The following is a 144,179-nucleotide window of genomic DNA, read 5'->3' on the forward strand; positions in this document are numbered from 1 at the left end:
AGGAGTGCACAGCGACACAGGACAGTAACACTAAGCAGGGCACAGCAGAAAAGGACAGTAAGACATGGGACAAAGCGGCACAGGACAGTAACACACAGGGCGCACGGGACACAGACGCACAGGACAGTGATCCACAGGGGGCATAGCTGTGCAGTAGAGTAACACATAGGGGGCCACACAACAGTAACACAAATAGAGGCACAACAGCAGAGGACAGTAACACACAGGGGCAGCAGCACGAGACAGTAACAAAGAGGGGGCACAGCGGCACAGAATAGTAACAAACGGGGGGTCCTGCAGCACAGGACAGTAACACACAAAATGCACAGTGGCACAGAATAGTAACACACAAGGGGCACAGGACAGTATCACACTGGGGGGGGGGGGGGGGGAATGATAGTAACATACAGGGGGAACAGGGGCAATGAGCACATGACACAGACAGAACAGGGGTATCACTACCTGTCAGGGGACATCACCAGCTGTACACAATGTTGCTGGCTGCACAGTGCCACCATAGGCCTCCCAGCATGCACACACTATGGGGACACTCACTACCATGGTAACAGGAAGTCTGGTCACTAAGGGGTTACCATGCAGAGCAGTCACCGCGGGGGAGGGGGGTCCTGCACTCATATACCGCCCCCTATATCTCTAATCATCCCCCACACACAGCTGGGAACCCCAGGCCGGAGCCCTCTGCAGCGGTACACCTCCGGAGCCCGGGACATGCCACTTCCGCTCTGTGCGTTCCACCCTACTTCGCATTACCGCTCACTTCCGGTCCGTGCGGTCCAACACTCATTCATAGTCCCCGCCCCCTGTGCGCCATAACAGTATCCGGGTCTTTTAGTCGGGAGGAAGCAGAGAGAAGACATCAGGTAATGGTGCTATATATTAGTATTATACAGGAGGAGCAGCCTGTAGTGTCCTGTTATTATTGTACAGAAGGAGCAGCCTGTAGTGTCCTATTATTATTATTATTAAACAGGAGGAGCAGCCAGTGGTGTCCTGTTATGATACAGGAGGAGCAGCCTGTAGTATCCTGTTGTTGTTATTATTATTATACAGGTGGAGCAGCCTGTGGTGAACTGTTGTTGTTGTTATTATTATTATAAAGGAGGAGCAGCCTGTGGTGTCCTGTGATTATTATACAGGAGGAGCAACCTGTAGTGTCCAGTCATTATTACACAAGAGGAGCAGCCTGTAGTGTCCTGTTATTATTTTTATTATATAGGAGGAGCAGCCTGTGGTGTCCCGTTGTTGTTGTTATTATTATTTTCTCTAACGTCCTAAGTGGATGCTGGGACTCCGTAAGGACCATGGGGAATAGCGGCTCCGCAGGAGACAGGGCACAAAATAAAAGCTTGAGTATCAGGTGGTGTGCACTGGCTCCTCCCCCTATGACCCTCCTCCAAGCCAGTTAGATTTTTGTGCCCGGCCGAGAAGGGTGCAATCTAGGTGGCTCTCCTGAGCTGCTTAGAATAAAAGTTTAGTTAGGTTTTTTTATTTTCAGTGAGTCCTGCTGGCAACTGGCTCACTGCACCGTGGGACTAAGGGGAGAAGAAGCGAACTCACCTGAGTGCAGAGTGGATTGGGCTTCTTAGGCTACTGGACGTTAGCTCCAGAGGGACGATCACAGGTTCAGCCTGGATGGGTCACCGGAGCCGCGCCGCCATCCCCCTTACAGAGCCAGAAGAGACGAAGAGGTCCGGTGAAAGCGGCGGCAGAAGACATCCTGTCTTCAAGACTAAGGTAGCGCACAGCACCGCAGCTGTGCGCCATTGCTCTCAGCACACTTCACACTCCGGTCACTGAGGGTGCAGGGCGCTGGGGGGGGAGCGCCCTGAGACGCAATATAACTCAAATACCTTAGCTGGCTAAAGGAATACATCACATATAGCTCCAGGGCTATATGGATGTATTTTTTCCCCTGCCATTTTACACAGAAAAAGCGGGAGATAAGGACGTCGTGAAGGGGCGGGGCCTATCTCCTCAGCACACTGGCGCCAGTTTTCCCTCACAGCTCCGCTGGAAGGACGGCTCCCTGACTCTCCCCTGCAGTCCTGCTTCTGATTCAGGGTAAAAAAGAGAAGGGGGGGCATTTTGGCAGCAGATAATAACAAAACAGCAGCTAGAAGGGATTAACACTTATATAAGGTTATCCCTGTATATATATAGCGCTGGGTGTGTGCTGGCAGACTCTCCCTCTGTCTCTCCAAAGGGCTAAGTGGGGTCCTGTCCTCTATCAGAGCATTCCCGGTGTGTGTGCTGTGTGTCGGTACGCGTGTGTCGACATGTATGAGGAGGAAAATGAGGTGGAGGCGGAGCAGTTGCCTGTGTTAGTGATGTCACCCCCTAGGGAGTCGACACCTGACTGGATGATTGTGTTTAAGCAATTAAGTGATAATGTCAGCAATTTGCAAAAAACTGTTGACGACATGAGAAAGCCGGCAAATCAATTAGTGCCTGTTCAGGCGTCTCAGACACCGTCAGGGGCCCTAAAACGGCCGCTACCTCAGTGGGTCGACACGGATCCAGATACAGATACTGAGTCTAGTGTCGACGGTGACGAGACAAACGTAATGTCCAGTAGGGCCACACGTTACATGATCACGGCAATGAAAGAGGCATTGAACCTTTCTGACACTACAAGTACCACAAAGGCGGGTATTATGTGGGGTGTGAAAAAACTGCCAATAGTTTTTCCTGAGTCTGATGAAATAAATGAGGTGTGTGATAAAGCGTGGGTTTCCCCCGATAAAAAACAGCTAATTTCTAATAAATTATTAGCACTATACCCTTTCCCGCCAGAGGTTAGGGCACGGTGGGAAACACCCCCTAGGGTAGATAAGGCGCTCACACGTTTATCTAAACAAGTAGCGTTACCGTCCCCTGATACGGCCACCCTCAAAGAACCAGCTGATAGGAGGCTGGAAAATATCCTGAAAAGTATATACACACATACTGGTGTTATACTGCGACCAGCAATCGCATCAGCCTGGATGTGCAGTGCTGGAGTCGCATGGGCGCGGATTCCCTGACTGAGAATATTGATACCCTGGATAGGGACAATATTTTGCTAACTATAGAACATTTAAAGGATGCATTGCTATACATGCGTGATGCGCAGAGGGATATTTGTACCTTGGCATCAAGAGTAAGCGCAATGTCCATCTCTGCCAGAAGAGCATTATGGACCCGACAGTGGTCAGGGGACGCAGATTCCAAACGGCACATGGAAGTATTGCCGTATAAGGGGGAGGAGTTATTTGGGGCTGGTCTAACAGACCTGGTGGCCACGGCAACGGCTGGAAAATCCACCTTTTTACCCCAGGTTACTTCACATCAGCAGAAAAAGACACAGTCTTTTCAAACTCAGTCCTTTCGTTCCCATAAGTACAAGCGAGCAAAAGGCCACTCCTTTCTGCCCAAGGGCAGAGGAAGAGGAAAAAGACTGCACCATGCAGCCGCTTCCCAGGAGCAGAAGCCCTCCCCTGCTTCTGCCAAGTCTTCAGCATGACGCTGGGGCTTTACAAGCAGAGTCAGACACGGTGGGGGCCCGTCTCAAGAATTTCAACGCGCAGTGGGCTCACTCGCAAGTGGATCCCTGGATTCTACAGGTAGTATCACAGGGGTACAAACTGGAATTCGAGGCGTTTCCTCCTCATCGGTTCCTGAAGTCTGCTTTACCAAAGTCTCCCTCCGACAGGGAGGCAGTTCTGGAAGCCATTCACAAGCTGTACTCCCAGCAGGTGATAATCAAGGTACCCCTCTTACAACAGGGGAAGGGGTATTATTCCACACTATTTGTGGTACCGAAGCCGGACGGCTCGGTGAGACCAATCTTAAATCTAAAATCTTTGAACACTTACATAAAAAGGTTCAAATTCAAGATGGAGTCACTCAGAGCGGTGATAGCGAACCTGGAAGAGGGGGACTATATGGTGTCGCTGGACATCAAAGATGCTTATCTCCACGTCCCAATATACCCTTCTCACCAAGGGTACCTCAGGTTTGTAGTACAAAACTGTCATTATCAGTTTCAGACGCTGCCGTTTGGATTGTCCACGGCGCCTCGGGTCTTTACCAAGGTAATGGCCGAAATGATGATTCTTCTACGAAGAAAAGGCATCTTAATTATCCCTTACTTGGACGATCTCCTGATAAGGGCAAGAACCAAGGAACAGTTAGAAGTCGGAGTGGCACTATCTCAGGTAGTGCTAAGTCAGCACGGATGGATTCTAAATATCCCAAAATCGCAGCTGATTCCAACGACACGTCTACTGTTCTTAGGAATGATTCTGGACACAGTCCAGAAGAAGGTGTTTCTCCCGGAGGAGAAGGCCAGGGAGTTATCCGAGCTAGTCAGGAACCTCCTAAAACCAGGACAGGTCTCAGTGCATCAGTGCACGAGGGTCCTGGGAAAAATGGTGGCTTCTTACGAAGCGATTCCATTCGGAAGATTCCATGCAAGAACGTTTCAGTGGGATCTACTGGGAAAATGGTCTGGATCGCATCTTCAGATGCATCAACGGATAACCCTGTCGCCAAGGACAAGGGTGTCTCTCCTGTGGTGGCTTCAGAGTGCTCATCTACTAGAGGGCCGCAGATTTGGCATTCAGGATTGGATCCTGGTAACCACGGATGCCAGCCTGAGAGGCTGGGGAGCAGTCACACAGGGAAGGAATTTCCAGGGCTTGTGGTCAAGCATGGAAACATCTCTTCATATAAACATTCTGGAACTAAGGGCCATTTACAATGCCTTAATTCAAGCAAAACCTCTGCTTCAGGGTCAGGCGGTGTTGATCCAATCGGACAACATCACGTCAGTCGCCCACGTAAACAGACAGGGCGGCACGAGAAGCAGGAGGGCAATGGCAGAAACTGCAAGGATTCTTCGCTGGGCGGAAAATCATGTGATAGCACTGTCAGCAGTGTTCATTCCGGGAGTGGACAACTGGGAAGCAGACTTCCTCAGCAGACACGACCTTCACCCGGGAGAGTGGGGACTTCACCCAGAAGTCTTCCACCAAATTGTAAACCGTTGGGAAAAACCAAAGGTGGACATGATGGCGTCACGTCTAAACAAAAAACTGGACAGATATTGCGCCAGGTCAAGGGACCCTCAGGCAATAGCAGTGGACGCTCTGGTAACGCCGTGGGTGTACCAGTCAGTGTATGTGTTCTCTCCTCTGCCCCTCATACCAAAAGTATTGAGAATCATAAGAAGGAGAGGAGTAAGAACTATACTCGTGGTTCCGGATTGGCCAAGAAGGTCTTGGTACCCGGAACTTCAAGAGATGCTCACGGACGAACCGTGGCCTCTACCTCTAAGAAAGGACCTGCTACTGCAGGGGCCTTGTCTGTTCCAAGACTTACCGCGGCTGCGTTTGACGGCATGGCGGTTGAACGCCGGATCCTAAAGGACAAGGGCATTCCAGAAGAAGTCATCCCTACTCTGGTAAAAGCCAGAAAGGAAGTAACCGCAAAACATTATCACCGCATTTGGCGTAAATATGTTGCGTGGTGTGAGGCCAAGAAGGCCCCTACAGAGGAATTTCAACTGGGTCGTTTCTTGCATTTCCTGCAAACAGGACTGTCTATGGGCCTAAAATTAGGGTCCATTAAGGTTCAAATTTCGGCCTTGTCGATATTCTTCCAGAAAGAACTGGCTTCAGTACCTGAAGTTCATACATTTGTGAAAGGGGTGCTGCACATACAGCCTCCTTTTGTGCCTCCAGTGGCACCTTGGGATCTCAATGTTGTGTTGAGATTTCTAAAATCACATTGGTTTGAACCATTGTCTACGGTAGATTTAAAATATCTCACGTGGAAGGTGTCGATGCTGTTGGCCTTGGCTTCAGCCAGGCGTGTGTCAGAATTGGCGGCTTTATCATGTAAAAGCCCTTACCTAATTTTTCATTCTGACAGGGCGGAATTGAGGACTCGTCCTCAATTTCTACCTAAGGTGGTTTCTGCATTTCACATGAACCAACCTATTGTGGTACCTGCGGCTACTAGGGACTTAGAGGACTCTAAGTTGCTGGACGTTGTCAGGGCCTTGAAAATATATGTTTCCAGGACGGCTGGAGTCAGGAAATCTGACTCGCTGTTTATCCTGTATGCACCCAACAAGCTGGGTGCTCCTGCTTCAAAGCAGACGATTGCTCGTTGGATTTGTAGTACAATTCAGCTTGCACATTCCGTGGCAGGATTGCCACAGCCAAAATCAGTAAAAGCCCATTCCACAAGGAAAGTGGGCTCATCTTGGGCGGCTGCCCGAGGGGTCTCGGCGTTACAACTTTGCCGAGCAGCTACTTGGTCAGGGGCAAACACGTTTGCAAAATTCTACAAATTTGATACCCTGGCTGAGGAGGACCTGGAGTTCTCTCACTCGGTGCTGCAGAGTCATCCGCACTCTCCCGCCCGTTTGGGAGCTTTGGTATAATCCCCATGGTCCTTACGGAGTCCCAGCATCCACTTAGGACGTTAGAGAAAATAAGATTTTACTTACCGATAAATCTATTTCTCATAGTCCGTAGTGGATGCTGGGCGCCCATCCCTAGTGCGGATTGTCTGCAATACTTGTATATAGTTATTGTTACAAAAAAATTTGGGTTATTATTGTTGAGCCATCTTTTCAGAGGCTCCTTTGCATTTATCATACTGTTAACTGGGTTCAGATCACGAGTTGTACGGTGTGATTGGTGTGGCTGGTATGAGTCTTACCCGGGATTCAATATCCTTCCTTATTGTGTACACTCGTCCGGGCACAGTATCCTAACTGGCTTGGAGGAGGGTCATAGGGGGAGGAGCCAGTGCACACCACCTGATACTCAAGCTTTTATTTTGTGCCCTGTCTCCTGCGGAGCCGCTATTCCCCATGGTCCTTACGGAGGCCCAGCATCCACTACGGACTATGAGAAATAGATTTATCGGTAAGTAAAATCTTATTATCATCATTATACAAGTGGAGCAGCCTGTGGTGTCCTGTTATTATTATTAAACAGGAGGAGCAGCCAGTGGTGTCCTGTTATGATACAGGAGGAGCAGCCTGTAGTATCCTGTTGTTGTTATTATTATTATACAGGTGGAGCAGCCTGTGGTGAACTGTTGTTGTTGTTGTTATTATTATTATAAAGGAGGAGCAGCCTGTGGTGTCCTGTGATTATTATACAGGAGGAGCAACCTGTAGTGTCCAGTCATTATTACACAAGAGGAGCAGCCTGTAGTGTCCTGTTATTATTTTTATTATATAGGAGGAGCAGCCTGTGGTGTCCCGTTGTTGTTGTTGTTGTTGTTGTTGTTGTTGTTGTTGTTGTTGTTGTTATTATTATTATCATCATTATACAAGTGGAGCAGCCTGTGGTGTCCGATTATTATTATTATACAGAAGGAGCAGCCTGTGGTGTCCTCTTAATATTATTATTATTATTATTATTATTATTCAGGAAAAGCAGCCTGTGGTGTGCTGTTGTTGTTTTTTTTAATTATTATTATACAGGGGGAGCAGCCTGTGGTGTCCTGTTGTTGTTATTATTATTATACAGGGGGAGCAGCCTGTGATGTGGTGGTGGTGTTGTTGTTGTTGTTGTTATTGTTATTATTATTATACAGGGGGAGCAGCCTGTGATGTCCTGTTGTTGTTGTTGTTGTTGTTGTTATTATTATTATACAGGGGGAGCAGCCTGTGGTGTCCTGTTGTTATTATTATACAGGGGGAGCAGCCTGTGGTGCCCAGTTTTTGTTGTTGTTAATATTATTATTATTATTATTATTATTATTATACAGGAGGTAGTAGTAGTAGTAAAGCCTGTGGTGTCCTGTTATTATTATTATACAGGAGAAGCAGCTTTTGTTGTCCTGTTGTGATTATTATTATTATTATACAGTCTGAACAGCCTGTGGTGTCCTGTTGTGGTTATTATTATACAGGAGGAACAGCCTGTGGTGTCCTGTTGTGGTTGTTATTATTATACAGGAGGAACAGCCTGTGGTGTCCTGTTGTGGTTGTTATTATTATACAGGAGGAACAGCCTGTGGTGTCCTGTTGTGGTTATTTTATCATACGTCCTAGAGGATGCTGGGGACTCCAAAAGGACCATGGGGTATAGACGGATCCGCAGGAGCTTGGGCACACTATAAAGACTTAAACTGGGTGTGAACTGTCTCCTTCCTCTGTGCCCCTCCTCCAGACCTCAGTTAGATTCTGTGCCCAGGAGAGACTGGACACACGCTAGGGGAGCTCTACTGAGTTTCTCGGAAAGACTTTGTTAGGTTTTTTATTTTCAGGCAGACTTGCTGGCTACAGGGTCCCTGCAGCGTGGGACTGAGGGGAGAGAAGCAGGACCTACTTCTTCTGAGTTAAGGGCTCTGCTTCTTAGGCTACTGGACACCATTAGCTCCAGAGGGTTCGATCACTTGGTGCGCCTAGCTGCTTGTTCCAGGAGCCGAGCCGTCAATCCCCTCACGAAAGCCAGAAGAAAAAAGCCAGGTGAGTATGGGAAGAACAGAAGACTTCAGTGACGGTAGAAGACTTCAGTAACGGAGGTAACAGCAGCGGTAGCGCTGCGCTCCATGCTCCCACACACCGTCTCTGGCAGGGTGCAGGGCGCTGGGGGGGAGCGCCCTGGGGTATGTTGCTGAGGGTCTACATTGCTGGCGGGGGACATATTTCGGTGCCTGGGCACAGCGTATGTTCACCTCGCCAGCGTGCCGCAGGGGGGAGAGACAGCGGTAGCGCTGCGCTCCCTGCTCCCGCGCTTACCATCACCTGCAGGGCACTGGGGGGGGGGGGGGGGGAGCGCCCTGGGCAGCGTATAACTTGAAATCTGTAATATCACTGGCGGGGGGACATACTTCGGTGCCCGCCCCGCCAGTGCGCTGTGCTCGGGAGAGAGCAGCAGCGGTAGCACTGCGCTCCCGGCTCCCGTACTCCACCGGGCCTGCAGGGTGCAGGGCGCTGGGGGGGGGAGCGCCCTGGGCAGCATATAACAGGTGAAATCACTGGCGGGGGGACATGCTTCGGTGCCCGCCCCGCCAGTGCGCTGCGTACGGGAGGGAGCAGCAGCGGTAGCGCTGCGCTCTCTGCTCCCGCTCTCCATCGGCCTGCAGGGCGCTGGGGGGGAGCGCCCTGGGCGGCACTTATAAAAGGATCCTGGGCGGGGGAACATACCCGGACACCGGTTGTCTTCGCCCCGCCGGGAGACCGCAGCGGTCCATAGCTCCCACACACCAACGGCTTCCGTGGGTGCAGGGCACAAGGGGGGGCGCCCTGGGCTGCGTCGGGACATAAAACAAGTTATACAGGGGGTTACCCCCTGTATATAGGGTCCCCAGCTAGTTTGTAGTCTATTATATATTTATATAATTGAGCGGGCTTAAGCGCGCCAGGAGAGGGTGGAGCGTAGCCCTCACAGAGGAGTCAGCTCCATTTTCCTCAGTTCCCCACCGGGAGTTACTGTATAGTAAGAAGGAGAGGGGGGCACAGTCTTTTTAATGCTATATGGGTGTCATATAGCATTATGTTTAATAATGGACGCATAATCCTTGTTGTGATACATAAATTCACTGTTTCCCTGTTATTTATCCACTATCGGTTAGTCGGCATATGTCGACAGGTGTGAGGGCTTTGTCACAAGCTGCTCTGGGGATAACTGTCGGCTTCGCCGACGCTTAGCTGTACTTGATTCGGAAAATTAAGTATTAGCAGGCTGGTTTTATGTGCATAAATACAAGTAAACACGCTAGGGGAGACTCAGTTGTTTGTGGATGCCCTGTCGGCATCAACGGTATTTCCTGGGTAAATAAATTAACAGGCTGTTATTGCCTTGTACCTGTATGTGTGTGTGTGTGTATGTATGTATATATATATATATATATCTATATATATATATATATATATATATAAAGAACAAAAAATGTCCGGCACTCACGCTTATCTGTGATGTAAAGGTCTGGTGCACAACCTCACCGTGGAGCATATGGATAAACGTTGTTGGTGGCACTCAGCAGAAAATAATCAGACGACAACCAACCTGTAACCAGGTTGGTTGTCGTCTGATTATTTGCTGCTGAGTGCCACCAACAACGTTTATCTATATATATATATATATATATATATATATATATATATATAAAATATGTGTGTGTGTATATGTATGTATATATATATATATATATATATTGTAACACTGTAGGGGTGCAAGGCGCCTCTTCCTGGGGAACATGGCAGCACGCAGCAGCTGAGGAACAACACAAGTCCAGTTTCTGGTACAACTGGCCCCGGCCAGTTTTATTGCAACAGAAAATAAAACAAACACCAAAAGAAAATACCTTGCCTGTCCGGCACTAACTAAACACAAGATGTTCCTAACTATCACTAAACAAAAAAACACAGAGTTCTCAAGTAAACACTGTATAGTTCACTTGTATCAGGAAACGTGTTTCTCTCACACAGATCCTGCAGTCTTCCCAGGCAGTCTGCCCATACTAATCAGGCTAGCAGCCCTATAACACTCTTACACAGCTGAAACCCTGATTAGCCCTCTGTGAGGCCAAAGACCCGAACTGGGCCCAATGTCTAGAACTCGCCTTATCTCTCTCTCAGAGCCTTTACCCAGCTTTTACAGCAAACTGAAAAGGTTCTGACAAATCAAAAGCATTTTTCCTAGAAGTTTTCATTTTCTAAAACATGTAAGACAAGAACCTAGGACAAACATACCTGCCCTCAAACACTATCCCAGTGTTCTTGTCACAATATATATATAAATATGTGGGGGGAGTGTTATTGAAATTGTATTTGCATGCTTCCCTCAGCCCCCTGGGGGTTCTGGGATTATTTTTTGCCCGCTTACTATTCCTTGCTGTCGACATTTACTAAGTTTCTGTGGACCATAACGTTCCTGGTAGGTCCACATCGGGGGCATGTCAGTACATGGTCATACACATTCACAACACATTACTGTCACTAGGGACCTGACAGGTCTGGACAATCCACTTACGTATAGGTTATATCTATATGTGTATATATGTTTATATATGCATGGTTAGGATATGTGTGTTATATTGTGTATTACATGATGTATATACATGAACGCTGAAAGAATGGTATTCTTCTCATGGGCTGGTCGCTCTGTTGATTAAGCTCTAGATTGGCCGGGACGAGTTGGTTTTCTATCCTCTCAAGGAGTCCCAATATTATTCTCTTCCCGACGCGGAGAGAACATTACGGCAGTCAACTCCTGGTCGACGCAGAGCCCAGTCGCAAAGGATCATGCACAGGAAGCTAAGTGATATTTTATCTCTATACTTTGACCTTATTTGCATTGCATGCACATAAGGGAGTGTTGTATTCGGGTAGGCATCCGATAGAATTACCCTACCCAGAGTGAGTAGGCTTGCTTATGTTGAATCTACTTTATAACGTTGCAGCAGGCTGCCGCGTGACAGCAGGAGGTGTAGCCGGGAAAATGCTGAGGTTGTCTCCGAGAGATACTCGAGGGAGGTATACAGCTGTTTGGTGTGGCCTCTGTTCAGTCACTCTCGGCGGATACAACTGGTAAGTCTCACTTTGTGAGTTAGCCTCCTTCACAACGGTTGGTGACACATTCTTTTGTGGGATGTAGTCGTTTTAACTGTGTCGATACCGTTCTTTTTTCCTTTTCTGTGCAGACAGTGGAAGGTTGAAAGGTAAGAGTTCTGCAGCCTTGTTAGGTTTGCAGAAGTGGATGTAGTTTTCTGTTTCCAACACATCCACCACTTGTCGCTGAGTCTATCTGGCTAGTTCCCACTCCGGTGAGCACTCGTCTACTAATTTCAGTTAGTCCCGGAATAGACTAAGACTTGTGAGTTATTTATAGAATCCAACAGGGGAGCATTCTGAGTTAAGGTTGTTCCCCTTACTGTTTTTTCTAAAAGATCTTGCCGTTCCCCTCTGGAAGGGGAGGCAGTATGCTACGTCATACAGAGGTGCGTCAGGTTCAGGACATTTTCCGGTTGTCCCTGTATAAAGGTGCAAATCGTTGTTTCTCTCTGACTGTTCTTCGACACAGGGATTGGCTGTTGTTCCCATCGACACAGTTGTCGGAGGTGGGTTTCAGAGTAGATACTGACCGGTTAATGTTCGGTGTTCTTCCTGTGGAAAGAGGTCTCAGGATCCAGAGTTGGATCAGCTTTGCTGTGACACTTCATCAATATGTTCTGTTACTAAAACAGATGGGTGCGGCCTACGAGGCCTTCTTTTTTGGTGAGCAGGTCTTCTGCCAGAGTGCCTTTCAGGGAGCCAGTTGGAATTGTGGTCCGGGTCTCACCTGCACATACACCGGAATATAATCCTAAAGGCCAGGACATCACTCCTGTGGTGTCTGCTCGGTTCTCTCCTTCTAGAGGGTTGAAGGTCCGGGATCCAGGTTTAGATCCTGGTGTCCGTGCATACAGATCTCCGAGGCTGGGGAGCAGGCCTTGCAAGGGACGTATTTCCAGAGGATAAGGTTAAGTTGGGACGTTTGTCTGCAATAAGCTTTCTTAATTTAAGAGCTATTTTCGACGAACGTATTCTTCGTATTCTGCCCATGTTAGTTCTGCCAGACCACTTGTCAGCAGTGGCGTAAGTAAGCCGCTATGACGGAACAAGGAGCAAAGCGGCAATGACAGAAAATGCACAGTTTTGCCGTGGGTCGGAAAGTCTTGTAAACACTATATTAGCAGTATTCGTTCCGGTGGTAAACTAAGGAGAAATAGATTTCCTCTGCTGACGCGATTTCCGTCCGGCTGAAACTCAGTCATCATCGAGAAGTTTTCACAGACGTGACAACTTTTTGTGGAGGGACACAATTGGCCATGTTGGCGTCTCGCTTCAACGAGAGGCCTCAGGGATGTTGTTTCAGGTCAAGGGACACTCAAGGTATAGCAGTGGACACCCTTGTGACACTGTGGGTGTTTTTAGTCGGTCTATGTGGCCTCTTCTTTTTTCATTTTTTCTGAAGGTGATAAACGTAAGAAGAACAATGGTTCAGGCGATCCTCTCGGATCCGATCTAGCCAAGGAGGGTTTGCTATCCAGTTTTTCATGATTTGCTCATGGAAGATTCCTGGCCTCTTCCTTTACGTGAGGAACTGTTGCAACTAGTTCAGGGCGTGTATAAAGACTTACCGCGACGGCGTCTGACGGCGTGGCGGTTGAATGCCATATCCTAAGCTGGAAGGATGTTCCCAGTGAAGTAATTTTCTCAATGTTTCAGGCTAGGAAAGAAGTAACGGCAAAGCCTTACCGCCGTAGTTGGCGTAACTCTGGTTCTTGGTGTAAATCCAGGATGGTTCCTACGGAAGACTTTCAGCTAGGTCGTTCTTATCCATACTTTACAAGCCGTTGTGGATGCAGGCCTACAGTTAGGCTCCATTTTGGTGCAGTATGGCCTTATTATTTTCTTTAAAAAAAATTCTCTCCTGGAAAGTGGTCATGCTATTGTCTTTGGCGTCCGCATAGGCAGGTGTCGGAAGTGGTGGTTTTGTCTCACAAAAGCCTTGTTTGATCTTCCATGTGGATAGAGAGGAATTGTAAACTCGGATTGTAGTTCTGCCAAAGAGTGGTTGAATGCCATATCCTAAGCCGGAAGGATGTTCCCAGTGAAGTCATTTCCTCAATGTTTCAGGCTAGGAAAGAAGTAACAGAGTAACTCTGTGTCTTGGTGTGAATCCAGGATGGTTCCTACGGAAGACTTTCAGCTAGGTCGTTCTTATCCATACTTTACAAGCCGGTGTGGATGCAGGCCTACAGTTAGGCTCCTTTTCGGTGCAGTATGGCCTTATTATTTTCTTTAAAAAAAAAATTAAAAAAAATTCTCTCTCAGAAAGTGGTCATGCTATTGGCTTTGGCGTCCGCAAGGCAAGTGTCGGAAGTGGTGGTTTTGTCTCACAAAAGCCTTGTTTGATCTTCCATGTGGATAGAGAGGAATTGTAAACTCGGCTTGTAGTTCTGCCAAAGAGTGGTTTCTGGGTTTCGCAGAAATCAGTCTATTTTGATGCCGGTGGTTACTTAGGCATTAGCTGATTCAAAGTCTCTCGGTGTTACTGGGGATTTGAATATTTAGGTCGCCAATTTGGCTCTGTTTGTCCGGTATGCTCCCAGCATGCTTGGGGCGACTGCAGTATGCAGTCTGTTACACGCTGAATCTGTGATACGATTTGGCATGTTGTTCGATGGTTGGATTGCCGTTATCGACGTCGGTGGAAGCCCATTCTAATGGAAAGATGGGCTCTTCTTGGGCGGATGCCCGAGGAGTCTTGGTGGTTCAACTTTGCCGAGCGGATTATTGGTCGGGATCAAACGCTTTTGCTATGCTCTACAAGTTTGATACCCTGATTTTTGGGGACCTTTTGTTTGCTCGTTTGGTGCTGCAGAATCGTCCGCACTCTCCCGCCCATTTTGGAGCTTTGGTATAAACCCCATGGTCCTTTTTGGAGTCCCCAGCATCCTCTAGGATGTATGAGAAAATAGGATTTTAGTACCTATCGGTAAATCCTTTTCTCTTAGTCTATTATTATTATTATTATTATTATTATACAGGAGGAGCTGCCTGTGGTGTCCTTGTTTGTTTGTCAGAGGAATGTCTGAGAGACATTGACCAGGGTTCTATAGTAGGAGGGAAAGAGGAGCCCTACTAATCTCAGTTACATATATACATGTTATACTATATGTGTTCTTTGTGGTATTTATAATATCTATAATTTTTTTTTATCTTAGACACTCCAGCTGTGAGATACCAGAGTCTATATTACATATTACACGTTCAGTATTCTCACTGATTTAACTGAGGATGGAGACGGACTGGAGTAACAGGACTGACAGGATAATAAATATTACACTGGAAATCATCTACCTGCTGACTGGGGAGGTGAGGGGATCTGGGAGCGTCACAGTGACATCACTTATATCTATAGTAATAATACAGGGACATTACTGGGGAGGTGACGATCTGGGAGTGTCACGGTGACATCACTTATATCTCTAGTAATAATACAGGGACAAGACTGAGCAGGTGAAGGGGTCTGCGAGCGTCACAGTGACATCACTTATATTTATAGTAATAATACAGGGACATGACTGGGGAGGTGAGGGGATCTGGAAGTGTCACAGTGACATCACTTATATCTATAGTAATAATACAGGGACATTACTGGGGAGGTGACGATCTGGGAGTGTCACAGTGACATCACTTATATCTCTAGTAATAATACAGGGAAATTACTGGGGAGGTGACGATCTGGGAGTGTCACAGTGACATCACATATATCGCTAGTAATAATACAGGGACAAGACTGGAAAGGAGAGGGGATCTGGGAATGTCATAGTGGCATCACTTATATCTATAGTAATAATACAGGGACATGACTGGGGAGGTGACGGGATCTGGGATCATCACAGTGACATAACTTATATCTATAGTAATAACAGGGACATGACTGGGGAGTTAAGGGGATCTAGGAATGTCACAGTGACATCACTTATATCTATAGTTAATAACACAGGGACATGACTGGAGAGGTGAGGGGATCTGGGAATGTCACAGTGACTTATATCTAGAGTAATAATGTGGGTACATGACTGGGGAGCTCAATTTTGACTTTTTAATGAACTTTTCCCCCAATACACAGGATTACACTGTAGTGAGGAAGACACCCATTGAGAGTGAGGCACGCAGCAGCCGTGCCCGTGTGTCAGGAGAACTGAGCAGGACCCAGAGCCCCATCACGGTGTCTCCACCTCACTCACTGATACATGGGAGACACAATGACCATAAGATCCTGGAACTCACCAACAAGATCATTCAGCTGCTGACTGTAGAGGTGACTGCTGGGAATGGGACATTGTACGGTAACACCAGGGAATGTGTCTCGGCGATGACCGGAGAGGTGACTGCTGGGAATGGGACATTGTACGGTAACACCAGGGGACGTGTCTGGGTGATGACCGGAGAGGTGACTGCACGGAATGGGACATTATACAGTAACACCAGGGGATGTGTCTCGGTGATGACCGGAGAGGTGACTGCTGGGAATGGGACATTATACAGTAACACCAGGGGATGTGTCTGGGCGATGACCGGAGAGGTGACTGCTGGGAATGGGACATTATATAGTAACACTAGGGGATGTGTCTGGGCGATGACCGGAGAGGTGACTGCTGGGAATGGGACATTGTACGGTAACACCAGGGGACGTGTCTGAGCGATGACTGGAGAGGTGACTGCTTGGAATAGGGCATTGTACAGTAACACCAGGGGACGTGTCTGGGCAATGACCGGAGCGGTGATTGCTGGGAATGGGACATTGTACAGTAACACCAAGTGACGTGTCTGGGCGGTGACCGGAGAGGTGACTGCTCGGAATGGGACATTATACAGTAACACCAGGGGACGTGTCTGGGCGGTGACCGGAGAGGTGACTGTTGGGAATGGGGCATTATACAGTAACACCAGGGGATGTGTCTGGGTGATGACTGGAGAGGTGACTGCTGGGAATGGGACATTATACAGTAACACCAGGGGATGTGTCTGGGTGATGACTGGAGAGGTGACTGCTAGGAATGGGACATTATACAGTAACACCAGGGGACGTGTCTGGGTGATGACTGGAGAGGTGACTGCTGGGAATGGGGCATTATACAGTAACACCAGGGGATGTGTCTGGGTGATGACTGGAGAGGTGACTGCTGGGAATGGGGCATTATACAGTAACACCAGGGGATGTGTCTGGGTGATAACTGTATCACTGTGTGTGCCAGGTTCCTATAAGGTGTCAGGATGTCACTGTCTAGGTCTCTTTGCAGGAGGGGGAGTATATAGAAGAACACAGGGGTCTGTACAAGGACGTGATGATGGAGAATCACCGGCCCCTCACATCACTGGGTAAGAGGAGACTGTCATGTATTGTACAGGGGAGAGCAGGTATGGGGCCCCTATATACCCACATCATCTGATAATCACATATATACACTGTACTTAGTCTCTGTGTATCTCCTACAGATGGACCCAGTAACAGAGATACCCCAGAGAGATGTCCCCGTCCTCTGTATTCCCAGGATTGTACAGAGGAAAATCACAGGATCCCACAGGAGGATCAGGTAGGTGGGATTTATGGTCTCACCAATAAACCGAGTGACTGTCACTATATGATCTGTAGAGCAGCTGTGTGTGTCTTATACATTGATGATATACTGTTTATTCCCAATGAAATCACACATTATTTTACGGTTTATTTAGAGTGAAGATCTGGCTGAAGATACAGAGGGAAAAGAAGAGACGTATGTGACCGATATAAAGGCAGAAGATACAGAGAGAGAAGAAGAGACGTATGTGACTGATATAAAGGCAGAAGATATAGAGGAAGAAGAAGAGACGAATGTGACTGATATAAAGGCAGAAGATATAGAGGAAGAAGAAGAGACATATGTGACTGATATAAAGGCAGAAGATACAGAGAGAGAAGAAGAGACGTATGTGACTGATATAAAGGCAGAAGATATTGAGGGAGAAGAAGAGACGTATGTGACTGATATAAAGGCAGAAGATATAGAGGGAGAAGAAGAGACGTATGTGACTGATATAAAGGCAGAAGATATAGAGGGAGAAGAAGAGACGTATGTGACTGATATAAAGGCAGAAGATATAGAGGGAGAAGAAGAGACATATGTGACTGATATAAAGGCAGAAGATACAGAGGGAGAAGAAGAGACGTATGTGACTGATATAAAGGCTGAAGATACAGAGGGAGAAGAAGAGACGTATGTGAGGGGTGATCAGCAGTGTAAGGAGGAGGAGATCCCTACAGATATCAGCACAGGTGAGTAATAAACACTGCAGAACAGAGTCCCATATCCTCCTTGCTCAGTGGCTATAACAGTCTCTTATCCTACACCCTCCTCTGTCGGTACAAACCAATGAGGGAAATGTTTCTGCCCAGTGGGGCAGTCAGAAGACATTTGAGTCAGACATTGGCTCTGGAGCATCAGCCCCTATTAGTCCTCTTGGCCTGCTCCTCACATGATATTAGTGCATGGTACAAGCCAAGAGATCTCACCAGTCTAATTCTGATCCTCTGATTCCCTTACATTAGTACAATGGAGATTATCTTCCTCAGAGATTCTTCAGTCCTGTGTTCCTCTGATGTATCTAGTGTTAATATTTCATGGTTGGATTATCAACTTCAAAAAGTCCAGCCTTGTCCTGTAGCAGAGGATGACCCCCTTGAACCCACATCTCCCTAAATAGAGTCTTTCTGTCTCAGGAAAAGATGGAGGTCATTCTGGCTTTCATTTACTTGGTCCTGTGGAAGAGGCAGCTTTGATCCATCAGTGCATGTGTCTGATGGAAAAACTTGTGTCCTCTGAGAGCAATTGAATTCGGAAGGTTCTACTTTAAGGATCTTCAGTTATATCTGATATCCAAATGGGAAGGGTCACATCTCCAGCTGTTCTAGGTCATTGTCTCTCACCTCAGGCTCATTTCTCATACGTCCTAGAGGATGCTGGGGACTCCAAAAGGACCATGGTGTATAGACGGGATCTGCAGGAGACATGGGCACTTTAAGACTTTAAATGGGTGTGAACTGGCTCCTCCCTCTATGCCCCTCCTCCAGACCTCAGATTCTGTGCCCAGAGAGACTGGACACACACCATGGGAGCTCTCCTGAGTTTCTCTGAAAAAAGACTTTCTCTAAAGTCCTAGTGGATGCTGGGGACTCCGTAAGGACCATGGGGAATAGACGGGCTCCGCAGGAGACTGGGCACTCTATTAGAAAGATTAGGTACTACCCGGTGTGCACTGGCTCCTCCCTCTATGCCCCTCCTCCAGACCTCAGTTAGAATCTGTGCCCGGCCAGAGCTGGATACACCTAGTGGGCTCTCCTGAGCCTGCTAGAATAGAAAGTATTTGTTAGGTTTTTTATTTTCAGTGAGCTCTGCTGGCAACAGACTCACTGCTACGAGGGACTGAGGGGAGAGAAGCCAACGTACCTGCTTGCAGCTAGGTTGTGCTTCTTAGGCTACTGGACACCATTAGCTCCAGAGGGATCAAACACAGGCACCGGTCCTCGATCGTCCGTTCCCGGAGCCGCACCACCGCCCCCCTCGCAGAGCCCAAAGCACTGAAGTCCAGAGAAGACAGAAGACGTCGAAAGCGGCGGCATGAAGACTCCTGTCTTCATTCAGGTAGCGCACAGCACCGCAGCTGTGCGTCATTGCTCCCACAGCACACTTACAAACTCCGGTCACTGTAGGGTGCAGGGCGCTGGGGGTGCCCTGGGCAGCAATTTATTACCTTTTGGCTAAATACACATATATATATATATATATATATATATATATATATATATATATACAGTCCTAGACTGTATATAGGAAAACCCCCGCCATTTTTTACACAGGATAAGCGGGACAGAAGCCCGCCGCTGAGGGGGCGGGGCCTTCTTCCTCAGCACACCAGCGCCATTATTCCTTCACAGTTCCGCTGGAAGCAGCTCCCTGGGCTCTCCCCTGCGGTATCCAGGTACTCCAAGGGCAAAAGAGAGGGGGGCACATAAATTTAGGCGCAAAAGAATATATATATCAGCAGGTACTGGGTACACACTTATTTTAGTGGTAATCCCTGGGTTATATAGCGCTGTGGTGTGGGCTGGCATACTCCTTCTCTGTCTCCCCAAAAGCCTTTGTGGGGTCCTGTCCTCAGTCAGAGCATTCCCTGTGTGTCTGCGGTGTGTCGGTACGTCAGTGTCAACATGTTTGATGAGGAAGGGTATGTGGAGGCGGAGCAAGTGCATATGGATGGGGTGACAGTGCCGACACCTGACTGGATGGATATGTGGAAGATGTTAAATGAGAATGTAAACTCCTTGCATAAAAGGTTGGACAAAGCTGAAGCTTTGGGACAGTCAGGGTCTCAACCAGTGCCTGATCCCACAACTCAGGGACCGTCGGGGTCCATCAAGCGTCCACTATCCCAGTTAGTCGACACGGAGTCTGACTCCAGTGTCGATGAGGAAAAATTACAGCCTAAAATGACTAAGGCCATCCGTTATATGATTATAGCAATGAAGGATGTATTGCACATTTCTGAGGAAACCCCTGTTCCTGACAAGAGGGTTTGTATGTACGGGGAGAAAAAGCAAGAAGTGACTTTTCTCCCGTCTCATGAATTGAATGAATTGTGTGAGAAAGCCTGGGAATTTCCTGAAAGGAAAGTAATCATTCCCAAGAGATTGCTGATGGCATATCCCTTCCCGCCAAAAGACAGGTTACGCTGGGAGTCGTCTCCCAAGGTAGACAAGGCGTTAACGCGCTTATCAACGAAGGTGGCCCTCCCATCTCAGGATACGGCCGCCCTTAAAGATCCTGCGGATAGGAAGCAGGAAGGTATCTTAAAGTCTGTCTATACCCACTCGGGTACCCTCCTGAGGCCAGCTATTGTGTCAGCTTGGATGTGTAGCACAGTGGCGGCATGGACAGATACACTGTCTGAAGAATTAGATACCCTGGATAGGGAATCTGTATTATTAACCCTGGGACATATTAAGGACACCGTACTATATATGCGAGACGCTTAGAGGGATATTTGCCTACTGAGTTCTAGGGTAAACGCATTGTCCATTGCGGCGAGGAGAGTCGTATGGACTCGGCAATGGACAGGAAATGCTGATTCTAAAAAACATATGGAGATTTTGCCATATAAGGGTGAGGAATTATTTGGGGAGGGTCTCTCGGACCTAGTCGCCACGGCAACTGATGGAAAATCAAAGTTCTTGCCGTTTGTTTCCTCACAGCCTAAGAAAGCACCGTATTATCAGATGCAGTCCTTTCGTCCACCAAAAGGCAAGAGGCTCAGAGGTGCCTCCTTTCTTGCCAGAGGCAGGGGTAGAGGAAAAAAGCTGCAACACGCAGCCAGTTCCCAGGAACAAAAGTCCTCCCCTGCTTCCACTAAGTCCAACAAGCTATACCTCCAGCAGGTGATTGTAAAGGTACCCGTCCTTCAACAGGGAAAGGGTTACTATTCCACGATGTTTGTGGTTCCGAAACCGGACGGTTCGGTCAGACCCATTCTGAATTTGAAGTCCTTGAACGTTTACCTGAGGAAATTTAAATTCAAAATGGAATCGCTCAGAGCTGTCATTGCAAGCCTGGAAGAGGGGGATTTTATGGTGTCTCTGGACATCAAGGACACGTACTTTCATGTCCCCATTTACCCGCCTCATCAGGAGTACCTCAGGTTTGTGGTACAGGACTGTCATTATCAGTTCCAGACGCTGCCGTTTGGTCTATCTACGGCACAGAGAATTTTTACCAAGGTGACTCCTTCGGCAGCAAGGAGTTACAATTATCCCATACTTGGACGATCTCCTGATAAAAGCGAGATCCAAGGAGCGGTTGCTGCTCAACGTAGCACACTCTCAAGAAGTGTTGCGTCAGCACGGCTGGATTCTGAATATCCCAAAGTCACAGCTGAGTCATACGACGCGTTTGCCCTTCCTGGGCATGCTTCTGGACACAGACCAGAAAAAGGTGCTTCTCCCGGAGGAGAAGGTGTAGGAGATCATGGCTCTGGTCAAGGGACTCCTGAAACCAACGCAGGTATCGGTGCATCATTGCACGCGAGTCCTAGGGAAGATGGTGGCCTCATACGAAGCCATACCCTTCGGAAGATTCCAGGCGAGGATCTTTCAATGGGATCTGCTGGACAAGTGGTCCGGATCGCATCTTCTGATGCATCGGATGATCACCCTGTCCCCCAGGACCAGGGTGTCTCTTCTGTGGTGGCTGCAAAGCGCTCACCTACTCGAGGGCCGAAGGTTCGGCATACAGGACTGGATCCTGGTGACCACGGATGCAAGCCTCCGAGGATGGGGGGCAGTCACGCAAGGAAAAAATTTCCAGGGGCTGTGGTCAAGTCAGGAAGCTTGTCTGCACATCAATATCCTGGAGCTAAGGGCCATATACAACGCCCTGAGTCAAGCGAGAACTCTGCTTCAAGACCGGATGGTGCTGATCCAGTCAGACAACATCACGGCAGTCGACCCATGTAAACCGCCAGGGCGGCACAAGAAGCAGGGTAGCAATGGCAGAGGCCGCCAGGACTCTTCGGGGGGCGGAGAATCACGTACAAGCACTAGCTGCAGTATTCATTCCGGGAGTGGACAACTGGGAAGCGGACTTCCTCAGCAGACGCGACTTACACCCGGGAGAGTGGGGACCTCATCCAGAAGTCTTCTCGCAAATTGTGGTTCGTTGGGAACTGCCACAGGTGGAGATGATGGCGTCCCGACTCAACAAGAAATCAGGCGATAGCTGTGGACGCTGTAGTAACACCATGGGTGTTCCAGTCGGTCTATGTGTTCCCTCCTCTGCCTCTCATACCAAAGGTATTGAGAATCATAAGAAGAAGAGGAGTGAGAACAATTTTCATAGCTCCGGATTAGCCAAGAAGGTCTTGGTAATCGGAACTGCAAGAAATGCTAACGGAGGTACCGTGGCCTCTGCCCCTAAGACAAGACCTGTTGCAGCAAGGGCCTTGCTGTTCCAAGACTTACAGCGGCTGCGTTTGATGGCATGGCGGTTGATCCTAGCAGAAAAAGGCATTCCGGATGAAGTAATTCCTACGCTGATAAAAGCTAGGAAAGATGTGACGGCAAAACATTATCACAGGATATGGCGAAAATATGTAGCCTGGTGTGAGGACAGAAAGGCCCCTACAGAGGAATTCCAGCTGGGAAGGTTCCTACACTTTTTACAGTCAGGTGTGTCTATGGGCCTGAAATTGGGGTCCATAAAAGTCCAAATTTCGTCCCTTTCCATTTTCTTTCAAAAGGAATTGGCGTCTTTACCGGAGGTTCAGACGTTTGTTAAGGGAGTGCTGCATATTCATCCCCCTTTTGTGCCACCAGTGGCACCTTGGGATCTCAACGTGGTGTTGAATTTCCTAAAATCTCACTGGTTCGAACCACTTAAGACAGTGGAGTTGAAATATCTCACTTGGAAAGTGGTCATGCTGTTGGCCTTGGCTTCGGCTAGGCGTGTGTCAGAATTGGCGGCTTTGTCATGTTAAAGCCCCTATCTGATTTTTTCCATACGGACAGGGCAGAATTGCGGACTTGTCCTCAGTTTCTGCCTAAGGTGGTGTCAACTTTTCACCTAAACCAACCTATTGTGGTGCCTGCGGCTACTCGTGACTTGGAGGACTCCAAGTTGCTGGACGTAGTCCGGGCTTTGAAGATCTATGTGAGTAGGACAGCTGGAGTCAGGAAAACTGACTCGCTGTTTATACTTTATGCACCCAACAAGCTGGGTGCTCCTGCTTCAAAACAAACTATTGCTCGCTGGATCTGTAACACGATTCAGCAGGCTCATTCCGCGGCAGGATTGCCGCATCCAAAATCAGTAAAGGCCCATTCCACACGGAAAGTGGGCTCTTCTTGGGCGGCTGCCCGTGGGGTCTCGGCATTACAGCTTTGCCGAGCAGCTACTTGGTCATGGGTCAAACACTTTTGCAAAGTTCTACAGGTTTGATACCCTAACAATACACTGGTGGACGATCTCCAAGCGCTGCTAAGTAAATCTGGAATCCTTGTGTTTTTAAGAGCCCTCAAAAAAAGCAGAGTACAACAGTATTTGTAAGGGGGTCTCTGTATTCGGCCGTTCACTTGTAGTTTCACCAACGACTGACCTTTGTTAAGTACCCTATGTTCCCATAAAGGTTTCTTTTACACTCTCTTCAATTCAAGGCACTGTGACATCATCATCTATAGCATACAGGTCATTAGAACCAAGCTTACCTGAATGATAAGCCCTATGTGCATCCAAAGGTATCTTTAATGGATCCTCCTTCTCTGGAATCCTCTATCAATCTTGTGTGCGTGTATACAGCTTCGCAACAACTCTTTTTAAAAAAAACTCCATCAGTCCATTTATAAAAAAACAATGGTTTCTCTTTAATTACCACAATCCACATAAAAGAGATTTAAAATTCCATACGAAAAATAGAAGTACCCAATTTATGGACAGGCAGGACCGCTTCCACTTACACCCCTAAGATGGAATGGGGGGTAGGGTACAACCTACTACTGGTAAAGATGTTAAAGCCAATCGAGTAGGTGTCCAAATAAGTGGTTGGCTCAAGCCTGGGGTCTTCTCATCTAATCACCAACGCGTTTCGGATATCAATCCTTCCTCAGGTTGTAGTGTTGGAAGTGATCCTCTCGGTCCTTTATACCCACTACCCATATCACATGACAGTGTCAACCAATAGGATTACTCCATACCAACAATCATATATTCCTATACAGATATTAACTTTAAAACCTTTTGTATATATCCTTTATCAGACATTAAGTACATACATCCAATGTAATATTTAAGATCCCAAAAGACAATAATAAAAATCTCCAATTCATATTTAATTAGTTAACCCTAAAATACGGCTGTAATTCCATATTCATTACTCCCTATTGCAGCAATGTCCCCAATCCTGGATCAATATGTCCATATATTTCAATAGCTGGATCCACCTTTCTTATTCCCCATGATCCCCTTCGGTTTGCTTTCTCCTGTTGTCATGGATACCTCACGTGCGTTGGCCGTTACTTCCTTTCAGCGTGAGCACCTACAGTCAATGTCCCCGCATTGTCATGGACACGGACCGCCCCCTCCGGCATTCGAGGCGCACACGTCACATCCCCCTTCTCCATCGTGAGCCGCAGACACGAGGGGATTTTTTTTTTAAAGTTGCGATACGTCATATCCGGCTTTTGGAACACATACCGGAAGTTCAATACGTCGGTGTGGAACGCAAACAGCTATTCCACTCTCCCCAGTTGCATATACAGGAAAAAATATGCCCACGTTAGTTGTATCCTTCTCATATGCCCACAATCATAACCACAGGCAGTTTATCTTATATTATGTCCCTTAAATACACAAGTATTTGGTAACTATTTCATTATATCTACATTCTACTATCAAACTGCTACATATATAGTGCCATTCCACTGAGATCGAAAAGTCCTCCTATCCATCCACTATATCAAAACTCTAGATCCCCAAGGTTTCATATCTCCCTTAGAACGTGGGATATAGGGGGTACACTTATCAGATTATTTATAGGAACCATTTCATCTCAAAGTCCATGTTAAGGCCCTTCGGATGCAGTGTTTTGAGTTCAAAGATCTTCCTCATCTCCGCCTTCGCCAATCTTTCCTCCTCATCTTTCCTACGCAATTAGGGGTTATGCCCATAATCGCACAGAAACTGTTAATGTCACATTTATACGTATTTTTAAAATGTACTGAGACATTATGTGTCTCCATTCCATTTCTAATGTTTCGAACGTGCTCTGCCATGCGTATTTTAAGGGCCCTGGTGGTGCGTCCAACGTACTGAGACCCACAAGCACATTCGAGTAAATACACAACATTTTTAGTTGAACAAGTCAAAAAATCCTTGATAGGAAAGATCTGTAGTCTGTGTTGTATTCTAAACAGATCTTTCCTATCAAGGATTTTTTGACTTGTTGGGTAAATATGTTGAGTGCCTTGAATGCAAATATGGCTTTAAATAAGATATTGGATAAATCTGAGGCTCAGAACCAAACATGGAGACGCAGACTCCCTCAGGGTCACAGAAACGGGCGTTTACCCAAATAGCAGACACAGATACCGACATGGATTCGGATTCCAGTGTCGACTATGGTGATGCCAGGTTGAATCCTAAACTGGCTAAGAGCAATCAGTACATGATTGTGGCAATTAAAGAAGTGTTACATATCACGGAAGACCCTACTGTTCCTGAGACAAGGGTCTGTATGGTTTTTTTTTTTTTTTACATTTTATTTACACCTGGAAAGACTGAGAAATATACAATACACAATACAGAGTCAATTGCATAATAAAATATGAAAGACAGTCTTCATGGTGTTGGTTTTTCAGATAGTTTTTGCATATTTAAACAGATATACAAAAATGTCTTCCCAAGCGGGGAGCATATACATGGAGAAAACAGGAACAACGGGGAATAATGAGAGGGGGGGGGGGGGAGAGACAAAGAGAGAGGGAGAGGAAGAGAGAGAAAGAAAAAGAAAAGGACAACAGAGCCGTTCTATGCCATATTAGAAGAAAAACATCTGATGTATCCATGAGGAGTGTATATGCTAAACACAGTATAAGTATACCTTCGGGTTACATGCCATTACATATCCAATAGAGACCTGGAAGGGCAAGATGGCACCTGGAGGGAGGACCCAGGCGCAACCCGGTCAGAGGCCTGGGAGGTGGGGTCAAAAGAATGGTTTGGACCTCATAATGGGGGAGACATCGCAATTAACCAGGGACCCCAAACGAGCTCAAATTTGTGGGGACAGTCATGCAGGTAATAAGTGATTTTTTCCATATTAGCTACGAACCAGATATAGTTATTCAGAGCTGGTATAGTGGGAGGGGCAGTGGTTTTCCAGTTTTTAGCTATTAAAGATTTAGCCGCTACTAATATATGGGAAAACTATTTATTCAATAGGGGGTCAAGGTCTGGGTGTGGGCTGGCCAGTAGAAACATCCAAGGGTCCAATGTGAGCATAAGTCCAGATAAGGAGTTCAGTATATCAAGTACTTTTTTCCAGTAGTTAACAATACGTGGACAGGTCCACCAAATGTGGAGAAGAGTACCACGTTGGCCTCATCCCCGCCAGCAGACCGGGGTGGCAGAGGGGAACATCCGAGATAGTTTGTCTGGGGTATAATACCACCGATAATACAATTTATAGGATGTCTCCTTGAGTCGGGTAGAGATAGAGCTTTTAGCGATACCCTCCCGTACTTCTTCCCAACAGGTTTCGTCTGGAGGGGGACCCAGGTCCCTCTCCCACTTCCGTTCATGGCGGGTCTGCGGTCCAGAGGAAGTCCCAACCAATATGGAATATATCTGCGAGATCAGTCCTCTGCTTATGGGTTTTGCAATACAAATAGACTCAAAGGGAGTAAGGTCCCGTTGAGCGTCGACCTGAGGCAGGGAGAGGAGGAAATGGCGAAGTTGAAAATATTCAAAGAAGGGAGGGGATAGTGAGGGAAATTTGGATTTGATATCTTGTATTGACATCCAGTGACCTTGTAGGGATAAATTATGTGCGGGGAAATCAGGGTTGTCCCAAAGGGGTGTAAGAGGGGAGTGTGAAGAGGACAGATTATATTTCGCAAGAGATTTATGCCAGATAGATAGGTGAAATTTAAGGGAGGGAGATGTGTTTCTGAGTGCCAGCAGATGTGATTTGCCCAGGCCCCACAGCGAAGCCAGTGAACGAATTCCCAAAGAAAGCGCAGCAAGATCGACCCAGGCGATAGAGCCGCGGGGTACAAATGAGGCCACCATTTGACTTAGGTGGCTAGCCAGATAATAAAATTTGACATCGGGAAATCCTCGACCCCCCTCGGAACGGGGGAGCCAGAGCACAGTAAAGGCTATCCGTGGGGGTTTGTCGTTCCAGACAAACTTCACAAATGAGGCCTGGGCATCTCTGAGAACCTTCTCCGGTACCCTCACAGGTAGAGTTTGGAAAAGGTAGAGAAGTTGTGGCATAACTGTCATCTTGAGGGCAATAATCCTACCCAGCCAGGATATGATATATGTTCTCCATTTTGTCAATTCAGATTTGATCTTGGTCAGTAACCGCGTGTAATTTTCAGAGTACACGGTATTATAATGAGAGGTAATATAAACACCTAGGTACTTAATCTTATTGGTCTGCCATCGAAGGTCGTAGGAGGACTGCAGGGATCGTTTGAGATCTCCAGGCACATGTAGTAACATGGCTTCAGATTTAATAAAATTTATTTTATAGCCCGACAGGGAACCATATTCCTCTATAATCCGATACAGGGCGTGGAGGGAAGACTGCAGCTGAGTGAGAGATAGTAGTACATCGTCGGCGAAGAGCGAGATCTTAGACTCCTGTGAGCCCACCTTCACTCCCCGAATACTACCGGATTTTCTTATCATAGCAGCCAGTGGCTCAATGACCATGGCAAACACCAGGGGGGACAGAGGACACCCCTGCCTGGTCCCATTGGCTAACGGGAAGGAGGGGGACAGTATTCCGTTGGTAAGAACTTTTGCTATTGGAGAGGAGTAGAGGGCAGAGACCCAGTCAGAAATTCCGCCGATATCCCAAATACCTGTAGAGTCTGAAATAAGAATGGCCAAGAGATACGGTCAAACACCTTCTCGGCGTCGAGAGAAATGATAATAGAGGTTTGCCTGCCATTCAACAATTGGATAATATCAATCGCTTTTCTAGTGTTGTCCCTGGCCTGGCGTCCTGGAATAAATCCCACCTGGTCATAATGTATCAGACCAGGAAGCACACCATTGAGACGGGTAGCCAAGATCTTTGCGTAGATTTTGATATCTAGATTCAATAAGGATATCGGGCGATAGTTAGCGCAATCTCGTGGATCTCTGCCCTCTTTGTGGATGACTATGACTCTAGCCTCCAGCATATTACTTGGGAATGGGGTGCCATGTAGTACAGCGTTGAATAATGAAGAATGGGTCCAAGGGGGCCCCCTGATCTTATTTTCTGCAGTCCCGTGTGAACTGGTCCCCCACAGTGATAGGGTGATGAGGAGCAGTTAGATAGTGACTGGGCGAGATGTGGTGAGGCTCAGATATATACTCTCCCCACACTGCCATAAAAAAGCATAGTGGGGGTAATAGGCAGGGTCTAGCAGGTGGAGCCCCCCCAGCCACGGTCCAGCCGACGACCAGGGCTCCCCACCCCCACCTCCAGCCGCTGAGGGCTACAAATGCGTCCCGAGCCCTGGATCCAAAATGGCCGCCAGCGGCCAAGTGCACTACCACAGGCCGCCGTGAAGGACTCCGTGGGACTTGGAGGTATGGGAGGCAGGCGGCTTCAGTGCGGCAGAGGAGAGCCGCTTCCGATGTCAGTCACCCGGCTGAAGGGCCGGCCGCCGGCTTCCAGCAAACCGCGGCGGTCGCCCCGGCAACCACAGGGTTCCGTCCCGACAGACGGAGGCAGACAGCTGCTCGCACCAGGTCTCCCGCCTCGCCGGGCGGGCACGGAGCACCTCCTGGCGCACACGGAGGCTGCAGACGGAGCTTCAATAGGGAGAGCTGATCTCGGTGAGGTAGGGGTCGTTCCGCCGGGTCATACAGCTCACATCCACCGCGGTCGGGATCCCAACACAAATCTAGCCCCCGGCTTCTGCCCGGCGCGTAGGCCCCAACCCGCAAGGAGGCAGGAGGCCTCCCCCGGCTCCGGGACCCGTCACACTGGGTGCAGGGGGGACTAGCATAATAGTCAGAGGCCAGATAGGCCGGGATAAGGGCCAAATAGAGGGCTAAAAGACAGATTCTCCACACAGGCACCTGGAGCTAGATACAGACACGTCCGTCCAGCTTGCCTGCCAGGCCACGCCCCCAAGGGTCTGTATGTTTAAAGGAAAGAAACCTCCGGTAACATTTCCTCCCTCTCATGAACTGAACACACTTTTTGAAAATGCTTGGTAAAATCCTGACAAAAAAGTTGCTGATTCCCAAGAGAAATATTATGGCATACCCGTTCCCCTCTGAGGATAGGAATAAGTGAGAGTCAACCCCCAATGTGGGCAAGGCTCTAGCTCGGCTGTCCAAGAAGGTGGCGCTTCCGTCCCCTGACACGGCTGCCCTGAAGGATCCTGCGGATCGTAAACAGGAATTACTTTGAAATCTATTTCCGCTGCTCAGACCTGCCGTAGCATCGGCATGGGTGAGTAGTGCAATTGAAAAGTGGGCAGATAACTTATCATCTGACTTGGACACCCTGGATAGGGATAGCATTTTTTTGACACTGGGTCATATCAGGGATGCTGCAGTCTATCTAAGGGAGGCTGCGAGAGATATTGGTCTCTTTGGGATCAAGGGCCAATGCCATGGCAATCTTGGATAGGAGAGCGTTGTGGACTCATCAATGAAATGGTGATGTGGACTCTAAGAGGGCTATGGAGGCATATTTTCTAACGTATGTCCCTGCACAACAAAAGAAAACGCCTCTTTATCAGATGCAGTCCTCTCGGTCTAATAAATTCAAAAAAGGACGAGGGTCCTCCTTCCTTGCTGCTAGAGGTAGGGGAAGGGGAAAAAAGTCACCGGCTGTGGCAAGCTCCCAAGAGCAGAAGTCCTTCTCGGCCGCTACCAAATCCACCGCATGACGCTGGGGCTCCACTGCTGGAGTCTGCACCGGTGGGGGCACGTCTTCAACTGTTCAGTCTGGTCTGGGCTCGTTCGGCCCTGGATCCATGGGTGCTAGAAATAGTGGTCCAAGGATACAAACTGGAGTTTCAAGACGTGCCCCCCCTTACCGATTTTCCAAATCGGACTTACCAGCTTCTCTTCCGGAAAGGGAGGAGGTATGCGCTGCGATACAAAAGCTGTGTCTACAGCAAGTTATTGTCACTGTACCCCCATCACAATGGGGGGAAGGCTTTTATTCAAGCCTGTTCGTGGTCCCGAAGCCGGATGGCTCGGTCAGACCGATTCTGAACCTAAAATCCCTCAATTTCTTTCTAAAAAAATTCCAATTCAAGATGGAATCTCTCCGAGCAGTAATCTCCAGTCTGGAAGGGGGGGATTTTATGGTGTCGGTCGACATAAAAGATGCCTACTTGCATGTCCCAATATATCCTCCACATCAGGCTTTCCTGAGGTTTGCTGTTCAGGACTATCATTACCAGTTTCAGATGTTGCCATTTGGTCTTTCCACGGCTCCGAGGTATTTCACCAAAGTAATGGCACAAGCAGGGTGTCACAATTATCCCGTACTTGGACGATCTCCTGATAAAGGAGAGATCAAAGGAGCAGTTACTAAGAAACTTTGCGCTCTCCCTGACAGTCCTGCAACAACATGGTTGGCTCCTAAATTTGCCAAAGTCAAAGTTGGTTCCGACAACACGGCTGTCATTCTAGGGCATGATCCTAGACACGGAACTGCAGAGAGTGTTTCTCCCAGTAGAAAAAGCTCTGGAAATCCAGAACATGGTCAAGGAGATTCTGAAACCGGCAAGAGTGTCGATTCATCAATGCACACGGGTGCTGGGGAAGATGGTGGCAGCATACGAAGCCATTCCATTTGGCAGGTTCCATGCCAGGGTGTTTCAGTGGGACCTGTTGGACAAGTGGTCCGGGTCTCACCTGCACATGCACTGGAAAATATCTCTCCTGTGGTGGCTCCAAAGTTCTCACCTCCTAGAGGGGGACAGGTTCAGGATCCAGACTGGGTCCTGGTGACCACGGATGCAAGTCTCCGAGGCTGGGGAGCGGTCACACAGAGGGGAAATTTCCAGGGAAAATGGTAAAGGCAGGAAGCTTGTCTGCACATAAACATTCTGGAATTAAGAGCCATCTACAACAGCCTTTTACAAGTGGAACATCTACGCGGTCTGCCCATCCTGATTCAGTCGGACAACAATGGCAGAGGCCACAAGGGTGCTCCATTGGACGGAAAGACATACAAGTGCTCTGTCAGTGATCTTCATTCCAGGAGTGGACAACTGGGAAGCAGACTTCCTCAGCAGACACGATCTTCATCCAGGAGAGTGGGGTCTTCATCAAGAGGTCTTTGCAGAAGTGACAAGTCATTGGGGAATTCCTCAAATAGACATGATGGCGTCTCGCTTCAACAAGAAGCTTCAGAGATATTGTTCCAGGTCGAGGGACCCTCAAGCCAGTGCAGTGGACGCCCTGGTGACACCGTGGGTGTTTCAGTCGGCTTTATGTGTTCCCTCCACTTCCACTCATTCCAAAGGTGATAAGGATCATATGAAGAACAAGGGTTGTTACAGCAAGGGCCGTGCGTGTTCCAAGACTTACCGCGGTTGTGTTTGACGGAGTGGCGGTTGAACGCCAAATCCTGGCTCGGAAGGGTATTCCCGGTGAAGTTATCCCCACTCAACTTAAAGCTAGAAAGGAAGTAACGGCGAAGCATTATCACCGTATTTGGAGAAAATATGTGTCTTGGTGTGAATCCAAGAAGGCTCCTACGGAAGAATTTCAGCTGGGTCGTTTTCTCCATTTTTTGCAAGCAGGGGTGGATGCGGCCTAAAGTTGGGCTCCATTAAAGTGCAGATTTCGTCCTTATCAATTTTCTTTAAAAAAAAATTGTCCGCCCTTCCAGAAGCTCAGACTTTCGTGAAAGGAGTGCTGCACATCCAACCTCCATTTGTGTCCCCGGTGGCACCATGGCACCTTAACATGATGTTGCAGTTTCTTAAGTCACACTGGTTTGAACCTTTACGAAAAATTGAGTTATAATTTCTCACTTGGAAAGTGGTCATGCTTTTGGCATTGGCGTCCGCAAGGCGGGTGTTGGAACTAGCGGCTTTGTCTCATAAGAGCCCCTATTTGATCTTCAATGTGGATTGAGCGGAATTGAGAACTCATCAACAATTTCTGCCAAAGGTGGTTTCTGCGTTTTCACATGAACCAACCTATTGTGGTGCCTGTGGCTATTGAAGCCTTGGCTGATTCAAAGTCTCTCGATGTAGTCGGAGCTTTGAAAATGTATGTAGCCAGAATGGCTCATATAAGGAAAACAGAGGCTCTGTTTATCCTGTATGCTCCCAACAAAATTGGGGCTCCTGCTTCTAAGCAGACTATTGCACGCTGGATCTGTGATACGATTCGGCATGCGCATTCTATGGCTGAATTGCCGTTACCGGATTCAGTGAAGGACCATTCTTCTAGGAAGGTGGGCTCATCTTGGGCGGCTGCCCGAGGAGTCTCGGCGGTTCAACTTTGCCGAGCAGCTACGTGGTCCGGTTCAAACACTTTTTCTAAGTTCTACAAGTTTGATACCCTGGCTGATGAGGACCTCATGTTTGCTCAATCGGTGCTGCAGAGGCATCCGCACTCTCCGCCCGGTCTGGAGCTTTGGTATAAACCCCATGGTCATTTTGGAGTCCACAGCATCCTCTAGGACGTATGAGAAAATAGGATTTTAATACCTACCGGTAAATCCTTTTCTCTTAGTCCGTAGAGGATGCTGGGCGCCCGTCCCGATGCGGACTCTGGCTGCAGTACTTGTTAGTAGTTATTGCTTAGGTTACACGATGGTTGTGTTTCGGTTAAGATCAGCCTGTTGCTGATTTTGGTTCATGCCATAGACTGGTGTTAGTTGAAAGCCATGTTGTACGGTGTGTGGTGGTGTGAGCTGGTGTGTATCTCACCATTGGTTTAACTAAAATCCTTTTTCCTCGAAATGTCCGTCTCCCTGGGCACAGTTCCTATAACTGAGGTCTGGAGGAGGGGCATAGGGGGAGGAGCCAGTTCACACCCATTTAAAGTCTTAAAGTGCCTATGTCTCCTGCGGATCCTGTCTATACCCCATGGTCCTTTTGGAGTCCCCCGCATCCTCTACAGACTAAGAGAAAAGGATTTACCGGTAGGTATTAAAATCCTATTTTCTCCATCATTTGGTGGCTGGATTACAGACATCTCAGCCAAGGTCTCTTCTTTACAGTTTGTGACTGTATTTTGGTGACTACGGATGTCAGTCTCCGGGGCTGGGGAACTGGGGTTCTTCCATTCCAAGTGGTTTAGGGCCTAATTTAGACCTTATCACTGTTGTGCGAATTCGCTAGGCAGCTGATGTACTAAGCGATTCATCATATACTGTTACGCACACCAGTGCTGACAGGAGTATACCGGTGTATGAACAGAGAGGGATGCAAAGCAAACGAACTCACAGACAGACTTGGGAGTATAACATAACATACACAGAAGGTGATGGAATAACTAATAAACACAAAGTGAACGAAGAAGCCCAAAGGCTCAGGAATTAGGTGTCTCCCTAGTGTCAGGAATACTCAGATGGAATAGAGTGGACAATGAGGCGAGATGTAGTGATTTAACATGTGGAGCACCCAAAATGATGTTGCTAAGAGCAACAGAAAGAACCCTAAAGGGTTACCAATGGGTGTGGAAATAAACTCCTTGGTCAGATATAGAAATATAGACACAAGGAGAGTATGCACAATCCTAACACCCACTTGCAGGGCACAGGTTCAGATTACTGCCAGTAAACTGACACCTGGACGCCCTGCACAGTGAAAGAGGATTAAGCAGGCAGGTCTGAGAGTACAGCCGCAAACCTGCTGGGTTCACAGAATAGCAAATGAACCCCAGCAGGTTAAACAACTGACTCCAGTCTTACTGCTAGGTCCGGATTGGCAGGATGAAGTACCGAATCCTAAGGCCTATTTGCAGTAAGCAACAAGTAAATACAAAGTGACACAGTATTAGCTAACTCTCTGGAACTGACTAACAAACAAAGATTCAGCAGCATTTTCCTAGCCTGAGAGGATGGTTTATATAGCAGGTGCTGTCCACTCCCCACTCAGACCTCACAGACTGTGAGCACAAAACCAGCGCCGGATTCCCTGCCGTGCACAGAGCCTGTAACCACTGCACAGTAAAAACCCGGACCGGAGTATCAGCTGCGCTCAGCTTACATCGCTAACACTTGCCTCCCGGTTGCCGTGGCGATGTGGCAGCACAGAGTAGGAGATCCTAACACATACCTGTTCTGCAGGTCAGGTTTTCTTGTTGCACGTGTTGATCTGATACAGGGTTGTCGCTATGATGGATCTTGTCAGCTGACTGCATCTCCTCCAGAGTGCTGCATGCCTCAGCTGTCTCTGGCAGCCAATCTGTGACCTGCAGCTCCTATGTAAACCTTTCCTGTCCATTTACTCACTGCCAGAGCAATAAGTCACATTGCTGAAAACTTGGCTCCTGTCTAGGAGCAAGTCTGCAATTCCTAGTGATATATCAGTGTCTCAGTATTGCTGGACTTTATTGTGTGCAAGTATCAGGGCTGCTACGCTTTCCAAGCTACAGATTATCCCTGAGAATATTGTACATCTACTCAGCTAAGTCTCCGTGTTCCTAGCTCCTGCTATTACCTGTGTCTCAGCCTAGAGCTGCCCCACCTGCACGTCACTGATTACAGATACATTAGTGTGTTCTCACATCCTGCAGGTTATCCACCTGCTACATGTGCAAGTTCCTGCTAATTATCCAAAGCTCATTCACTGGGACATTCTCATTCCTGCTCTGTGTTGTCCAGGCACAGTCATCTCCAGTCCCGGCCCAGTCATCTCCAATCCCATTAGAGTCACAGTCATCTCCAGTCCCATCCCAGTCACAGTCATCTTCAGTCCCATCCCATTCATCTCCAGTCCCATCCCAGTCACAGTCATCTCCAGTCCCAGGCCGGTCAGAGGCATCACAGCTCCCAGCCCGATTTGGGGCAATATGTTTAGGTCATGAGAGAATGAGATTCCAATACAAAACCAAGGACCTAGTTCAGAGAGGTACACAATACCGATGTTTATGGAGTTCATTGATAATCGGCCAACTCTGCATGCTTTGCAGTCTCACTGCACCAAGGTACCTTTGCGATGTCACTCGCAGTGAAGATTTATTCGCAAACTGATTGACAGTCAGAGACCACATAAGGCAGTTACAGGTAGTGGCAGCACACACACTTCTCGGGGCGTGTCTCTGGTGATATCTGTGATCTCATATGCAGAAAACATGGCGCCAGCATCTCAGTTCCTGCGGCCATTCTGTATGACCCCAGGGCTACTCACATGGTCCTAGCATTGGCACACATAGCTGTTAGAGTTTTGCTTGTGCTTTTCCTGTTCCTAGCTATGTTCATCTCTCTGCCTATGTTTATTTGGTTTTGATCTGAATGTATTCCCACAGGTGGATGTGGCAGCCGGAATGTCTCAGAGGATCATCTGATTTTATTGCCAGATGGAGAAATAGAAGAAAAAAATGTCACCCAAGATTCTCCAGAAGAAATCCCTCTTACCCCAGTTACACAGGCAGCACATCACCGTGCAGATATATCACCTGTTCCCTCTGATCCTGGGGAATGTCCCCCTGATAACTCTGCTATTGGTGCATCTGTTACATCTCTTACAGTAGATACAGAGTTACCCTCTACTGTAGATGCCAAATGTTTTACACAGGACACACAGCTTATTATCCATCAGCCAGGTGAGAGGCCATTTCCATGTCCTGAGTGTGGGAAATGTTTTATAAAGAAATCAGCTCTTGTTACACATCAGAGAAGTCACACAGGTGAGAGGCCATTTCCATGTTCTGAGTGTGGGAAATGTTTTATAAAGAAATCAGCTCTTGTTATACATCAGAGAAGTCACACAGGTGAGAGGCCATTTCCATGTTCTGAGTGTGGCAAATGTTTTACACAGAAATCACATCTTGTTACACATCAGAGAAGTCACAAAGGTGAGAGGCCATTTCCATGTTCTGAGTGTGGGAAATGTTTTATAAAGAAATCATCTCTTGTTATACATCAGAGAAGTCACACAGGTGAGAGGCCATTTCCATGTTCTGAGTGTGGGAAATGTTTTACAGACAAATCAGCTCTTGTTACACATCAGAGAAGTCACAAAGGTGAGAGGCCATTTCCATGTTCTGAGTGTGGGAAATGTTTTATAAAGAAATCATCTCTTGTTATACATCAGAGAAATCACACAGGTGAGAGGCCATTTCCATGTTCTGAGTGTGGGAAATGTTTTATAAAGAAATCAGCTCTTGTTACACATCAGAGAAGTCACACAGGTGAGAAGCCATTTCTATGTTCTGAGTGTGGGAAATGTTTTACACAGAAATCATCTCTTGTTACACATCACAGAAGTCACACAGGTGAGAAGCCATATCCATGTTCTGAGTGTGGGAAATGTTTTATAAAGAAATTATCTCTTGTTGTACATCAGAAAAGTCACACAGGTGAGAAGCCATTTCCATGTTCTGAGTGTGGGAAATGGTTTATAAAGAAATCATCTCTTGTTACACATCACAGAAGTCACACAGGTGAGAAGCCATTTCCATGTTCTGAGTGTGGAAAATGTTTTACTGTTCAATCAAATCTTGTTATACATCAGAGAAGTCACACAGGTGAGAAGCCATTTCCATGCTCTGAGTGTGGGAAATATTTTACACAGAAATCACATCTTGTTTTACATGAGAAGTCACACAGGTGAGAAGCTTTATACATGTTCTGAGTGTGAGAAATGTTTTACATACAAACCACATCTTCTTAGACATCAGAAAAGTCACACAGGTGAGAAGCCATTACCATGTTCTGAGTGTGAGAAATGTTTTACACAGAAAGCATATCTTGTTACACATCAGAGAAGTCACACAGGTGAGAAGCCATTTCCATGCCCTGAGTAAGTGGAGTTAATCAGGTGGTACTTTGTGTATTTGCAAGTGAGAATATTTTATCCAAAAAATAAACATCAGTTAGTATGTCTCATGTCACAGGCTATGTATTGTTCTAATGTATTTTAATATTTCAATAAAATATCACAATGAAATCATAAAATCTATAAAATAAACAGAGTTGGTGGATTACAGTAAAAATGTATTATTTTCTCTTACGTCCTAGAGGATACTGGGGTCCATTTTAGTACCATGGGGTATAGATGGGTCCTCTAGGAGCCATGGGCACTTTAAGAGTTTAATAGTGTGGGCTGGCTCCTCCCTCTATGCCCCTCCCACCAGACTCAGTTTAGAAAATGTGCCCAGAAGAGTCGGTCACAGCTAGGGGAACTCCTAGGAGTTTTTCTAGTTTTATTATTTTTCTGAGTTAGTTAGGTACATGGAGGCTGCTGGCAACAGTCTCCCTGCTTCTTGGGACTTAGGGGGTGAGTAGGAACCAACTCTAGAAGTTAATGGTTCTCTACTCCGCTGACAGGACACTGAGCTCCTGAGGGTGCTGATCGAAAGCCCACGAGGCGACCACTCACTCCCGCAGCACGGCTGCCACCCCCTAACAGAGCCAGAAGAAAGAACAGTGGTGAGTATAACACCAGTGGCCCGGGAAGCCGGTCGCCGGCGGAAATGGCAGCACAAGTGTGGGAGCGGAGCTCTGACAGGCTGCGCTCTAGAAGGCTCAGCGGCACACTGTACGGCGCTGTGAGGGGCGTCCTGGGCCAGCACAAATACCCTACAATGGTCACATATGCTAACAGGGGCTAATCCCACTGTTAGCAGCACAAAACCTCAGGCCAGTATAAAGAACTAAGTTCGTGAAGAAGCGTCATTACAGGGGGCGGGACTTCTCACAGCGGATCCAGCACTCACCAGCACCATTTTCTCCCTGCAGATCTTCAGAAGGGGACGTTGATAGGGAATGCTGCCCTCCACATAACTCCAGCATACCTCTGCGGTAACGGTGTTATAGACAGAGGGGGAGAGTGATTATATGAACTGTTTAACCTATTAAGGTTACTCAGTTAGCGCCGGGCTTTTATTATATTAACTGCCTACTGGGGCGCTGTGTGGCGGGCTCCTTATACTCTGTGACTCTCTGAAGGTACTCTGGGGGAAACGGTGTCTGACACGTTCCTGTGTGTGTGTCTGTATATTTCACATTACCATGTCTAGGGACTATGTCTTGTGCTACAGAGTGTGTATCTTCTCCTGAAGAGTCTATTCCATGTACCTTCTCAGTCCGAACTCCCATGGGTGAATTCTCTAAGGGTAATGATATCCCAGATTTCATCTAGGATGTCACATAATGAGAATGAAACGCAGGTTTTAAGACAATCTGTAGAGGTTCAGAAGTGTTCAGCTCCCACTACCTCATCTAAGGCCACTATTACATACCTTAAAAAGCGTGCTCTTACCCAGATAATGCAAGTTGACACGGATACCGACTCTGATATGAGGGACGGTGATGGGGATATGCAGGGGGGAGATGTATCACTTGCTAAGGGGGTGCAACTGATGATTGTGCTATTAGGGACATTTTATACATTACTGGGAAAGTACATGAGCAGGTAGAGGAGGATTACTTTACAGAAAATCAGAAATCCTCCTTGACCTTCCCTGCTTCTAAGGAGTTAAACTCCTTGTTTTAAAAATCCTAGGAAAGCCCGGAGAAAAAATTAAGATCCCATAAAGGTTTCTCATTGCTTTTCCCTTCCCTGAGGAGGACAGGAAAAAGTAGGAAAACCCGCCTATAGTAGACGCTTCTGTATCTAGGTTGTCTACAAAGGTGGTTTTACCTGTCCCTGGTACAACCGCTTTAAAAGAGCCGGCTGACCGCAAGATTGAGACTACGCTCAAATCACTATACACAGCTACAGGCTTGGCGTTAAGGCCCACTATTGCTTGTACTTGGATTTAGTGGTCAGGCACATTACTAGAGGAATTAGATACTTTGGATAGGAGTGACATTGAATTGTTTTTACTTCACATACAGGATTCTGCAGGTTTCATGGTGGAAGCCATGAAGGACCTTGGTCTGCTTAATGCAAGGGCTTCTTCCATGGCTGTCTTGGCACGCAGGGGACTCTGGCTGCGCCAATGGTCTGCGGATGTGGAATCCAAGAAAAGTGTGGAGAACCTACCCTTCACAGGTCAGGCTCTGTTTGGGGACGCATTGAATGCGTGGATCTCCACAGCAACTGCGGGTAAATTGACCTTCCTTCCCTCAGCAACACCACCGAGTAGGAAATCTTATTCTACGTCTACAATGCAGTCCTTTCGGACTGTGAAAGTTAAAAGGTCCAAACCCCCTTCCACTTTCTTTAGAGGAGGTCGAGGGAAATCCAGAAAACCTGCACCAGCAGGTTCCCAGAAACAGAAGCCAGGTTCTGCTTCCTCCAAGTCTTCAGCATGACGGTGGACCTCCCAGCCTGGTAATCGGGCAGGTGGGAGCAAGACTAAAAGATTTCAGTCTCACCTGGGCGTCCTCTTGCCTAGACCCCTGGGTGAAAGATATTATTGCCCATTGGTTCAGACTGGAGTTTCAGGCACTCCCACCTCACAGATTCTTCAAATCAGGCTTACCAGCTTTGCTGACAGAAAGTGCTATCCTACAGGAAGCCATACAAATTGTTACACACAAGTGTCATTGTTCCAGTTCCACCTCACCTAAAGGGCAAGGGTTATTACTCCCAACCTATTTGTGGTACCGAAACCCGGACTGTTTAGTAAGGCCAATTTTAAACCTAAAGTCATTAAACCCCTATCTGAGGGAATTCAAATTCAAGATGGAGTCTCAGAGAGCGGTGATCTCCGGTCTGGAGGAGGGGGAATTCCTGGTATCCCTGGATATCAAGGATGCGTACCTTCACATTCCGATCTGGCCGCCTCACCAGGCTTATCTAAGAGTTGCGCTACTGGACTGTCACTATCCATTCCAGGCACTGCCATTTGGCCTCTCCACAGCACCGAGAGTGTTCACCAAGGTCATGGCAGAGATGATGCTCCTCCTCCGCAAGCGGGGAGTGAACATTATTCTGTATCTGGACAATCTGATAAAAGCATCTTCCAGGGACAAGCTGTTACAGAGCATTGCTCTCTCAACTCGACTACTCCAGGATCATGGGTGGATCCTGAACCTTCCAAACTCACATTTGGAGCCGACATGGAGACTGTCCTTCCTGGGGATGATCCTCGACACGGAGGTGCAGAGGGTGTTTCTACCGGTGTTGAAAGTGTTGGTGATCAAATCGATGGTCCAAGATGTCCTGAAACCTGCCCGGGTATCGGTTCATCAGTGCATTCGCCTTCTGGGGAAGATGGTTGCCTCCTACGAGGCTCTACAATACGGAAGATTTCATGCACGGTCCTTCCAACTGGATCTCCTGGATAAATGGTCAGGATCTCATCTTCACATGCACTAGCGGATTCGCCTGTCGCCGAGAATTTCGCTCCACTGGTGGCTGCAAGCTTCTTACCTTCTCGAGGGTCGAAGGTTCGGGATTCAGAATTGGATCCTTCTAACCACGGATGCAAGTCTCAGAGGTTGGGGAGCAGTCACCCAAGGGGAAAACTTCCAAGGAAAGTGGTCAAGTCTGGAATCCATCCTTCCGATAAACATTCTGGAACTAAGGGCCGTGTACAAAGGCCTTCTACAAGCGGCACATCTACAAGATCAGGCCATTCAGGTTCAGTCGGACAATGTAACGACTGTGTCCTACATAAACCGACAGCGCGGAACGAAGAGCAGAGCCGCAATGTCTGAGTTAACAAGAATCCTCCTCTGGGCAGAAAAGCATGTGGTAGCGCTGTCAGTGATCTTCACTACGGGAGTGGACAACCGGGAAGCGGACTTCCTCAGCAGACACGATCTCCATCCAGGAGAATGGGGCCTCCATCCAGAGGTGTACGAGGAGGTAACAGGTCGTTGGGGTGTACCTCAAATAAACATGAAGGCCTCCCGCCTCAACCAGAGACCCACAAGCAGTGGCAGTGGATGCCCTGGTAAAACCGTGGGTGTTCAAGTCAGTGTATGTGTTCCCTCCACTTCCACTCATTCCAAGAATTCTAAAGCGTTTAAAAAGAACAAGAGTTCAGGCGATCCTCATTGCTCCAGACTGGCCATGGAGGGCTTGGTACACAGATCTTCTGGAATTACTGCTGGATGATCCGAGGCCTCTTCCTCCTCACGAGGACCTTCTGTAACAGGGGGCGTTCGCTTATCAAGACTTACCGCGACTACTTTTGACGGCATGGAGGTTGAACGCCTGATATTAGCTCGGAAGGGCATTCCGAAACAAGTAATTCCTACCCTGATACAGGTTAGGGAGGGAGTAACGTCTAAACATTACCATCGGATTTGGAAAAAGTATGTATCTTGGTGTGAATCCAAGAAGTTTCCTACGGTGGAGTTTCAACTAGGACAGTTTCTCCTCTTCCTACAAGCAGGTGTGGATGTGGGCCTACGCTTGGGCTCCATTAAAGTACAGATTTCGCCCTTGTCCATTTTCTTCCAGAAACAATTGGCTGCTCTCCCTGAGGTTCAGACTTTCTTGAAAGGGGTTCTGCACATCCAACCACCTTTTGTGCCTCCTACTGCACCGTGGGATCTTAAAGTGGTGCTGCAGTTCCTGCAATCAGATTGGTTCGAGCCTTTACAGGAGGTTGATGTCAAGTTTCTTACTTGGAAGGCAGTCACACTATTGGCATTGGCATCTGCTAGGCGTGTGTCAGAATTGGAGGCATTGTCCTGCAAGAGCCCCTACTTGATTTTCCATGAAGATAGGGCTGAGCTCAGAACGCATCAGCAATTTCTTCCAAAGGTCTTTGGCCTTTCATATCAACAAACCTATTGTGGTGCCAGTGACTACTGACACCTCAATTACCTCAAAGTCCTTGGATGTTGTGAGGGCTTTGAAGATTTATGTGAAGAGAACTTCTCGTCACAGAAAGTCGAATGCTCTGTTTGTCCTTAATGATTCCAACAAGGGCCCTCATTCCGAGTTGTTCGCTCGGTAAATTTCTTCGCATCGCAGCGTTTTTCTGCTTAGTACGCATGCGCAATGTTCGCAATGCGACTGCGCCAAGTAATTTGAAGATAGGATTTTTACTCACGGCTTTTTCTTCGCTCCGGCGATCGTAGTGTGATTGACAGGAAATGGGTGTTACTAGGCGGAAACACAGCGTTTTATGGGCGTGTGGATGAAAACGCTACCGTTTCCGGAAAAAACGCAGGAGTGGCCGGAGAAACGGGGGAGTGTCTGGGCGAACGCTGGGTGTGTTTGTGACGTCAAACCAGGAACGACAAGCACTGAACTGATCGCAGATGCCGAGTAAGTGTGGAGCTACTCTGAAACTGCTAAGTAGTTTGTAATCGCAATATTGCGAATACATCGTTCGCAATTTAAAGAAGCTAAGATTCACTCCCAGTAGGCGGCGGCTTAGCGTGTGCAACTCTGCTAAAATCGCCTTGCGAGCGATCAACTCGGAATGAGGGCCAAGGTTGGGTGTTCTGCTTCAAAGCAGACGATTTCTCGCTGGATCAGGTTTACTATCCAGCATGCTTATTCTATGGCAGGCTTGCTGTGTCCAAGATCTGTTAAGGCCCACTCTACTCGTAAAGTGGGTTCTTCCTGGGCGGCTGCCTGGGGTATCTCGGCTATTCAGCTTTGCCGAGCAGCTACTTGGTCAGGGTCGAACATTTTTGCTATGTTCTGCAAGTTAGATACTTTGGCCTCTGAGGACCTAAAGTTTGGTCAATCTGATCTGCAGGAGCCTCAGCGCTCTCCCTCCCGTACTGGGAGCTTTGGTACATCCCCATGGTACTAAATGGAACCCCAGCATCCTCTTGGACGTAAGAGAAAATAAGATTTTACTTACCGATAAATCTATTTCTCGTAGTCCGTAGTGGATGCTGGGACTCCGTAAGGACCATGGGGAATAGCGGCTCCGCAGGAGACAGGGCACAAAATAAAAGCTTAAGGATCAGGTGGTGTGCACTGGCTCCTCCCCCTATGACCCTCCTCCAAGCCTCAGTTAGGATACTGTGCCCGGACGAGCGTACATAATAAGGAAGGATATTGAATCCCGGGTAAGACTCATACCAGCCACACCAATCACACCGTACAACTTGTGATCTGAACCCAGTTAACAGTATGATAAACGCAAAGGAGCCTCTGAAAAGATGGCTCACAACAATAATAACCCGAATCTTTGTAACAATAACTATATACAAGTATTGCAGACAATCCGCACTAGGGATGGGCGCCCAGCATCCACTACGGACTACGAGAAATAGATTTATCGGTAAGTAAAATCTTATTTTCTCTGACGTCCTAGTGGATGCTGGGACTCCGTAAGGACCATGGGGATTATACCAAAGCTCCCAAACGGGCGGGAGAGTGCGGATGACTCTGCAGCACCGAATGAGAGAACTCCAGGTCCTCCTCAGCCAGGGCATCAAATTTGTAGAATTTAGCAAACGTGTTTGCCCCTGACCAAGTAGCTGCTCGGCAAAGTTGTAAAGCCGAGACCCCTCGGGCAGCCGCCCAAGATGAGCCCACTTTCCTTGTGGAATGGGCTTTTACTGATTTTGGCTGTGGCAATCCTGCCACAGAATGTGCAAGCTGAATTGTACTACAAATCCAACGAGCAATCGTCTGCTTAGAAGCAGGAGCACCCAGCTTGTTGGGTGCATACAGGATAAACAGCGAGTCAGATTTTCTGACTCCAGCCGTCCTGGAAACATATATTTTCAAGGCCCTGACAACGTCAAGCAACTTAGAGTCCTCTAAGTCCCTGGTAGCCGCAGGTACCACAATAGGTTGGTTCATGTGAAATGCAGAAACCACCTTAGGTAGAAATTGAGGACGAGTCCTCAATTCCGCCCTGTCAGAATGAAAAATTAAGTAAGGGCTTTTATATGATAAAGCCGCCAATTCTGACACACGCCTGGCTGAAGCCAAGGCTAACAGCATCGACACCTTCCATGTGAGATATTTTAAGTCCACAGTGGAAAGTGGTTCAAACCAATGTGACTTTAGAAAACTCAACACCACATTGAGATCCCAAGGTGCCACTGGAGGCACAAAAGGAGGCTGTATGTGCAGCACCCCTTTTACAAATGTCTGAACTTCAGGTACTGAAGCCAGTTCTTTCTGGAAGAAAATCGACAGGGCCGAAATTTGAACCTTAATGGACCCTAATTTTAGGCCCATAGACAGTCCTGTTTGCAGGAAATGAAGGAAACGACCCAGTTGAAATTCCTCTGTAGGGGCCTTCTTGGCCTCACACCACGCAACATATTTACACCAAATGCGGTGATAATGTTTTGCGGTTACGTCCTTCCTGGCTTTGACCAGAGTAGGGATGACTTCTTCTGGAATGCCTTTTTCCCTCAGGATCCGGCGTTCAACCGCCATGCCGTCAAACGCAGCCGCGGTAAGTCCTGGAACAGACAAGGCCCCTGCAGTAGCAGGTCCTTTCTTAGAGGTAGAGGCCACGGTTCGTCCGTGAGCATCTCTTGAAGTTCCGGGTACCAAGTCCGTCTTGGCCAATCCGGAACCACGAGTATAGTTCTTACTCCTCTCCTTCTTATGATTCTCAGTACTTTTGGTATGAGGGGCAGAGGAGGGAACACATACACTGACTGGTACACCCACGGCGCTACCAGAGCGTCCACTGCTATTGCCTGAGGGTCCCTTGACCTGGCGCAATATCTGTCCAGTTTTTTGTTTAGACGTGACGCCATCATGTCCACCTTTGGTTTTTCCCAACGGTTTACAATCAGGTGGAAGACTTCTGGATGAAGTCCCCACTCTCCCGGGTGAAGGTCGTGTCTGCTGAGGAAGTCTGCTTCCCAGTTGTCCACTCCCGGAATGAATACTGCTGACAGTGCTATCACATGATTTTCCGCCCAGCGAAGAATCCTTGCAGCTTCTGCCATTGCCCTCCTGCTTCTCGTGCCGCCCTGTCTGTTTACGTGGGCGACTGACGTGATGTTGTCCGATTGGATCAACACCGCCTGACCCTGAAGCAGAGGTTTTGCTTGACTTAGGGCATTGTAAATGGCCCTTAGTTCCAGAATGTTTATATGAAGAGACGTTTCCAAGCTTGACCACAGGCCCTGGAAATTCCTTCCCTGTGTGACTGCTCCCCAGCCTCTCAGGCTGGCATCCGTGGTTACCAGGATCCAATCCTGAATGCCAAATCTGCGGCCCTCTAGTAGATGAGCACTCTGCAGCCACCACAGGAGAGACACCCTTGTCCTTGGCGACAGGGTTATCCGCTGATGCATCTGCAGATGCGATCCGGACCATTTGTCCAGTAGATCCCACTGAAATGTTCTTGCATGGAATCTTCCGAATGGAATCGCTTCGTAAGAAGCCACCATTTTCCCCAGGACCCTCGTGCACTGATGCACTGAGACCTGTCCTGGTTTTAGGAGGTTCCTGACTAGCTCGGATAACTCCCTGGCCTTCTCCTCCGGGAGAAACACCTTCTTCTGGACTGTGTCCAGAATCATTCCTAGGAACAGTAGACGTGTCGTTGGAATCAGCAGCGATTTTGGAATATTTAGAATCCACCCGTGCTGACGTAACACTACCTGAGATAGTGCTACTCCGACTTCTAACTGTTCCCTGGATCTTGCCCTTATCAGGAGATCGTCCAAGTAAGGGATAATTAAAATGCCTTTTCTTCGTAGAAGAATCATCATTTCGGCCATTACCTTGGTAAAGACCCGAGGTGCCGTGGACAATCCAAACGGCAGCGTCTGAAACTGATAATGACCGTTTTGTACTACAAACCTGAGGTACCCTTGGTGAGAAGGGTATATCGGGACGTGGAGATAAGCATCTTTGATGTCCAGAGACACCATATAGTCCCATTCTTCCAGGTTTGCTATCACTGCTCTGAGTGACTCCATCTTGAATTTGAACCTTTTTATGTAAGTGTTCAAGGATTTCAGATTTAAAATTGGTCTCACCGAGCCGTCCGGCTTCGGTACCACAAACAGCGTGGAATAATACCCCTTTCCTTGTTGCAGGAGGGGTACCTTGATTATCACCTGCTGGGAATACAGCTTGTGAATGGCTTCCAAAACTGCCTCCCTGTCGGAGGGAGACTTTGGTAAAGCAGACTTCAGGAAACGACGAGGGGGAAACGCCTCGAATTCCAGTTTGTACCCCTGCGATACTACCTGTAGAATCCAGGGATCCACTTGCGAGTGAGCCCACTGCGCGTTGAAATTCTTGAGACGGGCCCCCACCATATCTGAGTCTGCTTGTAAAGCCCCAGCGTCATGCTGAAGACTTGGCAGAAGCAGGGGAGGGCTTCTGCTCCTGTGAAGCGGCTGCATGGTGCAGTCTTTTTCCTCTTCCTCTGCCCCGGGGCAGAAAAGAATGGCCTTTTGCTCGCTTGTACTTATGGGAACGAAAGGACTGAGTTTGAAAAGACGGTGTCTTTTTCTGCTGATGTGGAGTGACCTGGGGTAAAAAGGTGGATTTTCCAGCCGTTGCCGTGGCCACCAGGTCCGATAGACCAGCCCCAAATAACTCCTCCCCTTTATACGGCAATACTTCCATGTGCCGTTTGGAATCCGCATCCCCTGACCACTGTCGCGTCCATAACGCTCTTCTGGCAGAGATGGACATAGCACTTACTCTTGATGCCAGGGTGCAAATATCCCTCTGTGCATCACGCATATATAGTAATGCATCCTTTAAATGTTCTATAGTTAACAAAATATTGTCCCTATCCAGGGTATCAATATTCTCGGTCAGGGAATCCGACCATGCGACTCCAGCACTGCACATCCAGGCTGAGGCGATTGCTGGTCGCAGTATAGTGTGTATATACTTTTTAGGATATTTTCCAGCCTTCTATCAGCTGGTTCTTTGAGGGTAGCCGTATCAGGAGACGGTAACGCTACTTGTTTTGATAAACGTGTGAGCGCCTTATCTACCCTAGGGGGTGTTTCCCAACGCGCCCTAACCTCTGGCGGGAAAGGATATAATGCTAATAATTTTTTAGAAATTAGCTGTTTTTTATCGGGGGAAACCCACGCTTTTTCACACACCTCATTTATTTCCTCTGACTCAGGAAAAAATATTGGTAGTTTTTTCTCACCCCACATAATACCCTTCTTTGTGGTACTTGTAGTGTCAGAAAGGTTCAATGCCTCTTTCATTGCCGTGATCATGTAACGTGTGGCCCTACTGGACATTACGTTTGTCTCGTCACCGTCGACACTAGACTCAGTATCTGTGTCAGGGTCTGTGTCGACCCACTGAGTTAACGGGCGTTTTAGCGCCCCTGACGGTGTTTGAGACACCTGGACAGGCACTAATTGATTTGCCGGCTGTCTCATGTCGTCAACAGTTTTTTGCAAATTGCTGACATTATCACTTAATTGTTTAAATACGATCATCCAGTCAGGTGTCGACTCCCTAGGGGGTGACATCACCAACACAGGCAACTGCTCCGCCTCCACATCATTTTCCTCCTCATACATGTCGACACACGCGTACCGACACACAGCACACACACCGGGAATGCTCTGATAGAGGACAGGACCCCACTTAGCCCTTTGGAGAGACAGAGGGAGAGTCTGCCAGCACACACCCAGCGCTATATATATATACAGGGATAACCTTATATAAGTGTTACTCCCTTATAGCTGCTGTTAATATATTTATTTGCTGCCAAACGTGCCCCCCCCCTTCTCTTTTTTACCCTGATTCTGAAGCAGGACTGCAGGGGAGAGTCAGGGAGCCGTCCTTCCAGCGGAGCTGTGAGGGAAAATGGCGCTTGTGTGCTGAGGAGATAGGCTCCGCCCCTTCACGACGTCCTTATCTCCCGCTTTTTTGTGTAAAATGGCAGGGGATTAAAATACATCCATATAGCCCAGGAGCTATATGTGATGTATTCTGTTTTGCCACCTAAGGTATTCTGTTATATTGCGTCTCAGGGCGCTCCCCCCCCAGCGCCCTGCACCCTCAGTGACCGGAGTGTGAAGTGTGCTGAGAGCAATGGCGCACAGCTGCGGTGCTGTGCGCTACCTTAGTCTGAAGACAGGATGTCTTCTGCCGCCGATTTCACCGGACCTCTTCGTCTCTTCTGGCTCTGTAATGGGGACGGCGGCGCGGCTCCGGTGACCCATCCAGGCTGAACCTGTGATCGTCCCTCTGGAGCTAGTGTCCAGTAGCCTAAGAAACCCGATCCACTCTGCACTCAGGTGAGTCCGTTTCTTCTCCCCTTAGTCCCACGATGCAGTGAGCCTGTTGCCAGCAGGACTCACTGAAAATAAAAAAACCTAACTAAACTTTTATTCTAAGCAGCTCAGGAGAGCCACCTAGATTGCACCCTTCTCGGCCGGGCACAAAAATCTAACTGAGGCTTGGAGGAGGGTCAGAGGGGGAGGAGCCAGTGCACACCACCTGATCCTTAAGCTTTTATTTTGTGCCCTGTCTCCTGCGGAGCCGCTATTCCCCATGGTCCTTACGGAGTCCCAGCATCCACTAGGACGTCAGAGAAAATAGGATTTTAATTACCTACCGGTAAATCCTTTTCTCGTAGTCCATAGAGGATGCTGGGCGCCCACCCAGCGCTTCGTTTTCCTGCATTGTTACTTGGTTAAGTATTGTGGTTCAGCTGTTGCTGAATCATTTCCAGTTGGTTAGCTTGGCTTTCCTTTTGTTATGTGTGTGCTGGTGTGACTCTCACCACTATGTCTGTATTTCCTTCTCTCAAAGTATGTCCGTCTCCTCGGGCACAGTTTCTAGACCGGGTCTGGTAGGAGGGGCCAGCCCACACTATTAAACTCTTAAAGTGCCCTTGGCTCCTGGTGGGCCAGTCTATACCCCATGGTACTAAATGGAACCCCAGCATCCTCTACGGAATACGAGAAAAGGATTTACTGATAGGTAATTACAATCCTATTTTATACTATTCCTCATGAATCAATCTGCCTCTGCTGTTGTGGAGATTACTGTATGGCAGTGTAGTGATTACTGTATGGAGGTGTAGTGATTACTGTATGGCCGTGTGGGGATTACTGTATGGCGGTGTAGTGATTACTGTATGGCGGTGTGGTGATTACTGTATGACAGTGTGCTGATTACTGTATGGCCGTGTGAGGATTACTGTATGGCCATGTGAGGATTACTGTATGGCAGTGTGGTGATTACACTGTGGCCGTGTGGTGATTACTGTATTGTGGTGTGGTGATTACTGTATGGCCGTGTAGTGATTACTGTATGGCGGTGTGGTGATTACTGTATGGCGGTGTTGTGATTACTGTATGGCCGTGTGGTGATTACTGTGTGGCGGTGTGGTGATTACTGTATGGCGGTGTTGTGATTACTGTGTGGCGGTGTGGTGATTACTGTATGGCGGTGTTGTGATTACTGTATGGCAGTGTAGTGATTACTGTATGACGGTGTGGTGATTACTGTATGGCTGTGTGGTGATTACACTGTGGCCGTGTGGTGATTACTGTATTGTGGTGTGGTGATTACTGTATGGCGGTGTAGTGATTCCTGTATGGCCGTGTGGTGATTACTGTATGGCGGTGTTGTGATTACTGTATGGCCGTGTAGTGATTCCTGTATGGCCGTGTGGTGATTACTGTGTGGCGGTGTTGTGATTACTGTATGGCCGTGTGGTGATTACTGTATGGCTGTGTGGTGATTACACTGTGGCCATGTGGTGATTACTGTATTGTGGTGTGGTGATTACTGTATGGCGGTGTAGTGATTCCTGTATGACGGTGTGGTGATTACTGTATGGCGGTGTTGTGATTACTGTATGGCCGTGTGGTGATTACTGTGTGGCGGTGTTGTGATTACTGTATGGCCGTGTGGTGATTACTGTATTGTGGTGTGGTGATTACTGTATGGCGGTGTAGTGATTCCTGTATGGCCGTGTGGTGATTACTGTATGGCGGTGTTGTGATTACTGTATGGCCGTGTGGTGATCACTGTATGGCTGTGTAGTGATTACTGTATGGCCGTGTGGTGATTACTATATGGCAGTGTAGTGATTACAGTATGGCGGTGTAGGGATCACCGTATGGCGGTGTGGTGATTACTGTATGGCCATGTAGTGATTACTGTATGACGGTGTGGTGATTACACTGTGGCAGTGTGGGGATTACTGTATGGCGGTGTAGTGATTACTGTACGGAGGTGTGGTGTTTACTGTATAGCGGTGTGGTGATTACTATATGGCGGTGTAGTGATTACTGTGTGGCGGTGTAGTGATTACTGTATGGCGGTGTGATTACTATATGGCGGTGTAGTGATTACTGTGTGGCGGTGTAGTGATTACTGTATGGCGGTGTAGTGATTACTGTATGGCGGTGTAGTGATTACTGTATGGCGGTGTGATTACTGTGTGGCGGTGTAGTGATTACTGTGTGGCCATGTTATTACCGTATGGCGGTGTAGTGATTACTGTGTGGTCATGTGGTGATTACTATATGGCGATTACTGCATGGCGGTGTGATTACTGTATGGCGGTGTAGTGATTACTGTGTGGTCATGTGGTGATTACTATATGGCGATTACTGTATGGCAGTGATTATAGCTGTTATCAGCAAGGTACATGCGGGTAATTCTGAGTTGATCGCAGCAGCAAATTTGTTAGCAGTTGGGCAAAACCATGGGGAAAATTTACTAAGATGGGATGTTGCCCAAAGCAACCAATCAGAATCTACTTCTCATTTATCTAGCACCTCCTAGAAGATAATACCTGGAATCTTATTGGTTGCTATGGGCAACATCCCAACTTAAATAGAACTCCCATCTTAGTAAATTTACCTCCATGTACACTGCCGGTGGGACAGATGTAACATGTGCAGAGAGTTAGATTTGGGTGGGTTATATTATTTCTGTGCAGGGTAAATACTGGCTGTTTTATTTTTACACTGCAATTTAGATCTCAATTTGAATACACCCCACCCAAATCTAATACTCTCTGCACATGTTATATCTGCCCCTGTGCATTGCACGTTGGGGGTCATTCCGAGTTGATCGCTCGTTAGCAGTTTTAGCAGTCGTGCAAACGCTATGCCGCCTCCCTCTGGGAGTGTATTTTAGCTTAGCAGAAGTGTGAACAAAAGGATCGCAGAGCGGCTACAAAAAAAATTGTGCAGTTTCAGAGTAGCTCCAGACCTACTCAGCGCTTGTGATCACTTCAGACTGTTTAGTTCCAGATTTGACGTCACAAACACGCCCTGCATTCGCCCAGCCACACCTGCATTTTTCCTGGCACGCCTCCGTTTTTTCGAACACTCCCTGAAAACGGTCAGTTGACACCCAGAAACGCCCACTTCCTGTCAATCACTCTGCGGCTGCCATTGCGACTGAACAGCTTCGCTAGACCTTGTGTAAAAATACTTTGCCCGTTGTGAAAGTACGTTGCGCACTGCCCCGCATACGCATGCGCAGAAGTGCCGGATTTTTTAGCGAACATTTTTAGCTAGCGATCAACTATCGATCGGAATGACCCCCATGGTCTTGCCCAACTGCAAACAAATTTGTTGCTGCGATCAACTCAGAATTAGGCCCATGGTGCAAATGTACAAAAGAATAAACCCCAATGGCGCAAAGGCAACTTAAAAGTCTGACAACACGAATGTATAATACTAAACAGTTTATTAAAATAACACAATAGAAACTGTATTATCTCCGGAGATACTTAAACATATTATAGACTGGGAACCGAATGGTGGAAAACAAATCAAGGAATCCTGGCCGTCATTCCGAGTTGATCGCTCGCTGTTTTTAGCAGCCATGCAAATGCATAGTCTCCGCCCACGGGGGAGTGTATTTTCGCTTTGCAAGTGTGCGAGCACCTGTGTAGCCGAGCTCTGCAAAAACAGTTTGTGCAGTTTCAGAGTAGTTCTAGACTTACTCAGCCCTTGCAATGACTTCAGTCTTTTTGGTGCCGGAATTGATGTCACACACCCGCCCTCCAAACGCCCGGACACGCCTTCGTTTTCCCTACCGCTCCCAGAAAACGGTCAGTTGACACCCATAAACGCCCTCTTCCTGTCAATCTTCTTGCAATTGGCTGTGCGTATGGATTCTTCGTTAAATACATAGCTCAGCAACGATCCAAATTGTACCTGTACAATGCGCGTGCGTATTGCGATGTATATGCATGCGCAGTAGAGACCTGATCACAGCGAAAATCGGCAGCGTGCGATCAACTCGGAATGACCCCCCTGTTTCTTCAACCGCTTACTCCACACTGAATGGTGGTTTCTGAAGAAGCAAGGATGGTGCAGATGCGCAATACTCTACTGTACAGGGATAAAAAGTTGTTTAGACACCATAACAATTGTTACTATTGCGGTGTTTGGGCGCACGTGCATATCACGTGTTGTGCCCAAACAGACAGGGTCTAGCCGTGTGCACTGGCTAAACCCATCTAAACTGCTCTGGGAGTTTGGTTGCCCAAAGTGCAGAGTTTGCACATATTCTTTCTCGCTCCTTGGGAGGCTGTGAGGAAAAATGTGTCCTCCGTGGCTGCTGGGTGCTCTAATGGAAGAACAATTGAATTGCTGCTACCAGGTAGCCGTGATAAAAACAATTGAATTCCCCCCTAAGGAGTTAGTTTGACCCATATCCTTTATTCATATGTATTGTCAAAATCACATTTTATTTGTACTTTTAAAATAAGTCAGATCCAATGTTTCTCTGACGTCCTAGTGGATGCTGGGAACTCCGTAAGGACCATGGGGAATAGCGGGCTCCGAAGGAGGCTGGGCACTCTAGAAAGATCTTAGACTACCTGGTGTGCACTGGCTCCTCCCACTATGACCCTCCTCCAAGCCTCAGATTTCGTGCCCGGCCGAGGTTGGATGCACACTAGGGGCTCTCCTGAGCTCTTAGAAAGTTATAGTCTTAGATTTTTTTTATTTTCAGTGAGACCTGCTGGCAACAGGCTCACTGCAGCGAGGGACTAAGGGGAGAAGAAGCGAACTCGCCTGCTTGCAGCCGGATTGGGCTTCTTAGGCTACTGGACACCATTAGCTCCAGAGGGACCGACCGCAGGCCCAGTCCTTGGTGTTCGGTCCCGGAGCCGCGCCGCCGTCCCCCTTACAGAGCCAGAAGCGAGAAGATGGTCCGGAAAATCGGCAGCATGAAGACTCAGTCTTCACCAAGGTAGCGCACAGCACTGCAGCTGTGCGCCATTGCTCCTCATACACACTTCACACTGCGGTCACTGAGGGTGCAGGGCGCTGGGGGGGGGGGGGGGGGCGCCCTGAGGCAGCAATAAAAACACCTTGGCTGGCTAAAATACCTCAATATATAGCCCCAGGGGCTATATATGAGGTAAATACCCCTGCCAGATTCCATAAAAAAGCGGGAGAATAGGCCGCGAAAAAGGGGCGGCGCCCATCTCCTCAGCACACTGTCGCCATTTTTCCCTCACAGCTCCGCTGGAAGGAAGCTCCCTGGCTCTTCCCTGCAGTTTACAGTCACAGTAAGAGGGAAAAAAGAGGGGGGGGCATTAAATTTGGCTAGATATATCTATATTTTATTGAAAAGCAGCTATTAGGGACATAACTCAGTTAGTCCCTGTACATATATAGCGCTCTGGTGTGTGCTGGCATACTCTTACTCTGTCCCCCCAAAGGGCTTTTTGTGGGCCCTGTCCTCTGTTTGAGCATTCCCTGTGTGTGTGGGGTGTGTCGGTACGGCTGTGTCGACATGTTTGAGGAGGATAATGAGGTGGAGGCGGAGCAGATGCATTTAGAAGGGATGTCACCCCCTGCGGGGCAGACACCCGAGTGGATGAGCTTATGGAAAGAGATGAGTGCACGTATAGACTCCTTACATAAGAAATTTGACGACATGCCAAATGTGGGACAGCCGGGATCTCAGCTTGTGCCTGTCCAGGTGTCTCAGGGGTCGTCAGGGGCTCTAAAATGCCCGCTACCTCAGGTTGCAGACCCAGATGTCGACACGGACAAAAAAGGTGGCACTACTGTCTCAGGATACGGCCGCCCTTAAGGAGCCTGCTGATAGAAAGCAGGAGGCAGTCCTGAAGTCTGTATACACACACTCAGGCATTATACTTAGACCAGCTATTGCGTCAGCATGGATGTGCAGTGCTGCCGCTGCGTGGTCAGATAAGCTGTCAGAAAATATTGACACACTAGATAGAGACACTATTCTCCTAACAATTGACCATATAAAAGATTTCAGTCTTATATATGAGAGATGCACAGAGGGAAATTTGCCGGCTGGCATCTAAAGTAAGTGCATTGTCCATCTCTGCTAGGAGAGGCTTATGGACTCGTCAGTGGACGGGAGATGCAGATTCCAAGAGGCACATGGAAGTTTTGCCGTATAAAGGGGAGGAATTATTTGGGGATGCTCTCTCCGACCTAGTTTCCACAGCAACGTCTGGGAAGTCAGCATTTTTACCCCATGTCCCCTCGCAGCCTAAGAAGGCGCCATTTTATCAGGTTCAGTCCTTTCGGACCCAGAAAAACAAGCGTGGAAAAGGAGGGTCTTTTCTGTCTAGGGGCAGAGGTAGGGGAAAAAGGCTGCAACAGACAGCAGGTTCCCAGGAACAAAAGTCCTCCCCCGCTTCCTCTTCCAAGTCCGCCGCATGACGGTGGGGCTCCCCAGGTGGAGCCAGGGACGGTGGGGGCCCGCCTCAGAAATTTCAGCGATCAGTGGGCTCGCTCACAGGTGGATCCCTGGATCCTTCAAGTAGTATCACAGGGATACATGCTGGAATTCGTGACGGCTCCACCACACCGGTTCCTAAAATCTGCCTTGCCGATTGCTCCCTCAGACAGGGAGGCGGTGCTAGCGGCAATTCACAAGCTGTATTCTCAGCAGGTGATAATCAAGGTACCCCTACTTCAACAAGGCCGGGGTTACTATTCCACACTATTTGTGGTGCCGAAACCGGACGGTTCGGTGAGACCCATTTTAAATTTGAAATCCTTGAACATGTACATAAAAAAATTCAAGTTCAAGATGGAATCGCTCAGGGCGGTTATTGCAAGCCTGGACGAGGGGGATTACATGGTTTCTCTGGACATCAAGGATGCTTACCTGCATGTCCCTATTTACCATCCTCACCAGGAGTACCTCAGATTTGTGGTACAAGATTGTCATTACCAATTCCAGACGCTACCGTTTGGACTCTCCACGGCACCAAGGATATTTACCAAGGTTATGGCGGAAATGATGATACTCCTTCGAAAAAAGGGAGTTTTAATTATCCCGTACTTGGACGATCTCCTAATAAAGGCACGGTCCAAGGAACAGTTGTTGGTGGGAGTGGCACTATCTCAGGAAGTGCTGCACCAGCACGGCTGGATTCTGAATATCCCAAAGTCACAGCTGATGCCGACGACACGTCTAATGTTCCTGGGGATGATTCTGGACACGGTCCAGAAAAAAGTGATTCTCCCGGAGGAGAAAGCCAGGGAGTTGTCTTCTCTAGTCAGGGACCTCCTGAAACCGAAACAGGTATCGGTGCATCACTGTACGCGAGTCCTGGGAAAAATGGTAGCTTCTTACGAAGCAATTCCATTCGGCAGGTTCCATGCCAGAATTTTTCAATGGGACCTGTTAGACAAGTGGTCCGGATCGCATCTTCAGATGCATCGCTTGATAACCCTGTCTCCCAGAACCAGGGTGTCTCTTCTGTGGTGGCTGCAGAGTGCTCATCTCCTGGAGGGCCGCAGGTTTGGCATACAGGACTGGGTCCTGGTGACCACGGATGCCAGCCTTCGAGGCTGGGGAGCAGTCACCCGGGGAAGAAATTTCCAAGGACTATGGTCAAGTCAGGAGACTTTCCTTCACATAAATATTCTGGAACTAAGGGCCATCTACAATGCCCTCAGTCAAGCAAAATCCCTGCTTCTACACCAGCCGGTGCTGATCCAGTCAGACAACATCACGGCAGTCGCCCATGTGAATCGTCAGGGCGGCACAAGAAGCAGGATGGCAATGGCGGAAGCCACAAGGATTCTCCGATGGGCGGAAAATCATGTACCAGCACTGTCAGCAGTGTTCATTCCGGGAGTGGACAACTGGGAAGCAGACTTTCTCAGCAGACACGACCTCCACCCGGGAGAGTGGGGACTTCATCCAGAAGTCTTCCAAATGATTGTTCATCAGTGGGGTCGTCCACAGGTGGACATGATGGCGTCCCGTCTAAACAAAAAGCTAGACAGGTATTGCGCCAGGTCAAGGGACCCTCAAGCAATAGCTGTAGACGCTCTGGTAACGCCGTGGGTGTACCAGTCAGTGTATGTGTTTCCTCCGCTGCCTCTCATACCAAAGGTATTGAGAATAATAAGAAGGCGAAGGGTAAACACAATTCTCGTGGTTCCGGATTGGCCAAGAAGAACATGGTACCCGGAACTTCAAGAGATGATCTCAGAGGACCCGTGGCCTCTACCACTAAGACAAGACCTGCTCCAGCAGGGGCCCTGTCTGTTCCAAGACTTACCGCGGCTGCGTTTGACGGCATGGCGGTTGAACGCCGGATCCTGAAGGAAAAGGACATTCCGGAGGCAGTCATTCCTACGCTTATTAAAGCCAGGAAAGAGGTTACAGCAAATCATTATCACCGCATATGGCGGAAGTATGTTGCATGGTGTGAGGCCGAAAAGGCCCCAACAGAGGAATTTCAACTAGGTCGATTTCTGCATTTCCTGCAAGCAGGAGTGAATATGGGCCTAAAACTAGGCTCCATTAAGGTACAGATCTCGGCTCTGTCGATTTTCTTTCAAAAAGAACTAGCTTCAGTACCTGAAGTTCAGACATTTGTAAAAGGAGTGCTGCATATTCAGCCCCCGTTTGTGCCCCCGGTGGCACCTTGGGATCTCAACGTGGTGTTGAGTTTCTTAAAATCACATTGGTTTGAACCACTAAAAAACGTGGATCTGAAATATCTCACGTGGAAGGTGGTCATGTTATTGGCCTTGGCTTCTGCCAGGCGTGTATCAGAATTGGCGGCTTTGTCTTGTAAAAGCCCTTATCTGATTTTCCATATGGATAGGGCAGAATTGAGGACTCGTCCCCAGTTTCTTCCTAAGGTGGTGTCAGCGTTTCACCTGAACCAACCTATTGTGGTGCCTGCGGCTACTAGAGACTTGGAGGACTCCAAGTTGTTAGACGTGGTCAGGGCCCTGAAAATATATGTTTCCAGGACGGCTAGAGTCAGAAAATCTGACTCGCTGTTTATCCTATATGCACCCAACAAGTTGGGTGCTCCTGCTTCTAAGCAGACTATTGCTCGTTGGATTTCCAGTACAATTCAACTTGCGCATTCTGTGGCAGGCCTGCCACAGCCAAAATCTGTCAATGCCCATTCCACAAGGAAGGTGGGCTCATCTTGGGTGGCTGCCCGAGGGGTCTCGGCTTTACAACTTTGCCGAGCTGCTACTTGGTCAGGGGCAAACACGTTTGCAAAATTCTATAAATTTGATACCCTGGCTGAGGAGGACCTGGAGTTCTCTCATTCTGTGCTGCAGAGTCATCCGCACTCTCCCGCCCGTTTGGGAGCTTTGGTATAATCCCCATGGTCCTTACGGAGTTCCCAGCATCCACTAGGACGTCAGAGAAAATAAGAATTTACTCACCGGTAATTCTATTTCTCGTAGTCCGTAGTGGATGCTGGGCGCCCATCCCAAGTGCGGTTTATCTGCAATACTTGTACATAGTTATTGTTAACTAAATCGGGTTATTGTTGAGCCATCTGTTGAGAGGCTCAGTTGTTTCATACTGTTAACTGGGTATACTATCACGAGTTGTACGGTGTGATTGGTGTGACTGGTATGAGTCTTACCCGGGATTCAAAATCCTTCCTTATTGTGTACGCTCGTCCGGGCACAGTACCTAACTGAGGCTTGGAGGAGGGTCATAGTGGGAGGAGCCAGTGCACACCAGGTAGTCTAAGATCTTTCTAGAGTGCCCAGCCTCCTTCGGAGCCCGCTATTCCCCATGGTCCTTACGGAGTTCCCAGCATCCACTACGGACTACGAGAAATAGAATTACCGGTGAGTAAATTCTTATTTTTTTATATAGGTAGTAGACTATTGCCTATGTCTTCACTAAAAAATATTATCATTTATTTCCAGAAGACATCAGTGTTATTAGTGCCTGAGGGAGCCGGGTGCAGAGAGACGTCTCCAGACCTTTTTATTTTCAGTTTTGGTTTCTTTAGGTTTTTTCTACATAATCTTGTCGAAGTCGGAAAAAGAAGGCAATACAAACTACACACAGATTGGCCCTTCTCGGTGGTAGCGTAAGGAAAAGGCGCAATCACTGAGAAACGCCATGAAGACGCACACAGACACATACTTCATACCACACATAAATTAAACATGTCAAGCACCAGACATTATAATGTATTTACAGTTGTGCTCATAAGTTTACATACCCTAGCAGAATTTGTGATTTTCTGGCCATTTGTCAGAGAATATGAATGATAACTCACAAACTTTTCTTTCATTCATTGTTAGTGGTTGGGTGAAGCCATTTATTGTCAAACAACTGTGTTTACTGTTTTTTTTTTAAATCATAATGACAACAGAAACTACCCAAATGACCCTGATCAAAAGTTTACATACCCTGGAGATTTTGGCCTGATAACATGCACACAAGTTGACACAAACAGGTTTGAATTGCTACTAAAGGTAACCATCCTCTCACCTGTGATCTGTTTGCTTGTAATCAGTGTGTGTGTGTGTGTGTGTGTGTGTGTGTGTGTGTGTGTGTGTGTGTGTGTGTGTGTGTGTGTGTGTGTGTGTGTGTGTGTGTATAAAAGGTCAGTGAGTTTCTGGACTCCTGAAAGACCCTTGCATCTTTCATCCAGTGCTGCACTGACGTGTCTGGATTCTGAGTCATGGGGAAAGCAAAAGAATTGTCAAAGGATCTGCGGAAAAAGTTAATTGAACTGTATAAAACAGGAAAGGGATATAAAAAGATATCAAAGCAATTGAGAATGCCAATCAGCAGTGTTCAAACTCTAATTAAGAAGTGGAAAATGAGGGATTCTGTGGAAACCAAATCACGGTCAGGTAGACCAACAAGAATTTCAGCCACAACTGCCAGGAAAATTGTTCGGGATGCAAAGAAAAATTCACAAATAACTTCAGCTGAAATACAGGACTCTCTGAAAAAAAGTGGTGTGGTTGTTTCAAGATGCACAATAAGGAGGCATTTGAAGAAAAATTGGCTGCATGGTCGAGTCGCCAGAAGAAAGCCATTACTACACAAATGCCACAAAGCATCCCACTTACTCCAAACAGCACAGAGACAAGCCTCAAAACTTCTGGAACAAAGTCATTTGGAGTGATGAGTCCAAAAATTAAACTTTTTGGTCACAACCACAAACGTTACATTTGGGGAGGAGTCAACAAGGCCTCTGATGAAAGGTACACCATTCCTGCTGTGAAACATGGAGGTGGATCGCTGATGTTTTGGGGATGTGTGAGCTACAAAGGCATTGGAAACTTGGCCAAAAATGATGGCAAGATGCATGCAGCATGTTATCAGAAAATACTGAGGAAAATTTGTACTCATCAGCCCAGAAGCTGCACATGGTTATATCACATAAAGTATCCGGAATACTGAGGTCATAATTGGCAAAACAACCAAGAGTAACGGAGACACCTGGAACAGCCTAATTATGTCACCACTAGCCTCACCTCCTGTTTAGCCAAATGACTGATATGAGGAAAAGCAGAACTCTGGGAGGAAGAGATTTTTTAAAAATAAGATTTTACTCACCGGTAAATCTATTTCTCGTTGTCCGTAGTGGATGCTGGGGACTCCGTAAGGACCAATGGGAATAGACTGGCTTCGCAGGAGATTGTGCACTCTAGAAAAGAATTAGGTCTACTGGTGTGCACTGGCTCCTCCCTCTATGCCCCTCCTCCAGACCTCAGTTAAGGAAACTGTGCCCGGACGAGCTAACATTACAAGGAAAGGATTTTGAAATCCAGGGTAAGACTCATACCAGCCACACCAATCACACCATATAACTTGTGATAACCAAACCCAGTTAACAGTATGAACAATTACAAAACATCAGACAACCTGATGTAACATAACATAACCCTTTGTTAAGCAATAACTATATACAAGTATTGCATAAGAAGTCCGCACTTGGGACGGGCGCCCAGCATCCACTACGGACTACGAGAAATAGACTTACCAGTGAGTAAAATCTTATTTTCTCTAACGTCCTAAGTGGATGCTGGGGACTCCGTAAGGACCATGGGGATTATACCAAAGCACCCCAACGGGCGGGAGAGTGCGGATGACTCTGCAGCACCGAATGAGCTAACTCAAGGTCCTCCTCAGCTAGGGTATCAAACCTGTAGAATTTTGCAAATTTGTTTGAACCCGACCAAGTAGCTGCTCGGCAAAGTTGCAATGCCGAGACCCCTCGGGCAGTCGCCCAAGAAGAGCCCACCTTCCTTGTGGAATGGGTCTTTACTGATTTTGGATGCGGCAACCCAGCCGCAGAATGAATCGTGTCACAGATCCAGCGAGCAATAGTTTGCTTTGAAGCAGGAGCACCCAGCTTGTTGGATGCATACAGGATAAACAGCGACTCCGTTTTCCTGACCTTAGCCGTTCTGGCCACATAACTCTTCAAAGCCCGCACTACATCTAGTAACTCGGAATTCTCCCAGCCACTGGTAGCTACAGGCACCACAATAGGTTGTTTCATATGAAAAGATGACACTACCTTCGGCAGAAATTGCTGACGAATCCGCAATTCTGCCCTGTCCATATGAAAAACCAGATAGGGGCTTTATATGTGACAAAGCCGCCCATTCCGACACACGCCTAGCTAAGGCTAAAAACATGACCACCTTCTACGTGAGATATTTTAACTCTACTGATTTTAGTGGTTCAAACCAATGTGATTTCAAGAAAATCAACACCACGTTCAGATTTTTGCCTTATCAACCTTAAATCTACTACCATACCACACCGCACATGCCCAATCTCGTCTGATCTTGGAAGCAATACGGTGTTGGGCCTGGTCAGTACTTAGGTGGTTGACCACTAAGGTATACCAGGTGTTGTAGGTTTTCTGACGGCAATACATCAGCTATTGCACTAACCTTAGAAATCAATGCCTGGAGGGCTTGGTATTTTTTGCCGTATTTTTTGCCTTATTTATTCATCTATATATTCACAGTCGTAGTTTCAAACCGATGGTTTACATTGTTTAACCATATTTTTAAACACAGTATTAACAATTTCTGGTGTACTCTTATCTTACTTTAAAATAATTAAAGGTTACGTTTTAATTATCTCATATCTACACTATTACGCATAATCTAAATCATAACTATTTCCAAGAGTGAGTGCTCCCAACAAAGGTCACTTTTTCTTTACCTCTTTACCACGTTCAGATCCCAAGGTGCCACTGGAGGCACAAACGGGGGCTGTATATGCAGCACTCCCTTACAAAGGTCTGAACTGCAGGAAAAGAAGTCAGTTCTTTTTTAAAGAAATGGCTAAGCCTGATATCTGGACCTTAATGGATCCTATTCTTAGGCCCAAAGACACTCCTGATTGTAGGAAGTGAAGGAAAACGGCCCAGCTGGAATTCCTCAGTAGGAGCATTCCTGGCCTCACACCGAGCAACATATTTATTTTTTTTGCCATATACGGTGATAATGTTCAACCGTCACATTGAACACTGTACATTATAGTAGTCTACACTGGAGTCAAACGCCGTGTCTATCTCAGCATCCCTTATTTTGGATAGTGAACCTTGAGAGACTCTAACGATCTCTGCGACATAAGGACAGACATGGGTAGATTTCCTGTCCGTTCTCCAAACTCAGGTGCAATAAATTCACCTTAGCACATATCCAAACAGGTGTCGGCGTCGTCGACGGAGACACCCACTCACACACATATTTGCCCCATCTTCTTGGAACATACAGGGCCCCTGTTGCAACCAAGCCTGTCTTAGAGGCCGAGGCCATGGGTCCTCTGTGAGCATCTCTTGCAGATCTGGATACCAAGTTCTTCTTGGCCAATCCGGAACAATGAGTATTGTTCTCACCCCTCTCTTCCTTATGATTCTCAGTACCTTGGGTATGAGATGACGAGGGGAAAATACATACACCGACTGTAACACCCACGACTTGACCACAGACCTTGGAAATTTCTTCTCTGTGTTACTGTCCCGCCCCCACCCTCGGAGGCGTGCATCCGTGGCCACCAGGACCCAGTCCCGAATGCCGAATCAGCGGCCCTCGCGAAGGTGAGAACTCTGCAGCCACCACATGAGAGACACCCTGGCCCTGGGGGATAGGGTGATTAACCGATGCTTCTGAAGCTGTGATCCGGACCGCTTGTCCAGAAAGTCCCACTGAAAGGTCCTCGCATGGAACCTGCCGACGGGAATGGCCTCTTATGATGCCACCATCTTTCCCAGGACTCGAGTGCAGTGATGCACTAACACCTTCTTTGTGTATATATATTTCTGACCAGTGTCACGAGCTCCTGAGCTCTCTCTATTGGGAGATACATCCCTTTCTGGCCTGTGTCTAGGATCATGCCTAGGATGGGCAGATGAGCTGTAGGAACCAACTGCGGCTTTGGAATATATAGAATTCAGTCGTGTTACCGTTACACTTCCCGAGAAAGTGATACGCTGTTCAGCAACTGCTCTTTTGATCTCGCTTCTATGTAGAGATCTTCTAAATACGTGACAATAGTGACACCTTGCTTCCACAGGATCACCCTCACTTCCGCCATTACCCTGGTCTAAACTGGTAATGACAATCCCGTACCGCAATACTTAGGTACGCCTGATGAGGTGGGTAAATGGAGACCTGAAGGTATTCATCCTTATGTCCCGAACCCCCTTTCAGGCTTACAATGACCGCTTTAAGCGATGCCATCTAGAACTTGCCCATTTTCAGGTATATGTTCAGGGATTTTAATTCAATATGGGTCTGACCAAACCTTTTGATTTTGGGACCACAACATGGTCAAATAAAAATAATCACCTCCTTGTTGAATGAGGGGAACCTTGACCACCACCTGTTGAATATACAATTTGTGAAATGCAGTTCACACTGTTTCCCTCTTGTGAGGGGAAGCTGTCAGGGACGTCGGTGAGGGGGCATTTTTCTTGTATCCCTGAGACACAATATCTAACAGGTAGTGAACCCACTTGCGGCTGCACTTCCGAAAGCGTGCCCCCACCGGGCCTAGCTCCGCCTGTGGAGCCCCAGTGACATACGGTGGATTATGTAGAGGCCGGGGAGGACTTTTCTCTGCCCCCGCCTCTGGCAAGAAAGGACGCATCTCAGACTTTCTTGTTTCTATATTCGAAAAGCTACATTTGATAATGTCCTGCTTTCCTAGGCCGTGCAGGGATATAAGGCCAAATATCAGAATTACCAGATATAGCCGTGGAGACCCGATCCGATAAACCATCTCCACCTAATCCTCAGCCTTCCATATGCCTCTTAAGGCTGCATCGTCTGTCCATTGTACAGGACACGTCAAGCAGAAATCGACATAGCTTTGTCACTAGGACCCAGTATACTCATGTCTCTATGGGCATGTATGTATATATATATATATATATATATATCTCTTAAGACAGCATCATTTCTGCTGATAAGGAACCTGTCCACGCTGCCACAGCGCTATAAACCCATGCCGACCCAATCGCCGGTCTGAGTAGAGTACCATAATGTGCACGCTATCTGCAGGATCCCTGAGAATAGCTGCAGCATCAGGGCTGCCTTTTGTGACACCCTAGGGGAAGATTTCCATCTTATCCTGCCCCTAGTGGGTAAAGGATACTGTCTGAGAAATCTTTGTGGGAAGCTGCAGTCTTGTCTGGAGATTCCTGCTCTTTTTCCTCATGAAAGGAGGGAAAGTTACCTCAGCTTCCTTTCCCTTACACCTGTGTACCCTCATGTCAGGGACAGATGAGTCATCAGTGATATGCACATTTTATTACAATAAACATATATTGAATACTGTACTGCCAATCTGGCTGTAATTTTGCATGATCATAGTCGACACTGGAGTCAAACTCTGTGTCGATATCAGTGTCTATTATCTTGGATAGCGAACATTGAGAGACTCTGACAGACTCTGCGACATAGGGACAGACCTGGGTAGATTTTCTGTCTGTTTCCTAAACTTCTTTGTGCAATAACTTTATCTCAGCACTAATTTACACATATCCACACAAGTGTCGGCGTTGTCGACGGCGACACCTTCTTACACACATTATCTCCATCTCCTCCTTATGGGAGCCTTCTACATCAAACATGTCGACACACGCGTACCGACACACCATACACACAGGGGAAGCTCTTTTTGAAGACAGCTCCCCCACAAGGCCCTTTGGAGAGACAGAGAGAGAGTTTGCCAGCACACACCCCAGCGCTATATGACCCAGGAAAAAACACAGTAACTCAGTGTTTACCCAGTAGCTGCTGTATTATATGATTTGCGCCTAAATTTATGTCCCCCCCCTCTTTTTTTCACCCCTCAATCGTGATTCTGCAGGGGAGAGTCTGGGGAGCTTCCTTCCAGCGGAGCTGTGAAGAGAAAATGGCGCTGGTGAGTGCTGAGGAAGAAGCCCCGCCTCCTTCATGGCGGCTTTCTGTCCCGCGATTTTGTGTGAATAATGGCTGGGGCTCATGCAGACATACAGTGCCTACCTGTATGTCTGCTTACTTTTGCCAAAAGGTACTTTATTGCTGCCCAGGGCGCCCCCCCCCCCCCCCGCGCCCTGCACCCTACAGTGACCGGAGTGTGTGGTGTGCTGTGTGACCAATGGCGCACAGCTGCAGTGCTGTGCGCTACCTTATATGAAGACGGAAGTCTTCTGCCGCCGATTTCACTCCGCGCCATGCTTCTGGCTCTGCGAGGGGGACGGCGGCGCGGCTCTGGGATCGGACCGCCAATGGTTAGTACCTGTGTTCGATCCCTCTGGAGCTAATGGTGTCCAGTAGCCTAAGGAGCGCAACCTATCCCGCAGTTGGTAAGGTTTGCTTCTCTCCCCTCAGTCCCACGTAGCAGAGAGTCTGTTGCCAGCAGAAGCTCTCTGAAAATAAAAAACGTAATCAAAATACTTTTCTCTCAGCAAGCTCTGTAGAGCTCACTAAGGTGCACCCTTCTCGTTCGGGCACAGATTCTTAACTGAGGTCTGGAGGAGGGGCATAGAGGGAGGAGCCAGTGCACACCAGTAGACCTAATTCTTTTCTAGAGTGCCCTATCTCCTGCGGAGCCCGTCTATTCCCCATGGTCCTTACGGAGTCCCCAGCATCCGCTTAGGACGTTAGAGGAATTAACTTATAACAATGTGTATGTCACCTGGATGGAGGGGAGTCAAGGTGTGCACTGTGGGGCGTCAATATGGATGACATCTCTCCGCTATATTACTCTTACACCGGGGGGCTGAGGGGTGTTTGGGGCTGCAGGAGAGACCCTGTGAGATTACCAGCCCTGGCAGCACTATCACTGGGTCTGTGCGGAGCCGTCCACCTCTCACGTGGCCAGTAACAGCACATACACCCCACAGGCTAATACCGTGTGCACCTACACGTCACAGCGCCATGGCATGATGTAACAGCAGCTGCATGAGAGGGATGTACTAAATGTTCAACAGGAGCTAAGTGATAACTAATAAAAAAGATTTGTTGTTTTATTAATCCTTAAGCAGCCCCTGTACAAATACCCCACCCTTCCCTGTGCAGGATTATCCAGCACACTACATTCTACAGCGACACAGGACAGTAACACACAGGGGGCACAGGACAGTAACACACAGGGGGGCACATCACCACAGGACAGTAACACACAGGGGGCACAGCAGCACAGGACAGTAACACACAGGGGGCCCAGAAGCACAGGACAGTAACACACAGGGGGCACAGGACAGTAACACAGGGGGGCACAGCAGCACAGGACAGTAACACACAGGGGGCACAGGACAGTAACACAAAGGGCCCAGCAGCAAAGGACAGTAACACACAGGGGGGCCAGCAGCACAGGACAGTAACACACAGGGGGGCACAGGTCAGTAACACAAGGGGCCAGCAGCAAAGGACAGTAACACACGGGGCCCAGCAGCACAGGACAGTAACACACAGGGGGCCCAGCAGCACAGGACAGTAACACACAGGGGGCCCAGCAGCACAGGACAGTAACACACAGGGGGCCCAGCAGCACAGGACAGTAACACACAGGGGGCCCAGCAGCAAAGGACAGTAACACAGGGGGCCCAGCAGCACAGGACAGTAACGCACAGGTCAGTAACACAAGGGGCCCAGCAGCAAAGGACAGTAACACACAGGGGAACCAGCAGCACAGGACAGTAACACACAGGGGGCCAGCAGCACAGGACAGTAAGACAGAGGGGGCCCAGCAGCACAGGACAGTAAGACACAGGGGGCCCAGCAGCACAGGACAGTAACACACAGGGGGCCCAGCAGCACAGGACAGTAACACACAGGGGGCCCAGCAGCACAGGACAGTAACACACAGGGGGCCAGCAGCACAGGACAGTAAGACAGAGGGGGCCCAGCAGCACAGGACAGTAAGACACAGGGGGCCCAGCAGCACAGGACAGTAACACACAGGGGGCCCAGCAGCAAAGGACAGTAACACACAGGGGGCCCAGCAGCACAGGACAGTAACACACAGGGGGCCCAGCAGCACAGGACAGTAACACACAGGGGTCCCAGCAGCACAGGACAGTAACACACAGGGGGCCCAGCAGCAAAGGACAGTAACACACAGGAGGCACAGCAGCACAGGACAGTAACACTAAGCAGGGCACAGCAGAAAAGGACAGTAACATACAGGGGGCACAGGACAGTAACACTAGGGACCAAGTGTAACAGGACAGTAACACACAGGAGGGCACAGCGGCACAGGACAGTAACATACGGGACACAGCGGCACAGGACAGTGATCCACAGGGGGCATAGCTGCACAGGAGAGTAACACATAGGGGACCACACAACAGTAACACAAATGGAGGCACAACAGCAGAGGACAGTAACAGAGGGGTACAGGACTGTAATACACAGGGTACATAACTGCACAAGACAGTAACACACACGGGGCATGAGACAGTAACACACAGGGGGAACAGCATCATGGTACAGTAACACATAAGGGGCACAGCAACACAGGATAGTAACACGGGCACAGCGACACAGGACAGCAGCACACAAGAGCACAGCGGCACAAGACAGTAACACACGGGGCCCAGTGGCACAGGTCAGTAACACACAGGGGCAGCAGCACGGGACAGTAACAAAGAGGGGGCACAGCGGCACAGAATAGTAACAAACGGGGTCCTGCAGCACAGGACAGTAACACACAGGAGACTCAGAGGCACTGGACAGTAACACACAAAATGCACCGTGGCACAGAATAGTAACACACAAGGGGCACAGGTCAGTAACACTCAGAGAGGTACAGAGGCAGAGCACAGCAACACACAAGGGGCACAGGACAATACCACACAGGGGTGCACAGCAGCATAGGACAGTAACAGACAGGAGTACACAGCCGAAAAGGACAGTAACACACGGGGGCACAGAGGCACATGAAGGTAACACACAGGGGGGGACACAAATTAGTAACACACAGGAGGGCACAAGACAGTAAGACACGGGGGGTGGGGGGGCACAGGACTGTAACACGGGGGGACACAGGACAGTAACACACAGGGGGCACAGGACAGAAAGACATAGGTGGGGGGCACAGGGCACTAACACACAGGAGGGCACAGGACAGTAAGAAATGGGGGGAGGGGAGGGACAGTAAGACACGGGGGCACAGGACAGTAACACGGGCAATGAGCACATGACACAGACAGAACAGGGGTATCACTACCTGTCAGGGGACATCACCAGCTGTACACAATGTAGCTGGCTGCATGGTGCCACCATAGGCCTCCCAGCATACACACACTATGGGGACACTCACTACCATGGTAACAGGAAGTCTGGTCACTAACGGGTTACCATGCAGAGCAGTCACCGCGGGGGAGGGGGGTCCTGCACTCATATACCGCCCCCTATATCACTAATCATCCCCCACACACACAGCTGGGAACCCCAGGCCAGAGCCCTCTGCAGCGGTACACCTCCGGAGCCCGGGACATGCCACTTCCGCTCTGTGCGTTCCACCCTACTTCCGCGTTCCCGCTCAGTTCCGATCCGTGCGGTCCAACATTCATTCATCTTGTGCGTTCCACTTCACTTACGCGTATCACCTTACGTCCGGCCTAATCCCCGCCCCCTGTGCGCCGTAACAACATCCGGGTCTCTAGGTGAGAGGGAGCAGAGAGAAGACATCAGGTAATGGTGCTATATATTATTGTAATACTGGAGGAGCAGCCTGTGGTGTCCTATTGTTATTATTATACATGACGAGCAGCCTGTAGTGTCCTGTTATTATCAATATTATTATACAGGAGGAGCAGCTGGTGGTGTCATGTTAATATTATACAGGAGGAGCAGCCTATAGTGTCCTATTGTTGTTATTATTATTATTATACAGGAGGAGCAGCCTGTAGTATCCAGTTGTTGTTATTATTATTATATAGGAGGATCAGCCTGTAGTGTCCTGTTATTATTTTTATTATACAGGAGGAGCAGCCTGTTGTGTCCTGTTGTTATTATTATTATTATTATTATTATTTTCTCTAACGTCCTAGTGGATGCTGGGGACTCCGTCAGGACCATGGGGATTAGCGGCTCCGCAGGAGACAGGGCACAAAAAGTAAGCTTTTAGGATCACATGGTGTGTACTGGCTCCTCCCCCTATGACCCTCCTCCAAGCCTCAGTTAGGTTTTTGTGCCCGTCCGAGCAGGGTGCAATCTAGGTGGCTCTCTTAAAGAGTTGCTTAGAAAAAGTTTTTAGGTTCTTTATTTTCAGTGAGTCCTGCTGGCAACAGGCTCACTGCATCGAGGGACTTAGGGGAGAGAAGTGAACTCACCTGCGTGCAGGATGGATTGGCTTCTTAGGCTACTGGACACCATTAGCTCCAGAGGGAGTCGAAACACAGGTCTCGCCCTGGGGTTCGTCCCGGAGCCGCGCCGCCGACCCCCCTTGCAGATGCTGAAGATTGAAGAGGTCCGGAACCAGGCGGCAGAAGACTTTCAGTCTTCATCAGGTAGCGCACAGCACTGCAGCTGTGCGCCATTGTTGTCAGCACACTTCACACAGCGGTCACGGAGGGTGCAGGGCGCGGGGGGGGGCGCCCTGGGCAGCAATGTATAATACCTGTATGGCGAAAAATACATCACATATAGCCCTTGAGGCTATATGGATGTATTTAACCCCTGCCAGATATCACAAACTCCGGAGAAGAAGCCCGCCGAAAAGGGGGCGGGGCCTATTCTCCTCAGCACACAGCGCCATTTTCCCTCACAGAAATGCTGGTGGGAAGGCTCCCATGCTCTCCCCTGCACTGCACTACAGAAACAGGGTTAAAACAGAGAGGGGGGGCACTGATTTGGCGATATGAATATATATTAAATGCTATAAGGGAGGAACACTTATATAAAGGTTGTCCCTATATAATTATAGCGTTTTGGTGTGTGCTGGCAAACTCTCCCTCTGTCTCCCCAAAGGGCTAGTGGGTCCTGTCCTCTATCAGAGCATTCCCTATGTGTGTGCTGTATGTCGGTACGTGTGTGTCGACATGTATGAGGAAAATGTTGGTGAGGAGGCGGAGCAAATTGCCTGTAATGGTGATGTCACTCTCTAGGGAGTCGACACCGGAATGGATGGCTTATTTATGGAATTACGTGATAATGTCAACACGCTGCAAGCCGGTTGACGACATGAGACGGCCGGCGACCAAATTAGTACCTGCCCAGGCGTCTCAAACACTGTCAGGGGCTGTAAAACGCCCATTTACCTCAGTCGGTCGACACAGACCCAGACACGGACACTGATTTCAGTGTCGACGGTGAAGAAACAAACGTATTTTCCTTTAGGGCCACACGTTAAGGGCAATGAAGGAGGTGTTACATATTTCTGATACTACAAGTACCACAAAAAAGGGTATTATGTGGGATGTGAAAAAACTACCTGTAGTTTTTCCTGAATCAGATAAATTAAATGAAGTGTGTGATGATGCGTGGGTTTCCCCCGATAGAAAATTATTGGCGGTATACCCTTTCCCGCCAGAAGTTAGGGCGCGTTGGGAAACACCCCTTAGGGTGGATAAGGCGCTCACATGCTTATCAGAACAAGTGGCGGTACCATCTACAGATAGGGCCGTACTTAAGGAGCCAGCTGATAGGAGGCTGGAAAATATCCTAAAAAGTATACACACACATGCTGGTGTTATACTGCGACCAGCGTTCGCCTCAGCCTGGATGTGCAGAGCTGAGGTGGCTTGGTCGGATTCCCTGACTAAAAATATTGATACCCTTGACAGGGACAGTATTTTATTGACTATAGAGCATTTAAAGGATGCATTTCTATATATGCGAGATGCGCAGAGGGATATTTGCACTCTGGCATCAAGAGTAAATGCGATGTCCATATCTGCAAGAAGATGTTTATGGACACGACAGTGGTCAGGTGATGCAGATTCCAAACGGCACAAAGATGTATTGCCGTATAAAGGGGAGGAGTTATTTGGGGTCGGTCCATGGGACCTGGTGGTCACGGCAACTGCTGGAAAATCCACAGTTTTTTACCCTAAGTCACATCTCTGCAGAAAAAGACACCGTCTTTTCAGCCTCAGTCCTTTCGTCCCTATAAGAGTCATATCTGCCCAGGGATAGAGGAAAGGGAAGAAGACTGCAGCAGGCAGCCCATTCCCAGGAACAGAAGCCCTCCAACGCTTCTACCAAGTTCTCAGCATGACGCTGGGACCGTACAGGACCCCTGGATCCTACAAGTAGTATCCAAGGGGTACAGATTGGAATGTCGAGACGTTTCCCCCTCGCAGGTTCCTGTAGTCTGCTGTACCAATGTCTCCCTCCGACAGGGAGGCAGTATTGAAAACAATTCACAAGCTGTATTCCCAGCAGGTGATAATCAAAGTACCCCTCCTACAACAAGGAAAGGGGTATTATTCCACACTATATGGTGGTACTGAAGCCAGAAGGCTAGGTGAGACCTATTCTAAATCTGAAATATTTGAACACTTACAAAAGTTCAAATCCAGATGGAGTCACTCAGAGCAGTGATAGCGAACCGGGAAGAAGGGGACTATATGGTGTCCCGGGACATCAGGGATGCTTACCTCCATGTCCCAAAAATTTGCCTTTCTCACCGAGGGTACCTCAGGTTCGTGGTACAGAACTGTCACTATCAGTTTCAGACGATGCCGTTGGATTGTCCAAGGCACCCCGGGTCCTTACCAAGGTAATGACCGAAATGAGGATTCGTCTTCAAAGAAAATGGACGACTTCCTGATAAGAACAAGGTCCAGAGAACAGTTGGAGGTCGGAGTAGCACTATCTCAAGTAGTTCTACGACAACACGGGTGGACTCTAAATATTCCAAAACCGCAGTTGTTCCGACGACACGTCTGCTGGTCCTAGGGATGATTCTGGACACAGTCCAGAAAAAGGTGTTTCTCCCAGAGGAGAAAGCCAGGGAGTTATCCGAGCTAATCGGGATCCTCCTAAAACCAGGAAAAGTGTCAGTGCATCATTGCACAAGAGTCCTGGTAAAAATGGTGGCTTATTACGAAGCGATTCCATTCGGCAGATTTCACGCAAGAACTCTTCAGTGGGATCTGCTGGACAAATGGTCCGGATCGCATCTTCAGATGCATCAGCGGATAACCCTATATCCAAGGACAAGGGTGTCTCTCCTGTGGTGATTACAGAGTGCTCATCTTCTAGAGGGCCGCAGATTCGGCATTCAGGATTGGGTGCTGGTGACCACGGAGGCCAGCCTGAGAGGCTGGAGAGCAGTCACACAGGGAAAAAAATTTTCAGGGAGTGTGATCAAGTCTGGAGAATTCTCTCCACATAAATATACTGGAGCTAAGAGCAAATTTATAATGCTCTAAACTTAGCAAGACCTCTGCTTCAAGGTCAGCCGGTATTGATCCAGTGGGATAACATCACGGCAGTCGCCCACGTAAACAGAAAGGGCGGCACAAGAAGCAGGAGGGCAGTGGCAAAACTGCAAGGATTTTTCGCTAGGCGGAAAATCATGTGATAGCACTGTCAGCAGTGTTCATTCCGGGAGTGGACGACTGGGAAGCAGACTTCCTCAGCAGGCACGACCTCCACCCGGAAGAGTGGGAACTTCATCGGGAAGTTTTCCGCATGATTGTGAACCGTTGGGAAAGACCAAAGGTGGACATGATGGCATCCCGCCCGAACAAAAAACGGGACAGGTATTGCGCCAGGTCACGAGACCTTCAGGCGATAGCTGTGGATGTCCTGGTAACACCGCGGGTGTAACAGTCGGTGTATGTGTTCCCTCCTCTGCTTCTCATAACCAAGGTATTGAGAATTATAAGACGTAGAGGAGTAAGAACTATACTCGTGGCTCCGGATTGGCCAAGAGGGACTTGGTACCCGGAATTTCAAGAGATGCTCACAGAGGACTAATGGCCTCGGGAGCTAAGAAGGGACTTGCTTCAGCAAGTACCATGTCTGTTCCAAGACTTACCGCGGCTGCGTTTGACGGCATGGCGGTTGAACGCCGGATCCTAAGGGAAAAGGCATTCCGGAAGAGGTCATACCTACCCTGGTCAAAGCCAGGAAGGAGGTGACCGCACAACGTTATCACCACATGTGGTGAAAATATGTTGCGTGGGTGAGGCCAGGAAGGCCCCACGAAGAAATTTCAACTAGGTCGATTTCTGCACTTCCTGCAAACAGGAGTGTCTATGAGCCTCAAATTGGGGTCCATTAAGGTTCAAGTTTCGGCCCTGTAGATTTTCTTCCAGAAAGAATTGGCTTCAGTTCCTGAAGTCCAGACATTTGTCAAGGGAGTATTGCATATACAGCCCCTTTTGTGCCTCCAGTGGCACCGTGGGATCTCAACGTAGTGTTGGGATTCCTCAAATCATATTGGTTTGAACCGCTCAAATCTGTGGATTTGAAATATCTCACATGGAAAGTGACCATGCTGTTGGCCCTGGCCTCGGCCAGGCGAGTGTTAGAATTGGCGGCTTTGTCTTACAAAAGCCCATATTTGATTTTCCATTCGGACAGGGCAGAACTGCGGACTCGTCCCCAGTTTCTTCCTAAGGTGGTGTCAGCGTTTCACCTGAAACAACCTATTGTGGTGCCTGCGGCTACTAGGGACTTGGAGGACTCCAAGTTGCTAGACGTTGTCAGGGCCCTGAAAATATATATATATATATATATATATATAATTCCAGGACGGCTGGAGTCAGAAAGTCTGACTTGCTGTTTATATTGTATGCACCCAAAAAGCTGGGTGCTCCTGCTTCTAAGCAGACTATTGCTCATTGGATTTGTAGTACAATTCAGCTTGCACATTCTGTGGCAGGCCTGCCACAGCCAAAATCTGTAAATGCCCATTCCACAAGGAAGGTGGGCTCATCTTGGGCGGCTGCCCGAGGGGTCTCGGCTTTACAACTTTGCCGAGCAGCTACGTGGTCAGGGGGGAACACGTTTGTAAAATTCTACAAATTTGATACCCTGGCTGAGGAGGACCTGGAGTTCTCTCATTCGGTGCTGCAGAGTCATCCGCACTCTCCCGCCCGTTTGGGAGCTTTGGTATAATCCCCATGGTCCTGACGGAGTCCCCAGCATCCACTAGGACGTTAGAGAAAATAAGATTTTACTTACCGATAAATCTATTTCTCATAGTCCGTAGTGGATGCTGGGCGCCCTTCCCAAGTGCGGATTGTCTGCATTACTTGTACATAATTATTGTTACAAAAATCGGGTTATTATTGTTGTGGGCCATCTTTTCAGAGGCTCCTTCGTTGTTATCATACTGTTAACTGGGTTCAAATCACAAGTTATACGGTGTGATTGGTGTGGCTGGTATGAGTCTTACCCGGGATTCAAGATCCTTCCTTATTGTGTACGCTCGTCCGGGCACAGTACCTAACTGAGGCTTGGAGGAGGGTCATAGGGGGAGGAGCCAGTACACACCATGTGATCCTAAAAGCTTACTTTTTGTGCCCTGTCTCCTGCGGAGCCGCTAATCCCCATGGTCCTGACGGAGTCCCCAGCATCCACTACGGACTATGAGAAATAGATTTATCGGTAAGTAAAATCTTATTATAATACAGGTGGAGCAGCCTGTGGTGTCCTGTTATTAATATTATACAGGAGGAGTAGCCTGTTGTGTCCAGTTGTTATTATTATTATTATTATACAGAAGGAGCAGCCTGTGATGTCTTATTATTATTATTATTATTATTATTATTATTATTATACAGGAGGAGCAGCCTGTGATGTCCTGCTGTTGTTTTTTAATTATTATTATACAGGGTGAGCAGCCTGTGTTGTCCTGTTATTATTGTACATAATTAGCACACTGCGGTGTCCTGTTGTTATTATTATACAGGCGGAGCAGCCTGTGGTGCCCAGTTTTTGTTGTTATTATTATTATTATTATTATTATACAGAAGGAGCAGCCTGTGGTGTCCTGTTGTTGTTGTATTATTATTATTATTATTATTATTATTATTACATAGGTGGAGCAGCCTATGTTGTCATCCTATTATTATTATTATTATTATTATTATACAGGGGAAGCAGCCTGTGGTGTCCTGTTGTTATTAGTAGTAGTAGTATCATCATTATACAGGAAGAGCAGCCTGTGGTGCCCAGTTATTAATATTATACGAGAGGAGCGACCTGTGGTGTCCTGTTATTATTATTATACAGGATGAGCAGCCTGTGGTGTCCTGTTGTTGTTGCTGTTGTTGTTGTTATTATTATTATTATTATACAGTGGGAGCAGCCTGTGGTGTCCTGTTGTTGTTATTATTATTATTGTACAGGAGAAGCAGCTTTTGTTGTCCTGTTGTGTTTATTATTATTATTATACAGGAGGAACAGCCTGTGTGTGTCCTGTTATTATTATTATTATTATTATTATTATACAGTGGGAGCAGCCTGTGGTGTCCTGTTGTTACTATTATTATTATTATTATTATACAGGAGGAACAGCCTGTGGTGTCCTGTTGTTGTTATTATTATTATACAGGGGGAGCAGTCTGTGGTGTCCTGTTGTTGTTATTATTATTATTATTATTATTATTATTATTATTATTATTATTATAAATGTGGAGCAGCCTGTGGTGTCCTGTTGTTGTTGTTGTTGTTGTTGTTGTTATTATTATTATACAGGGGAACGGCCTGTGGTGTCATGTTGTTGTTGTTGTTGTTGTTATTAATATTATTATTATTATACAGGAGGAGGTGCCTGTGGTGTCCTTGTTTGTTTGTCAGAGGAATGTCTGAGAGACACTGACCAGGGTTCTATGGTAGGAGGGAAAGAGTAGCCCTACTAATCTCAGTTACATATATACATGTTATACTATATGTGTTCTTTGTGGTATTTATAATATCTATAATTTTTTTTTAATCTTAGGCACTCCAGCTGTGAGATACCAGAGTCTATATTACACATTACACATTCAGTATTCTCACTGATTAACTGAGGATGGAGACGGACTGGAGTATCAGGACTGACAGGATAATAAATATTACACTGGAAATCATCTACCTTCTGACTGGGGAGGTGAGGGGATCTGGGAGTGTCACAGTGACATCACTTATATCTATAGTAATAATACAGGGACATGACTGGGGAGGTGAGGATCTGGGAGTTTCATGGTGACATCACTTATATCTCTAGTAATAATACAGGGACAAGACTGGGGAGGTGAAGAGGTCTGCGAGCGTCACAGTGACATCACATATCTATAGAAATAATACAGGGACATTACTGGGGAGGTGACGATCTGGGAGTGTCACAGTGACATCACTTATATCTATAGTAATAATACAGGGACATTACTGGGGAGGTGAGGATCTGGGAGTTTCACAGTGACATCACTTATATCTGTAGTAATAATACAGGGACAAGACTGGGGAGGTGAGGTGGTCTGGGAGCGTCACAGTGACATCTCTTGTATCTATAGTAATAATACAGGGACATGACTGGGGAGGTGAGGATCTGGGAGTTTCACGGGGACATCACTTATATCTGTAGTAATAATACAAGTACATGACGGGAGGTAAATGGGTCTGTGAGCGTCACAGTGACAGTACTTATATCTATAGTAATAATACAGGGACATGACTGGGGAGGTAAATGGGTCTGTGAGCATCACAGTGACAGCACTTATATCTATAGTAATAATACAGGGACATTAGTGGGGAGGTGACGATCTGGGAGTGTCACAGTGACATCACTTATATCTCTAGTAATAATACAGGGACAAGACTGGGGAGGTGAGGAGGTCTGGGAGCATCACAGTGGCATCACTTATATCTATAGTAATAACACAGGGACATGGCTGGGGAGGTGAGGGGATCTGGGAATGTCACAGCGACATCACTTATATCTATAGTAATAATACAGGGACATGACTGGGGAGTTGAGGGGATCTGGGAATGTCACAGTGACACCACTTATATCTATAATTAATAACACAGGGACATGACTGGAGAGGTGAGGGGATCTGGGAATGTCACAGTGACATATCTAGAATAATAATGTGGGTACATGACTGGGGAGCTCAATTTTGACTTTTTAATGAACGGTTCCTCCAATACACAGGATTACACTGTAGTGAGGAAGACACCCGTTGAGAGTGAGGTACGCAGCAGCCGTGCCCGTGTGTCAGGAGGACTGAGAAGGACCCAGAGCCCCATCACGGTGTCTCCACCTCACTCACTGATACATGGGAGACCCAATGACCATAAGATTCTGGAACTCGCCAACAAGATCATTCAGCTGCTGACTGTAGAGGTGACTGCTGGGAATGGGGCATTATACAGTAACACCAGGGGATGTGTCTTGGTGATGACTGGAGAGGTGACTGCTGGGAATGGGGCATTATACGGTAACACCAGGGGACGTGTCTGGGTGATGACTGCTGGGAATGGGACATTATACAGTAACACCAGGGGATGTGTCTCGGTGATGACCGGAGAGGTGATTGCTGGGAATGGGACATTATACAGTAACACCAGGGGATGTGTTTTGTGATGACTGGAGAGGTGACTGCTGGGAATGGGACATTGTACGGTAACACCAGGGAATGTGTCTCGGGGATGACCGGAGAGGTGACTGCTGGGAATGGGACATTGTACTGTAGCACCAGGGGACGTGTCTGGGTGGTGACTGCTGGGAATGGGGCATTATACAGTAACACCAGGGGATGTGTCCGGGTGATGACTGGAGAGGCGACTGCTGGGAATGGGACATTATACAGGAACACCAGGGAATGTGTATGGGTGATGACTGGAGAGGTGACTGCTGGGAATGGGGCATTATACAGTAACACCAGGGGATGTGTCTGGGTGGTGACCGGAGAGGTGACTGCTGGTAATGGGGCATTATACAGTAACACCAGGGAACGTGTCTGGGTGATGACTGGAGTGGTGACTGCTGGGAATGGGGCATTATACAGTAACACCAGGGGAAGTGTCTGGGTGATGACTGGAGAGGTGACTGCAGGGAATGGGACATTATACAGTAACAGCAGGATATGTGTCTGGGTGATGACTGGAGAGGTGACTGCTGGGAAAGGGACATTATACAGTAACACCAGGGGATGTGTCTTGGTGATGACTGTATCACTGTGTGTGCCAGGTTCCTATAAGGTGTCAGGATGTCACTGTCTATGTCTCCATGCAGGAGGGGGAGTATATAGAAGAACACAGGGGTCTGTACATGGACGTGATGATGGAGAATCACCGGCCCCTCACATCACTGGGTAAGAGGAGACTGTCATGTATTGTACAGGGGAGAGCAGGTATGGGGGCTCCTATATATAGACATCATCTGATAATCACATATATACACTGTACTCAGTCAATGTGTGTCTCCTACAGATGGACCCAGTAACAGAGATACCCCAGAGAGATGTCCCCGTCCTCTGTATTCCCAGGATTGTACAGAGGAGAATCACAGGATCCCACAGGAGGATCAGGTAGGTGGGATTTAGGGTCTCCCCCATATACCAAAGTGACTGTCACTATATGATCTGTAGAGCAGCTGTGTATGTCTTATACACTGATGATATACTGTTTATTCCCAATGAAATCACACATTATTTTATGGTTTATTTAGAGTGAAGATCTGGCTGAAGATACAGTGGGAGAAGAAGAAACGTATGCAACTGATAGGCAGGCAGAAGATATAGAGGAAGAAGAAGAGACGTATGTAACTGATATAAAGGCAGAAGATATAGAGGGAGAAGAAGAGACATATGTGACTGATATAAAGGCAGAAGATATAGAGGGAGAAGAAGAGACGTATGTGACTGATATGAAGGCAGAAGATACAGAGGGAGAAGAAGAGATGTATGTGAGGGGTGATCAGCAGTGTAAGGAGGAGGAGATCCCTACAGATACCAGCACAGGTGAGTAATAAACACTTATTACAGAACAGAGTCCCATATCCTCCTTGCTCAGAGACTATAACAGTCTCTTATCCTAAACCCTCCTCTGTCGGTACAAACCAATGAGGGAAATGTTTCTGCCCAGTGGGGGAGTCAGAAGACATTTGAGTCAGACATTGGCTCTGGAGCATCAGCCCCTATTAGTCCTCTTGGCCTGCTCCTCACATGATATTAGTGCATGGTACAAGCCAAGAGATCTCACCAGTCTAATTCTGATGCTCTGATTCCCTTACATTAGTTCAATGAAGATGATCTTCCTCAGAGATTCTTCAGTCCTGTGTTCCTCTGATGTATCTAGTGTTAATATTTCATGGTTGGATTATCAACTTCAAAAAGTCCAGCCTTGTCCTGTAGCAGAGGATGACCCTCTTGGACCCACATCTCCCTAAATAGAGTCTTTCTGTCTCAGGAAAAGATGGAGGTCATTCGGGCTTTCAGTTACTTGGTCCTGTGGAAGAGGCAGCTTTGATCCATCAGTGCATGTGTCTGATGGAAAAACTTGTGTCCTCTGAGAGCGGTTGAATTCGGAAGGTTCTACTTTAGGGATCTTCAGTTATATCTGATATCCAAATGGGAAGGGTCACATCTCCAGCTGTCCTAGGTCATTGTCTCTCACCTCAGGCTCATTTCTCATACGTCCTAGAGGATGCTGGGGACTCCAAAAGGACCAAGGGGTATAGACGGGATCCGCAGGAGACATGGGCACTTTAAGACTTTAAATGGGTGTGAACTGGCTCCTCCCTCTATGCCCCTATTCCAGACCTCAGTTAGATTCTGTGCCCAGAGAGACTGGACACACACCATGGGAGCTCTCCTGAGTTTCTCTGAAAAAATACTTTTATTAGGTTTATTGTTTTCAGGGAGCACTGCTGGCAACAGGCTCCCTGCTTCGTGGGACTGAGGGGAGAGAAGCAGACCTACTTCTGTTAGTTAAAGGCTCTGCTTCTTAGGCTACTGGACACCATTAGCTCCAGAGGGTCTGATCACTTGGTATAGCCTAGCTGCTCGTTCCCGAAGCCGCACCGTCGTCCTCCTCACAGAGCCTGAAGAAAGAAGCCGGGTGAGTAACCGAAGCAAAGAAGACTTCATTACAGACAGCAGAAGACTTCAGTCTCTGAGGTACCACGCAGCGGTCGCGCTGCGCGCCATTGCTCCCACACACAAGTGGCACTACATGGGTGCAGGGTGCAGGGGGGGCACCCTTGGCAGCAATAATACCTCAAATTAAGCTTGGCAAAAGTAGTATACAGTGCATAGGCACTGTATACAGACCCCCGCCAGTATTTAAAAAAATAGAGGGACACAAGCGCGCCATGAAGGGGCGGGACTTTTTCCTTCCAGCTCTACTCAGCGACATTTTCTCTCCACTGTGAGCTGCAAAGACGCTGGTCCTGGCCTCCTACCCTTCTGTCACAAGTAATAGGGTGCTAAATGGGGGGGCGCAGAAAATTTTGGTGTTGATTATTATTAATTTAAACTGCGATGACAGGTCTGGGGCATTATTATTTGCTTTCAGACCTGGTTGGGCGCTAAGTGTGAGCTGGCAAACTCCTTCTTCTGTGTTTTCTCTGATAGGCCTTATTGTGGGTCTGTCCCCTATAGCCGGTGTGATAGTGGTGTCGTTACGAGTGTCGACATGTCTGAGGCTGAAGTCTCTTCCCAGGAGGAGGCTGGTGTGGGAACAGAACAGTGTGGGGGGAGTGAATCTGTTGGCACCACCGACTGCTGATTGGGTAAATATGTTTCGGTGCCTTGAATGCAAATGTGGCTTTAAATAAGAGATTGGATAATTCTGAGGCTCAGAACCAAACATGGAGACGCAGACTCCCTCAGGGTCACAGAAACGGCCGTTTACCCAAATAGCAGACACAGATACCGACACGGATTCGGATTCCAGTGTCGACTATGGTGATGCCAGGTTGAATCCTAAACTGGCTAAGAGCATTCAGTACATGATTGTGGCAATAAAAGAAGTGTTACATATCACGGAAGACCCTGCTGTTCCTGAGACAAGGGTCTGTATGTTTAAAGGAAAGAAACCTCCGGTAACGTTTCCTCCCTCTCATGAACTGAACACACTTTTTGAAAAGGCTTGGTAAAATCCTGACAAAAAAGTTACTGATTCCCAGGAGAAATATTATGGCATTCCCGTTCCCCTCTGAGGATAGGAATAAGTGGGAGTCAACCCCCAATATGGGCAAGGCTCTAGCACGGCTGTCCAAGAATGTGGCGCTTCCGTCCCCTGACACGGCGGCCCTGAAGGATCTTGCGGATCGTTAGCAGGAAATCTGTTTATGCCACTACGGGTACACTGCTCAGACCTGCCGTAGCATCGGCATGGGTGAGTAGAGCAGTTGAAAAGTGGGCAGATAACTTATCATCTGACTTGGACACCCTGGAAAGGGATAGCATTCTTTTGACACTGGGTCATATCAGGGACGCTGCAGTCTATCTAAGGGAGGCTGCAAGAGATATTGGTCTCTTGGGATCAAGGGCCAATGCCATGGCAATCTCGGCTAGGAGAGCGTTATGGATTCATCAATGGAATGGTGATGTGGACTCTAAGAGGACTATGGAGGCATCTTTTCTAATGTATGTCCCTGCACAACAAAAGAAAATGCCTCTTTATCAGATGCAGTCCTCTCGGTCTAATAAATTAAAAAAAGGACGAGGTAGGGGAAGGGGAAAAAAGTCGCCGGCTGTAACAAGCTCCCAAGAGCAGAAGTCCTCCTCGGCCGCTGCCAAATCCACCGCATGACGCTGGGGCTCCACTGCTGGAGTCCGTACCGGTGGGGGCACGTCTCCAACTCTTCAGTCAGGTCTGAGCTCGTTCGGCTCTGGATCCTTGGGTGCTAGAAATAGTGGTCCAAGGATACAAACTGGAGTTTCAAGACGTGCCCCCCTTACCGATTTTCCAAATCGGACTTACCAGCTTCTCTTCCGGAAAGGGAGGTAGTATGCGCTGCGATACAAAAGCTGTGTCTACAGCAAGTTATTGTCACAGTACCCCCGTCACAACGGGGAGAAGGTTTTTATTCAAGCCTGTTCGTGGTCCCGAAGCCGGATGACTCGGTCAGACCGATTCTGAACCTAAAATCCCTCAATTTCTTTCTAAAAAAATTCAAATTCAAGATGTAATCTCTCCGAGCAGTAATCTCCAGTCTAGAATGGGGGGATTTTATGGCGTCAGTCGACATAAAAGATGCCTACTTGCATGTCCCAATACATCCTCCACATCAGGCTTTCCTGAGGTTTGCTGTTCAGGATTGTCATTACCAGTTTCAGATGTTGCCATTTGGTCATTCCACGGCTCCAAGGGTTTTCACCAAAGTAATGGCGGAAATGATGGTGATCCTGCGCAAACAGGGTGTCACAATTATCCAGGGAAAATGGTCAAGCCAGGAAGCTTGTCTGCACATAAACATTCTGGAATTAAGAGCCATCTACAATGGCCTTCTACAAGTGGAACATCTTCTTCGTGGTCTGCCCATCCTGATTCAGTCGGACAACATAACAGCAGTGGCGTACATAAACCGCCAGGGCAGAACAAGGAGCAGAGCAGCAATGGCAGAGGCCACAAGGGTGCTCCATTGGGCAGAAAGACATACAAGCGCTCTGTCAGCGATCTTCATTCCAGGAGTGGACAACTGGGAAGCAGACTTCCTCAGCAGACAAGATCTTCATCCAGGAGAGTGGGGTTTTCATCAAGAGGTCTTTGCAGAAGTGACAAGCCATTGGGGAATTCCTCAAATAGACATGATGGCGTCTCGCTTCAACAAGAAGCTTCAGAGATATTGTTCCAGGTCGAGGGACCCTCAAGCCAGTGCAGTGGGCGCCCTGGTGACACCATGGGTGTTTCAGTCGGTTTATGTGTTCCTTCCACTTCCACTCATTCCAAAGGTGATAAGGATCATAAGAAGAACAAGTGTTGTTACAGCAAGGGCCGTGCATGTTCCAAGACTTACCGCGGTTGCGTTTGACGGAGTGGCGATTGAACGCCAAATCCTAGCTCGGAAGGGTATTCCCAGTGAAGTTACCCCCACTCTACTTAAAGCTAGAAAGGAAGTAACGGCGAAGCATTATCACCATATTTGGAGAAAATATGTGTCTTGGTGTGAATCCAAGAAGGCTCCAACGGAAGAATTTCAGCTGGGTCGTTTTCTCCATTTTTTGCAAGCAGGGGTGGATGCGGGCCTAAAGTTGGGCTCCATTAAAGTGCAGATTTCGGCCTTATCGATTTTCTTTCAAAAAAAATTGGCCACCCTTCCAGAAGTTCAGACTTTCGTGAAAGGAGTGCTGCACATCCAACCTCCATTTGTGTCCCCGGTGGCACCATGGGACCTTAACGTGGTATTGCAGTTTCTTATGTCACACTGGTTTGAACCTTTATGAAAGGTTGAGTTAAAATTTCTCACTTGGAAAGTGGTCATGCTTTTACATAGTAACATAGTAACATAGTATCTGAGGTTGAAAAAAGACAATTGTCCATCGAGTTCAACCTATTTGTGGTGTCCTATGCATGATGATTTGACTAAAATTTCTGACTGATGCTGCTGTCAGCCATTGCATTTTATCCCTATTTATAATAACTATAATGCATGACTATGCACCATACCCCTGGATATCCTTATCCAATAGGAATTTATCTAACCCATTCTTAAAGGTGTTGACAGATTCCGCCATTACAACTCCCTCGGGCAGGGAACTCCAAACACGTATTGTCCTTACCGTGAAAAAGCCTTTACGCCGTATTGTGCGGAATCTCCTCTCCTCTAACCTGAGCGAGTGTCCACGAGTCCTCTGTGTTGATCTAACCAAAAACAGGTCCCGCGCAAGCTCTGTGTATTGTCCCCTTATATATTTGTAGATGTTGATCATATCCCCTCTTAGTCTCCGCTTTTCCAATGTAAACATGCCTTGTCTTTCAAGCCTTTCCTTGTATTCCATCGTCTCCATGCCCTTAATTAGTTTGGTCGCCCTCCTCTGTACCTTTTCAAGCTCCAGGATATCCTTTTTGTACTACGGTGCCCAGAACTGTACACAGTATTCAAGGTGTGGCCTCACTAGTGATTTATATAATGGGAGTATAATACTCTCGTCCCTAGCATCAATACCCCGTTTTATGCATGCTAATATCTTATTAGCCTTCTTTGCTGCAGTCCTACTTTGTGTCCTACTGCTTAGCTTGCTATCTATGAGGACACCTAAGTCCTTTTCCAGTACAGAATCCCCTAATTTTACCCCATTTAGTAGGTAGGTGTAATTTTTGTTCTTGTTACCACAGTGCATTACCTTACACTTGGCTGTGTTGAAGCGCATTCTCCATTTGGCTGCCCATGCTTCTAATTTAACTAAGTCGTTCTGAAGAGACTCGGCATCCTCCTCTGTATTTATAGCCTTACACAATTTGGTATCATCTGCAAAAATTGACACCATGCTCTCTAGACCTTCTGTTAGGTCGTTAATGAAAATATTGAACAATAGCGGTCCTAATACTGAGCCTTGCGGCACACCACTTAGCACTTCAGTCCAAGTTGAAAAAGATCCATTAACCACAACGCGCTGCTTCCTATTATCTAACCAGTTTTTTACCCAAGTGCATATTGTGCTTCCTAGCCCTGATTCTTGTAGCTTGTATATAAGTCTCATGTGTGGTACAGTATCGAACGCTTTGGCAAAGTCTAAAAAGATTACATCCACGTCTTTACCCTGATCTAGGTTTTGGCGTCCACAAGGCGGGTGTTGGAATTAGCGGCTTTGTCTCACAAGAGCCCCTATTTGATCTTCCATGTGGATAGAGCGGAATTGAGAACTCGTCAACAATTTCTGCCAAAGGTGGTTTCTGCGTTTCACATGAACCAGCCTATTGTGGTGCCTGTGGCTATTGAAGCCTTGGCTGATTCAAAGTCTCTCGATGTAGTCAGAGCTTTGAAAATGTATGTAGCCAGAACGGCTTGTATTAGGAAAACAGAGGCTCTGTTTATCCTGTATGCTCCCAACAAAATTGGGGCTTCTAAGCAGACTATTGAACGCTGGATCTGCGATACGATTCGGTATGCCATTCTACGGCTGGATTGCTGTTACCGGATTCAGTGAAGGCCCATTCTTCTAGGAAGGTGGGATCATCTTGGGCGGCTGCCCAAGGAGTCTCGGAGGTTCAACTTTGCCGAGCAGCTACTTGGTCAGGTTCAAACACTTTTGCTAAGTTCTACAAGTTTGATACCCTGGCTGATGAGGACCTCATGTTTGCTCAATCGGTGCTGCAGAGGCATCCGCACTCTCCTGCCCGATCTGGAGCTTTGGTATAACAACCACAGGAGAGGTGTTTATTCACACCCCAACTCCCGGCGCAATTGTACCAATAATAATGTTTGTTTATTTAACTTCAGCTGCACACATTAAAGGATTAGCTAAATCCTCAGACAATTTAAATAAAGAAAAAAAGGAAAACAATGGTGCGCTTGAATTAAATGTAAACCATTTGTAATTATTTATATCAATATGTGTCCGCTTTCACTCACCGCCGAAATCAACAACAAAGAGTCTGCCTTGATTTATATACAATTATTTTACTCAAATAAATTGACACACATACATAAATAACTAAATAAATAAAAATCTGTGTATTCCACACACTAAAATAGAGGATGGATAGAATCCACTTACTAAAAGAGATTGGCAACAGCAGTGTAATTGTATTAATGGCAACAATGTATTAATGGCCCCATGGTCCTTTTGGAGTCCCCAGCATCCTCTAGGACGTATGAGAAAATAGGATTTTAATACCTACCGGTAAATCCTTTTCTCTTAGTCCGTAGAGGATGCTGGGCGCCCGTCCCAGTGCAGACTCTATCTGCAGTACTTGTTAGTAGTTATTGCTTAGGTTACACGATGGTTGTGTTTCGGTTAAGATCAGCCTGTTGCTGATTTTGGTTCATGCCGTAGACTGGTGTTAGTTGAAAGCCATGTTGTACGGTGTGTGGTGGTGTGAGCTGGTGTGTATCTCACCATTGGTTTAACTAAAATCCTTTTTCCTCGAAATGTCTGTCTCCCTGGGCACAGTTCCTATAATTGAGGTCTGGAGGAGTGGCATAGAGGGAGGAGCCAGTTCACACCCATTTAAAGTCTTAAAGTGCCCATGTCTCCTGCGGGTCCCGTCTATACCCAATGGTCCTTTTGGAGTCCCCAGCATCCTCTACGGACTAAGAGAAAAGGATTTACCGGTATGTATTAAAATCCTGTTTTCTCCCTCATTTGGTGGCTGGATTCCAGACATCTCAGCCAAGGTCTCTTCTTTACAGTTTGTGACTGTATTCTGGTGACTACGGATGCCAGTCTCCGGGGCTGGGGAACTGGGGTTCTTCCATTCCAAGTGGTTTAGGGCCTAATTTAGACCTTATCACTGTTGTGCGAATTCGCTAGGCGGCTGATGTACTAAGCGATTCAACACATACCTGTTCTGCAGGTCAGGTTTTCTTGTTGCACTTGTTGAGCTGATAAAGGATGTCACCATGATGGATCTTGTCAGCTGACTGCATCTCCTCCAGAGTGCTGCATGCCTCAGCTGTCTCTGGCAGCCAATCTGTGACCTGCAGCTCCTATATAAACCTTTCCTGTCCATTTACTCACTGCCAGAGCAATAAGTCACATTGCTGAATACTTGGCTCCTGTTTAGGAGCAAGTCTGCAATTCCTAGTGATATATCAGTGTCTCAGTATTGCTGGACTTTATTGTGTGCAAGTATCAGGGTGTTATGCACACCAGTGCCAGCAGGAATGTACTGGTGTCTGAACGGAGAGGGATGCAAAACAAATGAACTCACAGACAGACTGGGGAATATGACATTACATACACAGAAGGTGATAGAGTAACAAAATAAACACAAAGTGAACAGAGAAGCCCAAAGGCTAAGAAACTGGGTATCTCCCTAGTATTAGGAATGCTCAGATGGAAAGAAGCGAGATGTTGTGATTTAATACGTAGAGAACCCGAAATGCTGTTGGTAAGGGCAACAGCAAAACCCTAAAGGGTTACCAACGGGTGTGGCAGTAAACTCCTTGGTCAGAGATGGAATAATAGACACAAGGAGAGTCTCCACAATCCTAGTCCTCACTTGCAGTGCACTGGTTCAGCTTACTGCCACTAAACTGACACCTGAACACCTTGCACAGTGAGAAAGTATTTTGGCAGGCAAGTCTGAGAATACAGCCGCAAACTTGCTAGGTTCACAGAGTAGCAAAAGAACCCCATCAGGTTAAACGACTGACTCCAGTCTTACTGCTAGGTCTGGATTGGCAGAGTGTAGTACCAAATCCCAAGGCCTATTTGCAGTAAGCAACAAACAAATACAAAGTTACACAGTACTAGCTAACTTTCAGGAACTGACTAACCAACAAAGATTCAGCAGCATCTGCCTAACCTGAGAAGAGGGTTTATATAGCAGGTGCTGTCCACGCCCTACTCAGACCTCACAGACTGTGAGCACAAAAACCAGCACCGGATCCCCTGCCGTGCACAGAGCCTGTAACCACTGCACAGCAAAAGACCCGAACCGGAGTATCAGCTGCGCTCAGGTTACTCCGCTAGCACTTGTCTCCCGGTTGCCATGACGACGTGGCAGCACAGGGCAGGAGACCCTAACAGTACCCCCCCTCTGACGAGGGGTCAAAGTACCCCTACCACCGGGTTTATCGGGGAACTGCGCGAAGAAAGAGCGTACCAGTCTGGGGGCATGAAGATCACAACTGCGCACCCACGACCGCTCCTCCGGGCCATACCCCTTCCAGTGCACCAAAAATGACAGCCGACCCCGAACCATCTTGGAGTCAAGAATCCTTTCAACAACAAACTCCCTCTGGCCACGTATCAGAAGAGGGGAAGGTCTTCCACTGGAAGAAGGATTACCAATCGCCCGTTTTAAAAGGGAACAATGAAATGTTTTATTGATACCCAAAGAACGAGGCAGATCTAACTGAAATGCCACCAGATTGATAACCCTAGTGATCTTATAAGGGCCGATGAACCGGGGGCCTAACTTATGAGATGGCTGTCTCAACTTCAATTTCTTGGTAGACAACCAGACGAAGTCTCCTAATTTGAAGCTGCAGGGTCTTTTCCGCTTATCAAAAACCCTTTTGGTCACTAATGACACAGACACAAGGGCTTTCTTCACTTTCCTCCAAATACCTCTAAGGACCGAAACCACAGAGGAACCACCAGGCGTGGAGTCCAGGGGGTCAAAAGAATTGGCCTTAGGATGATGCCCATACACACAAAGGAAGGGAGAGATCCCTGTAGCAGAGTGAGCCGCGTTGTTATAGGCAAACTCCGCCATGGACAGATGAGCAACCCAGTCAGTTTGACACTTGGAGACATAACACCTGAGGAACTGCTCCAAGGACTGGTTCACCCTTTCAGTCTGCCCATTAGACTGCGGGTGGTAGCCTGACGAAAAGCTGACAGAAATCTGGAGATCGGAACAAAATGCCCTCCAGAATTTGGCCACAAACTGGGACCCGCGGTCAGAGACCACATCAAGTGGCAACCCGTGGAGGCGCACAACATGCAGCATAAATAATTCAGACAGGCGTCTGGCCGATGGCAGCCCAACCAGTGGAACGAAGTGCGCCATCTTCGAAAACCTGTCAACGACAACCCAGATGGCTGTCATCCCCGAGGATTTGGGCAAGTCCACCACAAAATCCATTGAAATGTGGGTCCATGGCTTAGATGGAATAGAGAGTGGATGTAATGGGCCAACAGGAACCCCTCTAGGAGTCTTATTTCGGGCACAGATGTCACATACCCGAACCCACTGATCCACATCCCTAGCCACCGAGGGCCACCACACCGCCCTAGATAGCAACTCCCGAGTTCTGGCAATACCCGGGTGACCTGCCGACTTCTTGGCATGGAATTCCAGGAACACTCGCTGTCTTAACCTAGGAGGCACAAACAAAAGACCTACCGGAAGGTCTGGCGGAGCCTGCTCCTGTGCTCTAAGGACTAATGACAAGAGGTCCTGGGTAATGCCCACTTTAATACATGATGGGGACACAATGGGCAATGGCTCCTCGGTGGTCTCCTGGATTGGAGCAAAACTCTGCGAGAGCGCATCAGCCTTGATGTTTTTTGACCCAGGGCGATATGTTATCAAAACATTAAAGCGAGCAAAAAACAAAGCCCATCGTGCCTGCCTGGCATTGAAGCGCTTCGCTGACTCTAAATATGCCAAATTCTTATGGTCGGTGAGAATTGAGACCACAAACTTAGCCCCCTCAAGCCAGTGTCTCCACTCCTCGAGTGCATCCTTAATAGCCAACAATTGCCGGTTACCCACGTCATAATTCATCTCGGCAGGCGAAAATTTACAGGAAAAGTAAGCACAGGGAAGAAGGCGATTATCAGACACCCCTAGCTGAGAGAGCACTGCCCCAATACCCACCTCAGAGGCATCCACCTCCATCACAAAAGGACGCTCTGGATCTGGGTGTCGCAGCACCTTGGCCGAGACAAATGCCCTTTTGAGTCGGGCAAAAGCCGCTTTGGCCTCACAAGACCAGTGAGCAACATCCGCCCCTTTCTTAGTGAGTGCCACCAAGGGCGCCACTATAGACGAAAATCCAGCGATAAATCGTCTATAAAAATTTGCAAAGCCCAGAAAACGCTGAAGCGCCTTCAAACTAGTGGGCTGCACCCAAACCAGGACTGCCTGTACCTTGGAACCCTCCATTTGGAAACCTTCTGGGGAGATAATATATCCTAGAAATGCGATTTGCTGAACTTCAAATTCGCACTTCTCCAGCTTCGCCCCAAACCGGTGGTCTCTGAGTTTCTGGAGGACTAAGCGTACATGCTTCCGATGTTCCTCCAGGGAAAGGGAGAAGATTAGGATGTCATCTAAGTATACAACCAAGAATCTATCCAAATATTCCCTGAGCACATCGTTCATGAAGTCCTGGAAGACTGCCGGGGCATTACAAAGCCCAAAAGGCATCACCAAATATTCATAATGCCCTGAGTGGGTATTAAAGGCAGTCTTCCATTCATCCCCCTCTCTTATGCGGATTAGATTGTACGCACCGCGTAGGTCAATCTTAGAAAAAATGGTGGCAGTACGAAGCTGGTCAAACAAGACCGAAATGAGAGGCAGTGGGTATGAGTTTTTAATCGTGATACGGTTCAATTCCCTGAAGTCGATGCAGGGTCGCAACGAACCGTCCTTTTTACCCACGAAGAAGAACCCCGACCCAACTGGAGACTGTGAAGGTCTGATAAATCCCTTAGCCAAGTTCTCCTGAATGTACTCTGCCATAGCCTGAGTCTCAGGACTTGACAGGGAGTACAACCTGCTCTTGGGAAGCTTAGCATTCGGCAACAAATCAATGGCACAGTCATAGGGGCGATGGGGAGGTAGTACCTCTGCAACTTTTTTGGAGAACACGTCCGTAAAATCTGCATAACATCCTGGCAATCCTGGCAAACTTAGCTGCGAAAGCCTGACTGGAAGGCTCAAGCAACTCCTGAAACAATCAGTACCCCAACTAAGAATCTCCCCGGAGACCCAGTCAAATTGAGGATTATGGGCCCTTAACCAGGGTAACCCCAACACCAATGGGTCAAAAGTACAGACAGTCACATAAAAGGACAATTTTTCAGAGTGTGTGGCTCCAATAAACAAAGAAATCTGGCTAGTGCAAGAGGTAATTTTACCCTGGGATAATGGTTCCCCGTTTAACCCACAAATCTCAATTTCCGATGCCAAGGGTACTAAGGGAACAGAGTGTTTCAGGGCGAATTGGCGGTCCATAAAAACCCCGTCGGCCCCACTGTCCACAAAGGCCTCAGTCTTGACAGTTTGACCGAGGATCTTCAAGGTCACCGGAATGATAAAAGTCTTCTTGGGAAATTCTGACTTCTGGCCTGACAGGATATTTCCCATCACCCTCAGGCCCTGAAGTTTTCCGGCTTTTCTGGGCATGATACTACCACATGACCTTTATTCCCACAGTACAAACACAACCCCTGCTGTCTCCTCCGCGTCTTCTCATGCGAGGAGAGGAGAGTAGCCCCAATCTGCATTGGCTCCTCGGAAAATTCCTCAGAGTCTGAGGTTCCCTTGGGAAAGAAGGAAACCTCAGTCTCCCTTTCAAGCCTACGCTCTCTCTGCCGTCTATCCACCCGGATGGATAACTGCATGAGCTGATCCAAGCTATCAGGCAAGGGATATTGTACCAGTTGGTCTTTTATCTGGTTAGAAAGACCTCTTCGGTACTGGTGTCTCAGGGCTGGGTCATTCCACTGGGTATCATGGGCCAACCTCCGAAACTCCGTACAATAAACCTCAACTGGCCTTCGCCCTTGCTTAAGGATCGAAATCTGAGCCTCGGCTGAGGCCGTCTTGTCAGGGTCATCATACAACATGCCCAGTGCCGTAAAAAAGGCATCAACACTTTTAAGCGACGGACAGTCAGGCTGCAACCCCTATGCCCAGACCTGTGGGTCTCGTAGCAAGGAAATCACTATGCCCACCCGCTGAATCTCCGACCCAGAAGACTGAGGCCTAAGCCGGAAATATAGCTTGCAGCTCTCCTTGAAACAAAAGAATTGCGAGCGATCTCCAGAAAAACGATCCGGGAGATTTACTTTCGGCTCCTTAACCCCTGAAGATGCTGCTGCTGCGGGAGCTCCGCCAGCAGCCTGCGAGGTGTGCATTTTAATGGACAAATCATTAAATTGTCGAGTCAGGACCTGCACCTGATCGACCACCTGTTGCAAAGTATTTTGAGGGGTATGCTCCATATTCCCACAAAATTTCAACAGGAGTATTAGGCTGCTGAATATGTTATGCACACCAGTGCCTGCAGGAATGTACTGGTGTCTGAACTGTTATGCACACCAGTGCCTGCAGGAATGTACTGGTGTCTGAACGAGAGGGATGCAAAACAAATGAACTCACAGACAGACTGGGGAATATGACATTACATACACAGAAGGTGATAGAGTAACAAAATAAACACAAAGTAAACAGAGAAGCCCAAAGGATAAGAAACTTGGTGTCTCCCTAGTATTAGGAATGCTCAGATGGAAAGAAGCGAGATGTTGTGATTTAATACGTAGAGAACACGAAATGCTGTTGCTAAGGGCAACAGCAAAACCCTCAAGGGTTACCAGCGGGTGTGGCAGTAAACTCCTTTGTCAGAGATGGAATAATAGACACAAGGAGAGTCTCCACAATCCTAGTCCTCACTTGCAGTGCACTGGTTCAGCTTACTGCCACTAAACTGACACCTGAACACCTTGCACAGTGAGAAAGGATTTTGGCAGGCAAGTCTGAGAATACAGCCGCAAACTTGCTAGGTTCACAGAGTAGCAAAAGAACCCCAGCAGGTTAAACGACTGACTCCAGTCTTACTGCTAGGTCTGGATTGGCAGAGTGTAGTACCAAATCCCAAGGCCTATTTGCAGTAAGCAACAAACAAATACAAAGTTACACAGCACTAGCTAACTTTCAGGAACTGACTAACCAACAAAGATTCAGCAGCATCTGCCTAACCTGTGAAGAGGGTTTATATAGCAGGTGCTGTCCACACCCCACTCAGACCTCACAGACTGTGAGCACAAAAACCAGCACCGTATCCCCTGCCGTGCACAGAGCCTGTAACCACTGCACAGCAAAAGATCTGAACCGGAGTATCAGCTGCGCTCAGGTTACTCCGCTAGCACTTGTCTCCCGGTTGCCATGACGACGTGGCAGCACAGGGCAGGAGACCCTAACACAGGGCTGCTACACTTTCCAAGCTACAGATTATCCCTGAGAATCTTGTACATCTACTCAGCTAAGTCTCTGTGTTCCTAGCTCCTGCTATTACCTGTGTCTCAGCTTAGAGCTGCCCCACCTGCACGTCACTGATTACAGATACATTAGTGTGATCCTGTTCTCACATCCTGCAGGTTATCCACCTGCTACATGTGCAAGTTCCTGCTAATTATCCAAAGCTCATTCACCTGGACATCCTCTTTCCTGTTCTGTGTTGTCCAGTCACAGACATTTCCAGTCACATCCCAGTCACCTCCAGTACCAGCCCAGTCAGAGGCATCACTGGTCCCAGCCCAGTCATCTCCAATCTCATCAGAGTCACAGTCCTCTCCAGTCCCAGCCCGGTCAGAGGCATCACCAGTCTCAGCCCGGTCAGAGGCGTCACCAGTCTCAGCCCAGTCTGAGGCATCACAGCTCCCAGCCCGATTTGGGGCAATATGTTTAGGTCATGAGAGAATGAGATTCCAATACAAAACCAAAGGGCCTAGTTCAGAGATGTACACAATACCGATGTTTGCAGAGTTCATCGATTATCGGCACCTCTGCATACGTTACACTCTCACTGCACCAAGGCACCTTTGTGATGTCACTCGCAGTGAAGATTTATTTGCAAACTGATTGACAGAGACCACATAAGGCAGTTACAGGGAGTGGCAGCACACACAGTTTTCGGGGCATGTCTCTGGTGATATCTGTGATCTCATATGCAGAAAACATGACGCCAGCGTCTCAGTTCCTGCGGCCATTCTGTATGACCCTAGGGCTACTCACATGGTCCTAGCATTCGCACACATTGCTGTTAGAGTTTTGCATGTGCTTTTCCTGTTCCTAGCTATGTTCATCTCTCTGCCGATGTTTATTTGGTTTTGATCTGAATTTATTCCCACAGGTGGATGTGGCAGCCGGAATGTCTCAGAGGACCATCTGATTCTATTGCCAGATGGAGAAATAGAAGAAAAATATGTCACCCAAGAATCTCCAGAAGAAATCCCTCTTACCCCAGTTACACAGGCAGCACATCACCGTGCAGATATATCACCTAATCCCTCTGATCCTGGGGAATGTTCCCCTGATAACTCTGATATTGGTGCATCTGTTACATCACTTACAGTAGATACAGAGTTACCCTCTACTGTAGATGCCAAATGTTTTACACAGTATACACAGGTTATTACCCATCAGCCAGGTGAGAGGCCATTTCCATGTTCTGAGTGTGGGAAATGTTTTACATGGAAATCACATCTTGTTACACATCAGAGAAGTCACACAGGTGAGAAGCCATTTCCATGTTCTGAGTGTAGGAAATGTTTTATAAAGAAATCACATCTTGTTAGACATCAGAGAAGTCACGCAGGTGAGAGGCCATTTCCATGTTCTGAGTGTGGGAAATGTTTTACAGACAAATCAGCTCTTGTTACACATCAGAGAAGTCACAAAGGTGAGAGGCTATTTACATGTTCTGAGTGTGGGAAATGTTTTACTGTTCAATCAAATCTTGTTATACATCAGAGAAGTCACACAGGTGAGAAGCCATTTCCATGCTCTGAGTGTGGGAAATGTTTTACACAGAAATCACATCTTGTTTTACATGAGAGAAGTCACACGGGTGAGAAGCCTTATACATGTTCTGAGTGTGGGAAATATTTTACATGGAAATCATCTCTTGTTACACATCAGAGAAGTCACACAGGTGAGAAGCCATTTCCATGTTCTGAGTGTAGGAAATGTTTTATAAAGAAATCACATCTTGTTAGACATCAGAGAAGTCACGCAGGTGAGAGGCCATTTCCATGTTCTGAGTGTGGGAAATGTTTTACAGACAAATCAGCTCTTGTTACACATCAGAGAAGTCACAAAGGTGAGAGGCCATTTCCATGCTCTGAGTGTGGGAAATGTTTTACACAGAAATCACATCTTGTTTTACATGAGAGAGGTCACACAGGTGAGAAGCCTTATACATGTTCTGAGTGTGGGAAATGTTTTAGCAATAAATCACATCTTTGTAGACATCAGAGGAGTCACACAGGTGAGAAACCATTTCCATGTTCTGAGTGTGGGAAATATTTTAGAGAGAAATCAGATCTTGCATCACATCAGAGAAGTCACACAGGTGAGAAGCCATTTCCATGCTCTGAGTGTGGGAAATGTTTTATAAAGAAATCATATCTTGTTAGACATCAGAGAAATCACACAGGTGAGAAGCCATTTCCATGTTCTGAGTGTGGGAAATGTTTTACTGTTCAATCAAATCTTGTTATGCATCAGAGAAGTCACACAGGTGAGAAGCCATTTCCATGCTCTGAGTGTGGGAAATGTTATATAAAGAAATCATATCTTGTTAGACATCAGAGAAATCACACAGGTGAGAAGCCATTTCCATGTTCTGAGTGTGGGAAATGTTTTACTGTTCAATCAAATCTTGTTATGCATCAGAGAAGTCACACAGGTGAGAAGCCATTTCCATGCTCTGAGTGTGGGAAATGTTTTACACAGACATCACATCTTGTTTTACATGAGAGAGGTCACACAGGTGAGAAGCCTTATACATGTTCTGAGTGTGGGAAATGTTTTAGCAATAAATCACATCTTTGTAGACATCAGAGGAGTCACACAGGTGAGAAACCATTTCCATGTTCTGAGTGGCAAATATTTTAGAGAGAAATCAGATCTTGAATCACATCAGAGAAGTCACATAGGTGAGAAGCCATTTCCATGACCTGAGTAAGTGGAGTTACTCAGGTGGTACTTTGTGTTTTTGCAAGTGAGAATATTTTATCCAAAAAATAAACATCAGTCAGTATGTCTCATGTCACAGGCTATGTATTGTTCTAATGTATTTTAATATTTCAATAAAACATCACAATGTAATCATAAAATCTATAAAATAAACAGAGTTGGTGGATTACAGTAAAAACTTATTTTTCCCTCTTACGTCCTAGAGGATGCTGGGGTTCCATTTAGTACCATGGGGTATAGACGGGTCCTCTAGGAGCTATGGGAACTTTAAGAGTTTAATAGTGTGGGCTGGCTCCTCCCTCTATGCCCCTCCTACCAGACTAAGTTTAGAAAATGTGCCCGGAGGAGCCGGTCACAGCTAGGTGAGCTCCTAGGAGGTTCCTAAGTGTTCAGCTCCCACTACCTCATCTAAGGCCCCTATTACATATCCTAAAAAGCGTGCCTTTGCCCAGATAATGCAGGCTGATACGGACACCGACTCTGATACAGGGGACGGTGATGGGGATATGCTGGGGGGAAATGCATCCCTTGCTAAGGGGGTGCAACTCATGATTGAGGCCATTAGGGACATTTTATACATTACTGCGAAAGTACCTGAGCAGGTAGAGGAGGATTACTTTACAGAAATAAGAAATCCTCGGCTTACCTTCCCCGCTTCTAAGGAGTTAAACTCCTTGTTTGAAAAATCCTGGGAAAGCCCGGAGTAAAAATTCCAGCTCCCAAAAAGGGATTGCTTTTCCCTTCCCTGAAGACAGGAAAAAGTGGGAAAACCCACCTACAGTAGATGCTTCTGTGTCTAGGTTGTCTACAAAGGTGGTTTTATCTGTCCCTGGTTCAACCGCTTTAAAAGAGTCGGCTGACCGCAAGATTGAGACTACGCTCAAATCACTATACACAGCTACAGGCGTGTCATTAAGGCCCACTATTGCTTGTGCGTGGATTTCTAAAGCCACAGTAAAGTGGTCAGGCACATTACTAGAGGAATTAGATACTTTGGATAGGAGTGACGTTGAATTGTTTTTACTTCACATACAGGATTCTGCAGGTTTCATGGTGGAAGCCATGAAGGACCTTGGTCTGCTTAATGCAAGGGCTACTTCCATGGCAGTCTCAGCATGCATGGGACTCTGGCTGCGCCAATGGTCTGCGGATGCGGAATCCAAGAAAAGTGTGGAGAACCTACCCTTCACAGGTCAGGCTCTGTTTGGGGACGCATTGGATGCGTGGATCTCCACTGCAACTGCGGGTAAATTGACCTTCCTTCCCTCAGCAACAACACCGACTAGGTAATCTTATCCTACGTCTACAATGCAGTCCTTTCGGACCGGGAAAGTTAAAAGGTCCAAACCCCCTTCCACTTTCTTTAGAGGAGGTCAGGGGAAATCCAGAAAACCTGCAACAGCAGGTTCCCAGAAAAAGGAGTCAGGTTCTGCTTCCTCCAAGTCTTCAGCATGACAGTGGACCTCCCAGCCTGGTAATCGGGCAGGTGGGAGCAAGACTAAAAGATTTCAGTCTCATCTGGGCGTCCTCTTGCCTAAACCCCTGGGTGAAAGATATTATTGCCCAGGGGTACAGACTGGAGTTTCAGGCACTCCCACCTCACAGATTCTTCAAATCAGGCTTACCAGCTTTGCTGACAGAAAGTGCTATCCTACAGGAAGCCATACAAAAATTGTAATACACAAGTGTCATTGTTCCAGTTCTACCTCACCTAAAGGGCAAGGGTTATTAATCTAACCTATTTGTGGTACCGAAACACGGACAGTTCGGTAAGGCTGATTTTAAACCTAAAGTCATTGAACCCCTACTTGAGAGAATTCAAATTCAAGATGGAGTCTCCGAGATCGGTGATCTCCGGTCTGGAGGAGGGGGAATTCCTGGTATCCCTGGATATTAAGGATACGTACCTTCACATTCCGATCTGGCCGCCTCACCAGGCTTATCTAAGATTTGCGCTACTGGACTGTCACTATCAGTTCCAGGCACCGCCATTTAGCCTCTCCACAGCACCGAGAGTCTTCACCAAGGTCGTGGCAGAGGTGATGCTCCTCCTCCACAAGTGGGGAGTGAACATTATTCCATACCTGGACGATCTGATAAAAGCATCTTCCAGGGAGAAGCTGTTACAGAGCATTGCTCTCTCAACTCGACTACTCCAGGATCATGGGTGGATCCTGAACCTTCCAAAGTCATATTTGGAGCCGACAAGGAGACTGTCCTTCCTGGGGATGATCCTCGACACGGAAGTGCAGAGGTTGTTTCTACCGGTGGAGAAAGCGTTGGTGATTCAATCGATGGTCCGGGATGTCCTGAAACCTGCCCGGGTATCGGTTCATCAGTGCATTCGTCTTCTGGGGAAGATGGTTGCCTCCTACAAGGCTCTACAATACAGAAGATTTCATGCACAGTCCTTCCAACTGGATCTCCTGGACAAATGGTCAGGATCTCATCTTCACATGCACCAGTGGATTCGCCTGTCACCAAAAGCCAGAATTTCGCTCCTCTGGTGGCTGCAAGCTTCTCACCTTCTCAAGGGGCGAAGGTTCGGGATTCAGAATTAGAACCAACTAACCATGGATGCAAGTCTCAGAGGTTGGGGAGCAGTCACCCAAGGGGAAAACTTCAAAGGAAAGTGGTCAAGTCTGGAATCCATCCTTCTGATAAACATTCTGTAACTAAGGGCCATGTACAACGGCCTTCTACAAGCGGCACATCTTCTACTAGATCAGGCCATTCAGGTTCAGTCGGACAATGTAACGACGGTGTCCTACATAAACTGACAGGGCGGAACGAAGAGCAGAGCCGCAATGTCTGAGATAACAAGAATCCTTCTCTGGGCAGAAAAGCACGCGGTAGCGCTGTCAGCGATCTGCATTCCGGGAGTGGACAACTGGGAAGCGGACTTCCTCAGCAGACACGATCTCCATCCAAGAGAATGGGGCCTCCACCCAGAGGTGTACAAGGAGGTAACAGGTCGTTGGGGTGTACCTCAAATAAACATGAAGGCCTCCCGCCTCAACAAGAGAGACCCACAAGCAGTGGCGGTGGATGCCCTGGTAAAACCGTGGGTGTTTAAGTCAGTGTTTGTGTTCCCTCCACTTCCACTCATTCCAGGAATACTAAACTTGTACAAAGAACAAGAGTTCAGGCGATCCTCATTGCTCCGGACTGGTCACGGAGGGCTTGGTACGCAGATCTTCTGGAATAACTGCTGGAGGATCCGAGGCCTCTTCCTCTTCGCAAGGACCTTCTGTAACAGGGGGCGTTCGCTTATCAAGACTTACCGCGACTACGTTTGACGTCATGGAGGTTGAACACGTGATATTAGCTTGGAAGGACATTCCGAAAAAAGTAATTCTTACCCTGATACAGGCTAGGAAGGGAGTAATGTCTAAACATTACCATCGGATTTGGAAAAAGTATGTGTCTTGGTGTGAATCCAAGAAGTTTCCTACGGTGGAGTTTCAACTAGAACAGTTTCTCCTCTTTTTCTACAAGCAGGTGTGGATGTGGGCCTACGCTTGGGCTCCATTAAAGTTCAGATTTCGGCCTTGTCCATTTTCTTCCAGAAACAATTGGCTGCTCTCCCTGAGGTTCAGACTTTCTTGAAAGGGGTTCTGCACATCCAACCACCTTTTGTGCCTTCTACGGCACCGTGGGATCTTAATGTGGTGCTGCAGTTCCTGCAATCTGATTGGTTCGAGCCTTTACAGGAGGTGGATGTCAAGTTTCTTACTTGGAAGGTGGTCACACTATTGGCATTGGCATCTACTAGGAGTGTGTCAGAATTGGAGGCATTGTCCTGCAAGAACCCCTACTTGATTTTCCATGAAGATAGGGCTGAGCTCAGAATGCGTCAGCGATTTCTTCCAAAGGTTGCGTCGGCCTTTTATATCAACCAACCTGTTGTGGTGTCAGTGGCTACTGACACCTCAATTACCTCAAAGTCCTTGGATGTTGTGAGGACTTTGAAGATTTATGTGAAGAGAACTTCTCGTCACAGATAGTCAGATGCTCTGTTTGTCCTTAATGATCCCAACAAGGTTGGGTGTCCTGCTTCTAAGCAGACGATTTCTCGCTGGATCAGGTTTACCATCCAGCATGCTTATTCTACGGCAGGCTTGCTGTGTCCAAGATCTCTTAAGGCCCACTCTACTCGTAAAGTGGGTTCTTCCTGGGCGGCTGCCCAGGGTGTCTCGGCTTTACAACTTTGCCGTGCAGTTACTTGGTCAGGTTTGAACACGTTTGCCAAGTTCTGCAAGTTGGATACTTTGGCCTCTGAGGACCTTAAGTTTGGTCAATCTGTTCTGCAGGACCCTCCGCGCTCTCCCTCCCGTACTGGGAGCTTTGGTACATCCCCATGGTACTAAATGGACCCCAGCATCCTCTTGGACGTAAGAGAAAATAGGAATTTAATTACCTACCGGTAAATCCTTTTCTCGTAGTCCATAGAGGATGCTGGACGCCCACCCATCGCTTCATTTTCCTGCATTGTTACTTGGTTAAGTACTGTGGTTCAGCTGTTGCTGAATCATTTCAAGTTGGTTAGCTTGGCTTTCCTTTTGTTATGTGTGTGCTGGTGTGAATCTCACCACTATGTCTGTATTTCCTTCTCTCGAAGTATGTCCGTCTCCTCGGGCACAGTTTCTAGACCGAGTCTGGTAGGAGGGGCATAGAGGGAGGAACCAGCCCACACTATTAAACTCTTAAAGTGCCCTTGGCTCCTGGTGGACCAGTCTATACCCCATGGTACTAAATGGAACCCCAGCATCCTCTACGGAATACGAGAAAAGGATTTACCGGTAGGTAATTACAATCCTATTTTATACTATTCCTCATGAATCAATCTGCCTCTGCTGTTGTGGGAATTACTGTTTGGCGGTGTGAATACTGTATGACAGTGTAGCGATTACTGTATGGTGTGGTGATTACTGTGTGACCGTGTGTTAATTACTGTGTGGCGATTACTGTATGGCCATGTGATTACTGTATCACGGTGTGGTGATTACTGTATGGCGGTGTAGTGATTACTGTGTGGCCTTGTGATTACTGTATGGCCATGTAGCGATTACTGTGTGGCCGTGTAGTGATTACGGTATGGCAGTGTGGTGATTACTGTATGGCCGTGTGAGGATTACTGTATGGCGGTGTAGTGATTACTGTGTGGCCGTGTGGGGATTACTGTATGGCGGTGTAGTGATTACTGTATGGCAGTGTAGTGATTACTGTATGACAGTGTAGTGATTACTTTATGGCGGTGTGGTGATTACTGTATGGCAGTGTGATTACTGTATGGCAGTATAGTGATTACTGTATGTCAATGTGGGGAGTTTTGTCTAGCCATGTGGGGATTACTGTATGGCCGTGTAGTGATTACTGTATGGCGGTGTGGTGATTACTGTATGGCGGTGTAGTGATTAATGTATGGCCGTGTGAGGATTACTGTATGGCTGTGTGATTACTGTATGGCAGTGTGGTGATTACTGTATGGCTGTGTGATTACTGTATGGCAGTGTGGTAATCACACTGTGGCCGTGTGGGGATTACTGTATGGCCGTGTAGTGATTACTGTATGTCAATGTGGGGAGTTTTGTCTGGCCATGTGGGGATTACTGCATGGCGGTGTGATTACTGTATGGCGGTGTAGTGATTACTGTGTGGTCATGTGGTGATTACTATATGGCGATTACTGTATGGCGGTGTGATTACTGTATGGCAGTGATTATAGCTGTTATCAGCAAGGTACATGGGGGTAATTCTGAGTTGATCGCAGCAGCAAAGTTGTTAGCAGTTGGGCAAAACCATGGGGTAAATTTACTAAGATGGGAGTTCTATTTATGATGGGATGTTGCCCATAGCAACCAATCAGAATCTACTTCTCATTTATCTAGCACCTCATAGAAGATAATACCTGGAATCTGATTGGTTGCTATGGGCAACATCCCAACTTAAATAGAACTCTTATCTTAGTAAATTTACCTCTGATAGCGTTAATAATTAGCCACTATATTGGGTTATAATAATCCAAATGCTTTTTATATAAGAAAGTAATGTGTTTAAATAAAGCTTGGACATATTCTAAACGAAGGTATATGAAACATAAGCTAAGAAGTCTTCATACTGATTTTTAGAGAAAAAACTAACATCTGGTATTCATCATGTATTGTCCACGACGACAGAAAATGGCTGTATGCAGTCTATGGAAAAACGTAGGAACAATAAATAGTCTGTGCTAAAGAAATGCTAACGTAGCAGAAAAGAATTGACAATGTATGAGATGATTATGCTATAGGATTTACTGAATATTGTGCAATGTATGTTACGAAATGAATGGAAAATAACCGTGCCCCCTCCTTTGGAGAGAGAAATGTGAGCTGGACAATTAAAACCAGATGTACACTATATGCCTATAAATGTGTTTTTTAACTAAATAAAGCAGAATACTTGTGAGACATATCCTGTGCGTTTGTTTCATTAAGTGTTCTCCCAACGCGTTGGCCCCTGCTTCAAAGAGGTGACTTGATAATTGAAGGACTTTTCTTTAGTGACCAGACTGTGCTGAGGCTAGCGCTATCACCTCCATGTTCACTGCAGGTGGGACAGATGTAACATGTGCAGAGAGTTAGATTTGGGTGGGTTATATTGTTTCTGTGCAGGGTAAATACTGGCTGTTTTATTTTTACATTGCAATTTAGATTTCAATTTGAATACAACCCGCCCAAATCTAATACTCTCTGCACATGTTATATCTGCCCCTGTGCATTGCACGTTGGGGCTCATTCCTAGTTGATCGCTCGTTAGCAGTTTTAGCAGCCGTGCAAACGCTATGCCACCTCCCTCTGGGAGTGTATTTTAGCTTAGCAGAAGTGCGAACGAAAGGATCGCAGAGCGGCTGCAAAAAAAAAATTGTGCAGTTTCAGAGTAGCTCCAGACCTACTCAGCGCTTGTGATCACTTCAGACTGTTCAGTTCCTGTTCTGATGTCACAAACACGCCCTGCGTTCGCCTAGCCACACCTGCCTTTTTCCTGGCACGCCTGCGTTTTTTCGAACACTCCCTGAAAACGGTCAGTTGACACCCAGAAACGCCCACTTCCTGTCACTCACTCTGCGGCTGCCATTGCGACTGAAAAGCTTCGCTAGACCTTGTGTAAAAATACTTTGCCCGTTGTGAAAGTACGTCGCGCACTGCACCGCATGCGCAGAAGTGACGGATTTTTTGCATCATCGCTGCGCAGCAAACATTTTTAGCTAGCGATCAACTATCGATCGGAATGACCCCTATGGTTTTGCCCAACTGCAAACAAATTTATTGCTGCGATCAACTCAGAATTAGGCCCATGGTGCAGATGTACAAAAGAAAAAACCCCAATGGCGCAAAGGCAACTTAAAAGTCTGACAACACGAATGTATAATACTAAACAGTTTATTAAAATAACACAATAGAAACTGTATTATCTCCAGAGATACTTAAACATATTATAGTCTGGGAACCGAATGGTGGAAAACAATCCAGGAATCCTGGCCCTCATTCCGAGTTGATCGCTCGCTGTTTTTAGCAGCCATGCAAATGCATAGTCTCCGCCCACGGGGCAGTGTATTTTCGCTTTGCAAGTGTGCGAGCACCTGTGTAGCCGAGCTCTGCAGAAACAGTTTGTGCAGTTTCAGAGTAGGTCTAGACTTACTCAGCCCTTGCGATCACTTCAGTCTTTTTGGTGCCGGAATTGACGTCACACACCCGCCCTCCAAACGCCCGGACACACCTGCGTTTTCCCTACCGCTCCCAGAAAACGGTCAGTTGACACCCATAAACGCCCTCTTCCTGTCAATCTTCTTGCGATTGGCTGTGCGTATGGATTCTTCGTTAAATACATAGCTCAGCAACGATCCAAATTGTACCTGTACAATGCGCGTGCGTATTGCGATGCATATGCATGCGCAGTAGAGACCTGATCACAGCGAAAATCGGCAGCGTGCGATCAACTCGGAATGACCCCCCTGTTTCTTCAACCGCTTTCTCCACACTGAAGGGTGGTTTTCTGAAGAAGCAAGGATGGTGCAGATGTGCAATACTCTACTGTACAGGGATAAAAAGATGTTTAGACACCATAACAACTGTTACTATTGCGGTGTCTTGGCGCATGTGCATATCACGCGTGTTGCGCCCAAACAGACAGGGTCTAGCCGTGTACACTGGCTAAACCCATCTAAACTGCTCTGGGAGTTTGGTTGCCCAAAGTGCCGAGTTTGCACATATTCTTTCTCGCTCCTTGGGAGGCTGTGAGGAAAAATGTGTCCTCCGTGGCTGCTGGGTGCTCTAATGGCAGAACAATTGAATCACTGCTATCAGGTAGCCGTGATAAAAACAATTGAATTCCCCCTAAGGAGTCAGTTTGACCCATATCCTTTATTCATATGGATTGTCAAAATCACATTTTATTTGGCTGTACTTTAAAATAAGTCAAATGTAATGTTTTTTTTATATAGGTAGCACACTATTGCCTATGTCTTCACTTACAAATATTATCATTTCTTTCTCCGTCATCCACTAGGGGACACTGGAGTATCTACGTTGGGGCATAGACGGGGTGATGAGTGGAGCCTGGCACTTTACATTTCTGTAGCGCAGTAGCTGGCTCCTCCCTCTTCTCTGCCCGAGAAGACATCAGTGTTATTAGTGCCTGAGGGAGCCGGGTGCAGAGAGACGTCTCCAGACCTTTTTATTTTCAGTTTTGGTTTCTTTAAGTTTTTTCTACATATTCTTGTCGAAGTCGGAAAAAGAAGCCAATACAAACTACACACAGATTGGCCCTTCTCGGTGGTAGTGTAAGGAAAAGGCACAATCACTGAGAAACGCCATAAAGACGCACACAGACACAAATTTCATACCAAACATAAAATAAACATGTCAAGCACCAGACATTATAATGTATTTATATAATAGAGTATAACATCATATATATATATATATATATATATATATATATATATATGTATATATATGTATTAATGGAACGGAACAATATAAACATGTCGTACTTGGTGTCAAAATAATCAGGAGAATGTGTGGATTAATTTGATAGCTGTGGTTAGATTGTAGCACATTGCAACGATTAGTTATGGTTAAATGTATGAAATCTAAAGTCACTCTTATTAGAACAAAGAAAGCATGTTGGCAGGAAACCAGTTGCCAACCCCTATAATGTCTGATTCAAGGCTGGACGTTGCTTGCATACGAACTGACCAATGACAGACACATCATGAATGAGAGACCTCTCTCTCCTGTACCACTGGAAGGAGCCTGAAACCAACAACCTTTTAACTCCCACTGTTTTGATATAGGCAGTTTCTAGATTTAGAGAGTTAGTTGCCGTTTGCTGTTGTTTAGTTGTTTTTTGCTGAGAGAGATGGAGCGGAGTGTGCATTGAGGGAAATGGTAATGTATTATGGCTGTGGCTGTAATGGATTCTTTTGTAACTATCTGCTTTTTGTAACTGTAAACATATATATATTGTACGTGTTATATTGTATGCATATCCTTTTCATATCAAATATATACATCTATAAGCGTTGGAACTCGTACGTGTGCGTGTACTTGTTTTCTCTTAAGTGATGTAGTGTGTGTGACGTACAGTACACTTTTATTGTACATGGTAATAAGATGCGCTTTGCGTCCGCAACATATAGTAACGCTAGCATTTTAAATATTTATTAGAAATAATCTGAACTTCTCAGTTGGGGGCTCGCAGACGAGATATCACATACTTTATGATAACTGTACAGACGCTGCTGTGGTCTACCAGCTAACGATGGACGCATCTTGATGCTGCTGAACCACATGCCGTTTTTTTTTTTAAATCAAGTATTTTTTATAGGTTTGCAAGAGAAAAAAGAACATTACAATAAACAATTCTAATAAACATCTACAAAATCAAATTTGTGCTTTACAAGCAGTCCTTCTAAATATTAATTGCATTATGTGGATATAGGACACAGTCACATCCACTCATTGGAACAAATTAAAACAGATATAGAAGAGTAAACAAAAGAATCAAATTTCGTGCTAGAATACATGGAGAGAAAATGGAAAGAAGTGAGCCGGGCCGTACCAGAAGCAGTACACCGCTGCAATCGACACATATACTTATCATTTATAGCAGGGGGTCAATAGAATACGGAGAGTTCCTCCAAAGAGCTCAAATCTTATCAAATTTCAATAGAGAATTATGTTAAGTGTACATAAAGCGTTCATGGGAGAGGGTAGTATTTACAAGGGCAACCCATTCAGCAGATGATGGAGGAACATGAACCATCCAGGTACGAGCGATGCACACCCGGGCCAGCGCTATAACAATATTCACTTTCAGGCAGGAGTGAAGCGGGAGGCAGTCCCTCAAATCAAGACCTAACATACAAATATGCAGAGTCAACCATGGGATCCGAATACCCGTATGGGCTATAGATGTCGTGACATCCTCCAAAAAGGCGTACACCCACGGGCATTGCTAGAGCAAGTGCCAGAACCCAGCAGCCGGAGCAGAGCTTTTCGGGCATTTATCAGTTTTAAGCAGACGAGAAGGAGTCCAGTAGACCCTATGTAAAATATAAAGCTGTATTTGCTGGAATCTAGCACGCGGGGAAGCAAATATATGATTCCAATCCTCACCAATTTCACCTAAATCATGCATCCATTTAGCCTTGAGGGTGGACAGCCCACCCAATCCAGAGGAGGAGAGAAGGGAGGAGTACAAAGCCGAAACCCTCCCACGAGAAGGCAGAGCACGAATTAATTTGTGAACGGGATTCAGAAAGTTGTGGAACAGAGCCCCGCCACTGTGCCGTCAGAGCATGTCGGAGCTGTAAATAACGAAAAAAATATTGTCTACGGATATCGTATGTAGTGGACAGATACTCATAACTACAACGCCCCCATCCTGGTAAAGTTGCCCCACTGCAGTCACCTTATATGAAAGCCAAATCTAACCACCCTCCATTTTAAAGAGCTTGGAGCAATTTGTATTATTCCAAAGTGGAGAGCAGGGGTCCACCGTGCGATCTCCCAGCAGCTTCTCAGCCGCCAACCATACGCTACAAGCCTGTTGTAATAATGGGTGGAGAGAGGTCAGAGGAGTATCTGCTAATAAGAACTGCAATGGAGAGACCAAGAGGCCAGCCCTATCTAAAAGAGCCACTGGAAGGCTCCCATAATCCCGAGGAGTAACCCATTCATAAAGTTGTACTAGTTGGGCAGCCAAATAGTATAAGCGTATATCCGGCAAGGCCAAGCCACTCTCGGCTCTGGGTCTACTATAAGTTTCATATGCAATATGTGCCCGTTTAGCACCCCAGATGAAGGAAGTAATATATCGGGAAATCAACGAAAATTGTGAGGCAACGATATAAACTGGTGAATTTTGTAGTATATAAAAAAATCTGGGTTGAATAATAATTTCGATAATATTCACACGACCCGTCACAGTTAAAGGGAGTTTCTGACAGATGCGTGCCTTCATATGCAGATTATCAATATGGGGGGGTCTGATTCAGGGCAACAAAATCTTTAGGGCAATGAAAAATTTGAATACCAAGGTATTTAAATTGAGTGCAACATTGGAGGGGAAGGTCATAAGAGGGTGGGGGTAATGTAGAGGGACTTAACGGAAACACCACCGATTTGCCCCAGTTAATACAGATACCTGAAAAAAAACGAATTCCCGTAACAATTCTAAAAGGGCAGGCGATGAGGGGGATACATCTTTTATGAATAATATCATGTCGCCTGCATACAACCCAATTTTTTCCTCCTGGCCCGCAACCCAGAGCCCAGCTATATTCGCTGCGGCTCAAACTGCGCAGGCCAAGGGTTCTACAGCAAGAGCAAAAAGCAGCGGGGACAGAGGACACCCTTGTTGAGTACCCCTCTTCAACAGAAAAGATTCAGTAGTAAAACCATTAACCACAACTCTCGCAGCTGGGCAGGAATATAAAAGTTTAACCCAGGACAAAAAGTTCGGGCCTATCCCAAATCTGACAAGGGACTCCCAGAGATAAACCCATTCTACAGAATCAAAAGCACGGGCAGTATCGAGAGAAACCACTATCGCACCGTCCAAATCATCCCCCGTCAACTGCATATACGTAAATAGTCGTCTGAGATTGATGGTAGAAGATCTGCCCGGCCTAACGCCAGTTTGATCACAATGTACTAGCTCCAAGACCACAGTATTAAGCCGGAGCGCTAAAAGTTTGGCAAGAATTTTTATGTCAGTTGACAATAGGGAGCAAGGACGGTACCAGTCTAAAAGAAGGGGGTCTTTACCTGGCTTCTGTATTAGTACCACCAGTGCCTCTGACATAGATGGGGGAAGAGTGCCACCTTGTAACAACAAGTCAAAAAATAACAGGAGTTTGGGAGTAAAAAAATCCAAATGGGTCTTATACAGTTCGATAGGGAGACCACCAGCCTTATTACTGGGAAAAGACATAATGGCATTTTTAACCTCCTCCAGCGTAATGGGGGTATCCAAAAATTGTCGTGACTCAGGACTTAAAGAAGGAACCTCTATCTTAACAAAATAATTAGACAATGTTGAGTATGTATACTGTACCCTGGATCTATTTACATCTAAAAAGTGTGAGTAGAAACTAGAAGCTATAGAAGGGGTGTTAATGCATATAAGACCAGACACACTTGTGATGCTATGCACAGTGACAGGAGGCAACTCCTGCCTTGCCAGGTAGGCCAAAAACTTTCCTGAACGATCTCCCTGAATATAAAAATCATGGGCGCGGAAAAGTAAACTGCTCTTAGATTTATCAAGGAGTAGGTTCGTCAATTGCTTATGGACAATCAGCCATTCCACCCGATCCGCGGTGAGGCCACTACGCAAATAGGTCTGTTCAAGCTCTGCACTCCTCTCCAACTCCCTCTCAATCTGTCTACTGGATATCTTCAGCTGGGCAACTCTGGATATCAATGAACCTCGGAGAAAAGCCTTATAAGTATCCCACACCAACAAGGCATTATCACAAATAGGATTATTAGCAAAAAAACTCCTCCCAAAGCGCAATTAGTTCACAGGCTGCACCCATCTGGGTCAGACAGAAAGGATTAAACTTATAGAATGATGCCCCCCTGGGTATATTAAAACCTATAGATAACAATATAGTGATCAGAAATACCACATGATAAATCTCACTGAAGAAACACAGGGGAGTAAGGAGCGTGTAAGCAGCGCCATATCAATACGGGAAAATACTCCATACGAGCCTGAGAAACAGGAAAAACAAATTTCTGTGGGGTTACGTAAGCACCAGACATCCACTAGGCCAAGTTCAGAAATCAGACAGGCAAAGGCAGTTGGTCTAAGAGCCACATGTTGGGTAACAGGCCTCCATCTATCAGCAGCCTAATCCAAAACAGCATTAAAATCACCGATACATATAGCCGGGGCGGAGGGGAAGTCCTGCATGAAGGCACAGGCCTTCACCAAAATTTCAGAGTTATAAGGAGGAGGAATATAATAAGAATTTACTCACCGGTAATTCTATTTCTCATAGTCCGTAGTGGATGCTGGGAACTCCGTAAGGACCATGGGGAATAGACGGGCTCCGCAGGAGACTGGGCACTCTAAAAGAAAGATTAGGTACTATCTGGTGTGCACTGGCTCCTCCCTCTATGCCCCTCCTCCAGACCTCAGTTAAGGAAACTGTGCCCGGAAGAGCTGACATTACAAGGAAAGGATCTGGAATCCAGGGTAAGACTCATACCAGCCACACCAATCACACCGTACAACTTGTGATAACTATACCCAGTTAACAGTATGAACAACAACTGAGCCTCGTGCAATGGATGGCTCAGAACAATAACCCTTAAGTTAAGCAATAACTATATACATGTATTGCAGAGAGTCCGCACTTGGGACGGGCGCCCAGCATCCACTACGGACTACGAGAAATAGAATTACCGGTGAGTAAATTCGTATTTTCTCTGACGTCCTAGTGGATGCTGGGAACTCCGTAAGGACCATGGGGATTATACCAAAGCTCCCAAACGGGAGAGCGCGGGTGACTCTGCAGCACCGAATGAGCAAAGGCAAGGTCCTCCTCAGCCAGGGTATCAAGCTTGTAGAACTTAGCAAATGTGTTTGAACCCGACCAAGTAGCAGCTCAGCAAAGCTGTAAAGCCGTGACCCCTCGGGCAGCCCCCCAAGAAGAGCCCATCTTCCTTGTGGAATGGGCTTTTACTGATTTAGGATGCGGCAATCCTGCCGCAGAATGAGCTTGCTGAATTGTGTTACAGATCCAGCGCGCAATAGTTTGCTTTGAAGCAGGAGCACCCGGCTTGTTGGGTGCATGCAGGATAAACAGCGAGTCAGTTTTCCTTACTCCAGCCGTCCTGGCTACATAGATCTTCAAAGCCCTGACTACATCCAGTAACTTAGAGTCCTCCAAGTCCCGAGTAGCCACAGGTACCACAATAGGGTGGTTCAAATGGAACGCTGATACCACCTTTGGGAGAAATTGGGGACGAGTCCTCAATTCTGCCCTGTCCATATGGAAGATCAGATAGGGGCTTTTACAGGACAAAGCCGCCAATTCTGACACACGCCTAGCTGAAGCTAAGGCCAATAGCATGACCACTTTCCACGTGAGATATTTCAGCTCCACAGTCTTAAGTGGCTCAAACCAGTGGGATTTCAGGAAATCCAACACAACGTTAAGATCCCAAGGTACCACTGGAGGCACAAAAGGGGGCTAAATATGCAGCACTCCCTTAACAAACGTCTGAACTTCAGGCAGTGAAGCCAGTTCTTTTTGAAAGAAAATAGATAGGGCCGAAATCTGGACCTTTATGGACCCCAATTTTAGGCCCATAGTCACCCCTGACTGTAGGAAGTGCAGAAATCGACCCAGCTGGAATTCCTCTGTTGGGGCCTTCCTGGCCTCACACTAAGCAACATATTTCCGCCATATTCGGTGATAATACTTTGCTGTCACATCCTTTCTAGCTTTTATCAGCGTAGGAATGACTTCATCTGGAATGCCCTCTTCCGCTAGGATCCGGCGTTCAACCGCCATGCCATCAAACGCAGCCGCGGTAAGTCTTGGAACAGACAGGACCCCTGCTGTAACAGGTCCTGTCTGAGAGGCAGAGGCCATGGGTCCTCCGAGATCATTTCCTGTAGTTCTGGGTACCAAGTTCTTCTTGGCCAATCCAGAACGATAAGTATAGTTCTTACTCCTCTCTTTCTTACTATCCTCAGTACCTTGGGTATGAAAGGAAGAGGAGGGAACACATAAACCGACTGGTACACTCACGGTGTCACTAGTGCATCCACAGCTATCTCCTGAGGGTCCCTTGACCTGGCGCAATATCATTTTAGCTTTTTGTTGAGGCGGGACGCCATTATGTCCACCTCTGGCAGTTCCCAACGATTTACAATCTGTGTGAAGACTTCTTGATGAAGTCCCCACTCTCCCGGGTGGAGGTCGTGTCTGCTGAGGAAGAATGCTTCCCAGTTGTCCACTCCCGGAATGAAGACAGCTGACAGTGCTAGCACGTGATTCTCCGCCCATCGAAGAATCCTTGTGGCTTCTGCCATTGCCATCCTGCTTCTTGTGCCACCCTGTCTGTTTACATGGGTGACCGCCGTGATGTTGTCTGACTGAATCAGCACTGGTTGGTTTTGAAGCAGGGGCTCTGCTTGACTCAGGGCGTTGTAAATGGCCCTTAGTTCCAGTATATTTATGTGTAGTGAAGTCTCCTGACTTGACCACTGTCCCTGGAAGTTTCTTCCCTGAGTGACTGCCCTCCATCCTCGGAGGCTTGCATCCGTGGTCACCAGGACCCAGTCCTGTATGCCGAATCTGTGGCCCTCGAGAAGATGAGCACTCTGCAGCCACCACAGCAGAGACACCCTGGCCCTCAGGGACAGGGTGATCAACCGATGCATCTGAAGATGCGATCCGGACCATTTGTCTAACAGATCCCACTGAAAGATCCTTTCAAACTGTGTAGAGGCATTTCCTGCCGCCACAAATACTGCTGTGTTTACCGCAAAGAAAATTGTGCAGAAATTTGTGTGTAGATATGGTATCCTTAGGAGAAGGAGCAAAGTGATGGCTGAAACTGGATTATTGTGGACATAGACACTGCCACTGGTGTTATGTAGCATCGGAACCACTCCCGAATCCCCACTTAACGAATCACCCTCTTTGAATTTTTTTTTTTGGAAGACAACCTCATGTCTTGATCGATCTGCACCATGATCAGAAATACACCAATGAGGTGACAGTACAGTACCTTATCGAGATGAGCCAGCATTTGAGAACTTGACAAAATAACTTGAAACTGTTGATTCTTGATATGCCAACTACTAACTGTCTTGATTGTGAACCAAGAGACTCTGTGTTTGTTCTTACGCTCGGGTTGCCTAATAGACAGGTGGGAAGGACCGTACCAATTTTTGTTGACAGCACGATCCCAGTGAAAGTAGCCGAGAGAGAGAGACTTGGGTCCACGATTCCCATCGCAGGAAAGTCAGTAGTCCGAAAGGAACTCCTAAATGGAGTGAGATTGCAGAAGTATCACCAGAGAGTCTGTTCCGTGAAGACTGAGAGGCGGCACTGTTGAACACTACCTGAGCATACTAAAAGATTGCAGAAAGACCAGTCATAGTAATGGATTTGCTGTTGACAAAAAAAAATTTCAGGACATTCTATTATTGTGAGGTCTTATGAGGAGTCGAGTGTGGGACTGGAACTGGTTCTGGAGAAAGGAGTGATGTCTTTATAGGATCCCAGGATCAGCCTATCACTTTGTTAAAGCCAGAGAAAATCAAAGGTCTAGTAGTTACGGAGTTCTGAGGTAACGTGATAGGCTATTGTCTGGGGAATACTGTATTTTGTAGTTATTGTGACCCTATAATTGAAGATGAGTGCATCCAGAGATGTCAGTCTAGCAATAAGGCAGAATTTGACAGACATTCCTTGAGTGATTACCACTCACTAGTGGGTAAGGTTTTAAACCAAACGGAATGTTGGATGTGCTCACAGGTACCTCTAAGACCAAAATGATGCAGGATTTGTGCCATATTCTTTAGAGTTAGCTGAGGTATTTAAATAACACGGAAAGAGGGGGGGGGGGACCGGTGGACAAGGAATATAATAGATAAATCCCTGGTATGTTTAAATCTCACCAATTTCAGGAAATTGGGAGGTAATCAGGAACAATCAGACAATGGCTATTCACACATAGCAGATAAAGAGCTCATTAATATATGTGGACAAATTTATGAATAACTCTCCCCGAACTGCGAAGGTTTATGTTATCTAGGAAGGACACTACTAATAACCATTATTCAATGATGAAACAGACCTAACATACATTCCAGAAATGAAAACAATGTTCAGGGAGTGATAGGAATATATAACATGAAAATTTGATATGTCTCTTTCACAATTTGTTTGTGTTTTCTCTATCTACCCAGCAAAACCTCTATCGAATCTGAACATCCGTGTACAAAGACACAGCACACACAGAGGATGCTCTATTTGAAGACAGTTCCCCCACAAGGCCCTTTGGAGAGACAGAGAGAGAGTATGCCAGCACACACCCCAGCGCTATATAACCCAGGGATTACACTACAACTGTGTTTACCCATTAGCTTCTGTATATACAAATTTGCGCCTAAATTTATGTGCCCCCCCCCCTCTTTTCACCCTTTGTGCACCTGGATAGGGCGGGCTTCTGTCCTGCTTTCTGTGTGAAAAAATAAGATTTTACTTACCGATAAATCTATTTCTCGTAGTCCGTAGTGGATGCTGGGGACTCCGTCAGGACCATGGGGAATAGCGGCTCCGCAGGAGACAGGGCACAAAAGCAAGCTTTTAGGATCACATGGTGTGTACTGGCTCCTCCCCCTATGACCCTCCTCCAAGCCTCAGTTAGGTACTGTGCCCGGACGAGCGTACACAATAAGGAAGGATCTTGAATCCCGGGTAAGACTCATACCAGCCACACCAATCACACACCGTACAACTTGTGATCTGAACCCAGTTAACAGTATGATAACAATGAAGGAGCCTCTAAAAAAGATGGCTCACCACAATAATAACCCGATTTTTGTAGCAATAACTATGTACAAGTAATGCAGACAATCCGCACTTGGGATGGGCGCCCAGCATCCACTACGGACTACGAGAAATAGATTTATCGGTAAGTAAAATCTTATTTTCTCTAACGTCCTAGTGGATGCTGGGGACTCCGTCAGGACCATGGGGATTATACCAAAGCTCCCAAACGGGCGGGAGAGTGCGGATGACTCTGCAGCACCGAATGAGAGAACTCCAGGTCCTCCTCAGCCAGGGTATCAAATTTGTAGAATTTTACAAACGTGTTCCCCCTTGACCACGTAGCTGCTCGGCAAAGTTTTAAAGCCGAGACCCCCTCGGGCATCCGCCCAAGATGAGCCCACCTTCCTTGTGGAATGGGCATTTACAGATTTTGACTGTGGCAGGCCTGCCACAGAATGTGCAAGCTGAATTGTACTACAAATCCAACGAGCAATAATCTGCTTAGAAGCAGGAGCACCCAGCTTTTTGGGTGCATACAATATAAACAGCAAGTCAGACTTTCTGACTCCAGCCGTCCTAGAAATATATATATCTACATATTTTTAGGGCCCCGACAACGTCTAGCAACTTGGAGTCCTCCAAGTCCCTAGTAGCCGCAGGCACCACAATATGTTGTTTCAGGTGAAACGCTGACACCACCTTAGGAAAAAACTGGGGACGAGTCCGCAGTTCTACCCTGTCCGAATGGAAAATCAAATATGGGCTTTTTTAAGACCAAGCCACCCATTCTGACAGTCGCCTGGCCGAAACCAGGGCCACATCATGGTCACTTTCCATGTGAGATATTTCAAATCCACAGATTTGGGCGGTTCAAACCAATATGATTTGAGGAATCCCAACACTACGTTGAGATCCCACGGTGCCACTGGAGGCACACAAGGGGCTGTATATGTAATACTCCCTTGACAAACGTCTGGACTTCAGGAACTGAAGCCAATTTTTTCTGGAAGAAAATCTCCAGGGCCGAAACTTGAACCTTAATGGACCCCAATTTGAGGCCCATAGACACTCCTGTTTGCAGGAAGCGCAGAAATCGACCCAGTTGAAATTCCTTCGTGGGGTCTTTCTGGCCTCACCCACGCAACATATTTTCACCACATGTGGTGATAACGTTGTGCGGTCCCCTCCTTCCTGGCTTTGACCAGGGTAGGTATGACCTCTTCCGGAATGCCTTTTCCCTTAGGATCCGGCGTTCAACCGCCATGCCGTCAAACGCAGCCACGGTAAGTCTTGGAACAGACAAGGTCCCTGCTGGAGCAGGTCCTTTCTTAGAGGCAGATGCCACAGTTCCTCTTGGAACAGACATGGTTCTTGCTGAAAGCAAATCCCATTTTAGCTCCCGAGGCTATTAGTCCTCTGTGAGCATCTCTTGAAGTTCCGGGTACCAAGTCCCTCTTGGCCAATCCGGAGCCACGAGTATAGTTCTTACTCCTCTACGTCTTATAATTCTCAATACCTTGGTTATGAGAAGCAGAGGAGGGAACACATACACCGACTGTTACACCGACGGTGTTACCAGGACGTCCACAGCTATCGCCTGAAGGTCTCGTGACCAGGCGCAATACCTGTCCCGTTTTTTGTTCGGGCTGGACGCCATCATGTCCACCTTTGGTCTTTCCCAAAGGTTCACACTCATGCGGAAAACTTCCCGATGAAGTTCCCACTCTCCCGGGTGGAGGTCGTGCCTGCTGAGGAAGTCTGCTTCCCAGTCGTCCACTCCCGGAATGAACACTGCTGACAGTGCTATCACATGATTTTCCGCCTAGCGAAAAATCCTTGCAGTTTTGACCACTGCCCTTCTGCTTCTTGTGCCGCCCTTTCTGTTTACGTGGGCGACTGCCGTGATGTTATCCCACTGGAACAATACCGGCTGACCTTGAAGCAGAGGCCTTGCTAAGCTTAGAGCATTATAAATTTGCTCTTAGCTCCAGTATATTTATGTGGAGAGAATTCTCCAGACTTGATCACACTCCCTGGAAATTTTTTCCCTGTGTGACTGCTCCCCAGCCTCTCAGGCTGGCCTCCGTGGTCACCAGCATCCAATCCTGAATGCCGAATCTGCGGCCCTCTAGAAGATGAGCACTCTGTAATCACCACAGGAGAGACACCCTTGTCCTTGGATATAGGGTTATCCGCTGATGCATCTGAAGATGCGATCCGGACCATTTGTCCAGCAGATCCCACTGAAGAGTTCTTGCGTGAAATCTGCCGAATGGAAGCGCTTCGTAATAAGCCACCATTTTTACCAGGACTCTTGTGCAATGATGCACTGACACTTTTCCTGGTTTTAGGAGGATCCCGATTAGCTCGGATAACTCCCTGGCTTTCTCCTCTGGGAGAAACACCTTTTCCTGGACTGTGTCCAGAATCATCCCTAGGACCAGCAGACGTGTCGTCGGAACAACTGCGGTTTTGGAATATTTAGAATCCACCCGTGCTGTCGTAGAACTACTTGAGATAGTGCTACTCCGACCTCCAACTGTTCTCTGGACCTTGTTCTTATCAGGAGGTCGTCCATTCTCTTTGACGACGAATCCTCATTTCGGTCATTACCTTGGTAAGGACCCGGGGTGCCTTGGACAATCCAACGGCATCGTCTGAAACTGATAGTGACAGTTCTGTACCACGAACCTGAGGTACCCTTGGTGAGAAAAGCAAATATTTGGGACATGGAGGTAAACATCCCCGATGTCCCGGGACACTATATAGTCCCCTTGTTTGCTATCACTGCTCTGAGTGACTCCATCTGAATTTGAACCTTTGTAAGTTTCAAAAAAAATTTCGATTTAGAATCGGTCTCACCTAGCCTTCTGGCTTCAGTACCACCATATAGTGTGGAACAATACCCCTTTCCTTGTTGTAGGAGGGGTATTTTTATTATCACCTGCTGGGAATACAGCTTGTGAATTATTTTCAATACTGCCTCCCTGTCGGAGGGAGACATTGGTACAGCAGACTACAGGAACCTGCGAGGGGGGAAACGCCTCGACATTCCAATCTGTACCCCTTGGATACTACTTGTAGGATCCAGGGGTCCTGTACGGTCCCAGCGTCATGCTGAGAACTTAGTAGAAGCGGCGGAGGGCTTCTGTTCCTGGGAATGGGCTGCCTGCTGCAGTCTTCTTCCCTTTTCTCTATCCCTGGGCAGATATGACTCTTATAGGGACGAAAAGACTGAGGCTGAAAAGACGGTGTCTTTTTCTGCAGAGATGTGACTTAGGGTAAATAACGGTGGATTTTCCAGCAGTTGCCGTGGCCACCAGGTCCCATGGACCGACCCCAAATAACTCCTCCCCTTTATACGGCAATACATCTTTGTGCCGTTTGGAATCTGCATCACCTGACCACTGTCGTGTCCATAAACATCTTCTTGCAGATATGGACATCGCATTTACTCTTGATGCCAGAGTGCAAATATCCCTCTGCGCATCTCGCATATATAGAAATGCATCCTTTAAATGCTCTATAGTCAATAAAATACTGTCCCTGTCAAGGGTATCAATATTTTTAGTCAGGGAATCCGACCAAGCCACCTCAGGTCTGCACATCCAGGCTGAGGCGATCGCTGGTCACAGTATAACACCAGCATGTGTGTGTATACTTTTTAGGATATTTTTCAGCCTCCTATCAGCTGGATCCTTAAGTACGGTCCTATCTGTAGATGGTACCACCACTTGTTCTGATAAGCGTGTGAGCGCCTTATCCACCCTGAGGGGTGTTTCCCAACGCGCCTTAACTTCTGGCGGGAAAAGGTATACCGCCAATAATTTTCTATCGGGGGAAACCCACGCATCATCACACACTTCATATAATTTATCTGATTCAGGAAAAACTACAGGTAGTTTTTTCACCTCACACATAATACCCTTTTTTGTGGTACTTGGAGTATCAGAAATATGTAACACCTCCTTCATTGCCCTTAACGTGTGGCCCTAAAGGAAAATACGTTTGTTTCTTCACCGTCGACACTGAAATCAGTGTCCGTGTCTGTGTCGACCGACTGAGGTAAATGGGCATTTTACAGCCCCTGACGGTGTTTGAGACGCCTGGACAGATACTAATTTGTTCGCCGGCCCTCTCATGTCGTCAACCGGCTTACAGCGTGTTGACATTATCACGTAATTCCATAAATAAGCCATCCATTCCGGTGTCGACTCCCTAGAGAGTGACATCACCATTACAGGCAATTTGCTCCGCCTCCTCACCAACATTTACCTCATACATGTCGACACACACGTACCGACATACAGCACACACATAGGGAATGCTCTGATAGAGGACAGGACCCACTAGCCCTTTGGGGAGACAGAGGGAGAGTTTGCCAGCACACACCAAAACGCTATAATTATCCAGGGACAACCTTTTTATAAGTGTTCCTCCCTTATAGCATTTTAATATATGTACATATCGCCAAATCAGTGCCCCCCCTCTCTGTTTTAACCCTGTTTCTGTAGTGCAGTGCAGGGGAGAGCCTGGGAGCCTTCCCACCAGCATTTCTGTGAGGGAAAATGGCGCTGTGTGCTGAGGAGAATAGGCCCCGCCCCCTTTTCGGCGGGCTTCTTCTCCGGAGTTTGTGATATCTGGCAGGGGTTAAATACATCCATATAGCCTCAAGGGCTATATGTGATGTATTTTTCGCCATACAGGTATTATACATTGCTGCCCAGGGCGCCCCCCCCCAGCGCCCTGCACCCTCCGTGACTGCTGTGAGAAGTGTGCTGACAACAATGGCGCACAGCTGCAGTGCTGTGCGCTACCTGATGAAGACTGAAAGTCTTCTGCCGCCTGGTTCCGGACCTCTTCATCTTCAGCATCTGCAAGGGGGGTCGGCGGCGCGGCTCCGGGACGAACCCCAGGGCGAGCCCTGTGTTCCGACTCCCTCTGGAGCTAATGGTGTCCAGTAGCCTAAGAATCCAATCCATCCTGCACGCAGGTGAGTTGAAAATCTCTCCCCTAAGTCCCTCGATGCAGTGAGCCTGTTGCCAGCAGGACTCACTGAAAATAAAGAACCTAAAAACTTTTTCTAAGTAACTCTTTAAGAGAGCCACCTAGATTGCACCCTACTCGGACGGGCACAAAAACCTAACTGAGGCTTGGAGGAGGGTCATAGGGGGAGGAGCCAGTACACACCATGTGATCCTAAAAGCTTGCTTTTGTGCCCTGTCTCCTGCGGAGCCGCTATTCCCCATGGTCCTGACGGAGTCCCCAGCATCCACTAGGACGTTAGAGAAAATGGCGGGGTTTTTTACATATATACAGTGCCTGACTGTATATATGTATTTTATGCCAAAAAGGTACTTCAATTGCTGCCCAGGGCGCCCCCCCCCAGCGCCCTGCACCCTACAGTGACCGGAGGGTGAAGTTGTGCTGGGAGCAATGGCGCACAGCTGCGGTGCTGTGCGCTACCTTAAATGAAGACAGGAGTCTTCTGCCACCGATTTCGCCGTCTTCAAGCTTCTGTTCTTCTGGCTCTGCGAGGGGGACGGCGGCGTGGCTCCGGACGATCGAGGACAGGCCCTGTGTTCGAACCCTCTGGAGCTAATGGTGTTTAGTAGCCTAAGAAGCGCAACCTAGCTGCAGATAGGTAAGTTTGCTTCTCTCCCCTCAGTCCCACGTAGCAATGAGTCTGTTGCCAGCAGAAGCTCACTGAAAATAAAAAACCTAACAAATACTTTCTTTTACTAGCAGGCTCAGGAGAGCCCACTAGGAGCACCCAGCTCTGGCCGGGCACAGATTCTAACTGAGGTCTGGAGGAGGGGCATAGAGGGAGGAGCCAGTGCACACCAGATAGTACCTAATCTTTCTTTAGAGTGCCCAGTCTCCTGCGGAGCCCGTCTATTCCCCATGGTCCTTATGGAGTCCCCAGCATCCACTAGGACGTCAGAGAAATATAATATAACTAGACCCCCTAGTCTTAATATCCACCAGTACCATATAGATAAATCCCTGGTATGTTTAAATCTCACCAATTTCAGGAAACCAGGAAATTGGGAGGTAATCAGGATCAGAAAATGGATTATTCACACATAGCAGATAAAGAGCTCATTAATATATATGGAAGAAAACTTTATGTGTAGCTCTCCCCAAACTCCGAAGGTTTATGTTATCTAAGGATGCTACCTAAAATAATAACCCTAGTTCTACGATAAAACAGACCAAGCATGTGATACAGAAATGGAAACAATGTTTAGGGAGGGAGTGATCGGAATATATACCATGAAAATTTTATATGTCTCTTTCACGATTTGTTTTTGTTTTCTCCCTCTACCCAGCAAAACCTCTATCGAATCCAAACACCAGTGTACAAAGACGGAGGTGCATGTATGTGTGCAACGTTCATTCAAATCAGACATCATAGACCGCCGAGTGCATATAGAGGATGTCTCATCCTCCTCCCTGTCTTCACCAAATATAGTCAATGTCTGATTTGCGAAATGAATACATATGTGTATCTAGGTCACCAATTATTGTTTGAAATATTTTTTTTGTAATTATGTTTAGTGTGACAGTTATTGTCTATTGTCAAAGGGTGGACTGTCGAAGTCTGAAAAAGAAGACAATACAAACTACACACAAATTGGCGCTTCTTGTGGTAGCGTAAGTAAAAGGCGTAATCACTGAGAAACGCCATAAAGACGCACACAGACACATATTTCATACCACACATAAATTAAATATGGAACATAACAAGATAAACATGTCATGCTTGGTGTCAAAATAATCAGGAGAATGTGTGGATTAATTTGATAGCTGTGGTTAGATTGTAGCACATTGCAACGGTTAGTTATGATTAAATGTATGAAATCTAAAGTCACTCTTATTACAACAAAGAAAGCATGTGGGCAGGAAACCAGTGGCTATCCCCTATGATGTCTGATTCAAGGCTGGACGTTGCTTGCATATGAACTGACCAATGACACATCATGAATCAGAGACCTCCCTCTCCTGTACCAATGGAAGGAGCCTGAAACCAACAACCTGTTAACTCCCACTGTTTTGATATAGGCAGTTTCTAGATTTAGAGGGTTGCTGTTTGCGGTTGTTTAGTTGCTGTTTTTTTGCTGAGAGAGATGAAGCGGAGTGTGCATTGAGGGAAATGGTAATGTATTCTGGCTGTGGCTGTAATGGATTCTTTTGTAACTATCTGCTTCTTGTAACGCTGTAACCATATATATATTGTACGTGTTATATTGTATGCATATCCTTTTAATATCAAATATATACATCTATGGGCATTGGAACTCATATAATGTGTGCGAGTGCTTGTTTTCTCTTAAGGGATGTAGTGTTTGCGACATACAGCGCACTTTTATCGTATATGGTAATAAGATGCACCTTGCGTCCGCAACATATATTAAAGCTAGCATTTTAAATAATTATTTGAAATAATCTGAACTTCTCAATCTTCACAGGCAAATTGCTGCAGTATGTACTGTGGGAATGCCGTCAGAGGGGACCCATCACAGTCTACGAGGCTTGTAGCCACAGGATCAACGGACCCTGAGGACCGGCCACAGCTGCTTGCAGCTTGTGTTTGGGTCCCGCGGCCTCCCACACACTGACCAGCTTGTAGGCAGCAGTAAGTATTATCCACCACCTGCGAATAGCAAGGGTGGTGGTCCGGCTAGGTGCGGGACCCCCCAGTCTGCTAGCCCACACTCACAGCGCTGCTGCAGGACTGGACGATAGCTTGTCCTTAATTATGTACAGGAATAAAGCCCCTGTAGCTTGGTGAGCTAATGGCATACAACACAGGAGGCTGAAAGCAGACAGCGCAGTGTTTAGGTCCCGGGTTCACTCCCAGCAAAACTTTAAAAATAGAAGGAGCAGGTATCGTGTTGGGGAAGGGGGCCCCTACTGTCATCGGGAGCCCGTCTTTAGCAATGGCTAACCTGCAGCACAGGAGGTAGACAATTCCCTCCTCTGCTGGTGTGCACTCTTCGGAGCTCGCCCGCCAATGGCAGCAGCACACCGCGGTTTCCAGCTGCAGCAAAATACTGGGTTCACGCCCGGCGATATATATTTAAATATTATCGCTTCCTTAATACACTGCAGTGCATTTTAGTATAACGAGGCACAGATGTCAGTAGCTGGCACATGCCCCCCACGCAGCGGCAGAAGAGAGTCAGGGAGAGTAGAACTGATACACAAACACAGAATTCTCCAGGCCAGTGGATGTTACTCCTGGCAACCGCAGTAACCAACACTAAGGAGAAATACTACTGTTAGGAGATGATTACAGTATAGCAGGTGGTGTTTGTGTTAGGCGCCGGGGTCCGCTCGTCGGTGCGGCCCGGCGCCTAGCAACCAGGGACGCCGTGCGCGTACAGCCGCCGGCTCCCTGGCAACGCTAGACGCCGGGCGCACGGAGCCGCTCTGACCCTAGCAACGGGGACGCCACGTTCGGGCCGCGTTCCCCGTTGCTGGGTCTGTTCTAATTGTATTATGGTGTGCTGGCCGTGCAGCATGCAAGCTGCACGGCATTAATTGTGATGACCCAGTCTGGCTCCTGATTGGGGAGCTCACACTTATAAGCACCCTTTGGACTTCTCACAGACGCCGGTGATAGCTTCCTGTTTGCCTGTGTCAGTTGCAGAGAGTTTCCAGTCCTGCTCAATCCGGTTGTTCCTGTCCTCAGTGGTCCTGTACTCGGAAATTTGTCATCTATTCCTGGAGTCTGACCGAGCACCTTTAACATCCTGTGGTGTTCGTGAGTCGCGGCGCAGCCGTGTGTTGCGGCTTGTCCGCTTACTGTTATTATTTAGTATATTTGTGTTCTGGAGCTTTTGCGGAGGATTCCGCTCCCACAGATCCACTCTGGTATCCAGCGGTGCTGGATAGGAGTAACGGATCAGTGGATCTTTGGTTGTCCTTTTCCCTGGCGGCTAGTCCGCACATACCTTGGTTTAAGTTAGTTAGCTTGTAACCCCTGGCCTGGTTGCTTAGTCAGAGGGCCCCTTGTTATCACCCTGTCTCGGATTTCCCTTTGTCTCCCATTAAGACCTGAGGGGGCATCGGGGTTGGGCAGACATAATCCGCCCTTCGAACGCGGCTGCCATGGGCTCAAGCAACCATAGTCTCGCAGGGGATTTCTGATAACACGGGCGAGACAACGGAGTTAGGGCGCCAGGGGTTACTAGGCTCTCCTGCTCCCACAACCAGCAAATCTTCCCAGTACTCAGACCTCTGCCATTAGATCTCCTCTGGTCTGGAGTACGGGAATCATAACATTATCACCGGCCAGACAAAAAAAAAAAATTAAAATTAACAGGAGTTAATTTTTTTTCACTTATTCAGTTGGGAGATTTTGTCGGCCTCATGAATCCCACCGGTGTTGGGCCAAATCCTGGCCAGCTTCTAGTTAGTCAGATTCAAGAACTTACTCAGATGGTTCAGGATCTGTCCCTCCGGGTGAGGTCACAGGAAGATCTGTTACGGACTTCCCCGAGGGTCATCCCTGAACCAAAAATGCATCTGCCTGACCGTTTTTCTGGGGATAGAAAACAGTTTTTTAATTTTAAAGAGTCTTGTAAACTTTATTTTCGTTTAAGACCAGTCTCCTCAGGTACGGAGGCTCAGCGGGTTGGAATTATTATTTCTCTGCTTCAGGGGGATCCTCAGACCTGGGCTTTTGGTTTAAAGACAGACGATCCGGCCTTATTGTCTGTAGACGCCTTTTTAAAATCTTTAGGGCTATTGTATGACGACCCTGATAGAGAGGCATCCGCTGAGAGTCAGTTGCGTGCTCTCAAACAGGGTAGGAATCCCGCAGAGATTTATTGTACGGAGTTTCGCCGTTGGTCGAACGACTGTGGATGGAATGACCCAGCCCTGCGCAGTCAGTTTCGCCTCGGCTTATCTGAATCTATAAAAGACAGTCTCCTTCAGTATCCCGCTCCTGAGACTCTCGATAAACTCATGGAGCTCTCTATTAAGATAGATCGTCGGCTCAGAGAGCGGAGGGTTGAAAAAGGAGCGTCTGTCGGGTCTACTCCTTGTGTTTTTTCCATTCCTGTGGACATGGAGGAGCCTATGCAGATAGGTCTCTCCAAATTGTCTCCTGAAGAAAGAACCAGGAGGCAAAATTCTGGTCTTTGTTTATACTGTGGAGGTAAGGGACATTTTGCCCGTAGTTGTCCGAACAAGTCGGGAAACTTCCCGACCAAGTGAGTTGTGAGGGGGTTCACTTTGGTCTGCAGCTTATCTCCTCAAATAATTCCCTGTTAGTTCCTGCTAAAGTTTCCTTTGGCAGCCTCTGTTCCTCGGTCTCTGCTTTTGTGGACAGTGGAGCTGCAGGGAACTTTATGGATTTAACATGGGCCAAGGCCTTAGGTATTCCTCAGTTAACCTTGGGTAGGTGTGTCACCATGCATGGTTTAGATGGGAGTCCCTTGTCCAATGGGGTTATTTCTCTCTGTACACCTCCTGTTTTACTTTCGGTAGGAGCTCTGCATTCTGAAAAGATTGAGTTTTTCCTTACCCATTGTCCAGCAGTTCCTGTGGTTCTGGGTCACCCTTGGCTGGCCTTTCATAATCCCATCATTGATTGGCAGTCGGGGGAGATCTTACAATGGGGTACCATCTGTAATAAAGAATGTATTACGCTTCCTATCCGAGTAGCTGCCGCTGTTCCCGCACCCATTCCTGTGGAATACCAGGATTTTGTTGATGTATTTTCCAAGGGCAATGCGGATATTCTGCCTCCCCATAGGCCTTATGATTGTGCCATTGAGCTAATTCCTGGTGCCACGTTGCCTAAAGGAAGGTTATATGCATTGTCTGGTCCTGAAACTGTGGCCATGAATGAGTATGTGAAAGAAAGCCTTGGGAAAGGATTTATCAGGCCATCCAAATCCCCTTTAAGTGCAGGTTTCTTCTTCGTAGAGAAGAAGGATGGTTCTCTCAGACCCTGCATTGACTTTAGAGCTTTGAATAAAATCTCAGTAAAGAATACTTACCCTCTGCCGCTGATCTCTGTCCTCTTTGATCAGCTACGTTCGGCTGTGATTTTTTCTAAGATTGACCTGAGAGGAGCATATAACCTCATCAGAATCAAGTCAGGGGATGAGTGGAAAACGGCATTCAGTACTCAGTCAGGCCACTATGAGTATCTGGTTATGCCATTTGGCCTGTCTAACGCTCCGGCAGTTTTCCAGGATCTCATTAACGATGTGCTCCGTGAATTTCTTGGAAGGTTCGTTGTAGTCTACTTAGACGATATTTTGATATATTCTGACTCTGTAGAACAACATGTTACCCAGGTGCGTCAGGTTCTAAAAAAATTACGTGAAAATCACCTATATGCCAAGCTGGAGAAGTGTGAATTTCATGTCACGGAGGTATCCTTTTTAGGGTACATTATTTCCCCTCGGGGATTCTGTATGGAACCAAAGAAGCTCCAAGCCATCCTTAGTTGGGCGCAACCCACCAACTTAAAAGCAATTCAGCGCTTTTTAGGGTTTGCGAACTACTATAGAAGATTTATTCACTCTTTCTCTGACCTAGTTGCTCCCATTGTGGCACTAACTAAGAAGGGAGCAGATCCTACCAATTGGTCACGTGAAGCTGAGTTATCTTTTCAGGCCTTGAAACAAGCCTTTGTCTCAGCCCCTGTCCTCAGACATCCCAACCCAGAATTGCCTTTCATTGTTGAGGTTGATGCCTCGGAGGTTGGAGTAGGGGCTATCCTATCTCAGAAGGATCCGGATTCCCTTGAATTACATCCTTGTGCCTTTATGTCCAGGAAATTCTCATCTGCAGAATCCAACTACGATGTTGGTAACCGGGAATTGCTGGCTATTAAATGGGCTTTCGAGGAGTGGAGGCATTGGCTTGAAGGAGCGACTCATACCATTTCAGTTTTGACTGATCACAAAAATCTTCAATACATTGAATCAGCTAAACGACTGAATGCCCGGCAGGCTCGTTGGGCTTTATTTTTTACTCGTTTCAAATTCATTATCACCTTCAGGCCAGGTTCCAAGAATACTAAGGCAGATGCCCTGTCACGCAGTTTTCTTCCAGTTCAAGACAACAGTCCTGTTACTCCCATACTTCCGTCTTCAGCCATTCGGGCAGGCCTCACACAGGATGTATTTACCCAGTTAAAGCTGCTTCAACATCAAGCTCCTGGAAATACTCCTGCTGGTCGTCTTTTTGTCCCTGAGTTTTTGAGAGCAACTGTTTTGACGGAGTTTCATGATAGCAAAGTTGCCGGGCATCCGGGAATCGCTAAGACTTTGGAATTAGTCTCCCGCTCAGTATGGTGGCCTGGTCTTTCCAAAGACATTAAAGAGTTTGTTTTTTCGTGTCAGGTCTGTGCACAGCATAAAGTTCCCCGTTCTTTGCCCATCGGTCAACTTATGCCCTTGAATGTTCCTCTTAGGCCATGGTCGCATATCTCCATGGATTTTGTGGTGGACCTCCCTCTGTCAGCCGGATGCCGAGTCATATGGGTGGTAGTGGACCGTTTTAGCAAAATGGCCCATTTCATTGCTCTTCCCCGATTGCCATCTGCCCAGGGATTGGCAGTCTTGTTCCTCCGCCATGTTTTCAGACTCCATGGCTTACCCACTGATATTGTTTCTGATCGGGGTCCACAATTCATTGCACAATTTTGGAAGTCTTTTTGTGCTTCATTAAAGATGAAATTATCTTTAACGTCCGGCTATCATCCCCAATCCAATGGGCAGACTGAGCGAGTTAATCAATCTCTAAAACAATATTTGCGTTTGTACTCGGCCAAACTCCAAAATGACTGGTCTGAGTTTCTTCCATTGGCGGAGTTTGCTTATAATAATGCCTGTCATTCTTCCACCAATGTGTCTCCATTTTTTGCAGTTTTTGGTTTTCACCCCAGAGCTAATTCATTTTTTCAACATTCCTCTGTCTCCTCACTGGCCCTGACCTCTCATCTTAAACTTATTTGGAGAAAAGTGCACCTGGCTCTCAGAAAAGTGGCATTCCGGGAAAAAAGATTTTCTGACAGGCTCCGGCGGCCGTGCACTTTTAAAGTAGGAGATAGGGTGTGGTTGTCGACTCGCAACATTAAACTTCGACAAACCTCAGCCAGATTGGGTCCTAAATTTATTGGACCATTTCACATTATCAAAAAAGTCAATCCAGTTGCTTTCCGGTTACGTTTACCAAAAACTTTACGGATCGGAAATACCTTCCATTGCTCATTGCTGAAACCATATGTTTCGTCCAGTAGATTTCCTCGTAAAATATCTCAGGGGAGATCACCTATAAATGTACAGGGTCAGCAGGAGTTCTTGGTGGAGAAGGTTCTCGATTCCAAGTTGTCCCGGGGTCGGCTTTATTTTTTGGTACATTGGAGAGGTTATGGGCCAGAGGAAAGGTCTTGGGTCCTGGATGAGGATCTTCATGCCCCGAGGCTCAAAATGGCATTTTTTCGAGAATTTCCTCAGAAACCTGGCTTTAGGGGTTCCTTGACCCCTCCTCAAGGGGGGGGTACTGTTAGGCGCCGGGGTCCGCTCGTCGGTGCAGCCCGGCGCCTAGCAACCAGGGACGCCGTGCGCGTACAGCCGCCGGCTCCCTGGCAACGCTAGACGCCGGGCGCACGGAGCCGCTCTGACCCTAGCAACGGGGACGCCACGTTCGGGCCGCGTTCCCCGTTGCTGGGTCTGTTCTAATTGTATTATGGTGTGCTGGCCGTGCAGCATGCAAGCTGCACGGCATTAATTGTGATGACCCAGTCTGGCTCCTGATTGGGGAGCTCACACTTATAAGCACCCTTTGGACTTCTCACAGACGCCGGTGATAGCTTCCTGTTTGCCTGTGTCAGTTGCAGAGAGTTTCCAGTCCTGCTCAATCCGGTTGTTCCTGTCCTCAGTGGTCCTGTACTCGGAAATTTGTCATCTATTCCTGGAGTCTGACCGAGCACCTTTAACATCCTGTGGTGTTCGTGAGTCGCGGCGCAGCCGTGTGTTGCGGCTTGTCCGCTTACTGTTATTATTTAGTATATTTGTGTTCTGGAGCTTTTGCGGAGGATTCCGCTCCCACAGACCCACTCTGGTATCCAGCGGTGCTGGATAGGAGTAACGGATCAGTGGATCTTTGGTTGTCCTTTTCCCTGGCGGCTAGTCCGCACATACCTTGGTTTAAGTTAGTTAGCTTGTAACCCCTGGCCTGGTTGCTTAGTCAGAGGGCCCCTTGTTATCACCCTGTCTCGGATTTCCCTTTGTCTCCCATTAAGACCTGAGGGGGCATCGGGGTTGGGCAGACATAATCCGCCCTTCGAACGCGGCTGCCATGGGCTCAAGCAACCATAGTCTCGCAGGGGATTTCTGATAACACGGGCGAGACAACGGAGTTAGGGCGCCAGGGGTTACTAGGCTCTCCTGCTCCCACAACCAGCAAATCTTCCCAGTACTCAGACCTCTGCCATTAGATCTCCTCTGGTCTGGAGTACGGGAATCATAACAGTTTGCTGTTTAGTATCCAATGAATAATACAATGTAATCCTACAGACAGCACATGAAACAGGGGCACAAACAATGAACTGGGTGCAGGAACAAACAACAGGGATTCTGCAAAGCTGCAGCTGTGGTTAAATGGAAGACAGTATACCAACAAACTCGGGACATGACACAGAGAGACAAGGGCTCCCGCTGCAACTTAGCTCTATGACCAGCGAGCAGTGCAAGGCAGATTCAGGAGATAAAGGGAACAGGAGCCAATCACCAGACTCCTGCAGCCAAGCCTCCAAAGACCACTAATCCCATGCAGCTGCTGCAGCAATTAATCAGACAGAACAGAGCTGCAGGCAGCACATGTAACAGGTATCTGGCACCAAGACGTTAGCAGCAGATCCTTTATGTCCTGTAAGTTGCGATAAAGACCCGGGCAAAGATTTGGTGAATTGGGGGCCAACTCAACACCTTGAACTCTTTGCCATGTTTCTCCAACACAGCCCCATGCGTAACAAGATGTGACGCACTCTGTGTTCTCAAACCTTTCTACCATAGCCAGCATTAACTTTTCTGCAATTTGTGCTACAGTAGCTCTTCCGTAGTGTGGGATCAGACGGGCTATCCTTCACTCCCCATACACATCAATTAGCCTCAGGGGCCCAGGAACTTGCTGCCAGTTCATCGACTGGAACACTTTATGTAGGTACTTACCACTGCCTACCGGTGACACTGTACATAACCTGCCAGTGTGGGGCTGCTCCGGTCCAGTCATCTAACCATCACAATTTGTCCATTGTGAAAGCCCCTCACATCCTTACACTTGCCCAGTTTCCTGCTTCCAATACATCTGCTTCAATAACTGACTGTTCACTGGCTGCCTAATATATATCCCAGCCCTTGTCAGCTGCCTTTATAACATGGTATATACATCTATACTGTATATCCCTCATCTGGACAGCATCACACTATGTCGCTCTAGTGAGAGGGGCGCATGGTTATTTCACATAAAGTACCCAGAATACTGAGGTCATAATTTGCGAAACAACCAAGAGTAACGGAGACACCTGGAACAGCCTAATGACGTCACCATTATCCTCACCTCCTGTTTAGCCAAATGACTGCTATGAGGGAAAGCAGAACTCTGGGAGGAAAAGATTTTATTTTAAAATTAACATAACGATGTGTATGTCACCTGGATGGAGGGGAGTCAAGGTGTGCACTGTGGGGCGTCAATATGGCTGACATCTCTCCGCTATATTACTCTTACACCGGGGGGCTGAGGGGTGTTTGGGGCTGTAGGAGAGACCCTGTGAGATTACCAGCCCTGGCAGCACTATCACTGGGTCTGTGCGGAGCCGTCTACCTCTCACGTGGCCAGTAATAGCACATACACCCCACAGGCTAATACCGTGTGCACCTACACGTCACAGCACCATGGCATGATGTAACAGCAGCTGCATGAGAGGGATGTACTAAATGTTCAACAGGAGCTAAGTGATAACTAATAAACAAGATTTTTTGTTTTATTAATCCTTGAGCAGCCCCTGTACAAATACCCCACCCTTCCCTGTGCAGGATTATCCAGCACACTACATTCTACAGCGGCACAGGACAGTAACACACAGGGGGCACAGGACAGTAACACACAGGGGGCACAGCAGCACAGGACAGTAACACACAGGGGGCACAGGACAGTAACACACAGGGGGCACAGCAGCACAGGACAGTAACACTAAGGAGGGCACAGCAGCACAGGACAGTAACACACAGGGGGGCACAGGACAGTAACACACAGGAGGCACAGGACAGTAACACAAGGGACCAAGTGTCACAAGACAGTAACACACAGGAGGGCACAGGACAGTAATACACAGGGGGCACAGGACAGTAACATACGGGACACAGCCGCACAGGACAGTGATACACAGGGCACAGCTGCGCAGGAGAGTAACACATAGGGGGCCACACAACAGTAACACAAATGGAGGCACATCACCACAGGACAGTAACACACAGGGGGCACATCACCACAGTACAGTAACACACAGGGGGGCACATCACCACAGGACAGTAACACACAGGGGGCACATCACCACAGGACAGTAACACACAGGGGGCACATCACCACAGGACAGTAACACACAGGGGGCACATCACCACAGGACAGTAACACACAGGGGGCACATCACCACAGGACAGTAACACACAGGGGGCACATCACCACAGGACAGTAACACACGGGGGGCACATCACCACAGGACAGTAACACACAGGAGGCACATCACCACAGGATAGTAACACACAGGGGGCACATCACCACAGTACAGTAACACACAGGGGGCACATCACCACAGGATAGTAACATACAGGGGGCACAGCAGCACAGGACAGCAACACACAGGGGGCACAGCAGCACAGGACAGTAACACACAGGGGGCACATCATCACAGGACAGTAACACACAGGGGGCACATCACCACAGGACAGTAACACACAGGGGGAACATCACCACAGGACAGTAACACACAGGGAGGCACATCACCACAGGACAGTAACACACAGGGGGCACATCACCACAGGACAGTAACACAGGGGGCACATCATCACAGGACAGTAACACACAGGGGGCACATCAACACAGGACAGTAACACACAGGGGGCACATCATCACAGGACAGTAACACACAGGGGGCACATCACCACAGGACAGTAACACACAGGGGGGCACATCACCACAGGACAGTAACACACAGGGGGCACATCACCACAGGACAGTAACACACAGGGGGCACATCACCACAGGACAGTAACACACAGGGGGCACATCACCACAGGACAGTAACACACAGGGGGCACATCACCACAGGACAGTAACACACAGGGGGCACATCACCACAGGACAGTAACACACAGGAGGCACATCACCACAGGATAGTAACACACAGGGGGCACATCACCACAGTACAGTAACACACAGGGGGCACATCACCACAGGATAGTAACATACAGGGGGCACAGCAGCACAGGACAGCAACACACAGGGGGCACAGCAGCACAGGACAGAAACACACAGGGGGCACATCATCACAGGACAGTAACACACAGGAGGGCACATAACCACAGGACAGTAACACACAGGGGGCACATCACCACAGTACAGTAACACACAGGGGGGCACATCACCACAGGACAGTAACACACAGGGGGTACATCATCACAGGACAGTAACACACAGGGGACACATCACCACAGGACAGTAACACACAGGGGGCACATCACCACAGTACAGTAACACAGGGGGGCACATCACCACAGGACAGTAACACACAGGGGGCACATCAACACAGGACAGAAACACACAGGGGGCACATCATCACAGGACAGTAACACACAGGAGGGCACATCACTACAGGACAGTAACACACAGGGGGCACATCACCACAGTACAGTAACACACAGGGGGGCACATCACCACAGGACAGTAACACACAGGGGGCACATCAACACAGGACAGAAACACACAGGGGGCACATCATCACAGGACAGTAACACACAGGAGGGCACATCACCACAGGACAGTAACACACAGGGGGCACATCACCACAGTACAGTAACACACAGGGGGGCACATCACCACAGGACAGTAACACACAGGGGGTACATCATCACAGGACAGTAACACACAGGGGACACATCACCACAGGACAGTAACACACAGGGGGGCACATCACCACAGGACAGTAACACACAGGGGGCACATCAACACAGGACAGAAACACACAGGGGGCACATCATCACAGGACAGTAACACACAGGAGGGCACATCACCACAGTACAGTAACACACAGGGGGGCACATCACCACAGGACAGTAACACACAGGGGGTACATCACCACAGGACAGTAACACACAGGGGGCACATCACCACAGGATAGTAACACACAGGAGGGCACATCACCACAGGACAGTAACACACAGGGGGCACATCACCACAGTACAGTAACACACAGGGGGGCACATCACCACAGGACAGTAACACACAGGGGGTACATCATCACAGGACAGTAACACACAGGGGACACATCACCACAGGACAGTAACACACAGGGGGCACATCACCACAGGATAGTAACACACAGGGGGCACATCACCACAGTACAGTAACACACAGGGGGCACATCATCACAGGACAGTAACACACAGGAGGGCACATCACCACAGGACAGTAACACACAGGGGGCACATCACCACAGTACAGTAACACACAGGGGGGCACATCACCACAGGACAGTAACACACATGGGGGCACATCAACACAGGACAGAAACACACAGGGGGCACATCATCACAGGACAGTAACACACAGGAGGGCACATCACCACAGGACAGTAACACACAGGGGGCACATCACCACAGGACAGTAACACACAGGGGGCACATCAACACAGGACAGAAACACACAGGGGGCACATCATCACAGGACAGTAACACACAGGAGGGCACATCACCACAGGACAGTAACACACAGGGGGCACATCACCACAGTACAGTAACACACAGGGGGGCACATCACCACAGGACAGTAACACACAGGGGGTACATCATCACAGGACAGTAACACACAGGGGACACATCACCACAGGACAGTAACACACAGGGGGCACATCACCACAGTACAGTAACACACAGGGGGGCACATCACCACAGGACAGTAACACACAGGGGGCACATCAACACAGGACAGAAACACACAGGGGGCACATCATCACAGGACAGTAACACACAGGAGGGCACATCACCACAGGACAGTAACACACAGGGGGCACATCACCACAGTACAGTAACACACAGGGGGGCACATCACCACAGGACAGTAACACACAGGGGGCACATCAACACAGGACAGAAACACACAGGGGGCACATCATCACAGGACAGTAACACACAGGAGGGCACATCACCACAGGACAGTAACACACAGGGGGCACATCACCACAGTACAGTAACACACAGGGGGGCACATCACCACAGGACAGTAACACACAGGGGGTACATCATCACAGGACAGTAACACACAGGGGACACATCACCACAGGACAGTAACACACAGGGGGCACATCACCACAGGATAGTAACACACAGGGGGCACATCACCACAGTACAGTAACACACAGGGGGCACATCACCACAGGACAGTAACACACAGGGGGCACAGCAGCACAGGACAGTAACACACAGGGGGCATATCACCACAGGACAGTATCACACAGGGGGGCACATCACCACAGGACAGTAACACACAGGGGGCACAGCAGCACAGGACAGTAACACACAGGGGGCACATCAACACAGGACAGAAACACACAGGGGGCACATCATCACAGGACAGTAACACACAGGAGGGCACATCACCACAGTACAGTAACACACAGGGGGGCACATCACCACAGGACAGTAACACACAGGGGGTACATCACCACAGGACAGTAACACACAGGGGGCACATCACCACAGGATAGTAACACACAGGAGGGCACATCACCACAGGACAGTAACACACAGGGGGCACATCACCACAGTACAGTAACACACAGGGGGGCACATCACCACAGGACAGTAACACACAGGGGGTACATCATCACAGGACAGTAACACACAGGGGACACATCACCACAGGACAGTAACACACAGGGGGCACATCACCACAGGATAGTAACACACAGGGGGCACATCACCACAGTACAGTAACACACAGGGGGCACATCACCACAGGACAGTAACACACAGGGGGCACATCACCACAGGACAGTAACACACAGGGGGCACATCACCACAGGACAGTAACACACAGGGGGCACAGCAGCACAGGACAGTAACACACAGGGGGCATATCACCACAGGACAGTATCACACAGGGGGGCACATCACCACAGGACAGTAACACACAGGGGGCACAGCAGCACAGGACAGTATCACACAAGGGGCACATCACCACAGGACAGTAACACACAGGGGGGCACATCACCACAGGGCAGTAACACACAGGGGGCACATCACCACAGTACAGTAACACACAGGGGGCACATCACCACAGGACAGTAACACACAGGGGGCACAGCAGCACAGGACAGTAACACACAGGGGGCATATCACCACAGGACAGTATCACACAGGGGGGCACATCACCACAGGACAGTAACACACAGGGGGCACAGCAGCACAGGACAGTAACACACAGGGGGCACATCAACACAGGACAGAAACACACAGGGGGCACATCATCACAGGACAGTAACACACAGGAGGGCACATCACCACAGTACAGTAACACACAGGGGGGCACATCACCACAGGACAGTAACACACAGGGGGTACATCACCACAGGACAGTAACACACAGGGGGCACATCACCACAGGATAGTAACACACAGGAGGGCACATCACCACAGGACAGTAACACACAGGGGGCACATCACCACAGTACAGTAACACACAGGGGGGCACATCACCACAGGACAGTAACACACAGGGGGTACATCATCACAGGACAGTAACACACAGGGGACACATCACCACAGGACAGTAACACACAGGGGGCACATCACCACAGGATAGTAACACACAGGGGGCACATCACCACAGTACAGTAACACACAGGGGGCACATCACCACAGGACAGTAACACACAGGGGGCACATCACCACAGTACAGTAACACACAGGGGGCACATCACCACAGGACAGTAACACACAGGGGGCACAGCAGCACAGGACAGTAACACACAGGGGGCACATCACCACAGGACAGTAACACACAGGAAGCACTTCACCACAGGACAGTAACACAGGGGGCACATCACCACAGGACAGTAACACACAGGGGTCACATCACCACAGGACAGTATCACCCAGGGGCCACATCACCACAGGACAGTAACACACAGGGGGCACATCACCACAGTACAGTAACACACAGGGGGCACATCACCACAGGACAGTAACACACAGGGGGCACAGCAGCACAGGACAGTAACACACAGGGGGTACATCACCACAGGACAGTATCACACAGGGGGGCACATCACCACAGGACAGTAACACACAGGGGGCACATCACCACAGTACAGTAACACACAGGGGGCACACCACCACAGGACAGTAACACACAGGGGGCACAGCAGCACAGGACAGTAACACACAGGGGGGTACATCACCACAGGACAGTAACACACAGGGGGCACATCATCACAGGACAGTAACACACAGGGGGCACAGCACCACAGTACAGTAACACACAGGGGGCACATCACCACAGGACAGTAACACACAGGGGGCACAGCAGCACAGGACAGTAACACACAGGGGGCATATCACCACAGGACAGTATTACACAGGGGGGCACATCACCACAGGACAGTAACACACAGGGGGCACAGCAGCACAGGACAGTATCACACAAGGGGCACATCACCACAGGACAGTAACACACAGGGGGGCACATCACCACAGGGCAGTAACACACAGGGGGCACATCACCACAGGACAGTAACACACAGGGCGGCACAGGACAGTAACACACAGGGGGCACAGGACAGTAACACACAGGGGGCACAGCAGCACAGGACAGTAACACACAGGGGGCATATCACCACATGACAGTATCACACAGGGGGGCACATCAACACAGGACAGTAACACACAGGGGGCACATCACCACAGGACAGTAACACACAGGGGGGCACATCACCACAGGACAGTAACACACAGGGGGAACATCAACACAGGACAGTAACACACAGGGGGGCACATCACCACAGGACAGTAACACACAGGGGGCACATCAACACAGGAGAGTAACACACAGGGGGCACATCACCACAGGACAGTAACACACAGGGGGAACATCAACACAGGACAGTAACACACAGGGGGCATATCACCACAGGACAGTAACACACAGGGGGCACATCACCACAGGACAGTAACACACAGGGGGCACATCACCACAGGACAGTAACACACAGGGGGCACATCACCACAGGAGAGTAACACACAGGAGGCACATCACCACAGGACAGTAACACACAGGGGGAACATCACAACAGGACAGTAACACACAGGGGGCACATCACCACAGGAGAGTAACACACAGGAGGCACATCACCACAGGACAGAAACACACAGGGGGAACATCACCACAGGACAGTAACACACAGGGGGCACATCACCACAGGACAGTAACACACAGGGGGCACAGCAGCACAGGACAGTAACACACAGGGGGCATATCACCACAGGACAGTAACACACAGGACAGTAACACACAGGGGGCACAGGACAGTAACACACAGGGGGCACAGCAGCACAGGACAGTAACACACAGGGGGCATATCACCACAGGACAGTATCACACAGGGGGGCACATCAACACAGGACAGTAACACACAGGGGGGCACATCACCACAGGACAGTAACACACAGGGGGAACATCAACACAGGACAGTAACACACAGGGGGGCACATCACCACAGGACAGTAACACACAGGGGGCACATCAACACAGGAGAGTAACACACAGGGGGCACATCACCACAGGACAGTAACACACAGGGGGCACAGCAGCACAGGACAGTAACACACAGGGGGCACATCACCACAGGACAGTAACACACAGGGGGCACATCACCACAGGACAGTAACACACAGGGGGAACATCACCACAGGACAGTAACACACAGGGGGCACATCACCACAGGACAGTAACACACAGGGGGCACATCAACACAGGACAGTAACACACAGGGGGAACATCACCACAGGACAGTAACACACAGGGGGCACATCACCACAGGACAGTAACACACAGGGGGAACATCACCACAGGACAGTAACACACAGGGGGCACATCACCACAGGACAGTAACACACAGGGGGCACATAACCACAGGACAGTAACACACAGGGGGCACATCACCACAGGACAGTAACACCAGGGGGCACATCACCACAGGAGAGTAACACACAGGAGGCACATCACCACAGGACAGTAACACACAGGGGGAACATCACCACAGGACAGTAACACACAGGGGGCACATCACCACAGGACAGTAACACACAGGAGGCACATCACCACAGGACAGTAACACACAGGGGGCACATCACAGGACAGTAACACACAGGGGACACATCACCACAGGACAGTAACACACAGGGGGCACATCACCACAGGATAGTAACACACAGGGGGCACATCACCACAGTACAGTAACACACAGGGGGCACATCACCACAGGACAGTAACACACAGGGGGCACAGCAGCATAGGACAGTAACACACAGGGGGCATATCACCACAGGACAGTATCACACAGGGGGGCACATCACCACAGGACAGTAACACACAGGGGGCACAGCAGCACAGGACAGTAACACACAGGGGGTACATCAACACAGGACAGAAACACACAGGGGGCACATCATCACAGGACAGTAACACACAGGAGGGCACATCACCACAGTACAGTAACACACAGGGGGGCACATCACCACAGGACAGTAACACACAGGGGGTACATCACCACAGGACAGTAACACACAGGGGGCACATCACCACAGGATAGTAACACACAGGAGGGCACATCACCACAGGACAGTAACACACAGGGGGCACATCACCACAGTACAGTAACACACAGGGGGGCACATCACCACAGGACAGTAACACACAGGGGGTACATCATCACAGGACAGTAACACACAGGGGACACATCACCACAGGACAGTAACACACAGGGGGCACATCACCACAGGATAGTAACACACAGGGGGCACATCACCACAGTACAGTAACACACAGGGGGCACATCACCACAGGACAGTAACACACAGGGGGCACATCACCACAGTACAGTAACACACAGGGGGCACATCACCACAGGACAGTAACACACAGGGGGCACAGCAGCACAGGACAGTAACACACAGGGGGCACATCACCACAGGACAGTAACACACAGGAAGCACTTCACCACAGGACAGTAACACAGGGGGCACTTCACCACAGGACAGTAACACACAGGGGTCACATCACCACAGGACAGTATCACACAGGGGGGCACATCACCACAGGACAGTAACACACAGGGGGCACATCACCACAGTACAGTAACACACAGGGGGCACATCACCACAGGACAGTAACACACAGGGGGCACATCATCACAGGACAGTAACACACAGGGGGCACAGCACCACAGTACAGTAACACACAGGGGGCACATCACCACAGGACAGTAACACACAGGGGGCACAGCAGCACAGGACAGTAACACACAGGGGGCATATCACCACAGGACAGTATCACACAGGGGGGCACATCACCACAGGACAGTAACACACAGGGGGCACAGCAGCACAGGACAGTATCACACAAGGGGCACATCACCACAGGACAGTAACACACAGGGGGGCACATCACCACAGGGCAGTAACACACAGGGGGCACATCACCACAGGACAGTAACACACAGGGCGGCACAGGACAGTAACACACAGGGGGCACAGGACAGTAACACACAGGGGGCACATCACCACAGGACAGTAACACACAGGGGGGCACATCACCACAGGACAGTAACACACAGGGGGAACATCAACACAGGGCAGTAACACACAGGGGGGCACATCACCACAGGACAGTAACACACAGGGGGCACATCAACACAGGAGAGTAACACACAGGGGGCACATCACCACAGGACAGTAACACACAGGGGGAACATCAACACAGGACAGTAACACACAGGGGGCATATCACCACAGGACAGTAACACACAGGGGGCACATCACCACAGGACAGTAACACACAGGGGGAACATCACCACAGGACAGTAACACACAGGGGGCACATCACCACAGGACAGTAACACACAGGGGGCACATCACCACAGGAGAGTAACACACAGGAGGCACATCACCACAGGACAGTAACACACAGGGGGAACATCACAACAGGACAGTAACATACAGGGGGCACAGCAACACAGGACAGTAACACACAGGGGGCACATCACCACAGGACAGTAACACACAGGAAGCACTTCACCACAGGACAGTAACACAGGGGGCACATCACCACAGGACAGTAACACACAGGGGTCACATCACCACAGGACAGTATCACACAGGGGGGCACATCACCACAGGACAGTAACACACAGGGGGCACATCACCACAGTACAGTAACACACAGGGGGCACATCACCACAGGACAGTAACACACAGGGGGCACAGCAGCACAGGACAGTAACACACAGGGGGTACATCACCACAGGACAGTAACACACAGGGGGCACATCATCACAGGACAGTAACACACAGGGGGCACAGCACCACAGTACAGTAACACACAGGGGGCACATCACCACAGGACAGTAACACACAGGGGGCACAGCAGCACAGGACAGTAACACACAGGGGGCATATCACCACAGGACAGTAACACACAGGGCGGCACAGGACAGTAACACACAGGGGGCACAGGACAGTAACACACAGGGGGCACAGCAGCACAGGACAGTAACACACAGGGGGCATATCACCACAGGACAGTATCACACAGGGGGGCACATCAACACAGGACAGTAACACACAGGGGGCACATCACCACAGGACAGTAACACACAGGGGGGCACATCACCACAGGACAGTAACACACAGGGGGAACATCAACACAGGACAGTAACACACAGGGGGGCACATCACCACAGGACAGTAACACACAGGGGGCACATCAACACAGGAGAGTAACACACAGGGGGCACATCACCACAGGACAGTAACACACAGGGGGCACAGCAGCACAGGACAGTAACACACAGGGGGCATATCACCACAGGACAGTAACACACAGGGGGCACATCACCACAGGACAGTAACACACAGGGGGAACATCACCACAGGACAGTAACACACAGGGGGCACATCACCACAGGACAGTAACACACAGGGGGCACATCAACACAGGACAGTAACACACAGGGGGAACATCACCACAGGACAGTAACACACAGGGGGCACATCACCACAGGACAGTAACACACAGGGGGAACATCACCACAGGACAGTAACACACAGGGGGCACATCACCACAGGACAGTAACACACAGGGGGCACATAACCACAGGACAGTAACACACAGGGGGCACATCACCACAGGACAGTAACACACAGGGGGCACATCACCACAGGAGAGTAACACACAGGAGGCACATCACCACAGGACAGTAACACACAGGGGGAACATCACCACAGGACAGTAACACACAGGGGGCACATCACCACAGGACAGTAACACACAGGAGGCACATCACCACAGGACAGTAACACACAGGGGGCACATCACAGGACAGTAACACACAGGGGACACATCACCACAGGACAGTAACACACAGGGGGCACATCACCACAGGATAGTAACACACAGGGGGCACATCACCACAGTACAGTAACACACAGGGGGCACATCACCACAGGACAGTAACACACAGGGGGCACAGCAGCACAGGACAGTAACACACAGGGGGCATATCACCACAGGACAGTATCACACAGGGGGGCACATCACCACAGGACAGTAACACACAGGGGGCACAGCAGCACAGGACAGTAACACACAGGGGGCACATCAACACAGGACAGAAACACACAGGGGGCACATCATCACAGGACAGTAACACACAGGAGGGCACATCACCACAGTACAGTAACACACAGGGGGGCACATCACCACAGGACAGTAACACACAGGGGGTACATCACCACAGGACAGTAACACACAGGGGGCACATCACCACAGGATAGTAACACACAGGAGGGCACATCACCACAGGACAGTAACACACAGGGGGCACATCACCACAGTACAGTAACACACAGGGGGGCACATCACCACAGGACAGTAACACACAGGGGGTACATCATCACAGGACAGTAACACACAGGGGACACATCACCACAGGACAGTAACACACAGGGGGCACATCACCACAGGATAGTAACACACAGGGGGCACATCACCACAGTACAGTAACACACAGGGGGCACATCACCACAGGACAGTAACACACAGGGGGCACATCACCACAGTACAGTAACACACAGGGGGCACATCACCACAGGACAGTAACACACAGGGGGCACAGCAGCACAGGACAGTAACACACAGGGGGCACATCACCACAGGACAGTAACACACAGGAAGCACTTCACCACAGGACAGTAACACAGGGGGCACTTCACCACAGGACAGTAACACACAGGGGTCACATCACCACAGGACAGTATCACACAGGGGGGCACATCACCACAGGACAGTAACACACAGGGGGCACATCACCACAGTACAGTAACACACAGGGGGCACATCACCACAGGACAGTAACACACAGGGGGCACAGCAGCACAGGACAGTAACACACAGGGGGTACATCACCACAGGACAGTAACACACAGGGGGCACATCATCACAGGACAGTAACACACAAGGGGCACAGCACCACAGTACAGTAACACACAGGGGGCACATCACCACAGGACAGTAACACACAGGGGGCACAGCAGCACAGGACAGTAACACACAGGGGGCATATCACCACAGGACAGTATCACACAGGGGGGCACATCACCATAGGACAGTAACACACAGGGGGCACAGCAGCACAGGACATTATCACACAAGGGGCACATCACCACAGGACAGTAACACACAGGGGGGCACATCACCACAGGGCAGTAACACACAGGGGGCACATCACCACAGGGCAGTAACACACAGGGCGGCACAGGACAGTAACACACAGGGGGCACAGGACAGTAACACACAGGGGGCACAGCAGCACAGGACAGTAACACACAGGGGGCATATCACCACAGGACAGTATCACACAGGGGGGCACATCACCACAGGACAGTAACACACAGGGGGCACATCACCACAGGACAGTAACACACAGGGGGGCACATCACCACAGGACAGTAACACACAGGGGGAACATCAACACAGGGCAGTAACACACAGGGGGGCACATCACCACAGGACAGTAACACACAGGGGGCACATCAACACAGGAGAGTAACACACAGGGGGCACATCACCACAGGACAGTAACACACAGGGGGAACATCAACACAGGACAGTAACACACAGGGGGCATATCACCACAGGACAGTAACACACAGGGGGTACATCACCACAGGACAGTAACACACAGGGGGCACATCACCACAGGACAGTAACACACAGGGGGCACATCACCACAGGACAGTAACACACAGGGGGCACATCACCACAGGAGAGTAACACACAGGAGGCACATCACCACAGGACAGTAACACACAGGGGGAACATCACAACAGGACAGTAACATACAGGGGGCACAGCAACACAGGACAGTAACACACAGGGGGCACATCAGCACAGGACAGTAACACACAGGAAGCACTTCACCACAAGACAGTAACACAGGGGGCACATCACCACAGGACAGTAACACACAGGGGTCACATCACCACAGGACAGTATCACACAGGGGGGCACATCACCACAGGACAGTAACACACAGGGGGCACATCACCACAGTACAGTAACACACAGGGGGCACATCACCACAGGACAGTAACACACAGGGGGCACAGCAGCACAGGACAGTAACACACAGGGGGTACATCACCACAGGACAGTAACACACAGGGGGCACATCATCACAGGACAGTAACACACAGGGGGCACAGCACCACAGTACCACACAGGGGGCACATCACCACAGGACAGTAACACACAGGGGGCACAGCAGCACAGGACAGTAACACACAGGGGGCATATCACCACAGGACAGTATCACACAGGGGGGCACATCACCACAGGACAGTAACACACAGGGGCACAGCAGCACAGGACAGTATCACACAAGGGGCACATCACCACAGGACAGTAACACACAGGGGGGCACATCACCACAGGGCAGTAACACACATGGGGCACATCACCACAGGACAGTAACACACAGGGCGGCACAGGACAGTAACACACAGGGGGCACAGGACAGTAACACACAGGGGGCACAGCAGCACAGGACAGTAACACACAGGGGGCATATCACCACAGGACAGTATCACACAGGGGGGCACATCAACACAGGACAGTAACACACAGGGGGCACATCACCACAGGACAGTAACACACAGGGGGGCACATCACCACAGGACAGTAACACACAGGGGGAACATCAACACAGGACAGTAACACACAGGGGGGCACATCACCACAGGACAGTAACACACAGGGGGCACATCAACACAGGAGAGTAACACACAGGGGGTACATCACCACAGGACAGTAACACACAGGGGGCACATCACCACAGGAGAGTAACACACAGGAGGCACATCACCACAGGACAGTAACACACAGGGGGAACATCACCACAGGACAGTAACACACAGGGGGAACATCACCACAGGACAGTAACACACAGGGGGCACATCACCACAGGACAGTAACACACAGGGGGCACATCAACACAGGACAGTAACACACAGGGGGAACATCACCACAGGACAGTAACACACAGGGGGCACATCACCACAGGACAGTAACACACAGGAGTAACATCACCACAGGACAGTAACACACAGGGGGCACATCACCACAGGACAGTAACACAGGGGGCACATCACCAGGACAGTAACACACAGGGGGCACATCACCACAGGACAGTAACACACAGGAGTAACATCACCACAGGACAGTAACACACAGGGGGCACATCACCACAGGACAGTAACACACAGGGGGTACATCATCACAGGACAGCAACACACAGGGGGCACATCAATACAGGACAGTAACACACAGGGGGCACATCATCACAGGACAGTAACACACAGGGGGCACATCAATACAGGACAGTAAAACACAGGGGGCACATCACAACAGGACATTAACACAGGGGGCACATCATCACAGGACAGTAACACAGGGGGCACATCACCACAGGACAGTAATACACAGGGGGCACAGCAGCACAGGACAGTA

At 48.1% G+C, this 144,179-nt stretch overlaps 2 pseudogenes; both read left to right on the forward strand.

Annotated features, from left to right (window-relative positions):
* Positions 1-829: 829 nt before the first annotated feature.
* LOC135054514 (zinc finger protein 585A-like) lies at positions 830-101,968 on the forward strand (annotated as a pseudogene).
* Positions 61,308-61,426, forward strand: LOC134897175 (5S ribosomal RNA; annotated as a pseudogene).
* Positions 101,969-144,179: the final 42,211 nt, after the last annotated feature.

This window comes from Pseudophryne corroboree, chromosome 3, assembly GCF_028390025.1.
Source record: "Pseudophryne corroboree isolate aPseCor3 chromosome 3, aPseCor3.hap2, whole genome shotgun sequence".
In the NCBI taxonomy this organism is placed as follows: Eukaryota; Metazoa; Chordata; class Amphibia; order Anura; family Myobatrachidae; genus Pseudophryne; species Pseudophryne corroboree.